Genomic DNA, 144,179 nt, shown 5'->3' on the forward strand with positions numbered 1-144,179 from the left:
TCAATAACCATCAAAAACCCAGCTATCTATTTTGTTTACCAATTTTACTTACAAAATTTAATTTCAAATTAATTTTGGTTGTTTCCAGAAATCAAAGCCACCCTGAAAGGAACAAGATGAGACACCACTGAAGGTATTTGAGATAATATAATGAAGGCACGTTCTGACAGAAATTTCTAAAGAAAAGTTAGAAAGTCATGTAAATTCTACCATGACTATCTTTAAGAGCATAACTCTTGATTACATCAGTTCTGATACGTCTGGGTTTTTTTTGTTTTGTTTTGTTTTGAATTTTGTAATAAGAACTTTGTTCCTGCTGTTACCTCAGTTCTCCTTCCTACACCTGCGAGTGGGAAGAAATACTATCCTGTGATAAATGACTCCCTTTCTGCCATGCTTCGGGCTGGCTCTTCATTGGCATCCTGGTTACATTGCAGTCTCTGCGGCTGTGGAGCCAAGTCAGCTTTCTGAGGGAGCAGCAGCCAGCCGAGGAGCAGAGGTAGCCATCTGCAAAAGCTTATCTGTCTGGGGGAATGGGCTATTTATTGTCAGCAGAGGAGTAGGATGTGAATCACAACATACATCAGTGGCGGTGGCAACGTTATTCATATAATATTTAATAAGTTTATGTTATTGGACCAAGTTTCATTAGGACTTGTTGCAATAAAACCATAGACATTTCTCAAAAAGCAGGGCATCCAGCTGGAGGATGTAGACTGTTTATGTAACATTGGCGTCTAGAAGCCACAGGCATCTAGAAGCCAAAACAAAAATAAGTGAGAGCAGTAAAAAGTACAGCCGCCAAATAGGGGCTGAACAGGCAACAACAGCAAGAAAAAAGGAAATGTAGTAACCATTTATTTTACATTTTGTCATTCAATTCACTAAGGCCTACTACGCAAAACAATTGCTCACCTCTTTCATTGTTCTTTAATTAATTGCATGTTTCCTAGACTTGATTTTTGTATCTCTACAAGTATGTCTTGAATGCAAAGATCAGTTCTCACAGTGTTGTTTAGCCAGCACAGTGCTTTGTATTATGGCCATTATCAATTTTTTTTTTTTAGGTTCTTAGCCATATGCTGGAATGTGATATAGTGGAAAGAGTACTGCACCTTCAGGAAAAAGGGTGCACGTCTTACAGTTCTTCCACTTCATTGTATAGTGTCAGTAGGGTATCTGGCACAGGGGTTAAGCATTGGGCTAATAACCAAAAGGTCCCTGGTTCAAACCCATCAGCTGCTCCACAGGAGAAAGATGTGGCAATCTGCCTTGTAAAGATTTGCAGCCTTGGAAAGAAACCCTATGGGGCAGTTCTACTCTGTCCTATAGGGTCGCTATGAGTCCAAATCTACTCAATGGCAAAGGGTATCTTTCCGTCCAAACTAAGTTCTTCAAATCCTATGTGAGCCTAAGCATGCAAAAATATACCAGCAAGAACCTAATCTAATGGGGGAAAAGAGATAATCAAATTTCAAATAATTATTAAATCCCTAGAAATTGTCCAACTTAAATACGTGGGACTGACGTAGAGAAGAATTTACTGAGAAATACAAAAAAAAAAAAAAAAGACCTAAGAAAAGGTAAAAATATGCTTTTTCTGGTTGGGAATATCAGTTCTTCATAAACTATTTTATGGCCCAGCAAAATTGCAATAAAAATGGAATTCCATTAAAAATTCCAATACAATTACATTAGAAGTGGATTTGGGGAAGAACTTAATAAGTGATTTTAAAGTTCATTTAAAGAATATGTAAGTAAAAATAGGTTAAAAAATGTTTGGAAAAAAGTGAACATTGAAGATACCCTACCAATTATAACAAAATCGTAGAGTTTCCAAGGAGCAGCTGGTGGATTCAAACTGCTGACCTTTTGGTTTGCAGCCAAGCTCTTAACCACTGTACCACCAGGGCTCCTGAAAAATATTAATCATTATCAATTCTGGGCACTGGAAATATAATTGTTATATTATTATTTTGCCTTTCTATATTTAAAATTTTAAGATACAATTTAAGAGATCCAACCAAAAAAATACAATAATCATTTCAAGAAGAAATGAATGGATCAATATAGATAACACAGTAAACCTTAGTATATGTAAAAGTTAATATGTGTTAAAGTATCATAAAACAACAGCAAAGAAATATAATATCCAAATAATGTCACTGAGAGAACTAGTATATTTGGAAAAAATTATTCAGCTTCCTTGTAACTTAAAATACATTTAAATTGCTTCCAGAAATCAATGTAACAAATAAAGCAATTTTAAATATAAGGGAAAAAATTAAAACATAACTGCAAGAAGAAATGTTTTCTATCCCTAAATATAATGGAAAAACTAAGTAAAATGTCAATAGATTTTAAAGTTTTATATTTAAAACTTCTGTATATCAAAGATGTCAAAGTTAAATGACTTACAACAAATTGAAAAAATCCATGCCATAATATTATAAAGAATAAGTACCCTTAATATGTAAAGAATTCATAGAAATTAGTTAATGAAAGCATTACTTAAGAATCAATAGTAATATAAGAAATAAATATGAACAGCAGATTTATAGAAATTTCATTTGTCTGATAAACATGAGGAAAGCAATTCAGCCTCATTAGTCATTAAAAGAAATGCAAATTGAAACGACAATATCATTTTCACATATTCAGATAGCAAAAACATTTTAAAATGTTAATAATATAGGTAAGGAGGCCAGAAAACATACACAGTTTGTGGGCATATAAATTAATACAACTTTCTGGAAGTAGCCTGTTAGTTTTAAGAACCTTTTATTCTTGCTCAAATAATAATGACTAATTCAAATGATCCATCCCAAAGAAATGGTCAGAAATGTGGTCATAGATTTATATACCAAGATGTTCATTGCAGTATTACCTATCATAGCAAAAAATGCCCAACAATGATGAAATGGCTAATTAAATTATACTAGATGCCTAATGGAATACTTGTTGTTGCTAGATGCCATCAAGTTGATTCCAACTCATAGCGACCCCATGTGATAGAGTAGAACTGTCCCATGAGTTTTTCTAGGCTCTAATCTTTATGGGAGCAGACTACTTGTTCTCCCATGGAGCTTCTGGGTGAGCTGGAGTTAGTAGCCCAGGACCTAACTGTTGCACCACCAGGGCTCCTTAATGGAATACTAATTATTTAAAATTAAATCATAGATGTATCTCTTTTGACATAGCATAGCCATCACAATATACCTTTTAGTAGAAGTAAAAATAAAATTTTACTGAAATAAAAATAGAGAATAAACTCAACCATATTTAAAGATAGTCACATAGAAAAATGACTGATAAATCCTGTCCTAAAATGCAAATAGCACTAAACTCATTGTAATCCAAGGTTAGAATTTAGGTTCAGCTTCTAAAACAAGACCCCAAACTGAGGATAAGTAGTTTTAAGCTGATAGGTGAACCCTCAATGTCAGAGACTCCAGCTCCTTCCGTCTTGTTGCTCCAGTATCTCTAGTGTTGCCTTCATTCCCAACAACCAGGGCTTACCACCAAGTTCATATTCCTGTAGCAGAAAAGAAGAAAAGGGAACAGGGTGGGTATGCTCTTTCCTTTTAAGGGTACAAACCTAAAGTTCTATACATCATGTTCATGCATATTCCCTTGGCCAAAGATTAATCCCATGGCCACACATAACTGTAAGTGAGGCTCTGAAATGAAGTCTTTAACAGCGCAACCTTGTGAATAACTAAAAACCGCATTTATCACTGTGTAAATTTTTTTTTTTTAAAAAGGATAGTAGGAAATGATTTCTGTCACACTCCACCTCCACCTCTACAGCCACCCAAAAGTCCACGTGCACCTTTCTTCACACACATAGAACATGCTGGCTCAATTCCCAAGAGGGAAAACCTAAAAACTTCATCCAGCTATTACATTTAGCTTAAATTCCAGAAATTCTGGGCGATGCCCAGTACTCTCCATCAAGTCTAGCTGTGCTTCCTCTTGATCTGCCAACCTACAAACTAAAGGACAAACTATCTGCCCCCTCTACCCAGCATAAAGTACAGCCGTGGGATAGGAACAGGATAATTCATTAAAAATTCCCATTCAGGGTGGAGCCAAAATGGCGGAATAGACAGACACTTCCCTTGAGCCCTCTTTACAACAACAACAACAAAAAGACCCGAAAAAACAAGTGAAACGAGTATGTTTGTGAAAAGCTGGGAGCTCTGAGCATCAAAGGCAAGCTTAGACAACAAACTGAGGGGCAGGGAAAGGAAGAGACCATTCAGAAGCGGAGAGGAGTTGCCAGACCTGAATCGCGGGGAGCCCTCAGGCACCATTCCTGAAGTGGCTGCGGTGGCAGCAGTGGCGGGTTGCTCCTAGCATTGGGCTGCAGTTTCCTCAGGGAGAAGCAGCCAGCCACACAGCCCACTCACACCTCCGGAACCTGAGCAGAAGGGCGTGCTCAGCAAAAGCTAAGTACTTGCGTATATTTTACCACGCCCTCCCCACCCCAACCCAGCTTCAGCAGCTGAATCCCTGGGCCTGAGATAGACCCTGGTGAGCACCTGGAGCCATCCTCCCAGCCTTGGGGAAGGAAAACATTTCCAACTGGGGGGAAAAGATAATTTGCTAGCTCCATTAACTGGGGGAGCTCAGGATAGAAGCGGCTCCTGTCTGGGCATAAACCCTCCGTGGACCTTGAGCACCTTTCCCTTCTGCATGGACCTATGTGGGCCTATTTCGGGAGAATAGGTCCTTGCTGGCAAACTCCAACCATTTCAGCGGTGCAGTGGAGAGGTGGGTGTTTGACATTTGATATTGCTTTGCCTATTAAACAAGGTCCTCACCTACCCACAACAGGGACCTAAGGACTGGTGGCTCCACTTGGGTCGCCCAGCCACCCACGACATGGGCCCAGGGATAAGTGGTACATCCCAGTCCTTACAACAAAATCTTTGGGTGCCCATAGTCCCTCTGCAGAGCCCACCCACCAGCACACTGTAGAGAACAGAGACGTGTTTTCCTCAGAGACACTTAGGGGTCGGTTCTGAGCCCACTGCCTTGTTCAGAGCATGACCCCCTGCTGCAATCAGATATGGGTATATACGCCAATCACCCCTTCCCCTCTAAGACTGTAGGACAGAGCCTGTACCACACACATGGTATCAGCTACCTGGAAACCTGAGCTGAATTCATACAAGAAAACTGAATGGACTCCGAGACTGATATACCTGATAACAGCTCTAGCCAGCTGGGGACAGGACACCAGAGCTCCAAAGGTGAAAATAATCAAGCTAGCTCACTCAACCAATCCATAGGGGTATACCAAAACAAAACAAAGCAAGCAGCTATGACATAGTAAGCAAGCATAAACTAATACAATAACTTATAGATGGCTCAGAGACAACAGTCAGTATCAAGTCACGTAAAGAAACAGGCCATGATCATCTCAACAGGCTCTCAAAACAAAGAATCCAGGATCTTTTAGATGAAAGTGCATTCCTGGAATTACCAGATGCAGAATACAAAAGTTTAATATACAGAACCCTTCAAGACATCAGTAAGGAAATGAGGCAATACGCAGAACAAGCCAAGGAACACACAGATAAAGCAACTGAAGAACTCAGAAAGATTATTCAGGAGCATAATGAAAAGTTTAATAAGCTGGAAAAATCCATACACACATTGCAACCAGAAATTCAGAAGATTAACAATAAAATTACAGAATTAGACAACTCGATAGAAAGTCAGAGGAGCAGAATTGAGCAAGGAGAAGCTAGAATTTCTTAACTCAAAGATAAATCAATTGGGACTAATATATTTGAAGAAAAATCAGATAAAAGTATTTAAAAAAATGAAGAAACCTTAAGAATCATGTGGGACTCTATCAAGAGAAATAACCTACGAGTGATTGGAGTACCAGAACAGGGAGGGATAACAGAAAATACAGAGAAAAATTTTGAGGATTTGTTGGCAGAAAACTTCCCTGATATTGTGAAAGATGTGAAGATATCTATCCAAGATGCTCATCAAACTCCACATAAGATAGATCTTAAAAGAAAGTCACCAAGACATATTATAGTCAAGCTTGCCAAAACTAAAGATAAGGAGACGATTATAAGAGCAGTGAGGGATAAAAGAAAAGTCACCTACAAGGGAGAGCTAATAAGAATAAGCTCGGACTACTCGGCAGAAACCATGCAGGCAAGAAGGCAATGGGATGACATATTTAAAATATTGAAGGAAAAAAATTGCCTGCCAAGAATCATATATCCATCAAAACTGTCTCTTAAATATGAAGGTGAAATTAAGACATTTCCAGATAAACACGAGTTGAGGGAATGCATAAAAACCAAACCAAAACTATAAGAAATACTAAAGGGAGTTCTTTGGTTAGAAAATCAATAATATCAGGTATCGACCCAAGACTAGAACACTGGGCAGAGCAACCAGAAGTCAACCCAGACAGGGAAAACCAAAAAAAGCAAGAGGAAAAAAAAAAAAAAAAAAAGCCCAACACAGGGTAACGGCAATGTTATTATATAAAAGAAGACAACATTAAAATAATAAAGAGGGACTACACCTTCCATATGGAGAGGAAGATACGGCACTACAAAGAAATAAAAGTTAGTTATAAATTTAGAAAAATAAGGGTAAATAATAAGGTAACCACAAAGGAAACAAACTATCCTACTCATCAAAATAAAATACAAGGGAAAAATACAGTCTCAGTGGAAACAAAATCAACAACAACAACAAATATGAGGAATATAAAGAAAATCTACTCAGCACATAAGATTAAGTGGGAAAAAGAAACTGTCAACAGCACACAAAAAAAGACGTCAAAATGATAGCACTAAATTCATATCTATCCATAATTACCCTGAATGTAAATGGACTAAATGCACCAATAAAGAGACTGAGAGTGGCAGAATGGATTAAAAAACAATATCTGTCTCTATGCTGCCTTCAAGTGACACACCTTAGACTTAGAGACACAAACAAACTAAAACTCAAAGGATGGAAAAAGATATACCAAGCAAACAACAATCAAAAAAGAGCAGGAGTGGCAATATTAATTTCTAACAAAATAGACTTTAAAGTTAAATCCACCAGAAAGGATAATGAAGGACACTATATAATGATTAAAGAGACAATACACCAAGAAGATATAACCACATTAAATATTTATGCACCCAACGACAGGGCTGCAAGTTACATAAAACAAACTCTATCAGCATTGAAAAGTGAAATAGACAGCTCCACAATAATAGTGGGAGACTTCAACACACCACTTTTGGTGAAGGACGGGACATCCAGAAAGAAGCTCAATAAAGACACGGAAGATCTAAATACCACAATCAACCAACTTGACCTCGTAGACATATACAGAACACTCCACCCAACAGCAACCAACTATACTTTCTTTTCTAGTGCACATGGAACATTCTCTAGAATAGACCACATATTAGGTCATGAAGCAAGCCTTAGCAGAATCCAAAGCACTGAAATATTACAAAGAATCTTCTTTGACCATAAGGCCATAAAAGTGGAAATCAATAACAGGAGAAGAAATCCAACACTTGGAAACTGAACGATACCCTGCTCAAAAAAGACTGGATTATAGAAGACATGAAGGATGGAATAAAGAAATTCAGAGAATACAATGAGAATGAAAACACTTCCTATTAGAACCTTTGGGACATAGCAAAAATGGTGCTCTGATGCCAATTTATATCAATAAATGCACACATCCAAAAAGAAGAAAGGGCCAAAATCAAAGAACTATCCCTACAACTTGAACAAATAGAAAGAGAGCAACAAAAGAAACCCACAGGCACCAGAAGAAAACAAATAATAAAAATTAGAGCTGAACTAAATGAAATAGAAAACAGAAAAACAATTGAAAGAATTAACAAGACTAAAAGCTGTTTTTTTGAAAAACTCAACAAAATTGATAAACCACTGGCCAAACTGACAAAAGAAAAACAGGAGAGGAAGCAAATAACCCGAATAAGAAATGAGATGGGCGATATTACAACAGACTCAACTGAAATTAAAAGAATCATATCAGATTACTATGAAAAACTATACTCAAACAAATTTGAAAACCTAGAAGAAATGGATGAATTCCTAGAAACACACTACCTACCTAAACTAACACAAACAGAGGTAGAACAACTAAATAGACCCATAACAAAAGAAGAGATTGAAAAGGTAATCAAAAAACTCCCAACAAAAAAAAGCCCTGGTCCTGATGGCTTCACTGCAGAGGTCCGCCAAACTTTCAGAGAAGAGCTAATACCACTACTACTTAAGGTATTTCAGAGCATAGAAAAGGATGGAATACTACCAAATTCATTCTATGGAGCCACCATATCCCTGATACCAAAACCAGGTAAAGACACCACAAGAAAAGAAAATTATAGACCTATATCCCCATGAATATAGATGCAAAAATCCTCAACAAAATTCTAGCCAATAGAATTCAACAACATATCAAAAAATAATTCACCATGATCAAGTGGGATTCATACCAGGTATGCACATTAGAAAAACAATTAATGTAATCTACCACGTAAATAAAACAAAAGACAAGAATCACATGATTTTATCAATTGATGCAGAAAAGGCATTTGACAAAGTTCAACACTCATTCATGATAAAAACTCTCAGCAAAATAGGAATAGAAGGAAAATTTCTCAGCATAATAAAGGGCATTTATACAAAGCCAACAGCCAACATCACCCTAAATGGAGAGAGCCTGAGAACATTCCCACTGAGATCGGGAACCAGACAAGGATGCCCTTTATCACCACTCTTATTCAACATTGTGCTGGAAGTCCTAGCCAGAGCGATTAGGTTAGATAAAGAAATAAAGGGCATCCAGATTGGCAAGGAAGAAGTCAAAGTATCTCTATTTGCAGATGACATGATCTTATACACAGAAAACCCTAAGGAATCCTCCAGAAAACTACTGAAACTAATAGAAGAGTTCAGCAGAGTATCGGGATACAAAATAAACATACAAAAATCAGTTGGATTCCTCTACACCAACAAAAAGAACATTGAAGAGGAAATCACCAAATCAATGCCATTTACAGTAGCCCCCAAGAAGATAAAATACTTAGGAATAAACCTTACCAGAGATGTAAAAGGCTTATACAGAGAAAACTACAGTACACTTCTGCAAGAAACCAAAAGAGACCTACAGAAGTGGAAGAACATACCTTACTCATGGATAGGAAGACTTAACGTTATAAAAAAGTCTATTCTACCAAAAGCGATCTATACATTTAATGCAATTCCAGTCAAAACCCCAACGACATTCTTTAATGAGATGGAGAAACAAATCTTGAATTTCATATGGAAGGGAAAGAGGCCCCGGATAAATAAGGCATTGCTGAAAAAGAAGAACAAAGTAAGAGGTCTTACTTTACCTGATTTTAGAAGCTATTATACTGCCACAGTAGTCAAAACAGCCTGGTACTGATACAACAACAGATACACGGACCAATGGAACAGAATTGAGAATCCAGACATAAATCCATACACATATAAGCAGCTGATATTTGACAAAGGCCCCAAAACAGTTAAATAGGGAAAAGACAGTCTTTTTAACAAATGGTACTGGCATAGTTGGATATCCATCTGCAAAAAAATGAAACAAGACCCATACCTCACTCCATGCACAAAAACTAACTCAAAATGGATCAAAGACCTAAATAAAACCTAAAATGATAAAGATCATGGAAGAAAAAATAGGGACAACGTTAGGAGCCCTAATACATGGCATAAACAGTATAGAAAACATTATAAAGAACATAGAAGAAAAACTAGATAACTGGGAGCTCCTAAAAATCAAACACTTATACTCATCCAAAGACTTCACCAAAAGAGTAAAAAGACTACCTACAGACTGGGAAAAAGTTTTTAGCTATGACATTTCTGATCAGTGCTTGTCTCTAAAATCTACATAATACTGCAAAAACTCAACTGCAAAAAGACAAATAACCCAATTAAAAAAATGGGCAAAAGATATGAATAGACACTTCACTAAAGAAGACATTCAGGTAGCTAACAGATATATGAGGAAATGTTCGCGATCATTAGCCATTAGAGAAATGCAGATCAAAACTACAATGAGATTACATCTCACTCCAACAAGGCTGGCATTAATCCAAAAAACACAAAAGAATAAATGTTGGAGAGGCTGTGGAGAGTTTGGAACACTTATACACTGCTGGTGGGAATGTCAAATGGTACAACCACTTTAGAAATCAATTTGGTGCTCCCTTAAAAAGCTTGAAATAGAGCTACCATACGATCCAGCAATCCCACTCCTTGGAATATATCCTAGACAAATAAGAGACTTTACACGAACAGATATATGCACACCCATGTTTATTGCAGCACTGTTTACAATAGCAAAAAAAAAAAAAAGAAGCAACCAAGGTACCCATCAATGGATGAATGGATAAATAAACTATGGTATATTCACAAAATGGAATACGACGCATCGATAAAGAACAGTGGGGAATCTGTGAAACATTTCACAACATGGAGGGACCTGGAAGGCGTTATGCTCAGTGAAATTAGTCAGTTGCAAATATTGTATAAGACCACTATGATAAGAACTTGAGAAATAGTTTAAACTAAGAAGAAAACATTCTTTTGTGGTTACAAGAGAGGGGAGGGAGGTAGGGTGGCAGAGGGTAGTCACTAATTAGATAGTAGATAAGAACTACTTTAGGTGAGGGGAAAGACAGCACACAGTATAGGGGACGTCAGCACAATTGGACTAAACCAAAAGCACAGAAGTTTCCTGAATAAACTGAATGCTTCGAAGGCCAGTGTAGCAGGGGCAGGGGTCTGGAGACCATGGTTTCAGGGGACATCTAAGTCAATTGGCATAATAAAATCTATTAAGAAAACATTCTGCATCCCACTTTGAAGAGTGGTGTCTGGAGTCTTAAAGGCTAGCAAGCGGCCATCTAAGATGCATCAATTGGTCTCAACACACCTGGATCAAAGGAGAATGAAGAACACCAAGGACACAAGGTGATTACGAGCCCAAGAGACAGAAAGGGCCACATGAACCAGCGACTACATCATCCTGAGACCAGAAGAACAAGATGGTGCCTGGCTACAGCCGATGACTGCCCTGACAGGGAACACAACAGAGAACCCCTGAGGGAGCAGGAGATCAGTGGGATGCAGACCCCAAATTCTCATAAGACCAGACTTAATGGTCTGACTGAGACTACAAGGACCCCAGTGGTCATGACCCCCAGACCTTCTGTTGCCCCAGGACAGGAACCATTCCTGAAGCCAACTCTTCAGACATGGATTGGACTGGACAATGAGTTGGAGAGGGATGCTGCTGAGGAGTGAGCTTCTTGGATCAGGTGGACACTTGAGACTATGTTGGCATCTCCTGCCTGGAGGGCAGATGAGAGGGTTGAGGGGGTTAGAAGCTGGCAAAAAGGACACGAAAAGAGAGAGTGGAGGGAGAGAGCAGGCTGTTTCATTAGGGGGAGGGTAATTGGGAGTGTGTAGCAAGGTGTATATAGGTTTTTATGTGAGAGACTGAGGAGTTGTAAACTTTCACTTAAAACAAAATAAAAATTATTTTTAAAAAAACTTCCCATTCATACAATCACCCCAAAGAAAATAAAATGCTTAGGTATAAACTAGTTGATACATGTCCACAATCTATATGCTGAAAATCACAAAATGCTGATTATAGAAATCAAAGGACTAAATAAATGGTGAGACATAGTGTGTCCATGGATTGAAAGACTCAGGGTAATAAAGATGTCAATTCTCCCCAAATTGATCTATAGATTTAACACAATTCCTATCAAAATCCCGGGAAGGTTTTTGTAGACATAGATAAGCTAATGCCAAAATTTGTATGGAGGGATTGCAACCAATGTCACAAAACAGCATGTGTATAAATTTTGGAATGAAAAATTAGCTTGAGCTGTAAACTTTTACCTAAAACATAATTAAAAAAAAGAAGAAAGAGACTAGAACAAAATCTATATCCAGGCATTGCCCTGTGCCTTATGTGTTACATCATGTTTAATACATCAAATTTGTTGGCAAATTAGCACAAAGAGTCTACAAGACATAAGAAGCTAGTGTTCAAAAAAAAAAAAAAAAACCCAGACCCATTGCCATCAAGTCAATTCTGACCCAGAGCAACCCTGTAGGACAGAGTAGAACTGCCACCATAGAGTTTCCAAGGAGCAGCTGGTGGATTCACACTGCCGGCCTTTTGGTTAGCAGCTGAGCTCTTAACCACTGTGTCACCAGGGTTCAATAAGAGGCTAGCAGTAGGATAGTAATGTTATCAGATAGAAATGATAACACATACAAATAAGGTATTTAAAACACCCTCTCCAAGAAGTCTTCCTAGATTAACTCTACCAACCAAAAAATCCACTACTGTCGAGTCGATTCCAACTCCCAGCGACACCATAGGGGAGAGTAGAACTGCCCCATAGGGTCTCCAAGGCTGTAAATCTTTACAGAAGCAAATCGTCACATCTTTCTCTCATGGAGCGGCTGGTGGGTTCAAACAGTCAACTTTTCAGTTAGCGGCGGAGCACTTTAACCGCTGTGCCACCAGGGCTCCTTAGATAATTCTGTCTCAGGTTATCCTTTTAGCATTTCAGCAACAGTTATATACTGGTCTGTAGAGCTGTGTTATGTTGTTAGCTGCCGTTGACTACCTCTGACTCATGGCCACCCCATCTGTGTACAGCAGAACAAGAGGTTGCTCAGACCTGCATCATCCTCAGGATTGCCAGCATGTTCAAGTCCACAGTGTGGCTACTGTGCCAAACCATCTCGCCGAGGGTCTCCCATGCCCTGATTCATCCTCTACTTCATCAGACGTGACGTCCTTATTCAGTGATTGTTGCCTCTTGATGATGTGTCCAAAGCAAGCAAGTCAGACAATGTTCTGTTGCCATCCCTAACGTTTTCATAGGCTGATTTTCAGAAATAGATTGCCAGGTCTTTCTTCCTAATCTGTCTTAGTCTGGAAGCTCCACTGAAACCTGTCCACCATGGATGACCCTGCTGGTATTTGAAATATAAGCGGCATAGCTTCCAGCATCACAACAACATGCGAGCCACGTGCAACCCTACGGGGGAGAGTAGAACTGTCAGTACAAGGAATGGGCAGACGGTGATGGCATAAAGCTGCAGTCATGGCAAAAACATCTAAATGTATGCTTTATTTCTTTCTAATGGATAAGGTAAGATTTTAATATAAGAGAGACATGAGTTTAAATCCTAGCTTGGCCTCTAAGAAGTTGTGTGATCTTGAAAGACTTATTTTTCTGAGGCTCAGTTTTCCTATCTAAGCAAAGACAATAAATCCTGCTTCTGTGGCTCTTTGTATGGCTTATTCTGAATAATATGGAAATAGCCTAGTGCTTGGGTCATAAGTAGATATTCCGTAAATGGTAGTTTCCTCTCTTTCCCCTTCAGGCTAGGGAATCAAGGTTTCTATAACTTTTGTGATTCCTCCACAACTTAAAGAATTCTATATACAGTTAACGAGAATAATTGCTGAATGATTGCATCAATATTCTTCAACAAAACTAACTATGAATATGCAGGTTTTGATCAGCACTATCCATTTCAAGTGGATTTCTACACCATGGCTACAACAAAAAGTATTCGTGATTAAGCCAAAGAGGAGTAAATATGTGTGGCTTTGATTGAGATAACTTTTCATGGTTCTAGGAAAAAAATGTCTTGAAACTGGTTACATAAGATCAGGAGTTCTCCCTCCTCCTCCCCTTATTTCTAACTTAAATAATGCCCCAATAGACAGTATACAGGAGACTGAAACAATAGAAATCAATATTGATTTGTTTGTCCAAAACACATAAAAAGTGAATCTTACGGAGCGCTTTATAATGTTAATAGTTTGCCTAATAGCATCATTTGGAATACAACACTTTTCTCTATTTTAAAATAAGTGCAAAAAAATCAATATTCTCTCCCTAGACTCTCCGTGTGCTGCCACCACATGATACTCTTACCATTTTCTCACTGTACTTTCAAATCAAGGCTGCATCAAAGTGCCACCTACATTGGCTTCACTCAGACCTGCCATGAGATTATTGTGGCAATATGAACTACATTTGCATACATTGAAATACAGCAGAAAAAGTCACTGCTCTGCATGCTAAATAGTTGTTTTTCCTAAACTTAAATATCTCAGGTGGCTCCCTTTTATTCCCCGAACCCCTAAAGGCATTTTTCCACGTTAAGAATTGCCTGCATTCAAGCAATTATTTGCAGAAACTGGAACCCACAATACCTTTACTTATTTGTTATATTGTCTCTATTTTTCTATGTCCGTTTCCAAGCTGCAAGGCTGCCATGAAAGCCGAATCTTTAGGAGCTCGTATTCTCCTGCTGTTTCCCTCTCACCTCAAGTCAGGCTCCCCTGTTGCAAAGGGCATGTGCTAATGAGCCAAGTCACAAGTGAGTATATAAAAGAAAAAATGAAAAGGCTATAATCTCATTAATGAAATGAACAAGGGAGATTTTAGGCAGAAAGTCCACGAGGCTTTGAGTAGCAGCCACCTTAACATTTCCTCTTGGCCTCCTTACCTATGCCAGTCTCCTATCTGTACCCTCGTTGATCCATGACCACAGGCTTGTAGAAGCTACTAGCATGAGAGAGCCATCAAAACCCACATGTAAAAATTGTTATTCATTAAATAGAGTTCTGTTTTAAACCATACCTCTGACTGCTGGCAGGTGTTTACCTGGAGGTAGGTCATTGAGAGTCAATGCAAATGAGGGCAGTTCCACAGCAGGTAGAAAAAAATTAACTTAGGGAGCTTTGTGGACATAGGTCTTTCTCAAAGCAGCAGCACTGACGCTCTTTAGAATATAGCTCCATCACCCAGATGCTGAGCCAAGACCTCCTGACTGATTCCTGAGGGAGGAAGCTTTCCTTGTAGATTTTACATGGTTAAGCTGTGTGTCTACTTGGCTGGGTCAGGATTCTCAGTGGTTTGCCAGCTATATAATGATGTAGTTTGGCAGTCATGTAATAACGTAGTTTGGCAGTTACGTAATAATGTAATTTGGCAGTTATGTAATGATGTAGTCATCCTCCATGATGTGATCAGCCGATCAGTTGTAAGGAGAGTTTCTTTGGGGGTGTGGCCTGCATCTAATATATATGTAGACATTCTGGCAAAGCTTGCTTGCTTGCTCTGGATCCTGCATCTGGCTTGTCATCACCTGACCTCCAGTACTTGGAGCTTGAGCCAGCTGCCTGTTGTATTGCCTTCCTACCTTGGGATATGTCAGCCTCTGCAGCCTGTGAGTCAACAGTCTGCTGTCTTACCAGCCTTTCTTGGATTTGTCAGCCTCCACAGCCCATATAGCAGTGCCCTGCTGTCTGACCTGTCAATCTTGGGTTCATCAGCCTTATGCAGCAACGTGAGTCAGGAGGAGTCTCCAGTCTGATACCCAGCCCATGGACTTGGGACTTGCCAGCCTTTATAATCCTGTGAGCCATTTCCTTGGGATAAATTTCTCTCTTTCTTTTTCTCTCTCTCTTTCTCTCTATGTGTGTGTGTGTGTATTATGCATGTATGAATATATATATATATATATATATATACTTCTCTGGTTTTGCTTCTCTAGGGAACCTAGCCTAAGACACATAGTGTCTTCCATTAACTGTGGACTCCCAACACTTTAAGTGAAAATAAAAAGGGTAACAATGAGAGACACTGAACACATACTACAATATGATAATCACATCACTAGTCATTCTTCTACCTTGAGTAACATTCACTAGAAACTGTCAAACATGAATCATAGTAGAGAACATACTACCCCTTCCTTACCCTATCTTATGAGCACTTTAAAAGTCATAAAGACTGTAGAGTTGAATGCTTGAGTCCCTGGGGAATCTGGATCTTAAGTGCCAGAGAGAATGTAACAACCTTTCTTTTTCCTAGCTGGCTTCCAGCTGAAATAGAAGAGATTGTTCTTGCTCACAAACTCCAATTTGGAAATGGAGGCCAAAAAAAAGGAGGGTGGGGGGAGTCCTTTTTGAAGAAATCACAGCTGGCTCTAGGCCGTTGGTTCTCAAACAAACTTGGTTGCACATTTGGAATCCCATGGGGAGTTTTCAAAAATGCTTAGGCCTTAAAACTTAAAAGATTCTGGTTTATTTGTTATGGGGTTCAGTCAGGGCAAAGCCTCATTAGGTGATTGAATTGTACAGCAAATTTCAAGAGTCACTATACTAGGCCCGTGAGTCTTAAAATTTAGGGTGAATCACCTAAGGGTCTTTTTAAAATGCAGATTTGATTCAGCAGGTCTTGGGTAGGGGCCTGAGAGTCTCCATTTCTGACAAAATCCCAAGAGATGCCAATGCCATTGCTCAGCAGACCAAGCTTGAAGTACCAAGGCTGTATACTACGTTGGTAACCCAGTCTCAAAACATTAAATCCCCTTTGTTAATGTCCAATAACTGAAATCCCATTTTTAATCACAGTAGTAACCCATTCTGGTGCTTTTATAATGGTATTGGCAAATGATGCATATTTCTATTTTGCGTGCATTTGAAAAAAATACTGGACTATAATTGTTGTTAGGTGTGTCAATATTCTTCACCAACCACATGTTTCAAAGGCATCAATTCTTCAATCTTTCTTATTCATTGTCCAGCTTTCACATGCATATGAAGAGATGGAAAATATCATAGATTGGGTCAGGAGCACCTTAATCCTTTAAGTGACATCTTTGCTTTTTAATACTTTAAAGAGGCCTTTTGCAGCAGATTTGCTCAATGCCATACATCATTTGATTTCTTGACTGTTGCTTCCATGGGTATGGATTGTGGAACCAAGTAAAATGAAATCCTTGACAAATTCAATATTTTCTCTGTTTACCATGATGTTACTTATTGGTCTAGTTGTGAGGATTTTTTGTTTTCTTTATGTTGAGATGTAATCCATACTGAAGGCTGTAGTCTTTGAGCTTCATCAGTAAGTGCTTCAGGTCCTCTTCACTTTCGGCAAGCAAGGTTGTATCATCTGCATATCACGGGTTGTTAATGAGTCTTCCTTCAATCCTGATGCTGTCTTCTTCATATAGTCCAGCTTCCTGGATTATTCGCTCAGGGTAAAGATTGAATAAGTATAGTGAAGGGATACAACCCTGATTCACACATTTCTTGATTTTAAATCACACAATATCCCTTTGTTCTATTCAAATGACTGCCTCTTGGTCTATGTACAGGTTTCACATGAGCACAACTAAGTGTTCTGGAATTTCCATTCTTTGTTATCCATAATTTGTTATGATCCACACAGTCATATACTTTTGCATAGTCACTAAAACACAGGTAAACGACTTTCTGGTATTCTCTGCTTTCAGCCAGGATTCATATGACATCCTTCATTTCATATTCTTTTCTGAATACAGCTTGAATTTCTGGCAGTTCCCTGTTGAAGTACTGCTACAACCGTTTTTTAATGATCTTCAGCAAAATTTTACTTGCCTATGATACTAATGATAAAAACCCAACAAAAAATGATATTGTTCAATAATTTCCTAATTCTGTTGGATCGCTTTTCTTTGGAATGGGCACAAATATGGATCTCTTCCAGTCAATTGGCCAAATAACTGTCTTCCAAATTTCTTGGCATAGACGAGTAAACGCCTCCAGCGCTGCATCCCTTTGTTGAAACATCTCAGTTGGTATTACATCTATTCCTGAAGCCTTGTTTTTCACCAATGCCTTCAGTGAAGCTTGGACTTTTTCCTTCAGTTCCATTAGTTCTTGACCATATGCTACATTCTGAAATGTTTGAATGTCAACCAATTCTTTTTGGTACAGTGTCTGTTTGTATTCTTTCTGTCTTGATGCTTCCTGCCTTGTTCAAAAATTTGCCCATAGAATCGTTCAATACTGCAACTCAAGGCTTGAATTTTTCCATCAGTTCTTTCAGCTTGAGAAATGCCAAGGGTGTTTTTCCTTTTAGTTTTCTAACTCCAGGTCTTTACACATTTCATTATAATACTTTACTGAGTCTTCTCCAGCTGGCCTTTGAAATCTTCTGTTTAGCTCTTACTTCAACATTTCTTCCCTTCGCTTTAGCTGCTCTATATTAAAGAGCAAGTTTGAGTCCCTTTTGACATCCAGTTTGGTCTTTTCTTTCTTTCCTGTCATTTTAATAACCTTTTGTTTCTTCATGTATGATGTCCTCGATGTCATTCCACAACTTGTCTGGTCTTCAGTCATTAGTGTTCAGTGCATTAAGTCTCTTCTTGAGATGTTCTCTAAATTCAGGTGGGATATACTCAAGGTCATATTTGGCTCTCATGGACTTGTTTTAATTTTCTTCAGCTTCAACTTGAACTTGCATATGAGCAGTTGATGGTCTGTTTCACAGCCAGCCCCTGGCCTTGTTCTGCCTGATGATATTGAGCTTCTCCATTGTCTCTTTCCACAAATGTAGTCATTTGATTCTTCTGCATTTCATCTGGTGAGATCCACGTGTACAGCTGCTATTTATGATGTTGAAAAAAGGTATTTGCAATGAGTAAGTCTTTGGTCTTGCAAAATTCTATCATGTGCCCTCTGGTATAGTTTCTATCACCAAGGCCATTTTTTCCAACTTCCCATTCTTCAACTTTCAAGTTTCAATCACCAATAATTATCAGTGCATCTTGATTGCATTTTTGATCAATTTCAGACTGCAGAAGTTGGTAAAATCTTCAATTTCTTCATCTTTGGCCTTAGTGGTTGGAGTGTAAATTTGAATAATGGTCATATTAACTGGTCTTCTTTGAAGATGTAAAGATATTATCCTATCACTGACAATATTATACTTCAAAATAGATCCTGAAATGTTCTTTTTGACAATGAATGCCTGGCCATTCCTGGCATAGTAGACCATATGCTTTTCTGATTCAAAATGGCCAATGCCAGTCCATTTCAGCTCACTAATGCCTAGGACATTGATCTTTATGCATTCCATTTCACTTATGATGACTTCCAATTTTCCTAGATTCATACTCTGTACATTCCATGTTTTGATTATTAATGGCTATTTGCAGCTGTTCTCATTTTGAGTCATGCCACATCAATAAATGAATGAAGGTCCCAAAAACTTGACTCCATCCAAGTCATTAAGGTCATCTCTACCCTGCAGAGGCAGCTCTTCCCCAGTCATATTTCGAGTGCCTTCCTACCTGAAGGGCTCATCTTCCGGCATTATATTGCAGACAATGTTCTGCTATTATTCGTGAGATTTTCACTGGCAATTTTTTCAGAAGTAGATTGCCAGGTCCTTCTTCCTAGTCTGTCTTTGTATGAAAGCTCCACTGAAACTTGTCTACCATGGGTGACCCTGCTGATATTCGAAATACTGGTGGCATAGCTTTAGCATTAAGACAAACTGACAGAGGAACAGTGGGACTGTAATTAGCAGCCACTAAATCTGGCAACCAGGGTCTCATTCTACCCTAAATATGATTCTGTTCTACATCCAGCTTATCAAACAAAACTATTATTTATTTTGATATCAGGTGAGTGTTTTTTCTTATAGGTCTACGACCTCAAAAAGATTAGGCTGAACCTAAAAATAATGCTACTGAGAGTAGTCATAAATGTGGTAATGTGTCTGTTGTCCCTGGGTGGTGCAAACAGTTAATGTGCTCCAACCAAAAGTATGGAGTTCGAATCTACCCAGAGGCACCTGGGAAAAAAGGCTTGGTGATCTCCTTCTGAAAAATCAGCCATTGAAAACCCTGTGGAACACAGTTCTACTCTAATGTACATTGGTTTACCACGAGTCAGAATTTGCTCGAAGGCAACGGGTTTTTTAATATATCTATCAAATACTTTGAATTATTAATATTGTGCTTATATGAATGACAAATTAGATAGAATAATCAAACCCTTTCCAATTTTTATCCTAATTATTTTATCCCCAAATTAACAAGATTGAAAAACTTTTTTTGAATAGCATCTGCCTATCAGACTCCAACAGCCTTTTTCCCTTATACTAAATACAGAGTATTTTATGTGTATGAAAATATGTAAAATATTTTTTAAACATAAAAACTCACACCATTACTGAGATTTTAGAGTAAAAGTCTATGATAGTATTTGGAGAGGTTTTTTTCTAACTAAAGAACAACACAAAGAGGGCTACCGTCTGCCATGAGCTTGTATTAAGCACTTCATTTATATTAACTCATTTAACCCTGCATAGATTCTGATGAGATAGGTACTTTTATTTTCCCCTTTTTATATCTGAGAAAATTGAGATACAGAGAGGTTAAATAATTTATCCAATCAAACTTCTTCATCTGAAAGAAGGTTGGAAGATATCCAGATCGCTTCTCCACTCTCTGCCCCTTGCTCAGTAAAGCAGATACTGTAATTTCCAGAATTCTGAAGAATGATACCTGTAGACACAAGGGATGCTTTCTGAGACAATCAAATGACTTACCTGCTTCCCCATCTCCAGTTTTCCAGTTTTTTCTAATTCTTTTAGAAAACATCAGTTCCAGGTGAATGGGAATCAGAAAGGATTTAGCTGGCCACAGGATTTTTTAAAAGAGTCCCCAGATAGACTATGGGTGGCGAGAGGAGTGACCCTGAAAAGCAGAAAACTGTAAAGATTGCTCCAAGGGGGTCCTAATTCAAGGGAAAAGAATTGAAACAGTAGTATTTGGTTCTCAGGAGTTGTGCCACATGATAAAATAATAGAAACCTTTGATAATCAGAGATTTTAATTTTTTCTGGAGCCTCTGGTAAGGGGGAAAAGTTTCTGTAAGAAAGGAGCTAAAGTCTGGATTGATTTTTGTGGTCAGGATGCGTTGATGAAGAGCACAGCGGTACCAGAAAGAGACTACAGGTTAGAGGCTACTGCCAAAAAGAACTCTCAGACATGCTTAGAAAACTAAATGGCTTTAGGCATTATTCTGAGTTCCTATTACAGTCAAAAGTTAGTGGTTTCCATTAAAATCAGGGAAGAGTGCTGATAAAAACTCTTGGTTATCTACAAATAGAAAGAAATATTCTCATTGTGATAAAAGATTGAGGAACCAATAATTAAGATCATTCTAAATGGTAAGACACTAGCCCCCTGCTAATTAAGGACAGAAACAAGAGAAATGTTCTCTGTCATTGTTATTTTTAAAAGTATTCTGAAAATCTTTGCCAATGCAATAAGACAAGAATTAAAAAACAAGATATAAATGTTGAAAAGCAAAGAAATAAAGATATACAGAACTGTCCCTATTTGAAGATGAGATGATCAACTAAAAAATAATCTTTAGGAATCAATAGAAAAACTATTGAAGTTATTAATAAAAAAATAGATTTTAGTAAATTAATATATTTAACTAAATAAACTTCAAAAATCTGTGTACACTGGAAAGTTTACAGGTAAATGACAAATTAGGAGAAAGCATAATAAATAAGACAGGAAGGTTGTTAAAAGCCTCAGTATATAAAAAGCTTAGGCAAATCAATAAGGAAAACAAAAGAGATGCTGATAACATGGGCAAAATAAATAAACAATACTCTCATGTCTTACTGTGTATGTAAAAAATCCTTAGATAGAAGTTTTAAAATGTAAATTAAAAACCATGAGTTAACAACACTAAACACTGCTATTCAAAAGTAGCTTGGCACCAAGGATTTTAAAGATATTGATAGATTAGGGCCTATAATTTTACTACTAAGAATGTATCCTAAGTAATTTGTTAAGAATTTAGCAAAGATTTATGTATGAGGATGTTCAGTACTGCTTAACTATAATAAAAACAACAAACAAGCAAACAAAACAAAACAACCTTAACTGTCAATCATTTCAGACAAAAGGAGATGCAAAGGCCCTGAGACAAAATATTTAATAGCTTAAAATGTTCAAGATAAAGTACCACGTAAATAAAACCAAGATGTGCATTATATACGGCAATGGGTTTGGCTTTTTTTAGTGTATACTATTTTTTTTATACAGAGCCCTGGTGGCTCAGTGATTAAGAGGTTGGCTGCTAATCAAAGAGGTCAGCAGTTTGAATCCACCAGCAGCCTCTTGGAAGCCTTATGGGGCAATTCTAGTCTGTCCTATAGGGTCTCCATGAGTCGAAATCGACTGAACGGCAATGGGTTTTGGTTTGGTATGTTATATATAACTATATATATATAGTTTTGATCCTAATTTTATAAAAAAGATAAATACATGAATGCTTTTTAAAAACTGTGTCAAAGTTCACCAATATATCAACCATATTATCTCTGGTAGTAAGATTATGAATAATTTTTATTAACATTTTTATATTTTTCTATTCTCTAAATGTTCTAGGTTACGTACATATTTCATTTAGAATTTAAACGTGAAATGAATATAATTTTTATTTATTTATATTGTTACTCAAGGCTGGTTCAGTATTTGAAAATAAATCAATGTAATCGCCATATTAACAGTCTTAAACACACACACTGGCTCATATCAATTGATGTAGAAAAGGTATTTGACAGAATTCAGCATCTCTTCATGATAAAAACCTTCAGCAATCTAGGAATAGCAAAGAACTTCCTTGACCTGATAAGGGAGATTTACAAAAAAATTATAGCAAACCCTGGTGGTATAGTGGTTAAGTGCTATGGCTGTTAACCAAGGGACCAGCAGTTTGAATCTGCCAGGTGCTTCTTGGAAACTCTATGGGGCAGTTCTTCTCTGTCTTATAGGGTCCCTATGAGTTGGAATTGACTTGGCAGCAGCGGGTTTGGTTTTTGGTTTTGGCAACATCATACTTAATGGTGAAAGACTGAATTTTTCCTCCTAATTTCAAAAAACCCAAACCCATAGCTGTCGAGTCAATTCTGACTCATAGCAACCCTACTTTGTCCTTTAGGGTCACTATGAGTCCTAATTTCAGGACGAAAGCAATTTAAGGCTGCTACTGAATTTGTTAACAAGACCAAAAAAAAAAAAAAAAACCTGTTGCCGTCAAGTCAATTCCAACTCATAGCGACTCTATAGGACAGAGTAGAACTGCCCCATAAGGCTTCCAAGGAGCACCTGGTGGACTCAAAATGCTGACCTTTTGGCTAGCAGCCAAACTCTTAACCACTATACCACCAGAGTTTCCAAGAGGCAACACGTAGGAACATGTCAGAAATACATAATTTCAAGCCCTATCCTAGACCTACTAAACTAGGGCCTGAATTTTAACAAAGTTTTAGCATATAATCCATGTACACATTAAAGTCAAGAAGCCCTTGTGTAGTGTACTAGAATGGGCTTTAGAACTAGAGAGCCCTGGTTTTTACTCTCATTTCACTATTCTATATCTTGGGAAAGTCATCTAACCTCTCCGGATCTCAGATCCCTTCACGATCTAATAAAATGGAGAAAAAATTCCCCTTTCCAGGTTGTCACAAGGGTAAAAATAATGTATCTGGCAAAGTAATGCTCAAAATGTGTTAGTGTTATTGAGGGTATTCTTCCAAGAAGCCTAAGACTTATGTGCTCTCTTGTGTATAATAATGATGCTTGAGGGTGGATAACAAGCTAAGCGCAAAGGTGTAAATGCATAGAGAAGGAACTGTTAGAGGAAAAGCAAAAACTGGAACCCAGCTCTTCTAATTGCTGGACTATCACACACTATGTTTGACTTTGCTGCGTCCTCGTCATAAATCTCATTCTCCTCAGACCTACCCCTCAAGTCACTTCCTGAATTGATAAGTTATATACTCCTCGACATAATATTCAGTCATAGAGAGTATTAATATTAGTCTATGTGTGTGTAGATAGACATAATATTGCTGTCATTTCTAAAGGCCAAATTGAGATTTAGGTAGGACATTTTCCTCGTCAATCAACCTTATTTGCCTTTCCAAACTTTTAAAAAAGAAAGCTCCTTAATTCAATATTATAGGTAGTTCTGAAAAAGAAATTTGTAAAAATACTTTCTCAGAGTGAAAAATATGAAGTGGCAAGTAGAAAGACCTATCCTAAAATTCAGCATCAGCTCTAAATAGCCATGAGAAGATGAGAAAAAATGAATTCCATCGTTCAGTTTGGTTACCAGCAAAGAATTAATGAGGCTGAAGAGTCAGACTGGACCTTCTTACTCTTAATTCCAATATTTCAGAACCCTTAGAGTCATCATGTGCTCCTCTCTGACTGATTTATTGCCTTTCTGCTGCTATTTTAGCCAATGTCCCCTTTGTTCCCATCCTTAATGAAGATCTAGGACATTTGGTCACGCATCATCTTTGCAAAAAGCTCTTATGTCCTTATTCAATCATCCTCCACCTTTTTCGTCATTAGCTTTGCTAAATTTTATCTTATGAACAAACCATTTTTCCTGTCACCTTTCACTCAAGCAAGATACAAAATCCAACCCCTTCTCTTCAGATTCACCTTAAATCCCCTTTGTCCCTCGTCAAAGCTTTGCTCTGGGCAAACAGTTGGATAGACCTCATCTGCCACTCCGACCTCTGTGTCTCTCTTTGTAGCACTGGAAGGTGGCCTTCCGACTCATAGCAAGCCTGTTGGACAGAGTTGAACTGCCCCATACAGCTTCCAACGAGTGCCTGGTGGATTCGAACTGGTAACCTTTTTTTTAGCAGCCAAACTCTTAACCATTACACCACCAGGGTTTCCTTCTTGTGTTAGGTTACAAAAAAAAAAAAAACCTGTTGCCATCAAGTCAATTCCAACCAATAACCACTCTATAGGACATAGTAGAACTGCCCCATAGAGTTTCCAAAGAGCAGCTGGTGGATTTGAACTGCTGACCTTTTGGTTAGCAGCCAAGCTCTTAACCACTATGCCACCAACGCTCCTGTGTTAGGATAGTGTATTAAAACTGCCCCCTTTTAAAAATGGTCTTGCTTTACAAAACTAAAATGCCAGTGACCCTCAGCCAGTCTCTTCATCTTTGCCGTTGTGAAATCTCAGAGTCTGATGTAGAGATTAAGGGCACACACCTTACGGCGGTCAGAGCTGGATTTAAATCTCTGCTCTATTATTTATTGACAAAGTGACAATACACAAGTTGCTAAACCTCTCTAAATTCTTGTTTACTCATATTAAAATTGAGATAATTGTACCTATGTTGTGAGGTTGTCAAATAAGAAATAAATAACGTAGTATGCGCAAAGTATGGAACGTAGTACCTGGTACAGTAAAAAGAAAATCCACTGCTGTTGAGCTCATTCTGACTCATAGGAGCCCTGTAGGACAGAGTAGAACTGCCCCATAGAGTTTCCAAGGCTGTAAATCTTTACGGAAACTGACTGCTCCATCTTTCTCCCGTGGAGCAGCTAGTGGGTTTGGACCACTGACCTTTTGGTTTGCAGCCCAATGCATGAACCACTGTGCCACCAGGGTTCATTTGCACATAGTAACAAATCAATAAATAGAATTATGATTATTACTAAACTACCACAAGTACTACTTGCCCAAACACTTAAAATAAGCTCCCATTTGTCACCAAGGTCCTATTCTCCCTCCTCAGTGGAAGATCAGCATCAAATCAACCTCACGTTCTCAGCTTTGATTACAGTCTAGGTTCAGAGGACATTTTGGTTAGCAGCCTGAGCTCTTAATCACTTCACCACCAGATTTATAACATGTATTTGGGGCAGGGGGGCACAATTCAATACATAACAAGCAAAAATTGTGTTTTCCAAGTTTTCGGGTAGAGGGGAGAAACAATTCTTAATAATTTACTTTCCAAGCTTTGACAATGGTTAAGTTTCCTTTCAGTTAAGTTATATGATTTTACAACTATTACCATCATTTTATTTTCTCCGTACTTTTGAAATAGTTCACTTAGCTATCACTTGGAGATATGAGTTGTTATTGTCAACTACCAGATGAGACTGAGCAAAATATATGTATTTGTTCCAACAGGAAATAACTGGTGAAGTTCAAAAACTTAGGGCTTTGTTTCTTGCTGTCCCACTGACTCCCCTGGAGAACATCTTCTTGGCCAAAATAAAAGTTCCTTTGCAATCACTTAAGAAACTGCTCACACTCCTGTAAGTCTCATCCCCCCCGTCCTCCACAGCCATTGAGGTGGTAAAATGAAGCACCGAATTTTAGTAACTCTGAATTCCTCAGTCTCTTGATTCATCCTGGACATTGACCAGAATAACCTGCTGGGAAGCCCCAATAAAAAGACTGCCTTTACAAACACTTTGCCTTTCCCTTCATTTATAATTGAGGTTGAGCTCATCAATAAAGCCTTCCAAAGGCCATTCACCACAATAATCTCAGACAAGTATTTACATTCTTTCCTCCTCCCCTATCAAAAGCAAGACTATTTTTGTTACCGTAAAAAAAAAAAAAAAAAAAAAAATGAATAGAAGTAGAAGGCAATGGGAAGCAGACTTTATAGCTCTTCTATCCTGGTATGGTTTTAAAAGATACCCAGTCTTACGGAAATACATCATGGACAATGAAAACTTGTCCCACTTTTTCCTCCTACTGTAACTCTTGTGATGAGAACTAAAGGAATTTCTAAAATGGGGTCCTGAAGTCTTTTTGCTTCTTTGTTCCCCTGCTGTGGCTATTCTGTCAGGCATTCCGTGCCTTTTTGTGTGTGTCTGTGTGTGTGTGTCAAATAAAATGAGAAATAACTGGATTTGGGCCCAGTTTCTCCATAAACATCTCTTGTTCTTATTGGATTCTTGCGCTTTTGTTCACATTTACAAAAGTGGTCCTTTGGAGATTCCTGTTCAAAAATGTAAAGTGAAACAGCCACACTAAACTGGCATACTCTTTGTCTTCATCTTTGTCAGTCATAACCACCATTTCCCATGACATGCACAATTGCCAAATACTGAAAATGGCCTTTTTCTCTCCTTACAGTGTTTATTTTACCTCCAAACTTATACAAATAGAGATTAATTACACCCAGGCTATGTAGATCATTTTTTAATTAACAGAGTTCATTGTGCTTAGAGAATATGGTGATTAAATAGGACAGCAAAATGGCTAATCTATCTTAAAATGTATAAGTTTCTTACCCCCGAAACTTCAACCTATGATGTTTTTATTCATTTGAACAATTCAGCTTTTGCCGTAAAAGACAAGAAGGCAACTAACGTGAGCTAAAGCCCCATATTTGCACTAGCATCGGTCAAATAGAAGAAAACAACATAACCTATTTTTAATTACATTCGAGGTGTCCGTCCTATTAATCTGAAATTTAAACATGCAAAAATGAATTCCACTGTTGAAATATTACTTTCTAGGGTATTAGAAAAGGAAATAAAATCACCCTGGTTATAAAGCAATATGTGGTGAACCCTTCTTACAAACTCTTGCATGGTGGTTTCCCAGGAAACCAAAACTCTGCAGATGTACCAACTAAAATGCAGATGTGTGCATTTCAAAGAACTAAATCCAGTTTCATTCCTAATGAAGCCAATTCATTTTCAGGCTTTTACACAGAATACCGTGTCCCTCTAAATTGAAAATTAAGCTCAGATCGAAACATGAACACTGATACTGTTTGAAAACTAACATTTATTCAATAAAATTTGATTTTTAAACCCGTATAATATATGATTTCCATAGGCTGGCAACTAGTATGCCACCAGGTAACCTTGTTGTCTGGTATCTCTCCAGGGGCCCTGCTGAATCATCGCCTTATGGGATGTGTGCCAACTTGACAACAAACACAAACCTGTATTTCCTCTTCAAATTCCCTACTTCTGCCAGGAAACTAACAGATGCACCAACAAATGTTGCAAGTCTGCCTATTAAACACAGAGCTCATTGAATTTCTATTGCATTTCTCCAGCACAAGTGCATTTGGAGCAAAGAAAGAAATTAAAATGAAGTCAGGTGTCATTCAAGAAAATTACAGTTCCGTGGAGGATAGTTTTGAGTTGCAGCTTTGAGTTGCCATGCTGTGCCTTTCACAGCTGCCTACAGTGCTCGTCATTAATAATCTGTAAATAAGATCTGCAGGTGGGCCTGGAAGGCACCCCAGCCAAGAAGATGGTAGTTAGGGCTTCTGTCTCAAAGATGGGTGGCCAGGCTCATTTGCACAACCCAGCTTATGTTTCCACACAAAAGTGCAACCCTACTTAGCATAGCTTCAGGGAAGCAGCCACAATATAAAAAAAAAAAAAGGGAATGCTAATTACTGTAACCAACTGGCAACGATGCATCCAAAATTAAATGGCCTGTGACTGAGCAGATGAACAATTTTTATGGCCCAAAGATCAGGGAACAGGGATAGTTTGTTAAATTAACTGACAGCTTCTTTGGTCTAAATAGGTGAGTCGAAGTCATTTGAAAGCTGTGTTTCTATATACTACCATACCGGTCTCTCCTGTGTAAATACGGTTCCCCCTGCGGTTTTATGTGGAAGGATGGCTAGATTTAGTAAATAAAATTCACAAAGTTCTCCGGTTCAGTTTGTAAATGACCAGGAGAAGCTATTTTGAATCCCTGTGGGACTGATCCTTCACATACAAAGGTCTGCTCTTTTAAATTCACCTGAAACTAATTCAAGTAGCACTGGAGAGAAATTTTTAGTGAACCAACAGAACCCTGTGTGAACAAAAGCTTTTAACTTCTAATTTCCAACATTGATCACACTTAAACGGAGCCATTTTACCAGCCTTTCAGAAGCAGCTGTTATTACAAGTTCATTCCCAATTGTTAATGCATATCTAAGAGTCTTCCAAAAAATAAATAGTAAGCAGATGAAAGTAGAGCCTCTCAAATTTCCAAGGCATTGCTTCTAGCAAACACTATTTTCCCTACCATAATTTGTTGTTGTTTTTGTTAGGTGCCGTTGAGTCGGTTCCGACTCCTAGCGACCCTATGCACAACAGAACGAAACACTGCCGGGTCCTGAGCATCCTTAGAGTCGTTGTTATGCTTGAGCTTATTGTTGCAGCCACTGCATCAATCCACCTTGTTGAGAGTCTTCCTCTTTTCTGCTGACCCTGTACTCTGCCAAGCATGATATCCTTCTCCAGGGACTGATCCCTCCTGACAACATGTCCAAAGTATGTAAGATGCAGTCTCGCCATCCTTGCCTCTAAGGAGCATTCTGGCTGCACTTCTTCCAAGATGGATTTGTTCATTCTTTCAGCAGTCCATGGTATATTCAATATTCTTTGCCAACACCACAATGCAAAGGCGTCAACTCTTCTTCTGTCTTCCTTATTCCTTATTCCATAATTTAGGCTAGGATTTCTCATTTCGGGATGGATAATTCTTTGTTGTGGGGAGAGGGTGGCGGGAAGGAAAGGGTGGATGGCTGTCCTTTGCTTTGCAAGACGTTAAGCAGTATCTCTGACCTCTACCCACTAGATGCCACTGGCATTCTTACCCTGAGTTATGACAACCAAAAATATATCCAGGCATTGCCAAATGTCCCCTGGGAACAAAATCATCCCCCTGTTGAGAACTTCTGGCCAACAGTTAAACAAACATTTACTGAATGTCTGTGATATTGTTATCTGAGCAAGGCAAGGGACAGGGTAAAGGTTAAGGTTGAGAATACCAGTCAGAACATGACACCATTCTGACCTGGAGAAGCATGTAGTTTCACAGGGAAGATAGGAACACGAACAGATCATTTCAACAATATATGATAAGGGCTAAGACAGAGTTGTGGTAAGGGTGCTCTGGAAATATGGACAGGTGGTAATCTAACTCCTGAGGGTTCTGAGCAGAAATTCTAGAGCAGATAATGCTTAGCTGCTGCTTGAAGAATTAGTCAATTAAGGAGAGACAGAAAGAGCATTCCAGGCAGAGGGAACTGCATGCACACAGACACGGAGGTTTGAAACAGTTATTACATCCAGTCTTGGAAGAAGTACAGGGAAATGTGCCTTAGAAACAAGATGGCAAGATTTCACCTTGCTTACTTTGGACACATCATCAGGAAAGAACAAGCACTAGAAAAGGACACCAGGCTTGGTAATGTAGAACATCAACAAAAAAGAGGGATACCTTCAATGAGATGGTTGACACAATAGCTATAACAATAGGCTCAAACACACCAGCAATTGTTAGAATGGTGCAAGACCAGGCAACGTTTGTTTCTGTTATACACAGGGTTGCTGTAAATCAGAGCTGATTCAACAGCAACTAACAACAACATCCAGTTCTAAGCAATTCTATCCATTAATACTAAAATTTTAAAAAGCACATGCATAAAGGAAAGGCAGAATGTTTCAGGTAGAGGTGGAGTATATCATGTTTTTTATTATAACAGAGTAACAGAAAAGTTCTTCCTAGTAATCAGTTGAACAAATATTAACTAACTGCCATCTCTATGCTCAATACCTGGTGAGATATCAGAAGCACAGATACGACTCAGGTATTGGTCTAAGCTGTAGATTAGAATATAATTGTGTATGTTACCCCAGTCTTTAGAGCCTTTTCTTCATACATTGGATTCCACCAGGAAACATTAGACTTGCCAGGTTTCTGTGAGCATAGACTTATAGAGGTTAAAGACATATAAACTCATTGCCATCAAGTCAATTTGACTTATAGCGACCCTATAGGCCTACAAAGAATTTACAATTTATTTGGGAAGACAAAATTCATGAAAAGATGATGAATAATACCAATAATGAATTTAATAATAAATGGCAATGAAATTTACAAATTATGAAAAAATGCCAAAGAAGAGTTATAGACTCTTAGAGTGGGAGAAGAGGTAGCAATCCTGGTGGCCTTCATGGTCAAGCAAATACTTGAGAAGGATATGTGATTTATTCTTGATCTTAAAATATAAGTAGAATTAAAACAGTAGAACAAGGGAACATTTTAGAAGATAAAAAAAATGGCAAATACATTTAACTAATGTTGGACTAAGTGGCATTGTGAAGATCGTGAGGTGACTTGACTTACCTTGACCAAGCAATGAGTTCATGCAGGCAGAAAGCACGGAGGAACAGCAGAAAGTAGAGAGTAGTAAGATTTGGGAAGATTTCAAGTTGGGGGAGGAGGACTAGACTTGGTGCTTGGTATTTAAGACTATTTTTTTTTTTTTTGGAATGAGGGTACAGTGTTGCTAAGAGGGGAAAACACAAGGACAACGGTGAGGAGGTGGGAAAGGACAGCAAATATGAGTATGACTGCAAAGTTCCATTGGCTTTGGATGGGCTCACATGGTAGATGAAGGGAATGTCTTATTTGCCTGCAGATTTTTATGTTTCATGATAAACACCCTTTTTTTTTTAGCATTATGCTAACATACTGGTTACTATAAACAATTACAGGAAGGCTTGTCTTTTGCTAGAAAAAAGATTGTAAAGCCGTTCTTTGACATGGATTATACCTCTGTTACTAAATGCCAAACCTCTAGGAAGTGAGTTCTGTCATTCTCCTCCACTCCTTCAGACTTCAATAAAATGACATTCACTTTTCTCAGCCCCACAGAATAGGCAGTGAATAATGCCTCCCAATCACAGATGCCTCTACCACACGCCCCTTAGGGACTCTGTTGCCTGCAGTCAATAGACTTAGATGCCTTCCTGCCTAGAGCAGGTAAAAATCCAGCCCAGCTAGTTAGCATCCTGCAAGTTAACTCCTTTTCTCCCAGAGGCAGGTAGAGGAGTCTTTCTCTTCCTGTTCAGCTTACGCTTTTCGGACCGATATAACATTTTGATTGAAGAAGGGACCTGAGATTGGTTATATGTTCTGCCTTCTACGACTTTTTGGCCCCCAACAAAGAGTCTGCCATCAATGTATATAACTGAGCAAACACAGGAAAAAAAGACATTTCTGTCTGTGGCTCTCAAACTTGAGCGTACATAAGGGTCACCTGAAGACTGCAGCCTAGAAATTCTGATTCAATAGGTCTGGGGGTGGAAATTAATATAAGCATTTTTTTAAGGTAGTTCTGATGTTGGAAGACATTTGAGAAACAGTTTTTTGGGGAACATGGAGCATTTTTTTTTTAAGGATGTTGCAGACATCTTACTGGAACTAAAGGTCAGTTCTCACTTAGACCTTCTATCCTTTCCAAATAAATAAACAAAATGATTAGCCAAAAAGCAATCTTATTCTTTCTGAAGGATTTGAGGGATGAACCAAATGTATTAGGAATATTCTCAATATTTGAAAATCATTTGAGGGGTCGGTCAAGGAAAGCTACTACCAGAAGTCACAAAGTTCAGACTCAAATCTTCCCCAGACTTCCTAGTGAATTCACATTTTGAAAAGGATTCAAGTGTCTCCAAGACGACATTTGTCAAGGCATCTCCTTCCATTTAACAGAAAAGAAACTCCCTCAAAGTCTTTTTGGACTGGGCTGAGTGCCGGTACTGGGGTGAACTTAAGACCTGATGACATTTTTGTTGTTGTTGTTAGTTGCCATTGAGTTGACTCTGATTCACAGCAACCCCGTATGTGCAGAATAGAACTGTTCCACAGGGCTTTCAAGTCTATGACCCTTCAGAAGCAGATCATCGGGCCTGTCTCCTGAAGTGCCTCTGGGTGGGTTTGAACCACCAACCCTTCAACTAGTGGTTGAGTACTTAACCATTTACCCTACCCAGAGACTCCTAGATCTGATGATGGTCCCCATAAAACCTCCACTTTCCCCCAACCACTTTGACTTCATCCCTCATTCTTTGCTGCAGGAGCCACAAAATTGCTGGCGAGCTACAAACTAGGAGAAAATATTTGCAAGCCATATACCTGACGAAGGACTTGCATCTAGAGTATATAAAGAACTCTTACAACTCAAGAAAACAAACATCTAATTTTTTAAAAAACAGGCAAAAGATTTGAGCAGACACTTCACCAAAGAAGATATATGGACGGCAAATAAGCACATGAAAAGATGCTTAAAATCATAGTCATTAGAGAACTGCAAATTAAAACCACAATAGATACCACTACACACCTATTAGAATGGCTAAACTTAAAAAAGACTAGAGATACCAAATTGTGGAGAACGTGGAGCAACTGGGATCTCATGCATTGCTGGTGGGAATTTAAAACAGTAAGCCACGTTGAACAACATTTTGGCAGTTGTTAAAATGCAAACACACTAACAAACTAAAGTCTGCCAATTGCAGGAGGATTGGTTGCTTGTGTATATGGTGATGGCCTAGAAGACCTAAGACACTCAAAATGGAGCCTTCCAATCTTCCTTTTGAAACAAGAAATGTAGTCAGCTGGTATTTTCCCTTGCTGAGCAAGTGAAATATAATGAATCACCCAGCAGAAAGAGGCCAGACTTCTTATGCCTGTCTCAGGCCTGGCTTGCAAGGCCCAGTGCCCTGTGCTTAGCCTTGCAGATTGCATGTCACTTCTCCTGGTACTGAATACTGTCGCCAACAGCTGTGTGCCAGTGGGGACTGTCACTTGCAGCTGTTTCCCAGCTGTTTACAGCAGAGTTATATTGCTTCAGGCTGAGCTTCTGCGCTTTGTCTAGCCACCTGGTCTGATTTCTTCCATCGATCCTCTGCAAATATAATGATGATTGTTTAAGTTGCAATGCTTTGGGGAGTACCACAAAGTCTGCTACCCTCTTTCAAGTCGAATCACATTTTTGTGGCCCCTGGAGGGTTTCTATGAGTCGAGGTATTGGTAGTTCGGTGGCAGAATTCTAGCCTTTCATGCGTAGACTTGGGTTGATTCCCATCCGATGCACCTCATGCATAGCCAACACCCATCTGTCCATGGAGGCTTTCGTGTTGTTATGAAGCTGAACAGGTTTCAGTGGAGCTCCCAGACTAAGGCAGTCTGGGAAGGAAGAACTGGAGATCTACTTCCAAAAATCAGCCAATAAAAACCCTATGGATCACAAAGGCCTAATTCACAACCAATCCTGGGGATCATGCAGGACTCACAATCATTTCATTCCATTGTGCGTGGGGTCACCAAGAGTCCAGGGCCAACTCCATGACAACTAATAACGACAAGAGTGGTGCTGGGCATGCCTCTTTGCCTGCATTTCCCCTTAGGTTGGTCACATATCCCAGGAGAAGTACCTGACCCCTATTTCAGCATCCTCCATTGATTCCATAGCTTTCTGAACTCTTGGCTTGACACTCCATCTGATATGCTGTTCAAAGGGCATATCTCTGTTTATTCTTAAAATGACTAGAGCTCTAATGAGAGTGAGTGGTATAATCTCACTTGTCCTCATCCTAATTCACCAAAACCTACCTTTAGCGAATCCCACCATTCTTCTAGCCCAGCCCCAGTCATCTCTCCTCCAAAAAATCTTTCCAATACTCCAGCTCATTGAGACTCATCACTCTTATTCCTGGCTGCTCATCACACTTACTGCCTGGTATCTTCAAGTAATTTTATTACATGCATCACATATAATATTATGCCTTTTTGTTCCACCCTCAATCTGTTTTATGCACTATTGATAGATTATTTTTTCTGAAGCAAACTCCGATCAAACGCTCCCTTGCTCAGAAGTGTTCCTAAGCTATCAAGAACTTACAAAGCAAAGTCCTGGGGACCTTCCCATCTCACCTCAGTCCACCTGACCTGTCTCTCTACTGCTGCCTTCATCAAGTTTATACTTCAGCTAAACTTAACCACGAGCTGTTCCTTCATGTTTTACTATTTCCATGACTTAGCTTATGCTATGACCCCCATCTAGAATATCCTTTGCCCGTTCCATATGTCAGAGCCCTGGTGGCACAGCAGTTAAGAGCTTGTCTGTTAAGCATAAGGTCAGCAGTTTGAAACCACCAGCCACTCCTTGGAAACCCTGTGGGGCAGTTCTACTCTGTCCCATAGGGTCATTATGAGTCGGAATTGACTCAATGGCAATGGGTTTTGTTTTTTTTATTCCATATGTCTACATATGACCAGCTCAAATGGTGTTTTTCTATGAAGTTTTCTTTTGTCCCCATTAAAATCATTTTTCCTACTGCTCAATCCCCATGCCACATCTATGAATCTCTCTTCAGACTCTTTTTATTCCTTCTCATGAATTATTTATTTGTATTTCCTTCCTGCTGGACTAAAAGTCCCTTAAGATAGGTAGGGTCCATATTCTACTTATCTTTGCTCATCTCCTAGTGTCTTTAATATTGCTGTGGTTGTTTTCAGTTGCTGTCGTGCCACCCCCAGTTCACGGCAACCTTACGTATAACAGAACTAAATGCTGCCTGGTCCTCACCATCTTCGATATGGTTGAGCCCTTTGTTGCAGCCAACATGTCAATCCTTCTCATGGAGGGTTCCCCTCATTTTTGCTGACCCTCTACCAAACATGATGTCCCTTGGTTTTTCCTGAAATCTTGCCATCCTAACTTCTAAGGAGCATTCTAGGCATACTTCTGCCAAGATGTATTTGTTGGTTCTTCTGACAGTTGAATATATTGAATATAGTAGGTAAGTTCTTAATAAGCAATTCTTTCCAAGACAAGCTCAATCTTGTCCTCTAAATAGAGACAACTGGGCCAGAATTTGCAAGAAGAGTGGAATTTGAGTCTTTGCTCTAATCTATTAGTTCTGTAGCCTAGAGCAAGCCAAATAGCCTCAGCTTTCTCAGGTGTAAAACTGGAATAATAGCATCTTTCCAATCTACTCACTGGGTCATTATAATGAACTAGTCAGATAAAGTGTTGCAGGTGCTTTGATAACTGCTACGCTCTATAAAATCAAGCATCTCCCAAAAGCAAGCATCTGGCATATGCTTTCGGAATACATACATTTTTATACATTGTGACTAAAAGTGTGAGGATATACAGAACCATCATAAAAGTGGAGTATCTCAGTGTCATCTCATCCAGTACTCTTAAAGGCAGAGAACTTGGGAACTTGACCCAAAATAATGTTAAGATACAACTATAAGGACTCCTAACTCTCAGTCTTGTGTTATTTCTCTTAAGCCATGTATAGTAAGTAACCAGTAACCAGTTGCTCTCAAGTCAGATTCTGACTCTTGGTGACCCCATGTGTGTCAGAGTAGAAGTGTGCTCCATAGGGTTTTCAATGGCAGATTTTTCTGAAGTAAATTGCCAGAACTTTCTTCCAAGGTGCCTCTGGGTGGACTCAAACCTCCAACCTTCAGTTGGCAGATGAGCATGTCAACTGTTTGCACCACCCAAGAATGCTGTGTACAATAGACACTCAGGAATACTTGCCGAACTAAGTAGATTCTGTGACATTTTGTCGTAAAGTCCAAAAGGAACTATACATTGAGATTCTTTTTAGAACTCACGTGACTAAAAATTTAGTATCCAAATGTAGTGGTTAGGAGCACACGCTCTGTTTCCTACCACCCACTAACTGCACAGTCTTGGGCAATGTCTCAAAAATCTCTCTGAGCCTCTACCAAAACATAGACTCTAGAAGGGTGGGGATATTTTGTCTGTTTTGCTCACCGCTGTGTTCCCAAGCCTAGATCAGTCCCTGGCACAGAATGTTGTTGTTAGGTGCTGTCAAGCTGGTTCCGACTCATAGCGAACCTATATATCATTGCCTGGTCCTTTGCCATCCTCACAATTGTTGTTATGTCTGAGCCCATTGTTGCAGCCACTATGTCAATCTATCTCATCCAGGATCTTCCTCTTTTTCACTAACTCTCTACTTCACTAAGCATGATGTCCTTCTCCAGGGACTGGTCCCTCCTGATAATATGTTCAAAGTACTTGGGAAGAAGTCTCATTATCTTCACTTCTAAGGAGCATTCTGGCTGTACTTCTTCCAAGACAGATTTGTTCATTCTTCTTAAAGTTCATGGTATGTTCAACATTCTTTGCCAAAGCCGTAATTCAAAGGCATCAATTCTTCTTTGGTCTTCCTTATTCGTTGTCCAACTTTCATATGCATGTGAAGTAACTGAAAAGACCATGGCTTTTTCACTAATATTCACACATAGCAAGTGAAAACCTAGTCAATTAAATATTTAGGTCAAATGAGAGTAACAATGTATAAGACCCAAGATTTACCAATATTCAGATAATATAACAATAATACTCAGCTAGACATAATTTAATATGTTCTTGAGGATCCCAGAGGTTTCTCCAGATCCTTCAAGCTCGTGGAATCATCATTAAAATTCCAATTATATTTGTGTAGTATTGATACTGGTTATCTGAGTTTTTAGTTGTTTGAATTCTGGATAAAAGCATTTGTTACGTAACCCATATATATGTGTGTGTGTGTGTGTTGTATACACATACAGTATGAATATAGTATGAACATTGAAGGTATACATTTCTTTCCTGCCTTGCTTTCCTTTTCTGGAACATTGCCTCTATTTTTCCTTAAAAAGCACAGCATATTCTAAATAAAACAGTTTCACTAGTTTAAAAAAGGGCTCTCAGCAGTAACTTCTAAATTTTCACTGTAGCAAGTGCTTTGAATCCTAGAAACTTATGCTTTTGTACTTTTGAAAGTCTACTTTAAAATAGTGATGTGTTATCCTTTGCAGATCAACCCAAATAATTATTAAAATGACAAAATGATGACAGTTATTCAAGCATCAGTAAAATTCAGATTTTATTTTTAATCATACCCTGTTATCATTCAACAAGACTGTATCTTCTGATAATTACCTGTGATATTCTGGTGATTATTCACCTAAAGCATCCATTTCTTATGTCTGCAAAACACTCTATAACAGAGCTCTCTTATTTCATTAATTTTCTAGGTATGGGTCTTAAATTAAGAGACAAGAGTCCTTCACTGAAAGGTTTGCATATTGAAGTACAATGCCATTGCATTCTGTTTTGCCTAAACTAAATTCCTAAGAGAAAAACAAACAAACAAAACAAAATTGATTTTGATTCATTCGGCTTTTCCCACAACTTAGTTATTCACGACAAATACAAACCCAGCTGTCTGGAAAGTGTTAATTCTTCCAAGCACTGAGTATCCACCTTAAGAACGTAACACCAGGTCTTAACATGAACTTATAGAAGTCAGTAACTGTCTCTGTTCCATCCTCCTCCACCTTGTTGTCCAAGCTAGAAATCCTGAATCTTCCCTGACTCACTTTCCTTTTCCCACAGCCAAACTCACCGTCCTCCTGATGACAGAAGACCCTCTCTCACCTGGCCAGAGCCTTTGCACATACCATCCTCCCATGTCTCAGTGGGCTTTGCTGTCCTCTGTGGCTGCTGGATATTCTAACCATCTTTCCCTGGGGATAGAAAAACTTATGTGACCCCTACCCTGAAAGAACCTTTCTTCTCAGCATCTCCACAGCTCTGTGCTGATCTCATGCCCAGTCCAGAGTAAGTACTCATAAAGTGGTGACAGTTAAGGCCATATTATCTTACTATATTGACTGAGATTTTATAAATAATTTGCTTTATTTTTTGTTGTTCTTGTTGTTGAAAATATGCACAGCAGAACATACACCAGTTCAACAATTTCCATGTGTAAAATTCAGCGACATTGATTACATTCTCCAAGTTGTGCAACCATTCTCACCCCCTTTTCCAAATTGTTCCTCCACATTAATATAATTTCACTGCCCCCTAAGATTCTTACCAGTTGATTTCATGACCCATTAATGGGTATGTGACCTGTGAACTGAAAAAACAAAACTTTACGAAACAACACTGCCTGGAGTGCCCCAGGAATTAATTATTTTATGATGAAACCTATAATAATCTTGGGCAATGTGAAAGTAATTATATTGCATTAAATTTCTGTGCTAAAGTAATTAAACCATTAAATGTAAATATTCAAAATACACCTCAATATTTGTAATACTACATTGGCATTTTTATTTTCATTTTTTTAATATACTGGGTATCTTAACAAATAAATGAATAACAAAAAACTGAAGTGACTCAAGCCTCTTGACCTCTGAAAGGTCTTTATCACCTGTAGGTGATAAAAAGTTTCCCCCAAAGAAACAAGCTCACCCTCTGAAAGTTAACTTGCACATCTAACATGTCCACTGGAAGAAGAAACGGGTCCTTAAACAGATCCTTGTGCACAATGTTCACTGCAGCACTATTTACAGCAGCCAAAAGATGGGACCCCCACATGACCATCAATAGATGAATGAATAAATGAAATGTGGTGTATACATACAATAGAATATTAATCTGCCATAAAGAGAAATGAAGTTCTGATACGTGCTATGACATGGATGAACCTTGAAAACATACTGAGTGAAAACAAGTGAGGCACAAATGGACAAATATTATATATGATCCCACTTACATGAAAAATCTAGACTAGACAATTGCATAGAGACAAAAGTTTACTAGTGATACCAGGGTGGGAGTCTCTAGGTGGTACAAATGATTAATGTGCTTGGCTGCTAACGAAAAGGTTAGAAGTTCAAGTCCACCCAAATGTGCCTCACAAGAAAGCCCTGGCAATCTGCTTCTGAAAAATCAGACTTTGCAAACACTGTGGAGCAAAGTTCTACTCTGACACTCATAGGGCTAACATGAGTCAGAATTGACTGTTACTGGTATACCAGAGGCTGAGGGGGCAGGGAGAGTTACTTCAGAAGGGGTATTGAATTTCTATTTGGGGCGATGAAAATGTTTTGGAAATGGATATTGGTGATGGTGGCACAACATGATAAACGTAATTAAAGTCACTAAATTATAAACTTTAAAATGATCAAAATGGCGAATTTTTGTTACATACATTTCGCCATGATAAAATAATAACGATGAAAGAACGAGTGGGTCACTGTTATGGACTGAATTGTGCTGTAAATCCTAACATCTATACCTGTGGTTATAATCCCGTTTGGGAAACGGTTTTCTTTGTTACATTAATGAGACAGGATTAGTGCAGGGTGTATCTTGAGTCAGTCTCTTTTGAGATATAAGAGATTAAATAAGCATACTATGAAGCAGAGATGGGGAAGAAGGATGCCAAGCCACATGAAGATCGCCCAGAAGCAGAAGTTCAAAGATACAAGGACCTCTCCCTTCAAAGCCCACAGAGAGAGAAAAACTTTCCCTAGACCTGGCACTCTGAATTCAGACTTCTAGACTCCTAAACTGTGAGAAGACAAATTTCTGTTTGTTAAAGTCACCCATTTATGGTATTTCTGCTACAGCAGCACTAGATAACTAAGACAGTCACCAAAGGAGGAAAGTGGTAAGACATGGAGTCAGAGAGGCCCATCCAGCAGTACACATGTGACCAAGCTGCTCCAGTAGAGAGAGAGCTGATTCTGAAGTTCAGAGAGAAGTTTTTTGGTGATATTTCTCCAGGATTCTTCACAGCCCAGGAACAAAGTCCTTCCACCTTCCTTTGCTCCAAAGCAACGGTCACCAAATGAAAGAGGGTACCCTGACTAGGCACCTTTCAGATGCAAGTCACTGGGAAGAGATTTCCCTCCTTGTAAATTTGTGAGTTTGCATTCTTCTGGTATCAGTGTCAGTGAGTTGGATTAAAGTGAATCTGATTCACTGAACAGATACATTCTTCAAAAGTCTAGACTTTCAAAGCTAAGATCCTGAAGCAAGAAGAGTTCACCGAAATAATGTCAACTGTGAAGCCTTTTGACAGACTGTTTGCAAGTGCTCACCTGGCACTTCTATCCATTTCACACCTCTCTTGGCTGTCTCACTGGCCCCTTGGAATTCCTCAGTCACTTACACCCTCCCTGAGCAACATAGGAGTCCCTGGATGGCACAAATGGTTATGCACTCAATTAATAACTGAAAGGTTGACATTCAAAACCACCCAGAGGCACCTGGGAAGACCAAAAAACTCTGCCATCGAGTCTATTTCGACCATAGTGACCCTATAGGACAGAGTAGAACTGCCTTTCCAAGGCTGTAGTCTTTACGGAAGCAGACTGCCACAGCTTTCTTTCTAGGAGCACCTGGTGGGTTCGAACCACTGATCTTTAGGTTAGCAGCTGAGTGCTTAACCACTGTGCCACCAGGGCTCCTTTAATACATCCTAATCCATTGCCATCGAGTCGATTCTGACTTATAGCGAACCTATAGGACAGAGTAGAACCGTCCCATAGGGTTTCCAAGGCTGTAATCTTTCACAGAGCAGCGGTGGGTTCAAACCTCCAACCTTTCGGTTAGCAGCCAAGCGCTTAACCACTGCAACCCTAGAACTCCTTTAATACACCTAGTCACTTATAATAAAATAATGAAAGTTTTTTGCTTAACCGTTTGGCTGCTAACCAAAAGGTTGGCAGTTCGAATCCACCAGCCACTCCTTGGAAATCTTCTGGGGTGGTTCTACTCTGTTGTGTAGAATCACTGTGAGTCGGAATCAACTCAACAGCAATGGGTTTGGTTTTTGATTTAGTCACTTATAATAATAAAAATTTATGGCCCATTCAGGCTATTTGCTTAGCAAGAGTCACCCAGGGCTCTGCTCCAAGTTGCTTCATTTTAGAACTAAGACTGATGGAACAGGACTCATCTTAAATATTATTGGTCACCATGGCAGAGAGAATGAGAGCTCTCAAAAAGCTCAAAAAAGGCAATGAAATGCTCCAGTTCACAGTAGTTCCATTTGCAACTTATTCACCAAAACATGGGCCACAGCCCTACCACAGACAGGAGGGCCAGGGAGGCAGACCAACCGTGTACTCAGGAAGCAGAAAGCCAGACTTAATTGCCAATAGTATCAATGGCTATCATAATATCACAAAATATTCAGGTTATACTGTTAACCTATGGTGTATGAGAGTGCCTGTTTTCCCATATGTTTGCCCTCACCGGGTATTATTTTATCTAGACACATATGTTAAACTCTAATAAAACAGCCATGCCTTCATTATTAAGACATGGTGAGGAAGGAGAACTCTAGGTGAGTTTTCCCAGGTAACTAACATATAATTATTAAACTACTACAACTTAACAATTGTTTTATGTTTGAGATAGTTCTAAAGTGATCACACAATGTCATGTCTTCTTTTCATATCAGCCAGACCCAGCTACTTGAATGAAGCCCACTGGCATTATGGAGGCCACTTGAAGGAAGCTTCTAGGAATGGAAAGGCAGCAATCGCTAAGTGAGGGGAAGAAAGACAGTGGAAGCAGTTAATGGAGTAAGGGTGAAAGAAAAGTGCTTTACATGGTATGAGCCCCTAGCTGTTTTCTGAGAAGATATCATTCATTACTTGCTCTGTGTTGTGGATGAATCCTTTCTTGTGAATTGAACTTAGCAGAGGAAGGCATTTCCCTAGCTTACTCTGCAGGGCTTTTCCCCATGGCCTTGCTATTCTGGACAGATTCTCGTATTTCTCACAAAGAAACACAGATGCATATTACGGTTTAAAAACATTGTTCTTGAGTAAAAAAATATATATACATATACATACACATGGAGTCCCTGGATGGTGCAAACAGTTAATGTTCTCAGCTACTAACTGTTGGTGGTTTGAATCTATTCAGAGGCACCTTGGAAGAAAGGTCTGCCAACAGAGACAGATTACCTAATAAACAAGATAAGCACGGGCTTACTTGTGCTTATTTACTAATCTGTAGCACAAAATTTCGCATGGATTTCACCACATCTTTGATTTACTGAGATTTGTTTATTTAATGAGACCCACTGTATGCTCAGGACAGTGACATACATGTGTGATGTTGGATTCCTCATGCTCAGGGATCTTCGTTCTACTTAGGAAGAGATTTTTTCAGAAACGTAGAGATCAATCAAAGATGTGTATGCTTCCATGCATGGATGCATTAGGTGTGCTCTCTCTCTTAAAAAAAAAAAAAAAAAACAAAAACCCATTGCCGTCGAGTCTGACTCATAGCGACCCTATAGGACAGAGTAGAACTTCTCCATAGAGTTCCCAAGGAGCGCCTGGTGGATTCAAACTGCCAACCTTCTGGTTAGCAGCTGTAGCTTTTAACCACTATGCCACCAGGGTTTCCTCTCTACTCATCCACAAATTAACTCACTGTATAATAAGTTGTTTACTAATATATTGGATTCCCTTCCCTGGGCGGTACAAGGAGTCCTGGTGGCTGTTAACCAAAAGGTTGGCAGTTTCAGTCCACCAGGCATTCCTTGGAAACCCTATGGGGCAGTTCTACTCTGTCCTATAGGGTTGCTATGAGTTGGAATCCTCGACGGCAACAGGTTTTCTTTACAGGTGGTACAAATGGTTAACATGCTCAGCTGCTAACAAAAACGTTGTAGGTGTGAGTCCACCTAGAGGTGTGTCAAACAAAACAAAGGCCTGGCAGTCTACTTCCAAAAAAATTAGCCACTGAAAGCCTTATGGAGCATAGTTCTCCTCTGACACGCATGGGGATGGCAACTGCTTTAGTTTTTTAACTAATATATTAATCTTCTGGAGTTTAGACCGTAACCTTCACCAGAACAAGGCTGGATCTGTCTTTCAACTTTTCAGCTTTAGCATTTATCACAGTGCTTGGGCCACAGTAAAACAAACAAACAAATAAAAAACAACAGTGCCATCGGGCCACAGTAGTGTTAAATAAATTATGGTAGAATAAATAGCGAGACTTTATCTCACATATTTTGGACATGTTATGAGGAGGGACCACTACCTGGAGAAGGACATCAATCTTGGTAAAAATAGAGGGTCAACAGAAAGGAGAAAGACCCTCAATGAGATGGATTGACGCAATTGGCTCAAGCATAACAACAAATGTGAGGATGGCACAGGAGCCGGCAGTGTTTTGTTCTGTTGAATATAGGATAGCTATGAGTTGGAACCAACTCGACGGCCCCTAACAACAACAACAACAGAATAAATGCATGAGGTAAAAATTGGTTGATATAGATCATGAATGATAGCGGGTATGAAAGGAGATTGTGAGGAGGCTGGGTAGACAGGAAAAGCATCATGAAGGAGATGAAACTTGAGACTGGATATAATGAATGGTGTTGGGGGAAGAAAGTAAAGTCATAGATCAAAGAGTTGAGGATGGTGATCTGGGGAAATGAAGCTATACCTTAAATAACACTTGTAATAAATGATTTAGCCACTATCACAATGACTGGGAGCAATGATTGTATAACAGAGGTGTTGAGTCCTATTTCCAGGTAAAGCAACTTAGCAAGACTCCAGTTAGCTGCTGAGGACTCCATGACCAAATACAGGGTACCTTTGTGAGACAGGTGCCCTTACATAGACTGCAATTATCTGTAGGGCTTCAGTAAACGCAGTAGAAACATTTTCTTTATTTAAAGGGGTCTGGGTCGCTCTGAGTCGGAATCAACTCGATGGCAATAAGTTTTTTTTTAGGCTTTGGGTTGGAAACCCTGGTGGCATAGGGGTTAAGAGTTGGGCTGCTAATCAAAAGGTCAGCAGTTCAAATCCACCAGGTGCTCCTTGGAAATCCTATGGGGCAGTTCTACTCTGTCTACAGGGTCACTATGAGTTGGAATGTCTCAACAGCAATGGGTTTTGGCTTTGGGTTAGGAATCCCTGGGTCATACAAACAGTTTATGTGTTCAACTGCCAACCAAAAGGTTGGAGGTTCAAGTTGACCTAGAGGTGCCTCACAAGAAAGACCTGGCAATCTAATTCTGAAAAATCAGCCATTGAAAACCTTATTGTGACACACATGGTGTCCCCATGAGTCAGAGTCAACTCCATAGCAATTGGTTTATTTCTTTTTTTTTTTTTTTTGACGGAGTAGGGGATGTCTTTGGGTTCTTAAGGGAGTCTCACTTTGGAATATTTGCTCACACCTAAAGTAAGGACAGGAAGAAAATGAATATGTTCTGAAAGGCAACTTATAGACAAAAACAGTCAGGATCTCACAGCTGGATTCCCTATTTTGCTACTTTGGTAAGTACTATGACCTCTCTTTCTTCGCGATTCCTATTACAATATTCCTGGAGGTGAAATTTCCTTCATTTATTCTCTAGCATTGAACAAACATTTGTGAACTACCACTTAGGTAGAACTAAAATATTCTTTTAAAAATTACCTAATTTAAAACCGTCACCCGATTTGCAATATTTTTAAATATTTAAAATTATAACTTGGCCAGAGGCTAATCAACAATAAGAGCAACCAAAAGAGAAGTTACTGTAGAAATAGGCATTTTATGATGGAATAGAAAAGTTGGACTCAGTTGTTCCATTTATAAAAATATATATATAAAGTAGCTCATTAATAGTGCAGTAGCTGGTGCCTAATTGGTACTCAATAAAATATTTGTTGAATGAATAAATGAATGCAGGAGCCTTGTTTGTCTGATTCACAGCTATTTACCCAGCCCTTAAACCAGTACCTGGTAATAAAAAATATATCTATTTAAATACTGGTGAAATGAACAAATAAATGACTAATCACATTTCTTTGTTTATTCTGCAATCACTTATATTGTGATTACATACTAACTTGATGTGTGTGGGTTCCTCATTAAAACCTCAAGGGCTACTTGAGTTCCTGGTCACTGTGGCACAACTTGGTTGCTGTTGTTGTTGTTAGTTACCTTCTAGTCGGCTCAGACTCATGGTGACCTTCTGTGTAACAGAACAAAAATGTGTACCAGTCCTGCGCCATCTCCATGATCTTTGACATGTTCGAGCCCCTTGTTGAGGCTATCGTGTCAGTCCATCTTGTTGGAGGTTTTCCTTGTCTTCACTGACCCTTTACTTTACCAGGAAACCCTGGTGACACAGTAGTTAAGTACTACGGCTGCTAACCAAGAGGTTGGCAGTTCGAATCTACCAGGCGCTCCTTGGAAACTCTATGGGGCAGTTCTACTCTGTCCTAAAGGGTTGCTATGAGTCGGAATTGACTCGACGGCAGTGGGTTTGGGTTTTTTGGTTTTCTACTGCACTAAACATGATGTCCTTTTCTAGGGATTGGAGCACAACTTTACTAAAATGTAAACTCCATGAGACAGGGGTTTGTTTTAGTTGTTCCTTAATACATTTTACAAAATATATGTATTTAAGGAATGAAGGCTAACTTCCAGCAGTTTCACACTGAAAGCAGATGACAAATACTAAGCTGTCCCAGGAAAACCATTGTGCAAGAGAAACCCAAGTTCTTTGCCACAGCTACTGAGCATCTTTCATGTCACCATCTTGAGACATTTAAGCTCAGACTTCTCAACTCCTGCCTGGGAGATGATGGTACTATGCCTGACATCCAGGCAACTGGGCCAGCACCTCTGATAAAATTTTAATACAACACTTATGAGTTTTCTCAGTGTTAACCACAATCCAGGGGAGAGTATAAATTAGAAAAAAAAAAAAAGATTGTCTTTCAGGAATGAAAAATAAATTTAATCTGAGATCAATATTTATGAAGTTGTGATTAATTGACTGATGACCAAATGATTACAAAACGTCTGTCTGAAACATCTACTCAAATTTATTAGCTTTGACCAAAAAAATTAAAAAACAATCTGAACTGGGTCAATGAAAGAATAATGCATTCCTAATCAATTTTTAATAGCACTTAAGATTTTATATTTTTTTAAACTTGCTTTTAAATAATTTATCATAAAAATGAATCTGATTTCAACAAGGGGTAAAAGGTGTTCCATGGCTATTTGATGGTTTTCTTAGCAAGGAAATTCAATTATGACTGACTTTTTATTACTGAACTACTTTATTAATAATAACACATCTTGCACTTACACGAAGGCATTGGGCCAACAATCTCAGAGACTCCAAGTGAGATCTAGGATTTAGCTCCAATTCTACTGTTTCCTGGTGATTTACCTGATCCAGACTTCCATTTCCTCATCTGTGAAAAGAAAGACCTGCGTAACAATCCCTAAGGTCCTTCCTAGTCTTAAAACTTTATGATTCTAAGGATTTAGGAGATTTAACACACTTCCAGTCCTATATCTGATAGAGCTTCTCAGATCACAGGGCTCCCCATAAGGCTATGAGAACATTGAGAAAGTAAAGAAGCAGAAAATCAATGAGTTGTGTACTCTTTGTTTTCAAATTAGAGTAGTGGCAGCATCATTTAATGATTTGGGCCAAATAAAGTGTATTTAGAACATGATTTACAAAAAAAAAAAAAAAAAAAGCTCTTCCTAGAGTGGAGAGAAGAGATAAGTCCTGACCTGAAATCACTTGCATTATTAAAAGCAAAGTCTGGGAATTGGCCTGGAATCAACCTGGACCTAGAGTTCTAACCAAGCTCTACTACTAACAATATTATCTGGAGCTATATACACACATGCATTCATATATATATATATATATATTTATAAATATAAAACCAAACCCACTGTCGTTGGTTGAGTCAATTCCGACTCATAGCGACCCCATTGGGTTTCCAGGGCTGTAAATCTCTATGGAAGCAGACTGCCACATCTTTCACCTGCAGAGCCACGGATGGTCTCCAACCGCCAACCTTTTGGTTAGCAGTCAATGATTGCTTTAACCACCACACCACCAGGACTTCTCTCTCTCTCTCTATATATATATATAAAAATATATATATATATATACATATATATGTGTATATATATATACATATATATGTATATATATACATATATATGTATATATATACACATATATATGTATATATATATACATATATATGTATATATATGTATATATATACATATATATACATATATATACATATATATAAAAAATACTATGTGAACAAAGCAGTTATGCTATGGTATGATCCTATTCATAGTTTTTGCATGCAGTAATATGTGAATTTAAATGTTTGTAAGGATATGCTCTAGAATAGTGATCACTTCATGGATTAAGAAGGTGAGGCAGAAGTATAGAGAAGCTTATTTATTTTTGCCTGGCTTAACCTTTCTAAGATGAGCCTCTATTATTTTCATAATTTTCAAAAAACTATACAGTCTTCCACTTTGAAGTGAAAAATAAGTAAAGACAATGTTTAAAATAAAACGGCTTAGGTCTATCATACAGTGAGGTTGTACCTAAAGAACATATTACTTTTTCCAGACACCAGATAAATTAGATATAATCCCTGACCATGAGAAACATAGTCTGGCTTGTATGTAGAATATAAAAAGGACTCTAACAACTCAATAATAAAAAGACAAAGAACTCAATTTTAAAAATGGGCAAAGGATCTGAACAGACATTTCTCCAAAAAAGATATACAAATGGCCAATATGCACACGAAGACTTGTTCAACACTGTTGTTGCTATATGCCCTCCAGTAGATTTCAACTCACAGCGATCCTATAGGACAGAGTTGAACAGCCCCATAGGGTTCCCTAGGCTGTAAATTTTGACAGGAGCAGATTGCCAGGTCTTTTCTTCCAGAGGGCCACTGGTGGGTTGGAGCCGCTGGTAGGTTCAAACCTCTGACCTTTTGGTTAGCAGCCTAGCGCTTAACCATTGCAACACCAAGGCTCTGTTCTACATTATTAGCCATCAAACTCTCCCCCTTTCAAAAAAAACCTCCAATGAGATATCACTTCACACAGACTTGTTGCGTGCTCTCCAGTCAATTCTGACTCATAGCAACTCTATATGACAGAGTAGAACTGCCTTGTAGGATTTCTTAGGCTGTAAATCTTTACAGGAACAGAACGCTAGATATTTTCTCCAACAGACCGCTGGTGGGTTCAGTTAGCAGCCAAGTACTTAACCATTGCACTACCAGAGCTCCTTTCATACCCACTAGGAAAGCTATAATCGAAAAGTCAGATAATGACTAGGGTTGGTCAGAATGTAGAGAAATTAGAACACTCTACACCACTGGTGGGAATGTAAAATGGTGCACCTACTTTGGAAAACAGCCAGGCAGTTCCTCAAATGGTTAAACATAGAGTTACCACATGACTCACCAATTCTACTCCTGGGTACATACCAAAAGAAATGAAAACATAGTCCGTACCAAAACTTGTACACCAACAGTTATAGCAGCATTATTCATGATAACCAAGAAGTGGGAACAACCCAAGTGTCCATTAACTGATGAACAGATAAACAAAATGTGGCATATCCAGATAAGAGAATATTCTTCAGCCATAAGAAGAAGGAATGAAGTGCTGATACATGGCACAACATGGAGGAACCTTGAAAATATTATGCTAAATGAAAGAATCCAGTCACAAAAGAATATACGTTGTATGCTTCCATTTATATGAAATGTTCAGAATAGGCAAATCTATAGAGATAGAAAGTACATTAGTGGTTCCTTAGGACTAAGGGTGTTGGGGGCAGGGTGATAACTAAAGTGTACAGGGTTTCTTTTGGAGGTGATAAAACGTTCTAAAATCACCTGTGATGAATATACTAAGCATCATGGAAATATATACTTTTTTTTCTCTTTATTTTACTTTAGTTGAAGGTTTACAGAGCAAATGGGTTTCTCATTAAACAATACACATACTGTTTTTGTGACATTGGTTGTCAACCCCATGACATGTCAACACTCTCCCCTTCTCGACCTTGGGTTCCCCATTACCAGCTTTCCTGCCCCTCCTGCCTTCTAGTCCTTGTCCCTGGGTTGGTGTGTCCATTTAGTCTCATTTTGTTTTATGGGTCTGTCTAATTTTTGGCGAACCTCAGGAGTGACTTCATTACTGAGCTAAAAGGGTGTCTAGATGCCGTACTCTTGGGTTTTCTCCAGTCTCTGTCAGACCATTAAGTCTGGTCTTTTTTGTGAGTTAGAAGTTTGTTCTACATTTTTCTCCATCTCTGTCCGGGACCTTCTGTTGTGATCCCTGGGAGAGCAGTCGGTGGTGGTAGCCAGGCACCATCTGGTTGTACTGGACTCAGTCTGGTGGAGGCTGTGGTAGTTGTGGTCCATTAGATCTTTGCACTAATCTTTCCCTTGTGTCTTTGGTTTTCTTCATTCTCCCTTGCTGGAGACAGGGTGCGATCAGTAGAGTATCTTAGATGGCTGCACATAGGCTTTTAAGATCCCAGACACTACTCACCAAAGTAGGATGCGAATGTTTTCTTCATAAACTATGTTATGCCAGTTGAGCTAGGTGTCTCCCAAGACCATGGTCCTCAGCACTCAGCACAGTAATTCAGGAGAGGAGGCGTGGGGAGGGAAAAACACTAACCAGACGATAGGTTAGTGGTAACTTTGGTGAAGGGTAAGACGGAGTTAAGCACACCTTGACTAAGGCAAGGTCATGGGAGCTTCACAGACACATCCAAATTCCCTGAAATGTACACTTTAAATGGGTGAATTATATGCAATGTGAATTATATCTCAGTAAAGTTGTTAAAAAAAAAAAAAGAAACATATAATCTATTGTGGGGGCGGCTATATAAACAGTCAACTCTAATACCGTATGATCAGTGCGGAAATAGCCTCGTGGACAAAACACTAAAGCATCACTGAGAAGTTGCATGAATGACAATGATAATAAATGTGGAAAGAGATGTTGAAAACAACCTAGGTTTTAATATTCCACTTAAATGCAGGTTATGATGTTTTTAAATTTGTCTTTGGGACTAGGTATTGACACTAATCACCAGGATAATTTACAAAAAATGAACTTGCCCTGGTAAACGATAAAAAAAAAGTCTTCATCATGTCTTCCTGCTTGCACTGTTTGTAGGGATGGATGCGAGAAGCAGATTATTCTCAGTCCTACACCCCACTCAGGGTGGAATGACCAGCCCTAAAATACCATGGTAGGTATAAACCAAGACAAGGTGGGGAAAGAGAAGAAAACAAAAATGGAGACAAGGCAAAACTAGAATGACAGTGGATAATGACCTGTAGCTTCCTCATTCTGAAGCCTGGGCATCTACAGCCAGGAACACGAAAGATGCATTAGCAAAACATGTAAATTCTAGACCCCATATAAATATTATTTTGCCTTTCAACAACCAGAAGACAGCCAAAGGAGTTGATTTTTATACCTGGCATTCTAAAAAAGGAGCAATTAAACCAAGAATCAGTATAACTATTTTGCACAGTTCTCCATTTCCAAACACACAATGGTCTCCAATTCCTAGGAAAGGAAATTACTGAGCTGTTCAGGAGAAATCCTGCTGTCACCTGTGAGCCAATTTTGAGCTGAACTTGGGCTTCTTGTGAACTGATAGCTGCTCCAATCTCATTATTGCACAGTCCTTTTATAGATATGATAGTAAACCTACATTGATCTCGTGTAGTTTTACCAGTGAGGAAGCTAGGGCCAACAACCTGCCCACCCCCCAATTACCATGGACAGAGCAGAACTGCCCTTAGAGTTTCCAAGGCTGTAAATCCTTACAGAAGCCGGCTGCCACATCTTGGTGGCTTGGAACAGCCAATCTTTCAGAAAGCAACAAAGCTCTGTGCCACCAGGGCTCCTGGAAGCTAAGTCACAGAGAGGTTAAATAACTTGTCTAAGGCCACAGAGCTAGTAATTTGTTAGGGCAGGGATTTCTACCCCAGTAATTTGTTCTAGAACCCCATGCTCTTAACCATGAGGTTGCTCCTGATCACTATACTGCCTCTTTTTTCCTCTAACAGTAAAAAAAAAGTAGTCCAGTAGGTTTTATTTCCAAATCTTTCAATTCTCCGACTGTTCTTGTTTGCAGAAATTTATCACATCAGCTCTTTCTCTCTTAAAAACAAGTTGCAGTTAAGTTCCAAGTCTGATAAAATATTTAAGATTCAGTTAGGAACTTTTGGAGACTTTCTTTCATTGGCTAGGAAATGCTAATTTATAACCTCACAAATTTTCCTTTTGTGTTCGACAACCCAGTGGTACATTTCACATCCAACCATGAACCCTGAAATGAAGGCGTGAAAACGCACTGTGCAAGAGCTTTCAGGGAGTTTGGATGGCGCGTCGCATTTGCAGCTTTTTTTTTCTTTCACTTAGGGGTGTACGTAAGCGTCTGTGGCTCCTACATTTAAATTCTCTTTACTTAGAAAGCACAGAAGGGCCAACGTGAAAACCTGTCTTCAGGCAAAGCTGCGATTAAATGTGTCCAGTAGTCCTGAAAACAGACGAAACGAATAAAATTGACGTCCTCTCTTGAAGTCCATCATTTAACAATGGAAAGGGAGCCTGAGTGTGGCGGAAAGTTGTTTGAAAAACTAAATGAGAAATCTAACGCCTTTTCTCTTCATGTTTTGATTAGTCCGTGTGTTTACAGACTGTGTGGACTTAATCTTTAGGCGATAAAGTCTCCCCCACACCTCTCGAGGGAAAGATTTGGGATTTAAAATTGCTTTCCGTATCCTTCTCTCCTCCTTTCACTATTACCGGTTCTCTTTCCTTTAAACTTTCAAGATTTCCAATGCCTATAGTAAGTCATCGGCAGTGGGTTTTATAGTAAGTCACCTTCCTTTCCATTCTCAACAATCTTGCAGTTTCTGAATGGGGAAAGTTAAAGAGAAAAAAAAATGAATGAAGGAAAGAAGGAAAAATTGTCGTTGACAGCGCGTTTTGAAAACGCGTTTTCGTTGCCTCTCCCTGGTGGGTTCTGGCCCTGCCGCGCCGCCGTAGCCGGCCTCGCGCGGCCCTAAACGCTGCGAGAAGCCGCGGTCGGCGGGACTTCCGTGTTGGCGGGATTCTGAACGCTGCCATGGCTCAGACCGTGCAGAACGTTACATTGTCGCTCACTCTGCCCATCACGTGCCACATTTGCTTGGGGAAGGTAATGGGTGATTCGGGGCACAGCAGGAAAAAGGAGTAGGGTATGAAGTCGCCCGCCGGAGCTGAGAACGGTCTCCAAGCGGGGCAAGGAAGGGGCGTGAGGCGCCGTGGTGGGAGAAGACCGTAACCCGCGTTCTCCTCAGGCGATGGGAGGCCGCGTTCTGGGGAACGGCCAGAGTGCGTTGTGATTAATGGGCTCATTTGGGCTCCTTTAGGATGAGGATGACAGCAGCCCGGGGTTTGGGGGGAGGGCAGCGAGGGCTGTTGGCCACAGTCGGCGGCCTCACACGGACCGGCGCCGGCGTCTGGACGCTTGTCCGAAACAAATCTAAGCAATATTTTACGCCCCTGTGCAACCTAGTATGGTGTGTAGCGAAGCTGCCCCCAAAGTACGTTACATGGGGGCATCGCCTCAGTGTTTCTCAGCTCCCTGCACAGCCAGGCTGTTCATGTTCTTGGGCCTACAGGACAAATTGGGGAGGCTTTTCCATTTCCAAGAGCCTTTCCTTTTAAACCGGCCTTTAGGATGGCCTTTGCTCTGGCTTGTGGGTTCGAAATGTGAAAAGCAAATAGTATTGGCCCTGACTGGTGTTCAGAATAAGAAACGTGGTCTTTTAATTCCAAGAAAGGGTCAGGAGATAGAATGCCCCTGGTTATGGTGCCACAGATGCCTAATGTGTTTGTGAAACAAGGTGGAGAAAGTACTTTTGAATTAGAAACGGAGTTTTGAATGTTATAATGGATTCGCCACTTCGCTTTCATTTCCATTTGTGTCTCCCATTCGGCTTCTTAAAGAGCATTTCTTTACCCGTAGGTCGGGAAAGGGAGAAGATACCGTGCACAAGCTGGTTTTTTCCACCCTGATTTGTTTTTAGATTTGTGATGTGTCTCTGTGTTTACCCCGAGTGCAGTCTGTGAAACAACAACTGGAGGCTTAGAATTGAGACATACAAACTTCCTTGGGCAGACGTTTGAGGCCCAACCAGTATGAGCATCTGTGGTGTTCGTGGTGGCCTGTGAATTTACTGAGATAAGAAGCATTAAGAAGGCAGGTTTGGAAGCAACTGTTATCTCTGATCCCAGTCAGAATGAAATGCCAGCAAAATAGCAAGTGTGCTGTGGACATTTAGGGGATGGGTTGATCAATTCTGACTGGAGAGATCAAGGAAGGCCTCATAGAGGGTGGTGTTTGCCTTGGCATTTCCTACCACTGCCTACCTGGCTAGGGGGAAAGGTGATGTTTCTATTTGCTACAGTTCTCTACATTTGGCTCCTGATATGAACTCTCGGGATTATGTGTTAAATTCTGAGTAAATTTCCTCCACAGCTAGCCTTAAATGAGGATAAAAATATTCTTGGGAAATAATTTTCCCTTGCTCTTAATTGTATACATTGTATCTAGTTTCCATTAATAGTCCATCTTCTGCAGTTGTGTTTGAAATATATTCTGCCTGTTTAACTTTTTATTTTGTATTTAACAAAAATGATACCTAATAGCGTACAGTGATTTACAGAATACTAAATGCTTTTGTGTGCATTTAATTACTTCATTTTCTCACACCGGTGCTGTGAAATAGAACTAATTTTCCCCATTTCTTAAATAAGGAAATTAAGGCTTAGAGTCTGTGGTGGTTGAACTTCTGTAGTTCTCATTTGTGTCTTCAGTGGATTATTTTCTGAAACACTCATTTGAGCTCATCCACCAGCAGACAATTTTGGAGTCTTTTCTGTGATTAGCTTTATTATAAAATGAAAATCAAAATGATAAAAGTAAAGACTAAAGATTTGGAAACAGACATTTCTCTGTTTATTTAGGGGGCAGAAAGTTGTGGTCACTGAGGACCTGTGCTCTGCATTCAGACTCCCCGGGTTCTAATCTGGGCTCTGCCACTTACTAGTTACATGACCTTGTACAAGTTACTTAACTTCTCTGAGCTTCAGTTTTTCTCTGTATGAAATGGAAATGTTAATAGTATCAACTCTCCCACCCTCCGATTGTTGGGAGGATTAAATGAGATCGTTTATATGCAGTACTTAGCAGAAAGTCTGGCACATAATAATATTGTTAACCTTTACTGTGGGAACTGAAGACAGGCACTCAAACTGAGAAAACCACCTTTTTCCTGTAAATATTCTTTTCTCAGTAGCATTATGAGGCTAGAACACTTATAAGTGAAGAAGTTACTCCCAACAGTGAGACCTTGTAGTTCTGGAAATTGCCACAGTACATCCAGGGTTTTTAACTGGATCCATAGGATTGTTACCTTTTCTGTAGTTAAAGCAAATCTGATTTGCTTGTGCCGTACCCACCACCCCCTTCCCACAGATGTACACACCGTATTCGTGAGGTACTGGAAACAACATGGCCTGGAATCACACCATGGTCTCTTCTTGTCACTTCTTACCTCCCTGATGCACAGCATCTCTGGTCACCTTTGTGGTGTCCTGTAAGGTCTGCTTGAATGTCCTTCCTGCTTAACCTCTTCCAAATGATTATTCCTGTGCTGCCCTCATCATTTTCCCTAACTCTCACCATCACAATCTTCCCTTAAGATTATTCAACAGAATTAGGAATCACTGTCCCCTAAACATCACTGTATTAAAAAAAAAAATGCATATTACCTTGAAGGAGGAATGGAGAGGGAGGAAACACTGAAGTGCCTAGGCCTTAAATCTGATGAGACATGGATAAGATAGGTGCAGTGGAATGGAGAGGAAAGAAGTAGGGGATTGAGTCTAAGTATGCATGAGGTTAGTACATTGTCTTTTGAATATAAATGTACTTAAAATTGAAGTTTATAGACATTTTGCATTTTACCTATCTCTACCTCCTCAGGTAGATTCAGGTAAGAGCATGATACAGCCTAAGAAGTTACTTACCCATCCTGTAGAACAAGTGTTGTATAACATGTGTGCTTGCCTATTTCCTCAATTTTTTTTCTATCTCTTGGACTAGTAGGCCAGCAAGCCAAAACGTAGGAATAATCTAGCCTGCATTACCTGTTAAGTGACATTTAAATTTATCTCTAGGTAGTACCAGAGGTTCATCTCTTCAGTTAGGAATCAAGCTGTGAAACCAAATTGTTGTAGCATGTACACATTTATTGGCTGAATGTGTGTTTTTTCATGATGGAAGCCAAATGTGACCCACAGTTAGTTTTCTGAAAGGATGCAGGAGATTTCTGAAAAGAATTGTCAGCCAACTAGACCTCTAATGCTGTTTACACTATTGTCTCATATTCCATTATTCCTCACTTGAATATGAGACCAGTTATTAATAGATATCCATTTGGGGCTATCATGAATTGAATTGTGTACCCCCCCAAAAATGTGTGTATCAGTTTGGCTGGGCCATGATTCCCAGTATTGTGTGATTGCCCTCCATTTAGTGATAGTAATTTTATGTTAAAGAGGATTAGGGTGGGATCGTAACTCCATTACCATGATCCAATGTAAAAGGAGTTTACCTGGATGTAGCCTGCACCACCTTTTATCTTGCAAGAAATGAAAGGAAAGGGAAGCAAGCAGAGAGTTGGGGACCTCATAGCACCAAGAAAGAAGCACCAGGGAGCAGAGTGAGTGCTTTGGACCTGGGGTTCCTGTGCACAGAAGTTCCTAGTCCAGGGAAGAATTGAAGACAAGAACCTTCCTCCAGAGCAGACAGAGAGAAAGCCTTCCCCCTGAAGCTGACGCCCAGAATTTGGACTTTTAGCGTACTTTACTGTGAAGAAATAAATTTCACTTTGTTAAAGCCATCCACTTGTGGTATTTCTGTTAAAGCAGCACTAGATGACTAAGCCGGGGGCTATTGATTGGCCAGCAGGTCATCCTGGCACTACACTGGGTACCACACTTTTAAGATAAACGTGAATAAACCAGAGCATTTTGAAAGAGTTTGGAAGGAGTTGAAATTGAATTTGGAATAGATGGACGTGATGGTGAATCTTTAAAGTATTTTTTTTTTTCATTTGGAAGGAATGAAGTTTTGTGTAGCTCTAGAGTATTAAGGTTTCTATTTAATAAAGGGACAAGCTTTCTGACTGAAATAAGCACATATGAAATCAGCTACACGAGAACATGGGGGTGCCCAGTTCTTGAAGTGTCCAGTAATAGACTAGACTATTGCCCACTAGGGATACTATTGAAAGGGTTCCATCTCTCAGGGAGGATTGCCTGCTTTCTTTTTCACCCATACTTTGATTTAAAATCTTGAAAAGGTAGGGGTAAGAACAAAGTCTTATGCAACTTAGAGACAATTCCAGGTTGACAAAATGTATTAACCATTTGGTATTCATTGGTGGCTATTCATTGACCACAAGTGATCCTTTCACTGTACTGAGTCCACATTTGAATCCTGGTTGCCTTTCAGTCCCTGAGGGTAGATTTAAGAACCAGCCTTGCACATAATTGTCACAAGTAATTTTCTTTGAAAAAGGCCACATAGAGTACAAGTTTCACATTTTTTCCATGTTTCCAGATCAAAATAAGTTTGAACAGTCACTTTCAGAAGAGTATAACAATTTCATGTTTTTATGTACTGTCTTGGTCGTGTAGTGCCACTGTAACAGAAATACCACAAGTGGATGGCTTTAACAGAGAGAAGTACATTCTCTCACAGTCCAGTAGGCTAGAAGTCCGAATTCAGGGCACCGGCTCCAGGAGAAGGCTTTTTCTCTCTGTCAGCTTTGGAGGAAAGTCCTTGTCATCAGTCTTCCCCTGGACTAGGAGCTTCTCCACGCAGGAACCCTGGGTCCAAAGGACCTGCTCTGCTCCTGGCACTGCTTTCATGGTGGCATGAGGTCCCCAACTCTCTGCTTGCTTCCCTGTCCTTTTATCTCTTGTAAGATAAAAGGTGGTGCAGGCCAAACCCCAGGGAAATTCCTTTTACATTGGATCAGGGATGTGACCTGCGTAAAGGTGTTACATCCCACCCTAATCGTCTTTAACCACAGGCAGAGATTATGATTTATAACACATAGGAAAATCACAGACTGGAGGACAGCCACACAGTACTGGGAATCATGGCCTAACCAAGTTGATACATATTTTGGAGGGGTACAATTCAGTCCATTACATGTACCTAGAGTGCAATTTAAAAACTAACACAAAAAAGCTGATACATCCTGATTAATTACTAGGGTTGTATATAATAGCTGACATATTTTTCAAATGGAATGCCAGTTTATTATTAAAGCAGGCCTGGTAGGATGAGGGTAGGAGAGGGGAGATTCATTACACCCCCTTTTACCTAGACAGGATGGGGACCCAGACCTATAGGCATTAAGTAATGGTGGTTCAGTGGTAGAATTCTTGCCTTTTACATGAGATACCTGGTTCAGTTCCCAGCCAGTGCACCTTATGTGCAGCAGCCACCTGTCTGTCAGTGAACATTTGTGTGTTGCTATAATCATTTAACCATGGTGGCATAGTGGTTAAGGGCTATGGCTGCTAACCAACTGGTCGGCAGTTCGAATCCACAAGGCGCCCCTTGAAAACTCTAGGGGGCAGTTCTGCTCTGTCCTATAGAGTCGCTGTAAGGTCTCTATGAGTCAGAATCAACTCGATGGCAACGGGTTTGGTTTGCTTTGGTATGATCAGTTTGCACTTGACTACTAACCAAAAGGTTAGAAATTTGTGTCCACCCAGCGGCACCATGGAAGAAAGGCTTGGCAATCTGTTCAATAAAGATTACAGCCAAGAAAGCCCTATGGAACAGTAAAAAAAAAAAAAAAAACCGGAACAGTACTACTCTGTAACACATGGGGTCGCCATTTGTCAGAATCAACAACAGGTTTGTTTTTTGTTTGTTTATGACGAGGAACAGGTTTCCACGGTACTTGGAGACAAGGATGGACTAGGAAGGAAGGCCTGGTGATACACTTCAAACAATCAGCCAGTGAAAACCCTGTGGAACACAACAGTCCGATCCACAGCTGGTCATGAAAATGGCACAAAACCTAGCAGTGTTTTGTTCCAATGCACATAGGGTTGCCGTGAGTTGGGGGCAGACTCGATGCCAGCAAACAACAATTTAGTTCTTGGGATCACATAGTTTGAAAGTTCTAGGACCTAAGTTCTGGTGCAGCATCAGAGGTTTCTTATAGCAAGGGCTAGCTGGGAATTTTATTTTGAAAAGTTTCCAAATTCCCAAGATGGAATGGTGGGACTCCTGATAATACTCATTTCTACCTAGCACCCTAATGCTTCTTCACAGTCTGTCAAGTCCTTCAGTAGAAAATGTATAAAATTTTGACATACATGCAAAAAAGAATTTCACTTATCTCCAGCAAGGTGCCAAAAGGGTAGGGGAATTGATTTTGAGTGTAATTGCCAGGCTAGTTGGTCAAGTTGATCTGTAGCTTCTTCCCTCTCGCTGATTGTATCTGTGCCCTTTTGTATAGCCCCTGCCCATCCCAGCCTCTCTCTTCTTTATCTCAATGTGTAGCTGAATCATTGAATATAAGTGCTGCCTCTGCCACTTATAACCAGTGTCATTATTTCTTTGAATCTCAGCTTCCGCAGCAGAAAGTGGATTTGATTCTACCAGCCGTAAGGAGGATTCATATGAATATCCTAGACTAGGTTCTGAAGTGGATGGGAGACTTTGCCCCCGCAAGGGACTTCTGGCAATATTTGTGGACATTTCTGTTTGTCTCCAGGAGGGACTGAATGCCATAGAACTCATTGGAGAGTTAATTGGATATAAAGTCTAATAACTCAGGCAAATTATGACCATTTCTGTGTCTTGAGAAGATTTTTCAAGGAAAATAATCTGTGTTTTGGTGTTGTACATAGGAAGATCTTGGTAGAAGAGGACAGGTGGACAGGAATTGAGGGAGGGCTAGATTCTGTGTAAGGAGCCCTGGTGGTGCTCAGGTGCTAACCAAAAGGTTGACAGGTCGAACCCACCAGCTGCTCTGCAGGAGAAAAGACCTGGCAGTCTGCTCCCATAAAGGTAACAGGCTAGGAAACCCTAATGGGGCCTTTCTACTCAGTCATACGGGGTTGCTGTGACTCGATGGCATACACAACAACAACAGATTCTTTGTATTTTGTCCTGTGGGTTACGGTCAAAACTTGTTTTAGGAAGTGTAGTTCTTTTTTTCTTTATATGTTTCTATTCTACTAAGCTAAATTTAAACTATTGCTTAGAAATTATCATTGGTAAATATTTGGTCCAAAGAAATGAATTAGTCAACTGTTCCTAAAATCCAACACAGTAGCAGTGATAATACCAGTTATTGAATAATAAAAACTATCCTTCTGTGGGTAACATTGTCAGTGGCTTTTAGCAGAGAGAGTGTCTGCCTGTGGCTCTTTATCATTTGGCAGATTAAATGGAGAGGTTAAACTTTTTCTTTTTCGTAGTTTGGCAGTGGCCATTGACCTTTTGCTTCTTGAGATGGCTTTGGGGGCATTATTTTAGCACATCTAAATTCACTTTTATTAATTTTACAGTGTGCAAGGCATTGTGCCAGGTGCTGTAGGTAGAAACAGGTGAGCAGGTTACTGCTGTGTCCTTGCCCCCAGGGAGGCTGAAATCTAAGAGAGAAGGCAGAATGCAAACAAGTTTTTAAGTAGAGCACAATTCAGAAAGAAGTGAGCATTAAATAAATACATGAAGGGTACCTTATGGAATCAGACAAAGACAAGGTTATTTCTAAAAAGGATTAGTGAAGGCCTTGCAGGAAAGGTAGCATTTGATCTGCATCTTAAAAGATGGGAAGAATTTGGGTTTTATTGTTTGAGAAAGGTAGAGAAGCCAGCAGGACAAATCAAGCTAAGAGATAAGAGCCCGCATGATAAATAGGAAGCTCCTGCTGTCCAGGTCCTTTTTGGTGTGGCTGAAGTGTAAACTGTCAGATTAAGGGAAATGACATTAATTTAAGGGAAATGACTACTTAAGAACCAGATTATGTTTTTAAAGCTCCTGAACAGGAAAAAACCACTGCAGGAGAGCTGTGAAAAGACCATCGCTATTTTGCAGGTGAATAATGAAAGTTGCTGAGCCATATTTTAGGAAGTCAGCTCCAGCAACTGTGTGAAAGTTGGATTGAGAAGCGAATGTTTGGACGCAAGGAAACTTGTAAAGAGGTCATTATAATAGATCGGGGTAAAAGAATGCCTTTACCTATTATCTATCCCTTCTTTTCCAAGCTCACCCCACCTCATTAGTGGGGTGAGCTTGGAAAAGAAGGGATAGATAATAGGTAAAGGAACATTTAGAAGTAAAACTGCCATATTTAGGTTACTCTCAGATGTTACTTTATAACATCTTTGAAATCTGATAGCATCTTAGAAATGATGGGATCCTACAATTGTAATTGGCCCTGCTTTTTATTTTTTTCTCAGTGGTGTATTGGTGCATTTTAAAATCTATGGCTTCTTAGACTTGATACTAGATAACAGTATTTGGTGACAGATCGAGTGGTGAGAATAGGTAAAAAGGGTGAGTCAGGGACAGCTCTGAGTGTTCTAGTTCAGGTGGTTAGGTGGTGGTACCATTAACTTAGGTGAGAGGGAGTGACGGAGGAGGAGGACCGGATGTGTGGAGGAAGCCAAGTTTGGTTTTGGTTATATTTATTGTCCAGATGGAACCCAGGTGGCGAAGTGGTTAAGAGTTCAGGCTACTAACCAAAAGGTTGGCAGTTTGAATCCACCAGCTGCTCCTTGGAAACCCTATGGGGCAGTTCTGCTCTGTCCTATAGGGCTGCTGTGAGTTGGGATCAACTCAACGGCAGCAGGTTTGGTTTTTGTTTTTATTGTCCTGATGGAGCTTTGGTGGCACAGTGGTTAAGTGCTCGGCTGCTAACCAGAAGGTTGGCAGTTCAAGCCCGCCAGCTGCTCCACAGGAGAAAGATGTGGCAACATGCTTCCAATTCTGCTCTGTCTTATAGGGTCACTGTGAGCTGAAGTCGACTTGGCAATGGGGTTTATTTATTTATTTATTCTTGTATTGTCCAGATAGCTGCAGAATCTCCATGAGGAGATGGTAGTATTGTTACTCCCCTCACTCCCCCCTCCTGAGAAATTGCTGTGTAGAAGCCTGTGCTAAGTGTTTTATACCCATTATCTTATTTAATCTTAACACCTTTATGGAAAGGGTACTGGGTTAAGCCACCATTTTCAAAGGTGGAAACTGGTGCCCAGAATACCTAAATGGGTTACCTAAGGTCAAACAGCTCAGTGAGTGGCAGTGCAGGAATTGACCCCAGGTTTGTCTGTTGAAGCCTGTACTCTGCCACTTACTAAGGCCTGGTTACAGAGGGAAGTTAGGGAGTGTCAGCGTAGAACAGATGTTAAAGCCACGTGACACATGAAATTCAGGGAGAGAATAGAACTGTGTCAAGACAAGAGGGCCCAAGGACAAAACATTAGAGAAAGCTGTTGTGCCACCTCCAGTATCTTGCCTGTAAGATCTCCTTCTCTGATCGTATTTTCATCATATTTACTCTCCAGGATTCCTTCAGCCTCATCACTTGGTTGACTCCTGCGTTTTTTTACTGCCGTTGTTGCTATGCATGTTCTTATTTCCCCTGTTATTCCTGGGCATTTATTATCATCCTTCCCTTGTCTCTCTCTTCCGCCCTTGGCAGAACCCCAACTCTGTAAAACTAGCTACTCATCTACTTCCTGTCTGAACCTGACCAGCTAAATATTGCTCAGAAAAATACACACCTATGTTAATTGTTCTTTAAATTCAAAACCACAGACCTCAAATAAGAACCCAGTAATGTTCAGCCATCCTGCTATATGTCCCTAGTAAACTTCCCACTTTTCAAAATAACTTTATTCTCCTATTTTCTCAAATCTGTATCCCTTCCCCCTTCTAACTTTCAGCCAGTAGGTAACCTTACCTCATATTTAATGACAAAATATAAGCAATTGGAACATGATTTTCCTCCTCAGCAGATTGTCCAGTCTCTGCATTTGTTCTTACGCCCTCCTCATTCCCTTTGTTACCATGGAAAACAGGTCCTCTCACTCCTCTCTAAGCCACAGCCTCCCTCTTGTGCTTTGGAATCCATTCTACTCTTGACTTAGGAACTTTACTATCTATGGCTGTTACCCACCAGCTTCTTCCATTATTAACCAAAAACAAACCAAACCCAGTGCCATCGAGTCGATTCCGACTCATAGCAACCCTATATCACATCCTTCTTTTTATTGTATTATTTCCATCAGCATTCCTGACCATGGTCTCATTTTTTACTCTCTCTCTTTACAGCAAAACATGAAAGAATGATCTATATTCTCTCTACCTCATCACCTCCCGTTTGTTGCTCAACCTCCAGTCAGGCTCTCATCTCCAGTATTCCCCTGAAACATTGCTTGTCAGTAATGGATCATAGTGACCTCCATGCAGTCAAATCCTGTAGTCACTTCTCTGTCCTCATCAAACTTTGTCCCTTATCAACAGTTGACATATTTGGCTACTGTTGCCCTCTTGAAAAATGTTTTTGTCACGGCTACAGTTAGACCCTGTTCCTGTTCTTTTCTATATCACAGGCGCCTCTTCAGTTTCCTTTGCTATTTCCTCCTACTCTTCCTCTGTTTCATCTCTTCATGCTGGAAAGCCCCAGGCCTTGGTCCTGGAATACCTTCTCTTCTCCAGCTATCCTGTCTGTGCAGGAGATCTCATGGCTTTAAATGCCATTCTCTTTTATGCCAGTGACTCTCAGACCCTGCCTTGCTAGATTTCTCTACTTGAAAGTTGAGTTGGTATCACAAATTTAATGTGGCCAAAACAAAATTCTTGATTTCCACCATGTGTGAAACCTGCTCCTCACCTGTCTTACCCATCTTAGTAAAAGGTAGTACCAGCCACTAAGTTGCTCAGAACCCTTTTTAGGATTGAAGAGATACTTAACCTTTTTGTGGGAGCAAATACATAGATGGCCTTTAAATGTGCAGTCTTTAAATGGGGGGTGCCTGTAGGAGGTGGGAGAGCACCTTGTTTTCCCTTAAAGAATGTACACAGTTTAAGTCATGAGTATTGGCTTTCATTGATTTTCAAGTGAGTTACCCATAAAAACCATTGCCATCAAATGAGTTAATGACTTAAAAAAAATAAAATCACAGCTCTAAAAGTAGATACCAGTCCAAGGATGTAATTCTCTCTGCTTTATCTGAGCTTCTTCATTTGCAAGTATTTTTACTTTTAGGAATATAGTGTGTGTTTAGGGGAGGGGGAAGCTAAAGCTAGACAACAGCAGTATCTTCCTGGTACTTAGTTTGATTTTTTTTTTTTTTTAATTTTGCTCTTAAAAAGCTTTTTGACCAAAAAATGGAATTAAAACACACATGAATATATTATGGTCTGGGTTTCAGAATCACACGATTTTTTAAGAAAAAACAGAACCTGCAAGGAAATTTCAGGCTTGTTGTCTGTCACTTGAGATCCTGACTAAGAATACCTCAGAGATTAGCATTCATTGCTTGGTGCTAGTAGGAACAGTTTGGAAGAAGAGTTAGAGTTTGAATATTATAGTATCCTGAGGCATGGAGACCAGTGCAAGTGTTTCTCTGAGGAAAGTGGTTTGTGTTGGTTCTGTTTTCATTCTCCCTCTACTTCCTCTGCTTTCCCCCAGTTTCTAGTCTTCTAGTCCCCACTGCAATAGGGCTCTGCACTAGTATTGTTATTAGTATTGGGACAAGAAAAATAATGAAGATGAGTCTACAGTGTTTTGAGCCCCACAGTGAAAACCAAAAACTCTTTGCCATTGAGTTGATTCCAACTCATAGGGACCCTACAGGGCAGAACAGAACTGCCCTATAGGGTTTCCACGGCTGAAATCTTTACAGAAGCAGGCTGCCACATCTTTCTACTCCAAAGAGGCTGGCGAGCTTGAACATCCAACTTTCCAGTTAGCATCCAAGCACTTTACCACAGTGAAAGTACCATGTAAATCAAGTGAAAGCCTAGGCATTTCTATTCTTTGTTTCTTTTTTGTTTCTTTAGTCATGCTATTTGACAAGTTCCCAAACTAATTGAATGTTAAACAGAGTCTTAATAGTAACTAATTCATTCAACAAACCTTTATTGACTGTATAATATGTACCAGGTGTCTTCTAGGAGCCAGCGTTTTAAGAATGAATGAGACTAAAGAAGTTCTCCTGGAGCTTCCATTCTAATCGGGGAGACAGTAAATACGTAACCAAACAGGTCATACCAGGTAGTGTAAATGCTATGAAGAAAGCCAAAGCAACTTCTGTCTTTTCTGTTTGCTCCTTGAAAAAGTAACTATACGTAGTCAAAACACCCAGTTAACCCTGAGCAACCACCTAATTTCTTCATGCCTTGGTTTCTTTATTTGTAAAATATACTTACCCTGTTTACCTCGCAGGGTTGTAAAAAGAAAGGGAAAAAAAGAGAATGTATGTGAAAGCCGTTTGTGAAATACAAGACTCAATATAAATATAAGGTATTATTATTTGTACTTGTTTAAATAGAGTTGGGAATTCGTGTATTTTGTATTTGTCAGTCTTTCTGTCAGCGTTGTTTGGTGTATAGCTTATAAACTACTTGAGAGTATGGCTTATGCCTTTTGGGATTGTTTTAGCTTTCGTACCTCTTAGGTTTTGGGAAATTTCTAGTAAGAAGTCAATGCTTAATGGTCAGTTGCTATTATTCTGTAATATAATAGACTGAGGGAAAGATTCAAGAGTAAGATGGGTAATTGAGCAAAAAGAATTTTAAAGAACTTTCTAATCCTGGTATTTCATAATTCTAGAATAGAATATCTTGTGGAAAAATGTCCTAGCTTCAGTGGGACAAAAAGCATTTTCTTTTTCCCATGAATGTAGCTAGATTTTCATAATATGCTAAGAAAGAAACGATTTCATAATATACTAAGAGTTTCAGTCTCCGTGGCTGCTATCTCAGCTAATATCTTATGTAGTCATAAACCACATAATGTTTTTTCGGGCAGTGTCCCAGTGCATATACGTCCATGGTCCTGTGAGGTTATAAAAGAGTTCAGAAATCCTGATCGGAGAAGGGGACGTAGCAGATGTAACCAGAGATAGCCAATGAAGCAGCGTCTGGCACGCAACATGTGTATCTCCAGTCTCTTGTATACAAAGTGACTGCGCTGCGAGGTGTATAATGGTACAGCACACATAAATACACATACAACCTGTAATACATATGCCTTGATAGTCATAATAACTGCCTATGTTACTGGCCCCTGTATGTATTGTACAAGTCAGTCATCCGTTTCCATAGGTTCTGAATCAGCAGATTCAACCAACCGTGGATCAGAAATACTGGGGGGTGGGGGGTGTCCAAAGAGCAAAACTTGCCTCTCACTGAGCAGTACACTGAGTCCATGCGAATGAAGGGATGCGTAGGCATAACGTGCTGTAGCTGCCCACCATGTTACAGATCCTGTCTCCACCCAGCACTTGGTATTTCAACATTGTTCACCGTGTATCTTGTTTGTTCACTACTTGTGTGCACCCTTCGTGTCTGTGAAAAAATGCCTCCTAAAAAAGCAATTAAGTGGTCAGAGCAGGCCTTGAGAGGCTGAGTGTGAGGGGGTTGAGGAGAGTGAGAGGAAGGAGTTTAAGGCTAGTAAGGGATGGCTGGCTAGCTATGGAAAGCTCTACAGCCTCAAAAACTTCAAGATCATGGGGGAATCGGCATTGACTGACGCCAAGGCAGAGTCAGTGTTCCCAGAAGAGCTCAAGAAACTTACAGAAGAGCCTTGTAGAAGAGAAAGGCTACCTTCCAAAGCAAGTCTTCAGTTGTGACGAAACAACTATTTACACTGTGTGTTAGGTATTGCAAGTAATTTAGAGGTGATACGAAGCATATGGGAGAATGTGCATAGGGTGTATGCAGATACTGTGTGGTTTTATATGAGGGACTTGAGGGTCTGCAGATTTCGGTATCCAAGGGATCCTGGAATCACTCCCCTGCAAATACAGAGGGATGACTGTACTATGCTTTCTATCATCCCCAGGTTACAAACATCCGATTTTTTACAAATCAACCCCGTAAAGCCTATTGTATTGAAAATTCAAGTTACATACAGTGGTTCATAATAACAAACAGGCATTACATTGTGGTACACATCAAAACATTATTTTTATTATTACTGTATTTTTATGTTAAAGATGTTTTAGTGTACCTGCAAGTGTTTCTTTAATGTTTTTTGTATATAGAAAGGTACGCTATATACTGTATACTAAGACAAATATTTGACTAACTGACATTAGATACGAACCATATCTAACTGTCCCAACTTACATACAAATTCGACTTAAAGACAGACATAGGAGTGGTATTTACTCATAATCCAGGGACTGCCTGTATTTAATATGATGTTCACGCAAAATCCAAATCACGTAACATCCTGTTGTACGGAACATATCATGGACGTTAAGTGAAACACGACTGTAAGCAACAATGAGGCTTCTTATACAAAACAGCACTTCTATAAATGCTAGACATTTTATATTCCCTTTTAAAGCACCCGCTCTGCTGTACTCTAGAGAAGCAGTTTGTTTTCTCTCAACTATATTGAGTTTCCAGTTACGACTCTTGCCCTGTACTAAAAGTAATGTTTCTTTTTTCAAGGTACGGCAGCCTGTCATATGCATCAACAACCATGTATTTTGTTCAATTTGTATCGATTTGTGGTTGAAGAATAATAGCCAGTGTCCAGCTTGCAGAGTTCCCATCACTCCTGAAAATCCTTGCAAAGAGATTATCGGTAAGGGCCTGTTTTATGTACATGTAGAAACAGACTTGAAACAATCTCCAAATAATGTGTATTTGGGGGAAGACTGAAATAGAAAATTTTCAGTGATGTTATTTGGCCAACATGCTGGCTGGATTAGTAATTTGTGTAATGTATGTGTGGAGCAACTAAGGGACACTAGGCACTATGAGAGGTGCTAAGAGAAACCATCCTCAGAGCTTCACGGAGTTTACATTCTGGGAAAGGCTATGCACGTGGATCAAAATATTAAAGGTTTAAAGCAGCGGATTCTCAGGGCCAATAAAACAGCCCAGAGAGTTCAGGCAAGGAGGTTCACCTAGGAACACTGAGAAAGGCTTCATGAAGTAGGCGGCCTTTAAGCTATACATTTTAGGATGGATAGAATTTCCACTGATAAAGATTAGGGAGGGCACTTCACGCAGAGGAGATGGCATGAACTAAGGTTTAGAAGCTGGAAAGCACAGGGCATGTTTTTGGAAATGTTCAGTAGTCTGGTTTGGATCTGACTACTATAATGAGGCTGAAAACGTAAATTGAGACTTCAGTGTAGAGAACCTGAGTGATAAACTAAATCAGGGATTTGCTCTTTAGGTGAGAAGTAGGGCGAGGTGGACATGATGGTTTTGAGCAAGGGAACTGCATGATCCAAAATGTGCTTTAAGGGGTCTTACTCAGGCAGCGCCCATATAGGTTAGATTGTAGGGGAGAGACAGGATGTGAGTAGGTCAGGTAAGGCTTTTGCTCAGGTGAAGGCGAATGTGAGTCTGGATTAAAGGTGGAAAAGAAGAGTCAGTAGGCAAGAGGGGAAATAAAACTTCAACTAGAGCATCCTTGAAAAATAAAACATCTAAGGAACATTTTTAGTTTTTTTTTTTATTATTATGCTCATATAAGTTATTTCTCTTAGATTGCAAAAATTAAAATGATTTTTTTGTTTGTTTTTGCTTTAGGAGAAACTGAAAGTGAATCTGTAATTAGCCATGTATAGAAAACACCTTTCAGAAAACTTAAGAAGTCATTGTAATAGTCCCAAATTAAGGAAAATGGACATAAATAAGATTTTTACAGTGGAAATGGGAAGGAAGAAGATATATGCTAGAGCCAAAGGAAGAACTAATGGGACTTTGGAACTCAGATATCCAAAGACAGAATGAGAGATGGCTGCAGGGTCTCTTTCTTGGCTATCTGGGTGAAGTCGGCTAGTGGAATAGCTCTCTGCTGTGCTGCATGCTGTAGGGTTGACCTTTCTATCTCTGATTTTTTACCTATACTAAAATTCACCAAAGAGTCAAGTTTTTTCTTGCAGAATATGGGCTTCGATGATTAAAAGAATTTGAATGTCCCCCACCCCCAGTTCTTTTCAAATCCTGTCTCATGCCTTCATTCATTCATATCTAAGTGACATTTTGTAAATTCTATCAAGTAAAATAGTTCATCCATCCTTGCATTTGGATAGAAGGTCCTGAAAAAGAACATCAGTAAAATGCCTTTCTAACATGATGCTAAGAAATACAAAGAAAAATACGGTAACCAAGCATAAGTGAAGAGCTCTGATATTTATATCGAGGGTATTTGATACAAGTCATTATGGGTGTACAGTTAATGCGGTGACTGATAAACCATTGTAACTGGGTTGTTAGAATCAGTGAAAAGACCCATTAATCTTTTCAGTTGTGTTACCAGTAATCAGGCACGTTTGAGTAGCCAGTTGGTCTTACTGATATTTAATAATTGTCAAGTGTTCAGAGTGTATAGTAGTCCAAATGTGATACCTTAATAAAATACAGCCTTTGCTTCATGGAATTTACTATAAGATACGTAGGTAAGTAAACACACATAGGGTGTTTTACTGAAGGTATTTCTTGAGGTGTTATTTGATAATTTTTTTTTCTGAGCATTGGAATAGAGACAAGGTCTGGATGGTAGCCTAGAATGTGTATATAAGGGAAAGGATAGAAGTAATGCTGGAGAAGTAATAAAACAATAAATAAAGGGTTGATTTTCATTTTGCCCAAATCAGAATGAAAAATTAGGACTTTTTTTTTTTTTTTTTAAATAGGAGGAACAAGTGAAAGTGAACCTATGCTAAGTCATACAGTCAGAAAGCACCTTCGGAAAACTAGACTTGAGTTACTCCACAAAGAATATGAGGTAAATAATGATGTTTAAGATGATTAACAGTATTGAATTCAAGGTAAAAGTGAACTACCTTGGTCTGTAGACTTCTAAGAGTAAACATCCAATGAAATCTTATTTTAAATGCCAACTTAAAAAAAAAATTAACAAATTCTTTTTCTTTTCCCATTCTTCCATTTCAAATAGAGGAAAAGAACTTTTTTTTTTTTCTTTAAGTGTCAAAGAAGGGGAGAACAGGATTGGATATAAAGGGAACAAATGGAAGCATTTCCTTTTTTAATTTAAATTTGTACCTCAACAGACACATCATTCTAGGAGTATTTGCTCCCTCAAGAAGTTGGGAGATAAAGGAAAACCATCTTGTGAAAGTCAGTCTTTTGAGTCCCACGAGGCATTATGAGTGCTCTGGTAAACAGTGATTAAAACCTCCATTCTGTTTTTGTTTCTGACAAAATTCACTGATGATCCTATGCCTGAACAATTCTGGTAAAGTAAATATATCTTAATATACCAGCAAAGACATTTTAGAGTGAAATATGCTATTTTCTAATTCTTATTTAAAGGCGAATGAGCAGGCTCATTTGACAAGGTGATGGAATTTTTAATAACTTTATGCTAATGGAGTGCATATACTTTTGAATAGTAGACTTTAAGCCCCGTTGTCATTTTGTGTTAACTAAAGAGGGAATACTATTGCTCTCCTTTTGAACAAAAAATATGTTTAACTATGTCCATGTGAAACACATCAGCTGCCTCAAATAACTTTTGAAATGAAGTGAAGCATAAATAAATGATTTGAAAAATGTCCATTCATATGTGTTTTCCTGTATATTTGTTTATTAATAAATATATTCAAATAAAGTGACTATCTCATTTTATAATGCTGTTGAACTTGAAATGTATATAATTTAAAATAGTAAATAGTATTATCTGTGTTAATTCTGCAGTGTATCCTTAAATACTTAAATATTTATCATTCTTAGGTCCTAAACCTAATCAAATCCTTGGAGAAATCATTGGCATTTTGAGCTACTTGGGTACAGTGGAGTTTATTTTCTAATAACAGAATTTCTAACAACCTCGGTTTAATGAAGTATCTGTTATAGATGAATAAATGGTATGACAGAAAAGGGCTCTGGCATAAATGTCTAGTGACTGGATTTAAAATAAGTAGTTCCGAAGGGGGAAAACTAATACTTAGAATAGTCATGGTGGTAATTAAAGAACCAGAATCCAGAAAAGTTAGAAATTAAAAACTAACTACCGGTATTATTCTGAAATAAAAAGTGAAAGGAAATGTATGATTTCACTCTTATTTCGAGTATAGAAGCAAAAATGTAAACATTAAGCAAAACTGTAATAGATCATCTTGGTCTACTCTGTGTTTTTTAATTCCCCTTAGTAAAGTGATTAAATGTGCCTCAAAATTTTCTTCTGAAATGGAAGCTATTTCCTTTTTGGAATTCAAACAACTTTTCTTGCTTTCTGAATGATATCTTAAGTAGAATCAAAGATTTGATATTTTCAGTTTTTTGAAACTACAAACTATCATTGAATTACACTAAAAGCAATAGAAATGCCAGTTTTTGTCAGAGTCAGAATACATTTGGAGAATGTCAGTGGTGTATGACTTCCTGGCTACATAATTGTTTGATCTGTAAATCTACGCATCTACAGAATTTTGATTATAAAATTTAAAAATCACATCAGCTTCAGTTTAGCGTACTTATGTGTTTAGCATCTAATGTTGTGCAATCCTTTTTCAGGATGAAATAGATTGTCTGCAGAAAGAGGTAGAAGAGCTTAAAAGTAAAAATCTGAGCTTGGAGTCACAGATCAAGACTATTCTGGATCCTTTAACTTTGATGCAGGGCAACCAGAATGAAGACAAACATACAGTTGCAGATAATCCAAGTAAAATTGACTCAGAAGCTGTAGCGGAGTGGAAGAAAAAACTCAGAACAGCTAATGAAATCTACGAAAAAGTGAAAGATGATGTAGATAAGCTAAAGGAGGTGAGCATGGTTGTTTTTAAAATTCTGTGTGGTGGTTTTTAAAATTCTGTACTACTTTAAGCACCTTCAAAAGTATGTTGACTCACCATTAGATGGTTTGTGGGGTAAGGACCAAACCCCTAGATGAGCATTTATATGCAGTAGGAAAACTCACTTTTTCTCTCTGGATGTCATTAGCTGCCAAGAAATATCAGGTGGTTCCATTTGTGACTATAATTGGAGACTCTATAGTGGTTCTGTATGAGTTTGCATCTTCTAGGAGAATGGCATCAATTTAAAGGATCTGTTTCTATTTTCCCTTCTTCATGGTTTGCCTTAATTTTTTTAAAGCTTTTATCAGTGACTGCCCTGTATGCATAAAAACAAACATACCCGTTTCCCTACCTATGAAATGAAAGATTTGGACCATATCTTTTCTGGCACTACCATTCTCTAATTCTTAAGATTGTAAATATATAGTTAAAGGTTTCATGACATTCTAAGAAAAGCTATGAGCAGCCACATTAGACTACTCCATGCAAAAGAATATTGTGGCTTATGAGGCTGGTTCATTTTTTAAATTTTTTTCCCATCCATCTACAAAATAGAAAATGCACAGGTAAAAAAGGTAAACTCTGATTTTTTCCAGTGCAGGAAGGGAGATGAGACGTGTGCCATCAGCACTGAAAGCTACAATCAAGTGCTGTGGAGCTCTGTTGACCAAAGGGATCAGCTTTTGGTTTTACTTCATATTTGTATGCAGTGGAGTCCTGTTATGCTAAATGGAAATGGTTTTGTGATACCCAAATCCACAATCACTCAACCTGTCTACCAAACCAAAACCAAACTCACTGCAGTTGAGTCAATTCCAACTCATAGCGACCCTGAAGGAGAGACTAGAACTGCCCCATAGGGTATCCAAGGCTGTAAATCTTTTATGGAAGCAGAGTGCCACGTCTTTCTCCCTTGGATGGCTGGCAAAGTAACTGGTGGGTTTGCATCACTGACCTTTTGGTTAGCAGCTGAGTACTTAACCACTGTACCACCAGAGATCCACTCTCTCTAGAAAGAGAAAGTTCTTTCTCTCTACAGTCCCTTAAAATACCATTCCTATGCTGAATCTGCCAGGCACTCCTTGGAAACTCTATGGGGCAGTTCTACTCTATCCTATAGGGTCGCTATGAGTCGGAATCGACTCGACAGCAGTGGGGTTTTATGCTGAAAGTACTAAATCCTGTCTCCTAAATCAATAATGAGCTCCATATGGTATTTTAAAGAAGTACCACAAAATACTAGCTCACAAATCCTCGGTAAGGTTAAATAGCAGAGAAGTGTTTGCAACTTAGTGCGTATACTAAACCATTGTCACACATGCAAATGTGAAATAAATGCTGCTTGAGCTCAGAGGACAAGATGAAAGGAAGGAGGAAACTCAATGCTTTCAGATAGAAGAATCTATAATTGCAGTGAGGTTGTTACATGTTTAGGGGAAGAGTGCAGTTTCTTTGGGTATTGATGGCCAACATTAACATGATGGTTTGTATAAAAAGAGAACACAGAATGACAGCTGGGAGGGTACAGTATTTATCAGTCTACCACGTCCTCTTTAACTTCCCTGCCTCTTGTTGAGCCAGTCATCAGTAAACTCTAGATGATCTCCTTCATAGTTATTAAACTTTAAATCTTTGGCAGTAAATACGTCTTTACTTAGATCATGAGGCTCTGTATGAAAATTTTGCTCTGGGCTCATAAGAATGATATGGGGGTGTATATGAAAAACACGTAAAGCACATTTAGTTTCTCTTTGCTCTCTTAATGTTCACATGTTAAACTGACTACCCAAAGCTACCCTTAGACCTCAGAATTACCTGGGACATTTAATAAGCCCTGTTTGGAATCCTAGTGTTAGTATCAGGTACTAGGGTATAAATTGGGCATAAATGAATTTAAAAATGTGGATGCAGAGATAAACTCATAGGTGAAGTACAAAATAATAACATAGTATAAATGAAATACAGGAGTAAAAAGATTCAGAACAAAGGACTACTTTGAGTGTGGTTGACTTTTTCTAGTGTTTTCTGTACCGGATGAGTTTTGAACCATTGTGAGGCCAGTCACATTACCCAGTCAGTGTTGAGCATGCGGAGTAGTTAGCTGAAGCCTTCAATACTCTTTTAGGTACAACAAATAGGCAGAACTCTGCTTCATGACTTGAATTCACCTAAGATTCCTGAACTTGAAAATATCTCTGATAGTTGAGGAACTAGCCAGCCCATAATTAGAAGTATTAGAGAGCCACAGGACTGGTGAGAGTCCTTGAAACATAGGGATACAGTATGGGGGGTGGGAAAGGAAATCAAATGAGTTTCTAATTTAAGCTTGTCCTCACCATCAAAAAGCATTCACTAAGTGCCTCTTATGGTGCTATGCTTGAGGGCTTAATTCATTGTCTGTGTATATGAGGAAGTAAATGGCTTTCCTTATATCTTCATAGAGGCAGTAATGGTGTTTATCAGTCACTTAAAGAATTGACCCTCCTCCATCTTGGTTCCTGAGCAACGTTGAAGATAAGCAGGTGCCCAGAGCCCAGAAGGAACCTGGACGAATCTAAGTAGCAGAGCTAGGCTTTATACCCAAAAGGATGCTCTCTGCCATGCTTCCCTTGTAATCATCACAGGGCATTTGTGTGTGGATGGGCAAGTAATACAGTGAGGAGTTCTGGAAATTGATTAAAAACATTGATCACATTTTTGAAATCTGTTTCTAAGCTTCTTCATTGACAGCAGTTCTTGTGGCCCACTCACCTTTAATGTAAATGTTCTAGTCAAATAAAGAATGTCTCTTGCCAAGTTTATGAAGCAGATTTCTAGTCTAGGAACTCTTATTTTTCTTTGACATTCACAAAAGTGATGAGTAGGGAGTTTAAAAGAAGCAGCTTTTTAGAAGACTCTAAAATTTAAGTACACTTTTCAGGCTAGCCAGAATCGATATTGAGCCTCCAGATTTTCTAGCAGCTAATGTTTTGTTAGATTTTTAGCTATCATATGATTCAAGAAAGAAAATCACACTTGGGATTCTTTTTTTTTTAATCAAAGGAGAGTCCTTGGAATTGATTATAAAACACTGACCCAATTTTGAGGGTCCCAGAAGTTGTGAGCCAGGGTATTGGGAAAGCCTTTTTGAGGAAAGGAAGTAATTTAAGCATATTAGCTTTGTTCTCACTAGCAAAGTCTTAAAATAAAACCAAAAAAAATCAATCTCAGAGCGAAAGAATTAACTCTTCTGCATTAGTTTGCTAACGGTTGCATGTAGTATAATGTTACTCTGCTTAAACTAATTCAATTATGTGAAAAAGAAGAAAAAAACAAAAAACATGTATTTGCCATTTGTATGGTCCCTTAATGACTCTGTGCTGACTAACATAGCTCTCTTTATTTCCCTGGAGAGGAGATGTGCCAAGTGCTTGGGGAATACAGATTAAAAATGCTTGGTTGTGTTCACAATTTCACAAGTCATTCCCAGTGGTGATTTTAAGTTTTTGATTGCCGTATTCTAAAAATCAGTTTTCTGGTATTAGCACTCTAAAAAATACAAAAGGCTCGTGTGATAATTTTTACAAGGCACTTTTGTTTTAGCTTATGTTTAATTATCTTCAATTTTTTTTTAAGGCAAATAAAAAATTGAAATTGGAAAATGGTGGCCTGGTGAGGGAGAATTTACGATTGAAGGCTGAAGTTGATAACAGATCACCCCAAAAGTATGTATTTTGCTCTTAGAACAATGTTTCTGATTATGTCAGTGTTTTAGAATAGGCTGCTATGATAGTTTGTGTGTTTAATTTGACTTTTTTTATTGAAGCATTAGGATTAGGTAGAATATCTTACCTCTGATAGTCAAGTGTGTACTTGTGTTATTGGTAAAACCTTAGCCTTAAAAAAAAAAAAAGCCTTAGTTAAGGCTAATTTTATAGAAAGGATTTAATTCTTAACTTTTTTCCTTATCTGATTAACAGAAGGCTTGTTTTATGTGACCAAAGACAAGTGAACCTTTACTTGACTTTACATGTTAACTGTTTAATAGTACTAAATATAACATATGGGAGGCAGGTTAATGTAATGCCCTTTGGCTCTTTTCTGAGGTAATCATAATAACGGTTAACGTTTGTCTAGTACTTTTCTCTATGTCAGGTATAGCAACCTGTGATATAGAACAGTGATTATTCCCTGTTTGAGGAAATGGAGGCATAGGGAGATCAAGTTAGTTTATCTGTCTAAATCTAAACATCTGGTAAGTGGTGGACATAGAATTTGAACCCAGGTAGTCCAGCTCCAGAATCTGTGCTCTTAACCATTACACTAAAAAGCCTACCTGAAATAGAATTTAAGGCATCGTTCATTAAATTTTGGACTGATTTGAAACTGTTCAGTTAAGCAAATTTGTTCTTCCTTTATGATGGATGGTTTTTATTCCATTTCAGAGGATAAGAGATTATACCTATTGACCAGTTTAACAGTTAGTTTGCCTGTTTAAAATTATTAGGAAGAGTTGGAAATTAAGAGTTGAATACGGAGAGATGATTGGAGACAATACTTGAGGTTCTTATTTTCATAGGGGAAAAAAAATGACAAGTGAGAAAAAGACTATAGTCCTGAGGTCAGACAGCCTCTCTGAGGGATGGCGTGTCAGAACTGCACACTTTCTTCCCACACAACCACTAAACTTCATTTCTTTCTATTGGAAAAAGACAAGGCAGAGATACGCAAACAAGGGAAACTTATCCCAGCAGAAATCGCTCTCTGCTTGTCATTTGAAAAAGATGGTGCCTGGCCACCATTAATGAACATTTTCATCAAAGATTCTGTAGAAGAATCCTGATCAAAAGAGGGGAAATGCAGAACAGAATTTCAAATGCACATAGAATACAGGCTTTCTGGAGCCATTGAGATTGAATGAACCCCTGCATCTAGAGATAATCTTTAAACCTTAAACCAAAAAATATCCCTTAAAGTCTTCTTAAAACCAAGTAAGTTTAGGTTATTTAAGAAAGAACGTCTGCCTTGAACATTGTGCTCTTTTAAGATCTATTTATATATATATATTTTTTTTATATGGGCTCAAATTGACAGTAGTAACTAGAAAGATTAGATAGGAAACTTAGAGGGCAGTGAGTTTATGTTAATGGGGGAGCAACTTCTTGGAAAAGGATGGTCAGAATGGTTGTACAACTTGGCTGTAATTAGTGTCACTGAATTGTACATATAAAAAAAATTTTTTTTTATATATAAAAAAATAGAAACTTAAATTGGTGTATATTCTGCTATATATATTCTCAAGAACAACAAAAATAAATCATTAAAAAAAAAAAGAGGGAGAACATGTTGCCCTCTGTAAAGCAGTTGTGATATCAACAGATGATAGAAGTGAACCATAGTTAGGTAAAGCAGATAGAACCAACCAATAGTGAAAGAAGCATAGCTTTTACTTTTGCATAATTCCTTTCCTTCTGTACTCCAACCTCATTTTTCTTCCACTTGGTTCAGATAGTGTCCTGCTTTGACAAATTAGTGAAATCAGCTTAGGAAGTGTTGTTATGTGGTGGTTTGAATTTCTGCTCTTGTCATTTATTGGCAGCTCGCCTTGCCAGTCATAGTAATGCTTGTCCATTAGCCATTTCCCACAGCATGCTGAATGGAACTAAAGCTATTTTGTTTGTAGCTTTTATTTCTTGAACAGTTGCCCACCAGATTTCAGATTTAATGCCAGCCACAAGAATGTGTTTTTAAATATCCATGGCTCCAACCTGATAAATAACTGAAGAATCTCACCTGAGGAGACCTGGCTCCTGTCTACCCTAAAACAAGAAACCACACTTCTGAATCCAGTATAACTTCATGCCTTGCCATCTTTTCCTCCCTCTCCTTCCCGCGCCTTAATGTGAAAAGTTTCACGTGAAAAGCAGTTTGAACTGACCCCTATTCCAGATCAGTTTGCAGTGCATTGAGGTATTAAATGCATTGTATTTGATTTATTGCCTTGTTTACTCTGCATCACCAAACCCTAGTGGGAGTCAGAAGGGAAGCTGACCACAGCTGAAACATGCAGATTTGATTCACCTGATTAGCCATCCTATCTTTTGTAGAAAAGAATACAAAATTCAGGAGTTTGAAAGTAAATGCAAGCAAATAATTAAAAAAAAAAAAAAAGTCATCCATTCCATTTCGTTCCCTCAGTTTAGGAAGTGCCTTAACCAATTGTTTTTCTCTTGTCTGCTTGGTTCGATGTCAAGGCATGCTTTTTATACACATGGGCTTGGTCAGATGTACTCTACAAGTTGAACAGACATACTCTAATCATACAGAGAGAAAGCTTTAAAATTTAGACACCAGAGACGGAAAAAATTAAGAAGATATTTCTTTCCAAGAAGCTCAGTCAAATATTATGTTATTGCCCATAAACTAGACTCATATCTGATATGATCCAGGGAGACTTAAACATTTACAGTGGTCTCAAGTAGATGGCATTGTATAAAAGTAATATACTTCATATAATATTATTTTTAAGTAATGCTATAATCTTTTAAGATGGCTTATCTTCTCTGCTACTGTTTCTCTTATCCTCCGTTATATCTAATCTTAAAGTGTGTCGTTGTTGTTAGATGCTGCGGACTCGATTTTCAACTCATAGTGACCATGTGTGACAGAGTGGAACTGACCCATGGGGTTGTCTAGGAACCCTACTGGCGCAGTGGTTAAACTGTAGGTTGCTAACTGAAAGGTTGTTAGTTTGAACTCACCCAGCAGCTCTGCAGGAGAAAGACCTAACAATCTGTTACGTTAAAGATTACAGACAAGAAAACCCTATGGGGCATTTCTGCTCTGTTACATGGGTTTGGTATGAGTTGGAGTCGACCCAGTGGCACCCAACAACAGTCTTTATGGGAGCTAATCACCAGCTTTCTCCCATGAAGTGGCTGGGTGGGTTTGAACTGCCAACCTTTCTATTAGCAGCTATAGGGTTTAACTGTTGTGCCACCAGGGCGCCTTATCTTAAAGTGTACCTACATATTTCCTTCCTTTCACTTAAAATCCCTTTGAGAAATGTGGAGATAACCCTACTAAGCATGTACTTTTGGGTTTTCATAATATCCATTCTGTTCCTGGTTAAAAATTCATTGTCCTGACATCTAAACCTAGTGGTCTAGAAAATGCAGCCTTTTTCTTTATCTACGTAATCACCTCCTGAATTCTTCTTTCTCTTCTGAGATAATTTATTTCACCTGGAGGAAACCACTAGTTTGCCCCTTCAGTTTTCTGTAATATGGACTCCAGGGAGAATCACATTTAATGTTCAGAGCTCAAATAGTTCGTTTCATCTTAGCATCTGTTAAGCAGCTCTTCAAAAGGAGAGGAGAGAAGCTGTAATTAATTAGTGGTGGTAATAATTCTTATCCGTATAGACACATGGAAAGCAGCTGAGGTACAGATAATTCCAGACATTAGGTGAGTCCAGCATCTTGTAACAGGACTTGGAAATATTTGGCAGATTGACCTTTAGTTAGTTGGTTCTGTGTTAATGCTGGGATTCATGGTTTAAGTAACCTTACAGACTCTAAAGAAAACTGTGGCCCCTAGAAATGTACTTGTGTGGAACAATTATGTAAGAATCATTGATTGGAAAATTAATTTGCTATGTAAACTTTCACCTAACATACAATAAAATGTTAAAATATATATATATGATTCTGAAAAAAAAAAAGTACGTCTCTATTCACTCACACCACGCTAACATATACGTAATATTACATACAATTTCAAAGAATTCATAGATTGCTGAAGTCCATCCATGGGATCTGGGCTAGATTTTCTGCCCACTATTCTGATTTGAAATTGAAACTTAGATGTTTGAAGGATAGTGATATGTGCTTTAGTTGACAATAAAGGCTGATACCTGAAAAAAACTCACTCTGCAGCCAACCCAGAAATGTTTATTTATTTAATACTGTACTAAGTACTTTGAATTTTACAAGATAAATTACCCCTAAAGCAGATTAGGTTCCTTTGCTATAATTTCTCTTTATTTTTTCCTTCTTAGCATGGATCACAACTGCTAATAATTAACATTTTGTGTAATTATTTGTTCTATGGCTTTCTTCTGTTTGAGCCAGGACTATGACTGTTGTATTCTCTGCTATAGCCACCACATTTTATAGAATTCTGGCTCATATTTGGCTCCTTATGCATATTTGTTGAGTAAATGAATGAAAGACATAGCCACTGAGACTGTGTGGATATGAACAGAATGTGTGAGATATCAATAAGAAAAATGACTAGGCTTCTTCATTAAATCATTGACAAGACAAAAGGGAAAGGGACTGTTTTACAGTAAGAGATCTAAGAGACATAACCACATATAGTATGTAGATCTTGGTTTTTTTTTTTTTATTAACTTTTATTGAGCTTCAAGTGAACGTTTACAAATCCAGTCAGACTGTCACGTATAAGTTTATATACACCTTACTCCGTACTCCCACTTGCTCTCCCCCTAATGAGTCGGCCCTTCCAGTCTCTCCTTTCGTGACAATTTTGCCAGCTTCCAACTCTCTCTATCCTCCCATCCCCCCTCCGGACAGGAGATGCCAACACAGTCTCAAGTGTCCACCTGATATAAATAGCTCACTCTTCATCAGCATCTCTCTCCTACCCACTGTCCAGTCCCTTTCATGTCTGATGAGTTGTCTTCGGGAATGGTTCTTGTCCTGGGCCAACAGAAGGTTTGGGGACCATGACCGCTAGGATTCCTCTAGTCTCAGTCAGACCATTAAGTATGGTCTTTTTGTGAGAATTTGGGGTCTGCATCCCACTGATCTCCTGCTCCCTCAGGGGTTCTCTGTTGTGCTCCCTGTCAGGGCAGTCATCGGTTGTGGCCAGGCACCATCTAGTTCTTCTGGTCTCAGGATGTGTAGATCTTGTTTTGATACTAATTACTACAAACCAACTGTCCAAAGACATTTCTGAGGCAATCAAGTACCTTTGAATATGAACTAGGTATTAGATGATACCAAGCAATTGCCATGAGTTTTATTTAGGCATCATGATTGTGTAAGAAAATGCCCATTTTTTTTAATGCATATGAATTTATGAAATATATAATACTTTGGCAAAAAAAAGGGTATGTATGTGTCTATACAGATATATACACATGTATGTATATATAAATAAAGGAAATGAGGCAAAAATCTCAATAGCTGTTGAATGGGGTTTTTTTTAACATTGTTCTCTCTACTTCTGTGAATATTTGAAAATTTTTATGATAAAAAATTAAAACCAACAAAGCATGGTTCTTGCCTCTAATGAAGGCAAGAGGCTAAAGTACATGAAACAAACACTAAAACACTCAAAAAAAAAAAAAATAGCAGAGACAGCAGTTTGGCTTCAGAGAATGGCAAGAAACTATGGGCTACAGTCATAAGGAGAGTCTTTATGAAAGAGGCTGGGTTTGGGCTTTGAAAGATAGATTCAGTGAGGAGAAAGGCATTCTGAGCAAGAGGAAGCAGCTTGAGCTTTGAGTACTGAGTGTTCCCTTCAGCTCCAGTGCCTTGTCTCCAATAGTAGCCATACATCATGTTGCTGCACAGGAAACAGTAGCTTCCTTCTCTGTCTCATCAGACCAAAAGTATTCTATATAATTTTCACATCTCTCCATCATCATCTTACTTATGTAGCTGGTCAGCACTGCTCCACCCTCAGTTATAAGCAGACAGGCCTATTCTCAGTCTCCTATTTAGTGGGGAATGCCAAGATTGTCACACCTCCTTCTGGTAAAGAAGCATCGAGAATGGGAAGACGCTAAAGGGAACACTTTAGTATTGCATTTCTTGTATTCCTAAATTCACTTGGCTTCAATTACTCCTCCTAAACTGTGCCAGAAAATGTGTATGTATTTGTCCTTGAGGGAGCTAGGAGTTTCATAGCTGGAAGAGGTGTGATGAACTGATTCGTGAAAAAGCATTTTAAAGTCCCCTGCCTTCTCTACCAGGTCTCTCCATTCAGTTGTGCCGTTTTCTTAACACTAATCATGCTAGACAGGGATTGTGCCATGTCTCCAGCTATGACGAGGCTTTAGCAGAGCAGGTGTTCTCACCCTCAGCTAGTAACTTGCTATAGTAGTGCGTGGTGTAAAGCTACGTGTACAGAACTCCCTAGGTCATTTATATCAAACTTGATTATAATTGGATTATGTTCTTATCATTGTCTTTAGTGAGATATATGGGTTTGGTAATATTTCCCTGTATGCGACTCCTTTTGTTGTTTGTTGTTAGCTGCCATTGAGTTGGCCTTTGACTCATGGCAACCCCATGCATAATGGAATGAAACACTGTGTGGTCCTGTGCCATCCCTATAATCAGCTGGGGATTGAACTGTTGTGATCCATCCATAGGATTTTCATTGGCTGATTTTCAGAAGTAGATTGCCAGGCCTTTTACCTAGCCCATCTTAGTCTGAAAGATGGACTAAAGACTGTGCAACATCAGAGCAACTTATAAGCCTCTACCGACAGATGTTCGTGGCTGCACATGAGATGTATTGGCCAGGAATCAAACCCAAGTCTCCCACATAGAAGGTGAGAATTCTACCACTGAACCACCACTGCCCCCTTGCAACTCCTTTTACTGCTCAGCAATCCCAAGGCTTGTCATTATGGACTAATCTTCATCCATGTCTCAACTCCTTTTAGGGAGAATAAAGGCTCCAGATACTCTTTTGACAGTGAGCAGTATTTCCTATTATTGGTAGCTGAAGAGCAAAGGATAGACTTCACAGATTATGACCTTGGCTTTCTTCCCTTTTTGCTAAATTTATGTTCTGTGAGCCATCTCATGTACTCCCATGGCTTTAGTAATATCTGTCTGCATGTTAGAGGTTACAAAATCTAAATCTTCGGCTTCAGCTTCTCTCTTAAACTATAGATCCATGTTTCCAGCTATCTATTTTGTACCTTTATCTGAGGCCCTGTACCTTAACACTACATAGCATAATGGTTTAGAGTTTAGCTCTGGAAATAGACTGCCTGGATTCAGATTTCCCTGCTTGCACTAGGTCCCACCTTCCCCTACACAGTTTGTTTTTCAGCATAGTCAAAACTGCCTTTTTATATTATAAATCAAATTATTTAAATCCCCTGCCTAAAACTATCCAGTGCCTTTCTAGAATAAAATCCAAGTTCTTTACCATGGTCTAGAAGACTTCACAAACTAGTCTTTACCTGCCTTTTCCACTTCATTTCAGTCTAGCTGTCCTGGCTTATCCTGCTGCAATAATACTGGCCTCCTGTTTCTAAAACACTCCAGGTTTGTTCGCTCTGCGTAGGATTTTCTGCTTCCAGATCTTTACATGGCTATCTGAGATTCAGAAAGGCCTTTCTTTCTCATTCACGCTACAGCAGCTCTGTACCTCAGCACCTTCTGCTCCTTGCTCTGTCTTGTTACAATAATAAAATCATGGTGTGGCAAAGCAGTGTAGTGTGATTATGAGCACAGGCTCTGGAGTCAGAATCCCTAGGACTGAACACTATCTGGTTAGTAGCTCTGATTTGGGGGAATATATTTAACTTTTCTGTATCTCAGTTTTTATCTTATGAAATGAGGCCAAAAGTAAAACTTACCTCATAGGTTGTAAGTGAGGGTTAAACGAATTGAAACCTGCAGTGCACTTATAACGAGCCCATAGTTAATGCTCAGTAAATTTTATAGTATTATTAATTGTCTCCATAGCCCTTATCACTATCTGAAATTATCTTGCTCATTTAATTACTTGACCTGTTTGTTGTCTGTCTCCTCCCTTTTCAATTCTCAGCTCAAAAATGTAAGGACCTTGCTCCCTGTCTTCTTCCCTTCCAAAACCCCAGCACCTAGAAGGCATTTTATAAATATTTGTTGGATAAATAAAAATTACTTAACCTCTTTGAGCCATCTTTTTATTTTAATGTAAAATGTGAGTAATGGGTTTACCCCATAGCATTACTGTGAGGATTGAAGGAGAGAATCTGTATGTCATTGGCACAATGTGTAGCACTGAAGAAGAAGTGGGGGTGGGATGGGGAGAAGTATTTGTATGTATGTCTAAATAATTATATCCATTATCTGCTGCCCCCATCCCAGACACAAAAGACTGTTCATTGTATTGCTTCATTCCTCTCCTCCTTAATGGCTTTACTGCTCGTCTAGTTGCCTAAGATGAAAACCTCAGTCTTCCTATGTTTCCCCACCCCTTGTGCTCACCCCACACCTCATTGTTCAGTATGTTCTATATCAGTCCTACCACTTAAATGCCTCTGTAATCCGTCTTTTTCCCATTTCCACTAGTTTAGATCCATATTATTTCTTGCTCAGCCTACTGTAACAACCTTCTGACTGCTTACCCTTCTTTTCCTCTTTAAACCCTCGAGCATCTGCTTTTTTATTACCTGAATTCTAGAATATAAATTTGATCATCTCACTCCCCTGCTTAAATAACCGTTGGCGAGTCCCTATGCCTGGAAGTTAAAGCCCAGATTTGTTAGTATAGAATGTGAGGCTCCTTACTGTGTGACTCCAGTTTAATCATATCGCCTCCTCTCTAGCTTCCCCCTTGTTGTACTCTGCTCTGCCATGCTGGATTTCCTGCTGGGCCCAGGTCTACTATATCGTGGCATTCCTTTGTCCCTTGGCTTATGCCTTTTCCCATGCCTTGCCTGATCCTCCCTGCTAACCTATCCTTTTTTATTCTGTCTGACATTCTTTGAGGTCTAGCAGGGCAGTTATGGCTTGACCTGTGAAGCCCTCCATGATTTCCCGAGACAGAAGGAACACTTTCCTCTTGTTCTCACACCCTGTTGCCCTATCGTTTTAATCATCACATTGTATATTGACCAAGTCCCATGGTTGTTATCCTAACTTGCTCTTCATCAAATCCTTGAAGCTAAAGCATATTTAAAAAAATTTACATATGTGTATTTATACGTACGTACGTGTGTGTGTGTGTGTATCTTCCTTCTCTGGGGCCTGGCAGAAGGAAGGAATCATTGTATTCTCTACTCCCACTTGGAGGGAACTGACCAGGAGTTAAAATTTGAACTTCCTTGAAGCTTGAAGTATAAAGGGTTGAAGAGGGCAGGATATCGCAGATTCCTGGCTTTTCTTCAAATGAGGAAAGCAGAGGGGGTTCCTGAAGTTTTCCTCGTTGTTGCTCCCAGAGATTGGGAGCTAGAAGGGGGGAAGGATGAGGAGGCAGAATTAGGGCTTACCTGGCTCTGGGCCAGTGTCTTGAGTCATCTTACTTGAACCAGGTTTTTGTATCCTTGTCTACGAGCTGTGGTCCCCTTCCCAGTTCACAGCTCTGCTCTGCCTAAACCGTGTCTCCAGACATGCCAGGACCCCTCCGATTATTCCAGGCCTTCTGCTTTCTCTTCAGCTCATCGGGTCTGGCTGGCCTTGTCTGTTGTCCCTTCTTGACCTGTTCTGGCCTTTTTTGTTTCTCATGAGTCTGCTCTGACAAATGCTGTGATTCCTGGTATTTGACCCCAGCCTGATCCGATGACTGATTCTGCTGTGCCCTTTGGTTTTCCCGGAAGGGGAACTTGTAGACTGTCAGGGGAGCCTGATGATACCCTGGGGCCAGACTGTGACAGCCTGGTGTGCTCAGGCCCTCAGCTGCCTGAGGGGCCCTTCTCTGGAGAGTCAGCTAATTGGGGATAGGCAGTTAGTGCAGGTTTCTGTCAGCTTGTCTTTATTGTATTGATAAGATATTTTAGGAGCCTGCAATGCATGCTAATGACTAAGCAATAAGGTTGTCAGAGAGATTATAAACTGCTTGAGAGCCTGGATGATGTCTTCTACTTTTGTCTCCCTCCTAGCCCCTCAGCACATATTAGTCCTCAATTACTGTCATCTGAGTAACAATTACAGGCTGGCAGGATCACAGTTTTTTGTTCTATTTTGTTTCAGATTGTCCCTTATGCTGAGAGAGAGAGAAGGAATTTTGATAAAGTAAAAACTGTAGCTACATACTAGTCCAGGAATGTTTTAAGTATGTTTTTCTGCCAACGATAATGACACTTCTTTTTGCACTATTGAGATTTTGTCTTTTGTTGTTGTTGCAGTTATTATATTTTGGGCAAAAATATAAGTTCCTTATTCTTCTGAGGACTATAAAATGATACAAAAAGCATATCTTAATATTCCTTCCTTGGATTAAAGAATAGGATCCCTGTTGATGCCATGTAAAGTTTAAGGCTGCTCTTTTCTTTTGGGGCAGAAAATTGGGACATTTTTGGATGGAATTGAAGTGGAATATATTTGTTAAATAGAATGGAATTTATTCAAGAGTGAAAAGATAAGTCCATCCTCACAGGCAGTGCAGAGAAAGTAGTGCTTAGAGTTGGGCATTCTACTTGGAGCAACTTCGCACACTGCCCAACGAGCTGCTGAGAGAAAAGGAAAGCAACGTTGGAGGTGGAAGCTAACTAGTTGCGATTTCCAAACAAAGGATCAGAGACCAAGTCACCATTGCCACAGGAGCAGGGAAGGAAAGTGGTCAGCATGGAGCATGGTTTAGTTCTGTGTTTCTCCGATGACCCCTGCTGATCCTGTGTGTATGGCTCAGTCCTAATTAGAGATTTACCACAAAAGGAAGCGAATCTGTTCTTCAGCTTATATATACTGTCCAACACTCAGGTCGCTTCCATTGAGAATTTCTAGGTATCTCAGCAGGAATTTTCAGCATCACAATTTTTAACTAACAAATGCATGGCTAGTTTAATAAAACAAACACACAAAAAACTTCCTTTGACAAATTGTGTTAATAATGAGCTATTTTTTAATATTGTTTTTAATTTTTATTATTATTTGGAAAGATTGCACAGCAGACTCTATCTTGATTTTCAAACAGTACTTCTGGGAAGTGGAGGAAGGAGGAATTATTATAAGGGCCTTAATTCTTTGGCTAGTTCTGCTGTCCACGTAAACTTTGTCTTTAAGGGGTAATTGTGGCGTTTTTTTACTCTTGCAAATATTGAGGCAGTTTCTGTTTTTGGATAAAATGAATATGCAGCTTAACTTATTCCTCAAAATTAGACCCCAAGACGAGTACCTGTGTGATGTTTAGGTCCCCAGAATTTACATTGAAAATTTTGCTCATTTCATGTAAGTGAGCCTTTTCCTTGTAGTTGAAGCTGCCTGCTGATCATGTATGAAGTAGACAAGATGCTACAATCATGCACACTTTTATACTTAGCACATTTCAAGACTGCCCTTTTACGTCATGGTTCCGGGTCAGACGAATCCTTCGTATCCTTGGTTAAATAGTATACAGCCACCCTCTTCAGGCTGGCACGTGCCAGGGTGGTTTGTGTGTGCTATAGTCTCCACCTTAAGTGATCTTTGGAAGTTTCAAAATATTCTTGAACCTGTGTCTTGCACATAGTAGGTTTTTAATAAATATGTATTGGCTTCGTACATGCATACATCTTCCCACATTTTGTTTTCTTATTTCCTTTCCATGTTTCTATTAGCAAATGTACATATTAATAAATATTACAATGCTAATATTAATAAATATTACAGCAATGCCGGTCACTTGGCTGTGTATACAGACTTTGTGCTCAGTAAATCCTTTTAAACCCTGGTTCCTTTATATTTTTACAAATAAGGAAGCACATACAGCTGACATTTAGCCCTATTTGAGGAAGTAGATTATTATAGACCTTTTAGTTTATCTGCTCCTACCTGTGTCCATAAAACAACTACCTGTATTCTCATGAAAATAGTGTACGTAAGAGGATTTCTTCCTTCACCTCACAGTCTCTGCTGGGAAGTCCAGGGCCCATACAGAGATGAAGTAGCTTCAAAATCCTTCTGACAGTTTATATCTCCTTCATTATTTTCTTAGTCTTTCATTAAAAATAATTATATTATTTCTTATTTAAAAAATGATTCTCTGTGTTGTGGGAAGGATATTTTTCTGAACAATTAAGAAGAAAAAAATGGCAAAGGAGGCAAATAATAAGGCTTTTGAGTGGGAAATTAAAGGTATGCCACTTAGGGAAAAAAGCCTTGGAAGAAGGTAATACAAATACAGGGTCAAATGTGCAGGAAGTCACAGAGAGAGAGTGAAATGGGTAACTAGTTGGTTTGGCTATTGAACAACAGTACTCAGGATCCAAAGCTTCAATCAGATGCTTTCCTACAGAAAGTTTCTTTTCTTTTTCTTCCTGCCATCCCTAAAGTTCACTTTTTAAATTTTTTTTTTTTTTTAGTAAGACGGGCCAGGGAACAGAAATGTTCTATCTTGAATCTTAAGGAAAGAGGAATTTCTTCCTCTTCTCTCTCAGTGTGCCTTGTACCATATATTTTTGTGGAACCAACTTGTGTGATTACGACTGGCCATAGACAATATTTTTATGATTAACAAATTCTCCAGGAATATAACATTTTCCTAACTGTGTGTTTAATTTTTAAGAGAGAGTTTTTTTCTTGAGGGAGCATTGGCAGGCCATACAGCTCAATAGTGGATGAAAATGGATGGGCCGCTTCCCTAGCAGATTAGAGAGAGTACTTCCCCCAGCCCCCAGTGGCACACAAAGTTGAAGTAGACATGGGTGATGCACAAACAACTTACGGGACGTGGGTGGGAGAGAGGATGCCAGGGATTTTGAACCCCCACTCCTATTCCTACTACAATTTTGCATTCCCTACTGTCCCCCGCCCATCCTCTTTCCCTAAAATATGCCCCCCTACCCCTGCACACATACACGTAAGGTGGGGTCTAGTACTTGGACCTCTTCCCTTTCTTTCTGCATCGAACAAAAACTCAGATTCCCAAAGAGCTCATTTATAGGCTACTCACGGAAGTTGTGTGTAATCAGAAACAGAGTTTGCAAACCCAAGGAATCTCTTAAATGGTGGATTGTGCTTTAGGAGAACGTATTTAGGAAAGGGCAAAGGAGGAAATGAAAAGCTCTTCTCTCTGAAATTCCACATCTCCATGTTTAAAATAAAGGAGCTGCTTTCCTAGTATCTCTGAAAGTCAGGGAATGAGAAGATAAGCAACTAAACTGGAAAAAATAAATAAATAAAACCCGATTACCATCCAGTCGGATCCTATGTAAACAGGCAACTCTACACTAAAATCCACCCTATAAATGGGTAATTCTTTCTTAGGATAAGTGTGATAGTTTTGTTTTTGTTTTTTTGAGACTCCTAAGTTTAGTTGGTTTTCTCACACATCAACCTTTACCTTAGTCTAGGTAATCCTCATCTTGCAGAGTAGTAGAGGACCAGAAAACTGACCATGCAAGCTAAAACTGGGCACACCAATCAGTGGGAAAAAATCATGATTGTTCTGTGACCTTTCAGCAGTTTTGTCAAAACATTAACCCTTTTGCTATTAGTCATCAGTGTATATAAAAATGAAAAACTAGCAAAACTAATATAAAAAAAAATATTTTTACTTAGTACACTAAAATTTATGTAATACAATTTAGAACTGGAAAAGTTAAAAAAAAATGAGGTGCTTTATCTCTTTGTAAAAGTTTATGAAGAATAGTTTAAATACTGCTTGTTTTTTTGTTGTTTGGGTCGTATAACTTATGATAGGGAATGAGCACCTTTTCTATGACTTGAGTCATTTCACTTCTTTCTAAGTTTAGATCAGATTCCAACATTTTATCTTTTGTGTTTTTAATATCTCCGTAAGTTCCTTTAATATCTCCGTAAGTTCCTTTAATATGAAGTTTCCTGCTGGTGTCGCGTCCCCTGGACATCTTCATCATTTTAGGCACAACCACTTTTCTCATTTAATATGTCATAAGATTGCTTCTGCTGAGTTTGTCTGGCATATCTAGAGTCTCTCAAATGGTGGCAGTTTTTATCATTCCCACTATCAGCTATTTCCGCTACAACTAGTTTTACACTTGATTCTAATTTTACTTCCAGTGTTCACTTCTTGTTTCTTTACAGTCCCTTTATCTGATTAGCCAATTGCCTCTTTTTGTTTATCCATATTTATGAAATATCACTTGAGTTTATCACTGGAAGACAAAGAAGTAACACAACTACATGCTTTGCTGTCTATGCATGGAATAACAGATTCATAGTCACCAGTCACTGACATACTTTAAAACTAGTAACGTGATAGGTCACTGATCTTGATAAACATCTACTATTTACGCAGTCTTGTGGACTGAAAAACTAGCAGTGAAGTATTTGTTTTATGCCAGTTTTTCACAGTTAATATAATGTGGTAACTGAAATTTATACCATGGTTTTGTACAATTGGTGTTATTTAATTAAACCGTAGTAACTAAAATTTGTACATGTCAGAACTGTGCAAGCAAGAACATCAACACTGAAAACCTGTCAGATAGGCCAGAGCACAAAAGCTGGTCCAGGTCCAAAGATGGCTTTCACTTTGTTTCATTATTAACCTCAGGTAGCAAGTATGGCAAAAGATATAAAATCAAAGATACATAAGGAGGCAAGAAGCTTACCTCCCCAGTGTCCCCATTGTTCTTCAAGGTGTTTCCGAAGGTTTTTGGTCTCACCAACCCACTGGGCTTGCTGCATCTATCCCTTTTGTTGGGGCTAGAGTACTACTGGGCTCATGACTTCTTTCTGTGGTACAGCCACATAACCTAGTTACTTCTGTACCAGACCCTTCATACCACCAGTACTCTTTAAGGCTTCAGCATAGGAGGCCAGGCCTACCATATCACTGAGCTAAGTTCAAAGAACTATCCTAGGCTCTGAGGGAAGACAGACAAAAATACATATATGCTTTCATGAGCTTTTTACTTCAACATGAGAAATGAGATTTCCGTTTAAATAACTGTAATACAAGTTAGTGGAAAATGGAAAATAGTGCATGTTCACAGGGAGGTTCTTTTTTACCAGCATCTAAAGATAATTCGCAGAACATAGAAAGCTAAACTTAGAAGAGACGTAAAGATCATCTAGTGCATGGTTCAGCAAACTTTTTCTATAAAAGGCCAGGTAGTAAACATTTTAGGCTTTGCGGGTCATACAGTCTCTGGCAGCCCTCTGGATGGAGCATGAAAGCAACCATAGATAATTTGTAAACAAATGAGCATGGCTGTGTTCCAGTAAGACTTTGTTTACAAAAACAGGCAATGAGCCATACTTTGCTGACCCCTGACCTAGTTGCATCCTCTGATTTTACTCAGGGTGCCATTGTGAACCAGAGAGGCACAGTGAAATTACTTGAAGTTTTACAGCTAATTAATAGCAGAGCAGAGCTAGAGCTTAGTTCTTTTAATACTTGGTTCTGGGATTTATTCTTTTGCCACATATGCTTTCTTTTGACCTGCTTCAAAGATATCCCTGTTTCTCCTGTGCGGTGGGTTGTGAGAAAATGTGGCCTTGGAAACAGTGCTTTTTGTTATCAAAGATGCTATATTCTGTGATACCTCAAAGGCCAAACCAACAGGACTTGTATTTCTCTGACTTCTTCTAGGGACAAGAACAGTCTCATAGCTCTGTAGCTGTTGGGACAAGGGGAGTCCTCGTCCTTTTCCTCTCATCCAGAATGTACATATTAGGTAACATTGTGAGCTGAAAATCCTTTAAGTTTCTCCTAGATTCTGGCGGGATATATTTCCGGTATCAGTTGCAGTTGCCAAAATGTTCTAGTGTTTTCTCTGGCATAATGAAGCCATTGGCCATCACTGCTACTTTGAAAATCAAAGCCTTTTGGTCTCTAATGGAATGTTTATAAAAATACTCCATTTTGAAATTTGCTCAGGAAAAGGAAGTACGGTAAATGATGTTAGAAATCTCTCCGGCTTGCCTTGGCATTGATTCATTTAATGTTATGTACTCTGGAAATATCTGGAATTAGTGTGAAGAAGAGAGTATTAAAACCCAAAGATAAATAAGCTGTTGTCCTCCTTGTCCTTTTCCATGGTGGTATCAGATCTCTGTCTCTAGTTGTTGGTATTTGTATGTGATAAAGTAAATTGCCCTTTGCCAAATTTAATAATAGCTATCTCAAGTAAATCCGCTAACAAAAGTCTTATCTATTTGCATTCTTTTACTAAGGTAAAAATGGATTTTTTATTTTTTTGTGGAACGGTAAGCTTTTAGTAAAAAAGCTATGCTGTATATGTCAGTCTGTTGCTTTTCTTGGTGTCAAAAAAACTAAACAGTCACATATACGAACCATCTTTTGTTTAGTGATGCAGTGACTCTCATAACACATACATAAGAGGCCCAAGGACCGCTAGCTTATCTTGTGGTGTTAGCTCTGTCTTGATGTAGTAAGGCATTGATGTATCCTAAAATAAGAAGCTGAAATTTATTCGATAAGTAGTTAATGAAAAACTACTGTATACCAAGAATTGTGCTGATGTCTAGCAGTGAATATAAGGCATTCAAAATCCCTGCTTTCTTGGAGTTTGTACTCTAATGAGGGAGAGAGTCAGAAAACAAATAAATTACAAGAATTGATTAAATTAATTGATCAGTTCCACGGCTTTCACTACACATTCTGTTAGTTTGCCCACTAGCACAGTTCCCTTATTAGCATGGTAAAATGTCTGATCATTCAAAGCATTATAGACTTGTAAGGTATTGAAATGGAACTTGGGGGAATTGGGGGCAGTGACCTTTTAGAAAACAGCCTAACTCCATCAGTGACTTCTCATGTTTGCTTGTCCCTGCCTCTTATACTTCCTTGCTGGCCTTTGTTGTTACCTCTCAGAGTGCTTCAGCTTTCTCCCTGAAGAGAGAACAAAAACATGCTCAGGACTGTCACTGACTTCAACTCAGAGCCATTTGTTAACTTCTTTAAAAACATAATTAAAAAAAAAAAAATAGGGGCAAATACAGCCTCTTAAAGTGACATGTACAGGACCTAAAACCTGTAATAAATTGGTAGCACAAACAGGCTCTCTATAGCTGTCCAGAAGGTTGGAGGTTCAGACCCACCCAGTGCCCCATGGGAGAAAGACCTGATGACCTGCTTATGTGAAAACTGTTTTGTTGTTAGGTGCCATTGAGTCAGTTCCTACTCATAGCCGCCTTACGCACAACAGAACAAACCACTGCCCAGTCCTGCACCATCCTTACAATTCCTACTATGTTTGACCCATTGTTGCAGCCACTGTGTCAATCCATCTCATGAGGGTCTTCCTCTTTTTCGCTGACCCTCTACCAAGCATGATGGCCTTCTCCAGGTGCTGGTCCCTCCCGATAACATTTCCAAAGTATGTGAGACAAAGTCTTACCATCCTTGCTTCTAAGGAGCATTCTGGCTGTACTTCTTCCAAGACATACTGGTTTGCTCTTCTGGCAGACCATGATATAGTCAAAATTCTTCACCAACACCATAAATTGAAGGCATCAATTCTTCTTTGGTCTTCCTTATTCATTTACCAGCTTTTACATGCTTATGAGGCAATTGAAAATACCATGGCTTAAGTCAGGCACACCTTAGTCCTCATAGTGACATCTTTGCTTTTTAACACCTTAAAGAGGTCTTTTGCATTAGATTTGCCCAGTGCAGTGCATCATTTGATTTCTTAACTGTTGCTTCGATGAGTGTAGATTGTGGATCCAAGTAAAATGAAATAAATCCTTGACAACTTCGATCTTTTCTTCATTTATCGTAATGTTGCTTATTGGTCCAGTTGTGAGGATTTTTGTTTTCTTTATGTTAAAGTGAAATTCATACTGAAGGCTGTGGTCTTTGATCTTCATTAGTAAGTGCTTCAAGTCCTCTTCACTTTCAGCAAGCAAGTTTGTATCATCTGCATATCGCAAGTTGTTTATGAGTCTTTCTCCAGTCCTGATGCCACTGCCTTTTTCTTCATGTAGTCCAGCTTCTCAGATAATTTGCTCAGCATACAGATTGAATAAGTATGATGAAAGGATACAGCCCTGATGCATATCTTTACTGATTTTAAACCATGCAACCATGCAGTATCCTCTTGTTTGTTCAAATGACTGCCTCTTGCCCTACGTACAAGTTCCTCATGAGCACAATTAAGTGTCCTGGAATTCCCATTTTTCGAAATGTTATCCATACCTTGTCATGATCCATATAGTTGAATGCCTTTTCATAGTCAATGAAACACAGGTAGACATCTTTCTGGCATTCTCTGCTTTCAGCAAGGATTCATCTGACATCAGCAGTGATATCCCTCTTTACATGTCCTCTTCTGAATCTGGCTTAAATTTCTGGCAGTTGCCTGTCGATGTACTGCTGCAACCGTTTTTGAATGATCTTCAGCAAAATTTTACTTGGCGTGTGATACTAATGATATTATTCCATAATTTCTGCATTCTTTTGGATCACCTTCCTTTGGAATGGGCACAAATATAGATCTCTTCCATAAAATCCATATCAATTACAGTCCATGAAACCCTCTGGGGCAGTTCTGCTCTGTCACATGGGGTTGCCAGGAGTTGGGAAGCATTTCTTTTTTGTCACTGATCTTTCTGTATGCAAGCCTTTGAGTTCCGAAGGATGTCCTTTGGTAGCAGCTGACCTACCTGATAACATAACTTGATTTTATATTATTTGATTTTTTTATCTGAGGATACCTTTATTATAAAACTTGCTTTCGAAAAAAACATGTTTATTTAATGCATTAAATAAACATGTTACACAGCTTTTCCATTTAAAAACACAGAGTATTTTATTATGCCAAAGTAGTTTCAGTCAAGAACTCTCAAGCATTTTTGCTGAATGTTTGCACTGAAAGATCTTTGTTGACTCTTTAAAGTTCTGTTGCAGAAGCTACAACTGTATCAAATACTGTGTTTATAAGCAAAAACATTTTTCTTTAACAAAGAAGAAAAACTCCTGTCGTCCATTTAACCAAATACTCGTAGTAGTAAACTCTAAAACGGGGAGGCTTCTTATTGTAGTTGCTTTTGGTTATATTATTGCTATGATTTTTGCTTCGTTTTTTAGAAGTTGAAGGGAGTGTGCCTTCTCTGAGAGATCAGTTAACTGCAGTGAGTAGATGGATATTCAGCAATCATGTCTTCTAAGGCCCTTTCTAACCCTGACATTTTTTGAGTCTGCCTTTACCTTGGGTCCTCCTTTTTTCCCTCAGTGACGAGAGAGTGGGGATCATGTTGGGATGAGCTGGGAAGTCAGATTGGGCTGGAATTTAGGAGCTGATGGACGTTGAGTAGGAGTCGTAGAGCATGTTTTGATTGACTCTAGGAGATACGATTACTGTTGGCTCTTTCTGCTGCTTTATAGTGTTATAATTTTGTTTTTGTGTGTGTGTGTGTGTGTGTGTGTTTTTAATACTTAGTACATGTTCTTAATTGCAGTTATTTTCATAATTAGGGAAAAAAAGAAAAATGTAAAAGCCACAGATTAAAGCAATTTTTAGAAGTCACCTTTTCAGATACCTTCCTGCAAGCTGACAGCCCCTAAATTCTTCAAGGTGGGCCAGTATTCAAGTCATCAAAAAGATGATTAAGAAAAGGATTTTTAAAAGAACTTTGGAGGAGAGAGGATATTTTTCATGGAGTTAGAACATAAGGCTTATATTTATTGGCTCATAAGAAGCAGTTCCCTAAAAAATGAGATTTTCTTTTGTGGTTAGATAGAATTTCAGGTAGACATTTTATATCCCTTGGAGCTGGGACAGTCTTACTCATCTCTGTATCCCCAGCCCCAAAGGCACCACCTAACCCATACTAGATGCTCAAGAATTGTTTTCTGAACTGAACCCAGTACCCATTCTTGAGGAAGTAATGAAAATAAGATGAGCCTGGATAAAAGGGGTGAGTTTTTGATGTTCTCTTTTAGCCACTCTCCAAAATGTTCCCTGTCAGTAAATGTGAAAATGTTTTTATGCAGTGTATTGGAACCACAAGCACTGACTTTGTATTTCGAAGTTGGAAGAAATGAGATTGATGTCGCACACGGTAGTAAAATGCCAAAAATAAGTAGAGCTGAAATGAATTAAAGCCCAGTGCTCAGAAAAGCCAAGTAAAAGCTTCAGATCAAGGGTGGCTATAATTGAAAGAGGCTAAATAAGTATTTAAAACCACCCCTCCTGGGACTACTATGATTTCTGAATTTCAAATTGGCATTTTATGTTTGACAAGGTGACATTGTATAAGAAGTGTATTGTAAAACATTGCTATACGATAGGAAAATGATTGAATGTAAATATTTCAAGATGTAGACCACTGTTCAAATGTTATCATAAATCTTTGCCATTGTTCTAGGGGATAACTGTTGATGCATGTGTGAGCTGGCTCGATATAGCCGGCTCCTGGAAGGGAGATCATCGGCCGGTGTTCCTGCCTCTGCCACCACAAGTCTAGTTTGGCATAAAAGTATCCTGTTAGATCTTTGCCATTGTTATCATATGCTTATTATTACATAAGGGAGGACATCCTTTTTTTGAAGATACCTCATCTGGCGTTTCTTTTGCTCTGTCCACTGAATGATCTGAAATGTTTTCTGTTTTCTGTGGGAAATTAGAATGGACTGAGACAGTTTGTGCCCTTAAATTTTGAAAAGGAAAGAAAAAAGCTTCAACTAAAAGATTAACAATCCTTATATTTTTTGTAGGTTTGGAAGGTTCACAGTTGCTGCCCTTCAGTCCAAAGTAGAACAGTATGAACGCGAAACCAATCGCCTCAAGAAAGCCCTGGAACGAAGTGATAAATATATAGAGGAACTAGAATCTCAAGTTGCACAGCTAAAAAATTCAAGCGACGAGAAGGAAGCTGTGAATTCCATTTGCCAGAGAGTACTTTCTACAGATGGCAGCGGGAACACAGGCAGTGAGGAGGATATGGCATCAAAGAGCCAAGGTGATGGTGCCAGAAAGCAGCCTGGCTCATCCACTTCAAGTTCTTCTCACCTGGCAAAGCCTTCCAGCAGTAGACTCTCTGATACCAGTTCTGTCAGGCAGGAAAGCACCAGCAAAACAGAATCAAACCATTCTAACAAAGACCTTTATCAAAAACAGGTGGAAATAATGTTAGATGTGACAGATACAAGCATGGATACTTATTTGGAAAGTGAGTGGGGTAATAAAGCAAGTGAATGTGTGCCCTACAAAGATGAGGAACTTTATGATCTTCCAGCTCCTTGTACTCCTTTATCCCTTAGTTGCCTTCAGCTCAGTACTCCAGAAACTAGAGAGAGCTCTGTGGTCAAAGCAGGAGGTTCCAAAAAGCACTCAAACCATCTCAGAAAACTGGTGTTTGATGATTTTTGTGATTCTCCCAATGTTTGTAATAAAGATTCTTCAGGGGATGCTATAAGTAGAAGTGAAAATGAAAAGAAATCAGACTGTTTTACTTCCCCAAAGACAAGGTTTTGGGATTGTTGCTCCACAAGCTATGCCCAAAGCTTGGGTTTTGAAAGCTCAGAGGGGAACACCATAGCAAATTCTGTTGGGGAAATGTCATCAAAGTCAAGTGAGAAATCAGGCTCGTGTTTATCCAAGAGGCTGAATTCTATTCGCTCTTTTGAAATGAATAGAACAAGGACATCCAGTGAAGCATCAATGGACGCAGCTTACCTTGACAAAATCTCCGAGTTGGATTCGATGATGTCAGAGTCAGACAACAGCAAGAGTCCCTGTAATAACGGTTTTAAGTCTGTGGATTTGGATGGGCTCTCAAAGTCAGCTCAAAGCACTGAATTTCTTGATGAACCAGATAAGTTGGAAGAAAGAACTAAACCAAACCTTTCCAAAGGTTCTCTAACTACTGATCAGTTAGAAAATGAAAATGAATGGAAATCCACTTCTTTCTTTCTTCTCCCTCCATCTGACCAAGAAATGAATGAAGATTTTTCACTCCATCCCAGTTCCAATCCAGGAACTAATGAAATCAAACCCCCAAGCTGTTTGTTTCAGACAGAGTTTTCCCAGAATGTTTTGTTAAGCAGTTCACACCAGCTATTTGAAGATCAAAGGTTTGGGTCATCTTTGTTTAAGATGTCCTCAGAGATGCATGGTCTTCATAACCACCTTCAGTCTCCTTGGTCTACTTCCTTTGTGGCTGAAAAGAGGAATAAAAATGTGAATCATTCAGCAAAAAGAAAAATCCAGAGCAGCCTTTCTAATGCCAGCCCCTCAAAAGCAACTAAAAGTTGACTCATTAAAACGGTGTCATTTGTGTTTTTGCCTTGAGAAGAATATGAAAGTTTTTAAAGTTATTTTTTTCTTTTTTTGTCAGAAAAGTTCTATACAATTTTAAATTGATAATCTTTTGTCAAGTGTCAGGTCAGAATGGTGGATTAACCTATACCCAGAATACTGTTGTTTATTTTGAATAGAGTTCCTTCTTTTGGTTATGTTTTTGTTGGGGGTCTTTTTGATCTTGGAAGGTAGGAAGAGGGTTTTGTTTTTAAAGAGTACTATATGTGTCTGAGTTAGGGATATTTTGTTTTCTTGAATTTTGACTTAACTATTAGACACAGTGGCCTGTTGATCAGCCTTAGTTGTCTCACTTGGATTTCGTAAATACAACTTTTAGTGCTTGTTTACACACTGCCCATAAAAACACTTGAGTTTCTTTAAAACTTTTCCTAGGGTGGAAGTTATTTTACCTGCCCCTTTTTATTTATGTTTAGTAATGGCCTAACTTTTGTGCAAGGCCATGATGGAGAAATAGCACTCTAACCTTAGTTCAATACTCATTTACTTTTTTTAGATTTTACATATGTGTTCACATTTGTTAAACATTGTGTTTTGTCCCGTACTTGTTAAAAAAAAAAAAAAAACCCTGCTAGTGTGGAAAAATAACGTTTTCTGTTTGAAAATATTCGTTTTATATCGGGTAGGTTATGTTTGCTCATCTTTTCACACGTGTGGAAAATCAGAAATTGAGCTTATTTTAGAAGTGGTTGTGGCGGTGTTGGGTTTGAAGGAGTCTAAATCAGGTAGTTTCGTTATTCTGGATGTACAGCTACAGAAGCACTCATTGCCGAGTTCTTCATCCACTGACATCCCACGGGAGCTTTTTTGGAGTGACGCTCTTGTTTGCATGTTACTGTTCTTTATGTAAACTTTGTATGCATGGTAGCAGTCTTGCTTGCTCCATTTTCCATACTTAAGGAAAATAACTTTCAACTGGTTTACACACACATCTTTTATGTAGAACAAATTCTATTTCTTTTTTCATAAAGAGTATGTGGGGGAGGTGAGGATAGGTAAAAGTAGAGCACAATTTTTAATTTAGGCTCTGAAAAAGTATATTATTATTCCAAACATGTTTGGCATACCTGTACAGGCCCTTAAGAATGGGTTTGTATGCTAATGACTCTTCTAATGTGCACTGAATATTTTACATTAATACTGTCATGTTTTCCATTAGTACTGCATGCTTTTCCATGTGAATTGAATAAAGGATGTCATAAGCACTGTAATCCTTGATGTTTTGAATATTGCATTGGCCCAATAACACCAGGTAAATTTACTGTTTTCAGTTGGTCTTAAACGGGGGTTAAACTTAAAGGCTGGCAGTTCAAACCTACTAGCCACTCCATGGATGAAATGTGTGGCAATCTGCTTCTGTAAAGATTTACAGCCTTTGGTACCCTATGGGGCAGTTCTACTCTGGCCTACAGGGTCACTATGAGCTGGAATCGACTCAGTGGCAGTAGGTTTGATCTGGTTATACAGGGGTTGGCAAACTATGCGCCACGGGCCAAACCTGGCCCACCAACTATTAATGTAGAGCTTGTGAGCTAAAAATAGTTTATGCATTTTTAAATTGTTAAAATCTAAAGAAGATGATGATTTCATGACATATTCAGATTTCAGTGTTTCTAAATAGTCTTTGTTTTTATGTAGTTTTGTTGTTGAGAATACACAGCAAAACATACACCAACTTAGCAGTTTCTACATGTACCACTTAGTGACATTGATTACATTCTTTGAGTTGTACAACCATTCTCACCCTCCTTTTCTGAGTTATTCCTCGCCATTAGCATATCTAAAGAAAGTCTTATTGGAACAGAGCTAACTGACTTGTTTACTCATCATCTGTGGCTGCTTTTGCACTACAGCGGCAGAGTTGAATAGCTGCGACCAAGACCCAGTGGCCCACAAGTCTAAAATATTCACTGTCTGGCCTGTTATAGAAAAATCTGCCAACTCCTGTTATAATAGACTCTGAGGGTTCAGTGGAACCATAAAGGTAACAAATCTGCTTTTAGAAGTAATATGAGCCAGAAAACATTGATAGATTTATTTTTGTTTTCATGTTCGTGGACTATCTTCTCCAATAATTATTTGTGTATTGTCTTTCTGATATTTTAAAGCTTTATGGGTACTTCCAGAGATATTGGCAGCTCAGATATCTTTGACAATGTGGTTATAAATTAGAAACTGAATTAAGTGTAGAAATCAAATTTTTCTGAATAGTCACAGGACAAATTTTGGGGTAAGCCTTGCTCCTAATTCTGTCTATAACTCTTCCCTGCCAAGAATGTGTCCATTTTTGACCCACATATGTCCTGAAACTGCCATGGAAATCTGGAGTGTGTAACCTGGTTTACTAATGCCTAATCCAAGCTGTTTATCTTCAGACACTGCTCCACCTTCCCCCAAAGAGTTGTTCATATTTAATGTACTCAAACCATGACATTCCTCGATTAAAGAGAATAATCTGCAGAATTTGATTTTAATCATACATTCTTATTTGTACACTACCATAATCTGATATGTCACAATCAGTATGGTCTCACATGTTTTAAAATATACCTGTAATGAACGCACACTCTAAAAATAATGAACAAAACTACTTTTCATTGAGAGCAAGTATTTTGTTAATAACCTCTAATTCAATTCTTTCCAGACCTTGTGAGCTAAGTATTGTTATCCCCAATCTACAGATGAGCAAATTGAGGATTAGTAATTACACAGCTGGAATCAGGGTAGAGTTGTATCTTGGAGGTGGGTCTCTGATTCCAGAGTTTACGCTCTTTCTCTCCCATGCATGGGAGTCCACATTTGTAGACCAATCAATGAATGGATTTGAAATCTCCCACTGGATATTTTTAAAGTAATATTTTGGAAGTATTAATATGTTGCTTTCCAAATATCATTTAACTCCTGCCAGTATTCCCCGTCTGTGGAGAAGCACAGCGATGGGAGTTGTGTGTATACCACATTATAAAGATTCACATTAACTCTGACAGACAGATTTAACCCTCCTCTATTGTTTTTTTTTTTTTTTCTATTGGTTAATTTCACTAAAGCTATATTTTTAAAAAAGATGTACTGATGATAAAGGAAGCAGACACCAGTTCATGCCTTTGTAAAAACAGCACCTCTAGACTGCTCATCTTTCTAAAATGCTGTGGCTATAGGAACGTCACGTTGTGTTAGTTTTGTTTTGTTTACATACTGTGTTTTTGGTGAGAGTTCACACAGGAAATTAGGTTCTCATTTAACAATTTCTATACATATTTAGTGATACTGGTTATGTTCTTTACAACCTATCAGCGTTCTCATTATTTCCATTTTGATGGTTCTGTTTCTATTAATCTAGTTTCCTTGTCCCCCTTGCCTTCTCATCTTTGGTCTAGGGTAAATGTTTACCATTTGGTTTCATCTGGATGAATATTTTGAGGAGCACAGTACTCATGGGTGGTATTTGTTTTATGGGCCAATCTGTCATTTGCCTGAAAGGTGACCTCTGGGAGTCGTTGGAGTTCCAAGTTTAAAGAGTGTCTTAGGGCGATAGTCTCAGGGGTTCATCTAAGTCCAGTAAGTTTGGCCTTTTATTAGGAATTTGAGTTTTATTCTGCATATTTCTCCCATCCTATCCGGGATCATCTATCAAGTCTTTGAACAGCTGGTAGTAGTAGATGGGTACCATCTGGTGGTTCTGGCCTCAAGGTAGGTGATGTCATTGTTCATGTATACTATTGGTTCTGTAGACCGGTTTCTTCTTTGAGTCTTTGGTTTCCTTCTTTCTCTTTAGCTCCAGGTGAGTAGAGACCAATAGTTCTTAGATGGCCACTGGCAAGCCTTTAAGACCTCAGAGGCTATTCACCAAACTAGGATGTGGAACATTATCTTTATGAACTATTTTGCCAGTTGACTGAGTTGCCCCACTAGACTGTGGTCCTAAGCTCTCAAACCCACTAGATCAGTCCCATGAAGTATTGTATCAATCCCATGACGTGTTGTATCTAGGAAGTATCCATAGCTATGCTCCTTAAGTGCTTTATTTCATACTTCAAACTATGTCAGCACACATAAACATGTATATGCATATGCCTGCAGTTATCCATATATGCTTTCTGGGTACATATTTATGCATGCTTGGTCGGCATGAGTCAACCAACTCGACGGCACTGAGTTTGATTTGTTTGGTTTTTTATATGTATGTGTAACCAAACACATATTTTTTAGTTGTTGTTGCAAAATTATATATCCCCCAATGATTTTTTTTTACAAATGTCCATATAAATTCTTCCTTGACATTAGTTACATTTATCACAATTTGTCAGCATTCTCTTTGTATCCTTCTGTTTGTGCGCAAACGTTCGTCTTTACTATGATTGTGCCGTGCTCACTAGTTTCACACTCCGAGCCACATTTCCCATCACCAAAAATAACAAGTCTGTAAATTCTAAAGCATACTTACACCTCCCCCGCTTCTCCCTGGTAACCACCGGTGAACATTGGTGTCTCTATGTGTTCTTGTCTTCTTATAAAAAGGGGTCATACAATATTTGTCCTTACATGCGTATTTCACTTAGCATTATGCCCTCCAACCATGTTATGTTTGCTGGACTCATCATTGCTCTTTATGGTCACATAGTGTTCCATTATGTGTATGTACCACAAATTGCTTATCCATTCATCTGTTGATCGGCACTCCTGATGTTTCCATTGTGAATAAAGCTGCAGTGAACATAGGCTGTGTTAGTAGTTTTAGGTCTCTAGGGTATATTCCTAGGAGCAGGATTGGTAGATCATAAGGTAGCTCTATTTCTAGTTTTTTGAGGAAGCGCCAAAGCATTTTCCATAGTGGTTGTACCAATTTACAGTTGCACCAGCAATGAATAAGGAAGGGTTCCAATCTCCCCACATCTTTGCCAACATTTACTGTTTTTTATTTTTTAAATCTGTACCATTTTAGTAGGAGCAAGATGGTATCACATTGTAACTTTATTTTCTCTTATGGCTAATGATTGTGAGCATCTTTTCATGTGTTTGTTGGCTGATTGGATGTCTTTGGTGAAGGTTCTGTTCATGTCCTTTGCCCATTTTCTCATTGGGTTGTTTGTCCTTTGGTTGAGTTGTTGAAGTTTTCTATAAATTTTGGAGATTAAACCCTTAACAGATATGTTTTCCAAAGATTTTTTAATATATATATAGTCTTTTTACTCTTTTGGTAAGGTCTTTTGATGAGCAGAAGCTTATAATTTTTATGAGCCCATTTATCTATTTTGTCTTCTATTTGTGCATTTGTTGTAATGCTTATTATCCTATTTTTATAGATTAGGTCCATTGTTTTATTCCAGGTATTTTTATGGTTTTAGTTTTGACGTTTAGGTCTTTGATCCATTTTGAGTTAGTTTCTGTGTTTGGTGTGAGGTATGAGTTCTGTTTCATTTTTCTGCAGGTGGATATCCAGTTTTGCCATATGCTGGATTTTTGTGCTTTAGTGTTCATCTTTATCATCCAAATCCAAAATGACATCCCATCCAAAAATGACATCTTTTTCCTGTTTTAATAACTCAGCTGAGATTAAAGCTGAAAGCAGTAGACTTTAAGATTTACAGCCTCATAATCTCAAATCTGCTTTGTTTTCCTATCGTCTTTGGTGCGTCTGTTGGTTTGAAACAACTGTAGGTGCCACTGAGCAAGGAAGGAACTTTGGTCTCGGACCATAAGATGTTTCAGGAAACGTTGTTGTTTCTGAGCACTTGAGTGATTTTCAATTATTCAAAGTACATACATTAGATTATTTTTCTCACTTTTGTACCTATGGGCAGTACTTGTAGAGAGCATGAAACTGGCATTAACAGTTTAGATTTATGGAATGTGGCCTATTAGATTAGAAGGGTTTCCCAAAGCCTCCTAAAAAAGTCGCATCCCTATTTGTGGAAGTCCTACAACAGCCTTTGCCTATCACATGTAACTCGATCCCTGTAATAACACTTGGCAGAGAGAAAACCTTTTAAGCAGCGATCTCAGAGTGCATAGTGAACATTTATTGCTTAATTCTCGGAACCCCACTCTGAGGGAGGAAGCATCTATTAAGATGCAGATTTCAAGAACCCATCTGGAGTGCAGGCTATGATGATCTTCAGTTTTATATCACTGGGGCAGCCTGGATTACACTGAGTAACAGCTACAGTTTTTGAAACAAGGTAGGTGACCAAGCCTGCTGCTCTGCTTCTAACAGGGAGCCGACCATCTCTAATAAATGTTAGTTAGATTAAACAAGTGTGTAGAAGTGTGTGCCTTATGTGACACATAACTTAGGGGTGTAAAAATCCAGTACCCAGGGGCAAGGATTTGACTTAAGCATTTACTGAGTCTGTGAGAAGACCTAATTCCGTCCATTTTGATTCCCCTTATAACAGAGGTGAGTAGAAAAGTCTGTGATGCCGATAATGTGGAGCCGTGGGGGAAACCAGGCGGGCGTCACGGAGGTGGTATTTGTATAGGGTCTTGACAGACGAGTTAAGAGCAGCTCCGAAGAGGATGTCTCTTACCCCTATCCCTGTAGGAGGCGCCTTTCAGCGTCTTCCTCAGGAGAGGCGCTAAAGGAACCATCTCCTAACGTCAAGGCCACTGATTGAAAAGGTTTCCCGGATTGCCCTAGCCTGAGCTAGCGAGTTTGGCTTTGCTCCGCCTCCTCTCTCAGAGCGTCCCCCGAGGCTCTGGGCTCGGCCTCGCCGCCTGGGCCCGCGGCCTGATGGCGAGACAGTGGCTCCCCGGGCGCTAGGAGGCTCAGGAGGTGGCCGGGCTGGCCCATCATCTGTCCATTATGCCGAGGCCTGGCCCTCTGTGGAGCGAAAGGGGCGAACTCGCCTCGCCTATTGGGTCATCTTCGTGCTGGGGGTGGGGAGATGAGGTCCGGTCGGCCAGTCTGGGCACTGAGCCCCCAGCCCTGGTTCCGGTCCTTCCTGGCTTCCCGCCGCCGGCTCCCCAACCCCTCGCAGGCACGCGCGCACGCACGCGCGCACACGCACACCCACACCATTCCCGGGAGGACAGACCCGCCAGCGCCTCTCTGGCCGGAGTTTCCCGCGCTCTCGGGGGCGCTCTCAGCCGATCCCGCCCAGGCCCCACCCCAAGAAGCGATCCGCTCCTTCTGCGTTTTCCTTTCATTTTATTACCACTCGCGAAACCTGGCGATTAGCACGCGAAACCAACAAAGAGTTTCTTTCCACCTTAACCTTGCACACAATCCTTTAACAAATTAATTAATCCTAATGAATTAACACTTCATTTATTTAAACGCGCTACAGTCCATGAATTAAATTTTCATGCAGTGATTAAAGGCTGTTAAAATATGCATGATTTCGTTAAAATTTTATAATAAATCAGGGCAATGTGTTACATGACAAGGCAACTATTTCCCAGTCCCTCGCAAGGGGCTTTGATTTGTGCGGGCGGCGGGGAGGAGGGGCGGCGGCGCCCGTGAGTGTTCGAGCCGGGCGACAGGACCCAGCTCCGCGCTCTCGGGCTTGGACTGGCTGCCTCGTGGTTTCCTCCGCGGCTTCGACACCCTCTTGGGAATCGTGCTCCTGGAGGCAGAGCTGAGCCTGCGGAGGGCGATGGACGCCAGCCTCTCGGTCCTGGGAACGACATGGCTTGTGGGGGTTGGGGGTCCTCTGCTGTCCCTTTCCGCCGGCGGAGCTCCCTCCAACCCGGGTGGGCGTATGTCAGGGTCCGAGCTGCAGGCGGGAGGCTTCCGTCTGGTTGCTCCGGGCCGCGAGCCGGCACGTTTGGAGTTTTGTTTGTTCTTGCCTTTCTTTTTTTTTTTTTACCTTGGAGCCCCGGAAGCACCTTCTCTGAGCAGCGCGCCCTTCCAACCTTAGAAGGGGTTGGGGCAGAGCGGGGGAGCCTCTGCCCTTCTTGGAACATAAATCACCTGGGGCTGTGGCCACGTGCAGTGGGACAACATAGCTCACTGGGGCTGCGAAAGCGGTTCTGGCAGCTAGCAGGAGGAGCAGCTAAGCCTCTGTTAGAGCGGGGATGTAGTTGTCACTCTTCACCCGTAAGGCTTTCACAAGGCAGGTGAGTTTTTTGTTCAGAGAGATCAGGGTGAGGAGGTACACGTAAATCTCTCTCTGTAACGCCAAGAGCGATAATGGCCGTAGTGAACTTCTCTGGGACACATCACCAGGGTCACAAGCTCATCAGCGACATCTCGGGGTGGGGTAGTCAACACCCAGGGAAACGTCTCCAACGGAAGTTCATTTGAATTAAACTGTCAGAGGAAAGAAAACAGTGGTTTACTCAAGAATCCCCGGGTCCGCCCCAGTCTAGACGCGGGGCTGGGATTCTCCATTCTAAGCTAGTGTGTCCTGTCCTCAGGGAGCCTTAGAAGAGGAGATCACGACGGACCCCAGTAACTCACCCGCCCAGGCCTTGGGGACCGAGGGAGGCGAGGGCTGCGCGGTAGGGCGAGAGAGCTGGAGGGGGATAGCGCCTTCCCGGAAATCTCAGAGCTGCCGCCGGCGACAGCGCGACCAGGACTCGCCTCTCGGTGCTGGGCTGGCTCCGCGGGCCGCGACGGCAGGGCCACTGCCCAGGACCGGGCGGCTGGGCGCCGCGGCCTCGCGAGCTACAGGGGCAGGTCCAAGGGACCTTGAGGAGTCCTGTCGTTGTCACCGCGGGAGGGAGGGGGCGAGGAGCGCGAGGGGTAGCGCTGGGAGACTGAGGATCAAAGCAGCCCAGGCGTGGCTGGGAAAAGACAGCTGGGAGGGGAAGCAGAGGAACCGCACGGCCACAGCCCCCCTCCTCCACTCACTCCACCTTTCCGACCGAGGGGTGTCAGCAATAGGCCAACGTGCGGCCCCTCTTCCGACAGCCGAACCCGGGGCCCTGGGCCTGCTCTTCCCCGGCCTGGTCCTTCACTCTGTGCTTCAAACAACCGGCGCAGCCTCGCTAGTCGGCGGATTCTGGGCTTGGGGGGGTCTCCTCAGCACTCAGGGAGCTGGCTGCGCAGCGAAACGTCCCTCTTTTCAAACTGGAGAGCTGCCTGTGGGAAACGTTTCACCCCGAGTCTGCAGAAGCAGAGCTTCCGGGTTCGGGGCCTGCAGGTGGGGCCAGAGCCCCGGGTTCCGGCCGGAGTGAGGGGCCCGGCACCCGCCCCCTATACACACGCAGCCTACACGCACTTACGTGGACTTCCCCAGGGCCGATGCCCTGTTCCTAAACCCGGACTAACAACTCGGGTCCAACTCGGAGCTGGGGGATCAACTCGGAGCTGGGAGCAGTTAGTGGCTGCTGAGTTCTGCGCTAACTTACTGCGCTGTTTGGAAGGAGAAAGCCAGCGCCCAAGCAGGCAGCAGCTGTCAGGCGCGCTCTCCAGCTGGAGAAGGGAGACAGGGTCAAAAGCGAGGAGAGTTCACCCCCAACGGTGCTGGCCCTTGCACAGCGCTTCTCCTACAAGCCCTCACTCCAATGAATGCCTACTCCCTGAGCTTGGGCACCAGGCGCTGCCAAAGGAAATGTGAAGTGAGGCCTGCCAAAAGGAGGAGAAAATTAATTAATGAGGAAAAGAAATGTGTCCCTGATCCAGATGATAGACTCCCTGTCCCTGGGGGCGAAAATTCCTTGGAAATCAATAGCTGTCCATTCGTAATCCCCTTCTTGATAAAATGCAAAGCTATGAGATTGGTGGGTGGGGGACAGAGTTCTGTGTTGGTCATTAAACTAGAAGAAGTGGAGTGGTAATAAAATGCCCAGGAATCTATGCCAAGGCTCAGACCCCATGTGGGCATCATTAGTGCAGGCAGGGGCCAGCCAGTTACAGTGGTTGCCAAATCAGGAAAACAAAGCAGTGACATACTGATGAGCTGAGCCCAGGCCCACCACCCTTCCTTGCATCTCTGATGCTAAAGTGAGAGAACTTGATAGGAAAGGAACTGCCTGCATGCCTCCAATATGCCCTACTCTGTAGCTTGAGGTCCCACAGGGATGTGGTAGGATCAGTCTCCAAGTATTGCCCCTTGCTCCACATTTCTGGTCAATTCCCTCTCATCACACCTGTCACACCAACACCTCTTCACCTGTGGCTGCCCTCCCCCCATAGACTGTCACCTCCCGGAGGACAGGTACCCATATTTTATATCTCATTTTATCTCTGGCATCTTGCAGTGGCCCAGTCTGGTGTTCAGCAAGCATTTGACAAAGAAGGAAAAAGTAGAAAAGAAATGAGGGAGAAGTGAAATCACTGGCCTCTGAAAAAGAACAGGCCAGGCTAGAATCAAGATTTATAGTTCTGCCTGGGACCCCGTCTCCATCTCCTTTTCAGGGAGAGAAGAGACCCCTTCAGAGATCTTCCTGCTTGCCCCCAATCAGCCCTCTTTGGCTCTTTCTCCCGCCCCCGCCCCAGCTGGTTTCTCTTCCTTCCTACACACACATATATTGATTTGTAGTGCACTTTCACTGGGTGACAGGCACCGTGCTAATCGCCATGGTGGAAGACAGATGTGCCCTAGATGGGCTTCCAATCCGTTGATGGGGAAGGGATGGACTGTACCCACAAAACTTACATTTCTAGCCCCAGCAAAAAGCAGGATATTCTGGGCAAAGGTCTGGGCCCACCCCCGGGTGGGCAGGGACTCCAGTTGTCCAAAGAGAGGTGAGCTGGGAGGCCAGTGGAGGCAGACCTTGAGCTCCTGATCTTAGGCTCTGCGGGTGTCTCCCCGCTGGGTTTACTGCCTTCCTCGCAACGTCAGAGGATAAACCGAGGTGCGCTTCAGTGCTCAGAGGCTCTAGCCGAGGCCCGCTGGCTCTCTGAGGCACCACCTGGTCCCAAGCCTGCGCTGTCCGCGTTGCTGTCTGTCCGCACCTTTCAGAGACACTAAAGATCAGCGTTCCCTCAGGAGGCGGGCAGGCTCCGGGCGCTTGCCCTCTGCGAGACCCTTCTCCCCCTCTCCCCGTGGGGGAGAGCAGAAAACCACCGCGGTGGGTGTCAGGAAGGATTAGGCTAAGCTTGGACTTTTCGACTGCCATAGGACTCGCTCTCCTCCTTCAGCGACGTCCCGCTCATTGTCCATTCCCCGTCGAGATAAAGTTGCATTTAGCGCTCCCAGGGGACCGCGTAATGGATGGAGACGCGGCTTCTCGCACCAGCGAGTGAACATCCTTCTCACTTCCCTCTCGGGCTAGGGAGAAGTGGGGGGGGGGGGTGGGGGGGAGAGAAAAGGAAAGAAAAAGCCACGGTGACGCCTGTGGGCTCTTCTTGGAATCTGAGTAGGTAAGTGTGTATGCTAGATACACACGCGTATGTGCAAAGGAAAGATAAAATCCACGGGAACGCAAATTTAGATTTATAGAAATGAGATCTGCTCTTTGGTGGAAACACAGATCTCCTTGGTGTTGGGTAGACGAGAAAATTTATCTGATCTCTGCCTTCTATAAGCAGCCCCTTGCTGGTCTCCAGCTGCCTTGCCACAAACGTGATAACATCTGGGCTGTTATTAGCACCCCGGGCAGGCGCTTCGTCTCTGGGGACTCAGGCACCTGAACTGTGGTTCCACAGGAGGCCCTTGATCCACCTACCACGTAAGGGCAATATAACGGGCTGGCTAACGAATTCTTAGGTTTTGATTTGACAATAATAATAATAATAACAAAGGTTGGACCAGAGTTTGGGCCCTTTCTTTGAAATTGGTTTGAATTGCTATTTTGAATCACTTTCTCCTACAAGCTGTCTTGATCCTGTTTCCTGTTAAAGAAAAAATATATAAGCAAGTTGATATAAGAGGCAAAGAAGCCAAAAAGACGGAAGGGAAAAGAAAGTTATCTTTTCAACATCTTATCCCCTTTTCTCTGAAGCGATTTCCTTTTCCTGGAGTTTCCAGTATAAAAAGTGTGTGTGTGTGTGCGTGTGCGTGTGTGTTTACGTGAGGAGAGAAAAGGATTCCTACTACACCCTGTTAGCTATTTTTTCCTTTTGATTACTAGAAGCCTCAGATCACCCGGAGTTCGTTTGAAACGTGGGTTTGTACACGGTTAAAGGAGACAAACAATAAGAGAAAGGCACAATTTCAACAGCCGTTCTCGAGTAGAAAGCATGCGCTCCTTGTGGTTCCTAAGTGGCTGTCACTGGCGGTGCCTGACACAGTTATATTCCCAACAACAACAACAACAAAGTATGCGGAGGAAATTAAATTATATGGAAATCAATAGCGTCTGACTGCTTCAAACAAATGTCTGTTACCGCGATTATTCTCCAGGAACCTATTTATAAACCTTGAAAGAAACAGGTTCTTGCAGCAAAAGACAGCACCTTCTGCGTTTCTGTGTTGTTATTTATACTGCAGACAGAGGAATGAGCGGGCATAATTTAACATACAAATGCCCAGCTGTATACATTATATAACAGCTTGTTAGACATCCCCAAGAAGAGGTGTGCCTAAGTAACGCGCATATATTCAGGGCTTGCAGTGCCGGGTAAAAAACGCAACACAGAGGGGCATGCAGGCATCATCTCCTCTTCCTCCCCCTAAAAGGTGCCTACCCTCAGACAATAGCTGGCCTTTCTGATCTTTCCAGCCCTGCGGTGGGAAAGGTGAGGCGTGCAGCGCGCATGCTCGGCAGCTACAGGTGCATCACCTGCGCTGTCCTTGCCGGTGGTCACTATAAGAGCGGCTCCCACGCGCTGGCCCCGGCCAGGCGAGCGCGCGCGCGCGCAGACGCACGGCGCGGCCGGGGGAGAGAGCGCGCGCCAGGCTGAGACAGCTGATGCCTGTCAGCGCGGCGGGGCCGCCAGCTCTCGCGAGAGCTGCCAGGACCGGCCGCGAGAAGTGAGGCTCAGGTGTAAGAGGAGTGCATCCCGTCGGCGCGCGGGGCTAGAGCTCTAGGAGAAGGGGACTGCGAGGCCGACGCGCGGCGCTCTGCACGGTTAAGGCGAGCGCCCGGCGGCAGCGGCGGCGGCAGCAGCAGTAGCAGCAGCAGCCCCTGGTGCCGCCGCCGTCTCCGTGCGGCCAGTCGCCGCGGCAGCAGCCTCGGAAGAGAGGCCGGCGGAGCCGGTGCGCGCACTTTCCCGTGGACTTTCGGAGTGTTTGTGGATTTACATGCCAAGCCTTCAAGATGATGTCCATGAACAGCAAGCAGCCTCACTTTGCCATGCATCCCACCCTCCCTGAGCACAAGTACCCGTCGCTGCACTCCAGCTCCGAGGCCATCCGGAGGGCCTGCTTGCCCACGCCGCCGGTAAGCGCCCCGCGGCCGCGGCCCCGGCCGGCGCGCTCGCCCCCTCCCCGTCTCCGCGACGCTGCATGTAGAGTGCTGGTGTGTGCACGGGTCCCGGTGCGGGGACTGGCGGGCAGGGGTTCTCGAGGAGTCCTGCTGCGAGGCACGTTTGTCCGCCAGCGCTTTCTGTCGTGCTCCGGGCCGCCTCTGCCTCCTGGTCGGGCGCTTGCGATCAGAGCGGGAGCTCTGGGACCGTGACTCTCGACTTTCCTCCACTTTCCCTGTTAATTTCGTGCCTCGGAAAAGCGGTCTCTGTGCGTGCTCGGGTGCGTGACACGGTTTCCCTGCTGCGAGTTACATCTCCATTTCTTTTTCCTTTTTCTTCACCCCACCCCCGTCTGCGAGCCGTGTGCTTGTGCCCCTCTCACCCTGCATTTGTCCCCTCCCCATGCTCTTGTCCCTTTTCGTCCCGCTACTTCATGCCCAGCGTGTCCCCCATTTCGTCTTTCCCGCTCTCCACTCCCCTCCACCCCCGCTGTTGTTGTTATTTCGGCTGCTTTGTGTTTGCCCTTTTCTTATTGTGCTCTCCGGCTTTTTTCTTTATTTTCTTTCTTTCTTTCTTTTTTTTTTTTTTGCTGTTTTGGTTTTGTGGTTTTTTTGGTTTGGTTGTATCGCCTGCAGCTGCAGAGCAACCTCTTCGCCAGCCTGGACGAGACGCTGCTGGCGCGGGCCGAGGCGCTGGCGGCCGTGGACATCGCCGTGTCCCAGGGCAAGAGCCACCCGTTCAAGCCGGACGCCACGTACCACACGATGAACAGCGTGCCGTGCACGTCCACGTCCACCGTACCGCTGGCGCACCACCACCACCACCATCACCACCACCAGGCGCTCGAGCCCGGCGACCTGCTGGACCACATCTCGTCGCCGTCGCTCGCGCTTATGGCTGGCGCGGGCGGCGCGGGGGCGGCGGGCGGCGGCGGCGGCGCCCACGACGGCCCGGGGGGCGGCGGCCCGGGAGGCGGCGGCGGCCCGGGCGGTGGCGGGCCCGGGGGCGGCGGCGGTGGCGGCGGCGGTCCGGGGGGCGGCGGCGGCGGCCCTGGCGGCGGGCTGCTGGGCGGCTCGGCGCACCCGCACCCGCACATGCACGGCCTGGGCCACCTGTCGCACCCGGCGGCGGCTGCAGCCATGAACATGCCGTCGGGGCTGCCGCACCCCGGGCTGGTGGCGGCGGCGGCGCACCACGGCGCGGCGGCGGCGGCGGCTGCAGCGGCGGCCGGGCAGGTGGCGGCGGCGTCGGCGGCGGCGGCAGTGGTGGGCGCGGCGGGCCTGGCGTCCATCTGCGACTCGGACACGGACCCGCGCGAGCTCGAAGCGTTTGCGGAGCGTTTCAAGCAGCGGCGCATCAAGCTGGGCGTGACGCAGGCCGACGTGGGCTCGGCGCTGGCCAACCTCAAGATCCCGGGCGTGGGCTCGCTCAGTCAGAGCACCATCTGCAGGTTCGAGTCGCTGACGCTCTCGCACAACAACATGATCGCGCTCAAGCCCATCCTGCAGGCGTGGCTCGAGGAGGCCGAGGGCGCGCAGCGCGAGAAAATGAACAAGCCCGAGCTCTTCAACGGCGGCGAGAAGAAGCGCAAGCGGACTTCCATCGCCGCGCCGGAGAAGCGCTCCCTCGAGGCTTACTTCGCCGTACAGCCCCGGCCCTCGTCCGAGAAGATTGCCGCCATCGCCGAGAAACTGGACCTCAAAAAGAACGTAGTGCGGGTGTGGTTTTGCAACCAGAGACAGAAGCAGAAGCGGATGAAATTCTCTGCCACTTACTGAGGGGGACTGGGGTTGGGGGGCGTCGGCCGGGGTAGAGCGGGGAGCTCAGCGGGCATTGGAGGACTTCCTCCCTCCCCGGGCCTGCTTCCCTTCGGATTTGGCCTGTCCGTTATCCTGCTTGCATTTTGGAAGTCCCTCCTCAGCTCTCTCCTCTGCTCCCTCTCCGCGGTCCACGCTTTCATGCTCCCCCAGCCTAGAGGACCGGGGATGCTGGATGTGGAGAAAGGAGCGGGTGGCAGAAGAGAAGAGGGGAGCATCTGGGTGAGCAAGGAGTGGGAAAAGGAGAGCAGAGACTGGAACTGGGGCTTTGAGGAGCAGGATGTGTCTGGGGTTAGGGTGGGGTGAAATACGGGAAGGGTAGGGAAATGGACTGTTTTTGACCAGAGACTGAACCAAAATCTCCTGGGGACCAAGGGACTATGTACAAAAACAAAACTACCAACCACCAAAAACTAGACAAATGAAGACAAACTAAAACAAAACAGAATAAAAAGCAAAGAAAGAATGCTTTAGGAAATGTAACTCTGGGGAGCGGTAATCTGCAGCTTCATTTCCCCTGAAGGAAGAGAGAGAGAGAGAGAGAGAAAAGAGCACCATCATTCTTACCACCCGCCCAACCCTACACAAATGAACTGAGTTTAAAAAGAAAGAAAGAAAACCAAACGAACCAGAAGGTGAAATTCTGGGTAGAGAAGCTAGTTGTTTTGTCTCTGTTTAATTTTGCCCTCAAAGTCTTACCTCCATTTTTTCCCTATCCGATTTGATTTATTTCCTGTTTCTGCTCTCCATCACCGGGAAGTGAGAAGGGGCAGAGCAGAAAGGAGGAGTTTGCTGCTTGTTTAGGTGGGGACCAAGTTTTCCAGTGGTCCAGCCTACACTCTTGTGGCCTGGCCTGGGCTGGGTGGGGCCCTTTAGGGAGAGAGAGGCAGCCTTGGAGTTGACGAAAATCAGAAGAGGCTCCTAAATGTTTTATTATAGAAAAAAATAATTTGAACACTTTTCCCCCCTCTTCGTTTTTACTTTTATATTTGACTAAACAAATCATTTCAAAATAAGTCCTCTTTCTCACCTTGAAACTTTGCCTTAGCTTGCCCTTTCATTTCTTTTGTTCTGAGTGTGGTTTATTTTTTAAAATATCTACTGAATTTTTTTTTTCTCCTATGGATTCAGATATACTGACTGCAGTGGAAGATGCCAGGAGTGATACTCTGTCCCGTTTTCTCCACTGAACAAGACCTATCTTGCTCTTCCAGGTCTCCTTTCCCCCTCTCTCGGAGAACTTGCGATTTTTAAAAATGTTGAGAAGTTTCTCCTTTCAGTTGGGGCAGGGCTTAGATATGAGAAAGTCAACTAAATCCCAGATGAGAGGAAGACAGGTTTAAAACTTTCAGTTTCTTTCAGTTTCTTTCAAAGGGGTCTGCATGTTGGGGGGGTGGGGAAGCAAAACAACTGTTTCTTTTTTATTATTATTAAGTATTATTATTATTCAAGAGTCATTTATTGTTGGGATAAATGTTGGGTAGCAAGAATTTTAATTTGCACTATCAGTCTCCCAAATAGAAAACCATGTATAGTATTTCATAGTAATAATCAAGGGACTTTATGAACTGCTGATGGGTTTTTTAAAAAATGATAAAGACAACTGAAGGTGGTTAGGTAAACTGCCTGGTTTGTGCACAAGATACTCTTTGGATCTCATGTGGAGATGGTTTATTACCATTTTTAATAATAAAAATTGAAAACAGAACAAATGAGAAAAAAAAAAAACTTGCCATTTAACGAGACTGAAATCATGCATGACCTGAAAGGCGCAGAATGAAGAAACACAATTAGGTCTCACTCTGGTTAGGGATTATTTATTTATGTTGTATATCATTGTTTGCAGCGCAAACATTCTATGCATATGAAGCTGAGAGCACTAAACTGGGCTAGCTTTCTGGTAGACCGTTTTGTGGATGGTGTGATTTACACAGTCTACTGCCTGTTTTCACTGAAAACACAACATTCTTGTCATATTCTTGTATTTGAAGGAGAAGGAAAAAAAGAAAGATTATTGTAAATATTTTCTTTAATGCACACACTCACAGAGTGGTTACAAACTGCCAGTGTTAATCCTGAAATGTCTCACAGATTGATCTACCTGTCCATGTATGTCTGCTGAGCTTCCTCCTTGGTTATGTCTTTGCTCTATTGCCTTTTTTCCTCCCTACTTCTATCAGAACCATTTCTGTGCGCCAAAATTCAATAGGGGGATGTGTCCGACACACTTACTAATAAAACATACCTGAAAGAAGAGCAGTCTTATAATTTGGGTGCATCTTTGTTTCTATACTGGGCCAAGTCCTGGTAGAGTAGAGCCTGTCAACAAATGAGACTTAATTCAACCAAAAAAAAAAAAATCCCACAAAAAATAAAAATGGGAGAGGGAAGGATGTTGAAAGGGAGATGAAAAAAGGGGAAATGGTGAGAATGATGTATTTTTCTGCTGAAATCAGAATTCACGACTTTCAGATAGCTCTTATGTGAAAAGTGGTGCTCTGAATAAAATGAATTCTATATTAGTTGCCTGTGCTTATCCAAGTTTTTAAACTGCAGAAACTCTTAAACTACAGCACTGTCTTCAGAGAGGTGGAAGGTAATCATCAAGCATCCACAAAACTGAGGGTAAGAGACAGAGGTACTTGGAGGTTTGTATGTGTTGCTGAAGCCTGAAAACACTGCTAAAAATCTTGTAAACTAAATGACTTTCATGGAGGTTAATAAACATAAAAACGATCCACTGATCTGCCCAGATACCTTGTCAAATGCCTCTGTTCATTTGGAACATTTAGTGTGCCACCTACTGCTCCAAGTGACCAGAGACTATATCCTGGTGACCTGGGACTAGATCAGATGCCAAATGTACAAAGTTTCTTAATAGCTGGGATCATATCTTCTGAAATCCTTTTTTAGTCAAATCCTTTCGTTTCACCGGCAAATCTGTGAAGCAAAACACTTGATGTTCAGAAAAGAATAGTACATTTAAAAAGCTGTGATTTTAAGCAGTTGTTAATGTTTAAAAGAAAAAAAAAAGCACTAGAGGTATTTTAAAAAATAGATCTCTTCACCGGAATTGATTTGTTCCTGTTGTTATTGACTGAAACGTCATCAAAGTTTTTAATAAAATGCATTTGTGAAAAGAAGTTATTTTATAGAAAAGTATGACCGGATTTCATTGTTGGAGAACCAGGAATGAACAAATGAAAAGATTCACAAAGGATTTTTTTTAATCTGCCCCAAACAAATGTTGCAGGCAAATACATTTGTATTATACAGTAATGACCGATGTATGTGTTAAGAACTTAAGCATTTGTTTTGTATTAAGTAAAATCCTTACCAAGTAAAAAGAAAACAACATTATGTTAATAAAACATCATGAAAATACATGGCTTTGCAGAGTTTCCTATTTTATGCAGTAGGAAACTGTGCAAAACAAAGAATGCTCTGCTTTCTGGGGAGTGACTCTATAGGGCTGGCGGAAGGGAATAATAACACTCTTCTGAAACGCCTTTAGCTGCCAATCCATGAAGAAACAAACAAAATCCTCCGGAAGAGAATGCAAAGGCTGGCTATTCAGCGGTAATTTGACCTTTAACGTTTTCTGGTTCTAAAAAACAAAACTTCAGCAGATTTCGGCACCAGTCAGTGGGTAGAAATAGTGACGTGTGTGTGGCTCGGATTATTTTTAAAATAATCGTGGGTAAGTTGGGGAGAATTAAAGAATTGGGCTCCGTATGCATTTCAATTTCCAGGCGGTGGTGTAGGAAAGGCAAAAGAAAAAAAGCATAAAATGCACCTGCCACATTTATGACACCCATTCCTCTTCAGTTTCCCTCCCCTCCCCAGCCCCTCCCGTTCGCGCTCAGGGTCCTGCTCCTCTGTAGTAGATTTAAGTGATGCTGTCCTCAGGACCCACCAACTAACTTCTGAATAGATTGTTGTTTAAAGCGTGTTCTGCAATTACGCTCAACTTCGATTACATTGTCATAAATAAACCGTAGGCACCCACCGCCGTGATTGTATTGATTTTTACTTTCTCGTGATAGTAAGACTATTTTGGTCCGGTTCCTACTTGTGTCCTCGTGGAGCAGAAGACAGGGCGCCCTTTCCCTGAGGAGTCACGGCCCTTGGCCCCCACCCCGCTGGCCCAGCCTCTCCTGGCCGCCGACCCTGCGTCAGTCATCTCCGCTTGAGTTCACACGTCGAGGGATTTTCATAGTCTTGTGCGTGATGCTGAAATTGTGGCTTTTGACCCTGGCTGAAACCAGCGCCCCCACCCCACTCAAAGGGCCTTGGTAGCCCGCGGGAGGATAAAGACGGTTCCCGCAATTGCGCTTAAGGTCCGGCCCGGTCCTGCTGTCCGCCTTGGTGCTGCCGCAGTCTTAGCCCCTCCACGAGCGCCCTAAGGTACTCGCAGACTGTTTCAAAGGGGAGGGCAAGCTCAATTGATTTTTAAAATCGCAGCCAAATACCACTTCTCACGGGGACCGCTTCCCATCTGCGAGAGAAGCCCTGTCGCAAAAATTACCTTGTTTACTATTTGATAAAACCCTCGTGCTGCCGCGTCTGCGGCCACCGGCCCGGATCCCGCCCTCCCGGGCGGCGGGCGAGCAGCGCCGCCGGAGCTGAGCACCCGCGGCCCCACTCGCGTGGGTGGCCCTTTGAGTAATTCATGGCCTGAGATTTCCAGAAATTAAAAAAACGAATGCCAACAAAGGGCTAATTAGAAACTTTAGTAATTGCTGTCAAGTCGCTTTGATGGGAGAACGGACGGCACCCCGATTCCCCTCCCGCCAATCCGGTGGCTCCGAGCGGCGGTGCGCACGAAGGGCGGGCTTCAAAACTTCAGCGGCCAAACGCTCCTCCGGCTCCGGGAGTCCTTTCGGACGCGGCCAAGTGGGGCTGCTCCCTCCCCGGCAGCCGCCATCCGCCGCTCTCAGGTCTCGGCGCTGTGACTTCTGTACCGCGGGCGGGCGCGCGGGCGGGCGGGTCGGCTCGTGTCATTTCCAACCACAGGCAGCGCTGATGGGCTTTTTTTTTTTTTTTTTTGGAGCCAGGAGGGGACCCGTCCTCCCCCGACCCACGCATAGTTCTTGCTTTCCACGGAAACGCCCACCCACCCGGGACTGCCACCCGCTGGCCCCGCGCCCCCAAGTGCGCGGAGTCTCGGGGTCTGCGGCCAAGTGTCCCGTCTGCGCCCCCTTCTGCCTGCCGCCTTCTCGCAGAATCTCGGCCTGAAGCCGCAGTTCCGTTCGGCCGGCGGGGCAGCCGGCAGCCTGCGCGCCCGACCGGGATTCCGCTAGGCCGCGGACTACGCGTTCAGGTCACTGGCCCAAGGCCCCGGCGTCCGGCGCGCGTGCGCAGGGGTGGCCGGCGGTGGGGGGTGGGAGTGCAGAGCGCGGGGCGGACGCGGCGCGCACGAAGCGCGCGGGCCGCGAGCCGAGTTCGCACATGCGCGCTGCGCGCGTCGAGTCTCCTAGAGGCGAGCCTGAGTTGCGCGGCTCAAAATTAGGCGCTCCTCGAGGTCCCCTCCCACCCACTTAAGTGCCATTGAGGACGTCTGGAGAAAAAAAAAGGAACAAACCAGTTCTCACACAGGATAAAAATATCCTCTCCTATTCCCCAGTTGGCTTAAGTCAAGAGAAACCTTAAACACCGCAAAACTTTCACAACGGGTTTACATTTTTAAAAACGAATTGGGAGGAATAAGATCTTGGCTTTCGTTTTGTTTTTCAGGGACACAGCATCAAAGCTCTGCAACCTATTTGAATTTGTTAAGCAAGGATTCATGCTCAGTGCGGGAGGAAGACTGGCCGCTGGGCTTTGGGCTCAGAAACTCAGTGAAGTCCTGGATTGCAAAACTGAGGCTGAAAAGCTCCAGTTCGGCCGGCAAAGCACGGGCAGTGAGACCAGACTCCAGGTCCAGCGGATCGGTGGGGTGGGGCTGAAATGCCCCCCATCCCACCCAGGCCCTAAGCTAGAATGCCCGGGCAGCCTCTGCTCGAAAATTTAGAAAGGGAAGAGAATAAGGACCAAAACCAAACCCACTGCCTCCCATTGTGACTCAGCCACCCTGTAGGACAGTAGACTTGCCCCATAGCGTTTCCAAGGCAGCAAATCTTTAAGGAAGCAAACTGCCACGTCTTTCTCCCGCAGAGTGGCTGGTGGTGGGTTGGAGCCTCCGACCTTTTGGTTAGCAGCCAAGCGCTTTAACCACTGCACCACCAGGGCTCTGGTAGAATAGGATCAGAAGGAGGGAAAAGTGGCTAAAAAAAGAGCCTAGAAGGCGAGGTGGCAAGAGGAGGGGTGGCGAGAGAAGACAGAGAGAGAGACTCCTTGCACTGATTAGGTAAAATTAATTACAAACAAAAGTTTGTTTGGTAACTCTGACGCTTGGCCTCAGTCCAGCATAATGTAACAAACTTCGTAGACATGGCTCAGAATAAAGTGTTGACAGTTTCCAGCCGTGGAAATTCACTTACACCAGTCTCTCCCCCACCCCCCAAGTGTTGACAATAAACATTTAATGAAGGCAGAGACCTGGCTGTCTCTAGGCAGTGTCAGAATACTTTAAACAGACCATTAGCACGGCTTCTTCCACTTCAAACATTGCACGCCACACTCTAACATTATAAAAAAAATACAAAGTGTGAGACAAATAATACGTTTATACGGATATCTTAAGTGGTCTGCAGTAGTTCGGATACCCTGGTACTTACTACAGAAACTAACTCATTGTAGATTAGTCGCGCTTAAAAAATGTTAAATACAGTTAATGCAATATTAATCGCCCTTTGGTGATATAAAATGCAATATTTTCAGGCAGCTATCGAGCTTTTCTAGAGGAAGAGCTGATGAAAAGAGTCACAGCTGAATAGTGGAGAGAAAAAAACCCGGTATTTATTGCTTTTGTTTGGCTTTTGGCTACAAAGACAGGAACCTTCTAATGGGGTAAGGACATTTATTTTATCTGCAATCTATTGCTGCGAGAGCAGGGGCGGCAGATGGGGCTGGTGCGATATTCACAGAGTAATCTAGAGCAAATCCTAATAACTAATAATGATTTATGTTAATTTTGATCACTTATGCGACTTGACCAAGCGTTGTGATGGAAGAAAGAAAAAGAAAGAAAAGCAGGATGTGATAAGGAGCTCTGGGGCTGAGACAGTTCAATTGTCCTGCACTTCGCGCAATCTTAAAATATGTTTTATGAGTGAGCAATGGAAATGCAGGCATTTAAAAAAGCAGGTAGAATGGTTGACTCTGGGCAGAGGTTTCTCCCAGGGGCTTGCATTTCTTCTGATAATGTACCTAAATGAGGCGGACCGAGACGCCTTTGAGCGGAAGACGCTTTCATTTTAGGTTAAAAGAAAACAAATATGTTTCAATTGTTTCATTTGCTTATATTTAACCAAGGGATCAAGCGAGAGGGGGAGGCGCGGCAGAAATCAAGTGTGTGGGAAGCGCGCCCACGGGAGCGCGCGCGCGGGAGTCTTCCTTTCAAAGCGTAACCTGAGCTCCAGGTTTGAAATAAGCACTTTATGCAAAAGTTTTTTTACTGGCTGCTTTAAACAAGTTGCCATTTCTTAATCGTCACCTCCCACCTGCTATTTATTTGCGTAGAACCAACTTTTGGAAAGCTTTTCTGTCTCTCTCCCGCTTTTCTCCTACCCCAAGGGATTACCAGGGCTTTTAAACTTAACAGTGCCTCCTCTCTCCTCGCCATCCTCCCTCCCCCGGTAACGTGGCACCGATTCAGAACCACACAGACTGCCAACGGGACGTAGTTCTGCACTAGACCAAATGCAGGCGATTTTCGGTTGCCAGGCAGTGCACTGCAGAGGGTAGGAGCGATTTTGAAGGGAGGGTGCGCCTTGCTGCTGGCGATTTACTTTTCCGCTTACCTTTTTTTTTTTTTTTGAGCATTTTAACGCCTTGAGGCTATAGTTTGAAAGTAAGGCAGCATCAAAGCACCTCCTTATTAGCTCTGAATTTGAGAAATCCGAAGATGAAACTACCTAAAAGGTTTAATAGGGCGGAACAGCATTTATTTGCTAAGCAAACAGCCAGAGTACAGTTCAAAAGGGGTACAGTGGTTTATCAGCAGGAGGCTGGAAGAAGAACGTGGTCAAAGCGAATTCCAAGCTTCAGTTACGACGTTAAAGTGAATTAAATAAGCTTCAAGTGGGATGTCGGCTTTGATTTTGAATATCATCTCCCTCGGTTGTGTGTGCGTGTGTGTGTGTGTGTGTGTTATGTAATTTAACCTGCAGGCTTTCCCCCCACTTTTCAAAGTTGTCAAGACTCTTTTTTTTTTTTTTTCCATTTGTAAACTTTCAGATTTTGTGGAGTAAAATTGGTTACCTCTCCGGGGATTAATTAGATCGGCAAATGCGTTTAAAATAAGATTTTTCCATTGTTTTCTTCTCCTCCCCCCATCCCCCGTTTTAAGATTACAGTTGTAAAAATGCACTTAATTTCTTCTAAAAAAAAAAAAGGGGGGCAAAAACAAGCTACATCGTTCAGAACAGGTTTTTTTTTTTTTCTTGAACATTATGTTGTGTTTTGTTTTTGAATCATTTCAATCATTAACTATACTTTTACTGTACTGTTGCGTTAGTATCCTTGGTATAAAGAAGAATTTAAACAAAATAAATCTCTAAACAAAATAAATCCGGGCAGCTGACGTTGCCTGTTTACTGATAATACTCAGGAGCTGGTGTGTGTTTGTGAGCTTGAAGCGGTGTCTCCACGCGCACATCCATAGACAAACATACGTAAGCACAATTTTTACTGTTGTTGAATATAACGGAGTCTCATTTCTAAACTTTATTCTGGCTCTTTCCCAGTGCTTCAGTACCAGAAGCGACTCCCTTAAAATTGAAGAGTGGTGCATTATTGAAATGCTCTATCAAAGAGCTCTGGGGTACAGCCTTTCTGGAAACGCTGGGCTCTGGATGAGGTCTGACTGTCTGACTGCACATAAGCCCCTAATATGTTAATGGCCGTAGGGGATGCCTAAGGTACCATCTCAAGCTGCTTCGCACACCATATGTCAGGCCGTTAGCCACATGGATCTATTAATCAAAAAGAGCTAGAGAGGGAGGAGAGGGTCTTCCAAAGGGGGAGAAATAAGAGAGATGGGGGAGGGGGAAAGGGAAAGCATTTAAAAGCCTCATCTTCCTTATTTCCTTTCTTAAAAAAAAAGTATAAAAATAAGTGAATAAAAATATCTAAAGAGGACTCAGCCAATATAGCTTTCCTTTCTGTCAAGTTAAAGGTGGTTCATAAATGTCTACCAAAGAATTAGAATACTGTTTGGTTCTACTGAAATACAAGGAAATTTTACCTGGAGGGTCATATTTAGGGTTCCTTTACTGAAAAAACTTTTATAGGCAAGGCTCTTTTGGTGCAAATAGGGTTGTTTTTTGTCATGCACATTCTTTTGTAGAGGAGCTTTATTGAAATTAGTGAGGGGGAATGGGGAAAATGTGTGCTTAGGGGGCATGGAGGGAGGTACCTAGAGGATTTGTAATGAATATATAATTTATTAATACATATCTGCATGGATGCAAGAGTTTTCACCACTCTTATTTCTTCCAATTGTAAATTTTAGCTCTTCCTTTAAGCTGACTCTGTGATAAATAAAACTGCAGAATATATACAGTGGCAAAAAGCATTTGTCTCATTTAGGTGATTCTTTAAAAAAAAAAAAAAACCATAGAGGGAGAAAAAATGAGAAAGAATTTAAAACACTATCTTTCCCATTTCTATTTTGTTTAGAAGTCCTTCTTGTCATCGACTATTTCAAATAATTTTCAGTTAAATAGTTTAGAAAGTTTGCACAACCTTAGAAGTAATTATATACTCAGCATGGTGATGGTATAAACATGTAAGTATGCTAAGTATATAAGAAAAAAAGCTAACTTTCTTGAATGTATTTCTCATGTGCCTTGAATTTGCCATTTTAGGGAAAAAAATGAAAGCAAGATTTTAAAATGTCAGGAACAGAGCAATGCAAGTAAAACATGTAGTTGCTTAATTTTAGAAGGTGCTTTCTTTATACTGGATGGGACTTCAAAGAGAAAATAAAAAATTGAAAGTCAATTCAGCATATTTTCTTATTGTTTTAGTTGGCAGCTGTGAAGATTAATTACATGAAGACTGAATTTCAAAATTATCAATTTTAAGATTTAAAATCTATAATTAATGGCAGAATTTAGGAAAGAATACCCTTGGAAATGCTCTTTAATGTAGTCGTCATTGCATGCTTATACTACAGTACTTATAGGATAATGGGATGACTGAAAAGTTTATTGATCTTAGGTTTTTAAAAATATATATGCAAATGATTGACTACTTACATAGTTGAGAACATGGATTATTCACCACCACAAACTCATTAACATAAACTCATCCATTGCAGTGGAGTCGATTCCGACTTATAGCGACCCTACAGGACAGAGTAGAAGTGCCACGTAGGATTTCCAAGACTGTAACCTTTAAGGGAACAGACTGTCACATCTTTCTCCCGCCTAGCGACTGATGGTTTCCACGCCTAGTAGGTTTGAACTGCTGACCTCTTGGTTAGCAACCAAGTGGTTAACCACTGCTCCACCAGAGCTCCTTCACATAGCACTCTATTACATGGGGCATGTAAAAGAGAAAGGCAGCAGAAGGTTCTTATTTACGATTCACACATATATTAAAAGGTAAAAACAATAATTATATAAATGAGATATGTTACATTATTTATAGTATACCAATGGAGTACTCTGTACTGTATATTAGATTGGATATATTAAATGTTCTTTCACAAAGATGCTCATCTCTTTTTATATAGAAATAAGTTCTCAGTTACAGGGAAAGTTGCCTTTAATTAAAAACACCACTGCATTAGATTATTTAGTTTGGTTAGAAAATTATCCATAACTCCTTTAATAATAATTTTAAAAAGCATTTAAATATAGAGAATTGTATTTAACTGGCAGTCAGTCTGTGAATCTGAAGGATTCTAAAACACTGTATTCCATCCGGGAGGAGATGAACAAATAAAGAAAGGATCATCCTGAATTTCAAGAGTAGCTGGGTAGGGAAAAGCACTTATTATCTTTAAATTTTGGTGCATGCCTCTAGCCTTCATTTCTTTCCCCGTAGTTAAAAGGTAACCCATATATCTGTCGCTTTGGGTTTCCAAAGACTCGTAACTTAATTCCTTCAGGCTATTCATCAGCACAGTAATTAAACTAGCAAATGGATGTAAATAAAGTGAAATTGGTTTCATGACAGATGAGGCGAAGAGGCCTCTGACATGAAACAAGGCAGGACAATAATGATTTCAGCAACATCGGGCTATGGAAGGAACCCCAGCTGGATTTATTAGGTGCTGCAAGTGATTTGCTGGAAGCGGACAAGACATGAGCCCTCTTTAATTTGACAGGAATTTTGCATCCTAAAGAGCATAGTGAAATATAAATCAGAAACAAGTTCAGGCAAACTGTAAACAGATGCACTGCTGGAATAAAAGTACTAAAAAACCGACCGAGTGCCTACTCAGTATTAAAAAAGAAGAAGAAAGAACTATATCCCCTTCCCCAGTAGAAGGACTTCATTTGCACAATTTACTGTTTAATCCTGGGGAATGGCCAAAAAAAAAAAAAAAAAAAGAAAGAAAGAAAAAGAAACACTCATTTCTACTTAGTGAATTGTTTTGCCCTTTTAAGGTTAGCAATTTTGGATTTCCAGGTTTATTTACATGGGAAAACAACTAATACAATAGATGATTTAGAAACAAGCCTGATGAAAACATTTTTAGAAATTACGGGTACATGCATATGTGGAGGGGAATATGACAAACTGGGAGAGAAGCCCAGATGGACAACTTATTTTACAGAGTGGAATTACTTTTTAACTTAAATAAATCCAGGATGAAGATCTGGTACCAGTTTATTGCCTCCACTATTCTGTGCCTGGACACCTGGAAAGCAAAGTTCTATCTACAAGCAGAAATTGTCTTAAGCTCTTGATCAGACAAACCCTTAAAATTGAATGCCTTACAAAAGAAGAAGTTTGATAAACTAGAGGGAACCAAATCATAGTTGAAAGTCATGAGATAAGGGAAGGAGAGGGTGCAAAGAATGAGCCTTTGACTGGGCTCAACAAAACTCAACTGGGAATTGAGTTTTTCCACTACAAAAGGGGAGTCACACACAGAAAAAGTAAAAGGCAGATTTTCACAGTAGGAGCAGATTAGTCTTTTTCCCTAAGAAAAGATGAGAAATGAACTGCTTTGTATTTAAATGTACCCTCAATTATTTAAGCCCCTTTCATGATGAGCAAAGATAAGTAATTCTTCTGAAGCCTTCACAAGCTGCTGTTCCTCCCCTTCCCGCAAGATTCACGCAGGATATTCAGCACCGTGGCCAGTTCCCACAGAAGGGGCAGCCCTTTACCCAAATGCCAGAGAAGACCCAGGAAAAGTGAAATCTGAGTCTTTCTGAAATTCTACAGGCGATTTAATTATTTAGCAGTGACTTTAATTTTTTTTTTTTTTTTGGATCCGCGAATGGGATACTAAGATGGCCCAAATCCTCAAATCATTTAGAAAATGGTGTTTTAAAAGAAAGGGAGAGGAGAGTAGATTAGTGAAAGTTTTAATGAAAATAAGACTTTTTTTTTTTTTAAATCCAAAACCAAAACACTCACTGCATGTCCCCTCCCTCCTGCTGGTGGGTGACTTTCAGGCCACGAAGGAATTTATAATGGAACTCAGTTGGCTTTTTCTCTGAGCCTGTTATTATTTTTTTTAACAGAAAATGTGCCTAATTATTTTAAAGTTCTTTTCCATTTGAAAGGCATAGGCAAGTCCTTTAATTATAATACAGTATGAACAGGGGGAGCATATGGAGGAGAATGTCAAGAAGAGGGTGCCAGGGGCAGAGCCTCAGAAATCTGTATTCATTTCTGGCTCTTATTTGTTCAGTAATCTCTACCATCATAACTAAATCTTGAAGCACTGATGTAGTTCGAGTTGTTGTTGACTTAACGTCAAAATTCAATCACTGGGGGTTTTGCATCAGCCGGGCTACTTATTTGTCTAATAAATCCGTCATTTTGTAAGAAAAATATTTGAGCAGCCGTACTTGACCTCTTGGTTTCCACAAGTCACATTTATTTCTCCCAGTTTACAAATGCAAAATCGAGATGATTGTCTAATGCCTGGAGGAACTGTGTTGATTTCTGATTGGATTTTAGATGGAAATGTCTATTTTAAATACCTTGTGATTAAATTGTACATATAATAGAATCCATGCATTTTAAGCTGATTCCTGCTTTGAAACTTAACAACCTGAACTGTCTGTCACACATACAGATGGGAAAAAAAGGAAAAAAAAAGAAAAACACTTCTTTCAAACAAACACTTAAATTCAGTTTCAATTGTAAGACTTTATTAAAGCCAGAAAATTATTTTTTTCCTAAAACAAATCTTTTACTGATTTTTTTTTTTTTAACCGGAAAGTGTTCTAATTCCTGGAGGGTAGGGCTTCACCACCCTATTCCTAGGGACAGCATGCATACACCGGAGAATTCATTTCCAGCCTCACATCTGCAATGTTGAGTCTATTGCCAAACTGTGACTCAAGTCCAAGGAAATCCTTATCACCACTTCTTAGTATTATTAGTTAAGGAAAATAATGTGCCATGTTTGATTGAATGGATCTTATTCTCCAGTCCAGAAAATACTTGCCCCTCTTTTCCCCTACCCCTTCTCCTTCAAGCACTTTTTAGTGAAAAGACTCATTTATAATTCAAGGATCTTTCCGACATCTTTGGCTTAGGTACCGTGGTCCATTTGAGAGTTTCTCTGTATAGAGTTGCCCCATCAGTTGTGGCAAAGTGCTTGACTAAAAAGAGCGTTGATGTCTTTGGACGTCAGAGTGGAGAACTGATTTTGTCAGTTGGTGATGGGACTGGGAGAATGGGGCCTCAGAAACCTAGAACAGATGAACTGATCCTGCACAACGCGAGGCGTGTCCTATGGACAAAGTCCTGCCGGGTTGACGAATATGGGGAGTGTGTAGACTGGTCCCACTTTGGCTGAGGGAGAGTAGGGTTTGGCAAGGTGCTCAAATTTTGGATTCCGCTTTACTTTCTTGCTGAGGCCCAGGGAGTGTGTGTGTGTGTGTGTGTACACATGTAGAGGGAAGTGCCGCTCTAGATTGCTTGCACCTGAAACCATCGCGTTGGTTCCTCCCGGTATTCAGATTTCAGGCCAAATGTGGCCAGTAAAGGGGAAGGGTCCCTAACCCACCTCTCTGCGCTGACTTCCCGCCCCTCGCAGTCCGCCGCCCCGGCGGCACCCGCTGAGTTTGAGGTTCCTAAATTTTGCTTAAGAAGCCCTGGTGGCGCAGTGGTTAAGCGCTTGGCTGCTGACCGAAAGGTGAGACGCTCAAACCCACCAGCTGCTACCCCGGAGAAAGATGTGGCGCTCTGGCTCTGCATCTACCCGGGCAGGGCTGGTTGCGGGGAGGCTTTCTCACCAGCGGCTTGCAGTGTCCCCTGACAGGACCCTCTGAACAGGAGTCCGCTCCTCTGCTGGGGGCTCAGTGTGGGGGCGCGCTGCTACATAGACTCGTCACCCCCGCAGACCTGGAGGAGTCGCCAGTGAGCAGCAAAGTTACCCCTCTGCGGAGGCCGTTTCTGGGTGTTAAGCCGACTTACTGCCTTAACTTGCCATGAGCTGGTACACCCGCAATTTCTTGGGGGCTTTTTACTGCCCAGTCCTCCCAGGAAATTCTACCTATAATATTAATTTCTGAGCCTTTTTCATAAACATGTCATTTCCGTTTCTGAACCGATCTCATTTTCCTCTATTTGAACCTTAAGACTCTAATAAATTTGGAGAAAGCCATTGAAAACCAAACCCTCAACTCTAGGCCCATCCTTCCATTTGAGGGCAATAATCTACACAGCTCCACTCCCAGTTGGAAGGTTTGCTGAGAGTGGAAAGACCAGATCATATCTCTTTTTTGATTTGACTGGATTCAAGGAGCCCTAAATTTTAGTGTTGTAGTGGGTAAGAGCTTGGTTGCCAACCAAAAGGTTGGGCAGTTCAAATCCACTAGCTGCTCCCTGGAAACTCTATGGGGGCAGTTCTACTCTGTCTATAGGGCTGGAATGGGTTTTAGTTTTTTGGGTTTGTTGGTGCAGTGGTTAAGCTCTTGGTTGGCAGTTGAAACCCTCCAGCCACCCTTGTGGAGAAAGTTGTAGCATTTTGCTTCTGTAAAGATTATAGCCTTGGAAACCCTTTGGAGCACCTCTACCCTGTCCTGTAGGGTCATTATGAGTTGGAATAGAATTGCCAGAAGCCAGCTTATGGCTGAATTTACAGTTCACGTATGAGGAGGTGAAGAAATAATTAGTATGTGACAAAAGCGGTCACACTGAGTTGGCAAATTTGGCCAATATTTGTTTCTGTCAGAAAAACATGCTAGACATGGCTCTTTGATGGAGCCCTAATGGAACAACTGTTAAGTGGTAGGCTGCAGATAGAAAAGTTGGTGGATGGGAACCACCCAATGGTTTTGTGGGGAGAAAGACCTGGGGATCTGCTCCTGTAAAGATTACAGCTTAGGAAACCTGTGGGGCAGTTCTACTCTGTCACATGGGGTCACTGTGAGTCTGAATGGACTCCACAGGACAGAACAACATAGTGTTGGTGCTGACTGTGGTTGGGGCTCTCTGGGTCATTAATCCACCTGCTTTCTTGTCTCACCCCCTTTCTTCCCACAGCATCATCTTCAGATGTGGGGATTTCTGAGGGAACTGTGTTTCTTAAATGTGGCTAGGTTGAGAAAAGAAGGGAAGTATATGGCAAGTCCCAGCTTCCTGGGTTTTGTTTCGTGGGCAAAGTTTCCTTGGATTTCCCCTTGGTTTCAAGACTTTTCTCCAGTCTCCTGCGATATTGAAGAAAGGACTTCTGCCATTTTACACTGGTTTTCTTTGATTTCACAAGTCAGTCACCCATCAGAACACATACTGAGAAGCTAATCTTAAGTGCACAGGCTGTACTAGCCAGCTGTGAAGGCAATTGTGGCAGGTGGGATGGTTAGGAGATGGAGGAGGGCTAGATGTTTCTGAGATAGTTATCTTTTAAAACTCAGATGATCCTAAGTTTACAAGGTGTTAGGCATTATTTCTTATTCTCTAATAAGAGAAACCTTATTTAAATATCCAAAACTTCTACCTGTAGAATTTTGAAGTTAGCTTTCACTTGATAAAGTAGTTATAAGTTGCTGAACTTTCTATTGAGAACAAAACTGGAGTAAAAAGGAAGAAGTGCTCGAAAATATTAATGTTAGCTTGTGGAAATAGATGCACTAGACTGTAGTTATTAGCAACTTATAAAATCTAAAATCAATATAAATTAATTTAATTATGATTTGTAATTGCATTATGCATGATCAATTTGAAACACTACATTAAAGATAATTAGTGCTGGGCGCCATCACTCATCACTTCCCTAACAGCTTAATGAAAAGGAATGTCATGTACCACCTTTGGGTTAAACCCGTAAATTCGGATAAATGCTTCATTTTCCAATAAATATGTGGTAAAATAATTGTACATTTAATAGACACTTTTATGACTCAATTGTAAATGCGTAATGGATTTTTTTGGGGGGAGAACTGTATTATTATTTTTTCCATGGACTTAGTTAAGTATTTATTAGGGTTGATGGAGCTGTCAGTGTTTTTTCAGGATCCGACCTGGAGGATTTGAATGAAGACTAACTTTTATGTAAAAATATCATGCTGTCCTGGAAGCTTGTAGCAAGAGGTCACTCCAGATGGAGGTCCTAACTTAGCATAATGGGTTTAACATTTCCATGACATCATCAGGGAATCTGAAAGGAGCCTAAGGATAATCAGAGTGGTCATTCAGAAGAACAGTAAATATTTTATGAGGATATATAGAAGACAGAAAAGATGGTCAGAAAGGTGATTCTAAGCTCCTTAGTGTTCTGTGAAGGAGGCTTCTCAGTTACTCCCAGAGTCAAAAAGAGCCACTGTGTATTCTTATATTAGCAAGACACATTCCAAAGCCTCAGAGGAGGACCTATGTTACGTATTAGTTAGTATAAGATCATTTTTGCTTCCTGAACTCTTCATAATTTTCTAGGCACCAGTATTTATCCTTTATATGCTTGCAAACAGGAATACACATTCATTAATCCTGGGACAATTTTAGTTTGTTGATTTCCCAATATTATCTAGTACTGCAAGACAGGTTCTTTACTTTTAAGATGACAATTGAAATTACCAGAAGCATGTTAGAAGTGCTTCTGACTTAGATGAATTCAGTAAGCTCTATTATTTGTTTTATTTCTACCCTCTATTAATTAATAATTGAATTCTTATATTACCACAGGTGTTTTGATGGGATTCACCTTTGTTCATCAGCATATTTCTACCTCTATTCCCTGACAGGCATTGAAAAAAATATATAGTGAGAAGAAACAATGAAAAAAAAATCTACAAAACGACATGATTCAGATTTTTAAGCATTTCCTTTAAATTGTTTCCAGCCAGAATTTGCACAGATAGGAATAAACTTACTTTGTTATTTGAAAAGTAGATACACTCCCACCCATTTTTCTTTTTAACCAGAATATGTTTAAATAGCATGTTCAGGTTTATTTTTATTTTAAATCTCACTTGTAATTATATGGATTAAATGTCTGGCTTTAACCACTGAAATGGGTATTTTAGGTTCACTTTTGGAAATGCCAACTGGAATAAATATTGAATCTTCTTGAATTTATTTGTCTATATAATGAAAAATACCCCTTTGACACTTATGAAAATAAAAGGGATCTTATTATTTTCTGCAGGGGACATACAAAATGCATTAAATTTTGGGAAGGGCAGATAAAATATTTTAAATGGTAAAATTTAATCTTCTTTCTTCCAATCTTGACCTTCTAACTTCTGCCCATGCATCAAAGCCCAGATACAGTCATTGCAAGAAGCTTTTCACAGTCTTCCACCAGGAAGACATTTACTTGTGAATTCTCAGGCATGTTCTTCCTCTTTTTTGTCACTTACTTTGTATTGCCTTGTTTTATAATATATGTTTATGTTTTTGTCCTTTATAACATAATGAGGACTTCTCAAGGGAAGGGAGCTTATCTTTTCTATCTTTTTATCTCCTAGAAAGTCTACCACAATATTACACTAAAAAACAAACCTGTTTCCATTGAGTTAATTTCGACTCATACCCAGCCTATAGGACGGAGTAGAACTGCCTCGTAGGGTTTCTAAGCAGTGATTGGTGGATTTGAACTGCCGACCTTTTGGTTAGCAGCTGAGCTCTTAACCACTGTGCTACCAGGGCACCCAATATTATATATAGCATATAATAAAACTTCATGAATACACCAATGAAGAAATTCCCCACCCCTCAACCCCCAGTCATCACACTGAACACATGCAAATAATACAGTTTCTTTAAAACTCCTCTTTCATATAGTTGCATTTTACCCTGGTGATTTCACACGTAGCTGGGTCAATGACAACACTGATCTTTTCAAACTGCAGTTATTATCATCTTTATAGTTTGCCTTATAATTATGTTATATCATCCAGAATTCAGTTCCACAAGAACCCATCGTAGCCTTCTTTTAAAGCAAAATGAAAGAGGTTAATGTTGTAAATTTTTAAGTATAATTTGTGGAAACAAAATTTTTGCCATTATATCTTTGCAGCTGGCTATGGTCTATTTTCATGACCAAAAGCCTTGGTCCCTTTGCCAAAACCTCAAACATACCCCCCATTGTTTTCCCCTTCATTTACCTTAAAATTTGACATTAGGTGGTTGCCAGATATTAACTGGAGGCTGTCTTTGCATGATTTATCCTTTCTTTTCTCCTTGCACAGTCACTGAATATTGCAATGCAATGATTTCTGCAAGTGGACCAGTCAAAAGTCAAATAAATCATTCCTTTATAAGACGCAAAGTTTAAAGCGCCAGTTAGCAGGTTTTGCTTCTTGATGATGGGGCTTAGCAAATTTTGCTTTCTGACACATTTTATAACCCTACAGAGCAGGTACAGTAATTACAAATTATTCTACCCCACCCCCCCGCCCCGGTGCTAGACACTGCTCTAAGTCTCTCTGAGAATGTTTTTAATTGAAATGAAATGATTTTTAGTGATTGATACTATGATTTGATCAGTGTATCAAGTGTTAGAGTGTTATTTTATAGAACTCTGACACCTATTGGTTTCCAATAAGACAAGGGACGATTAATTCTCCTACAAGGGGAAGGATGCTGCTAAAAGTAGCTTTTAGTCAAGAATTATAGGTGAGGTTGATCATTTTAGTTTTTAAATATAAATCCCATCTTGTACTGTAAAACACCAAAGAGATGATTCTTTTCAAAGATTATTTTAATTCTAGTGACTGAACCAAGCAATGTCTCTCATGCTCCAAGTCTTTGTCTATGAGAGACAAGAAAGTATAAAGATCCAATCCTTTTGACATTAAATAAACCCCAAAAGGGGAAATAAACCATTTCTGCACCTTTGCATTAAATTTCATGAATTGAAGCCATAGCGACCAAATATTTTGCTCATCAAAATCCATATTTTCTTCATGTTTTGAGCTGTTTGCCAAACAAAGAAAAGGCAAGAAATCTACATTTATACATTTCTACATTAGATGTGGAAACATTAAAAAAAAGTAGATTAGGAAATAGATGAATATAATGATTTTACTCTCAATCATATGCTGCCAGCTAAGTGTTTGAGACTGAAAAATTGCACTAATGAAGCTATTTGAAGGCTTTTGTGGACAACTGCTTCCTCTTTGAAGATTAAATGAATGATGTTGATATGATTAATCTTAGTACAGGGAGTGATGCAGCGGCTAGAAAATACCTTGGTGATTTTCATAATTAAACTGAATCAACATTTCAAAGAAATGCCAGTGTTATCGCTTGTATATTAGAATTACATTCATTAGACAGAAGAAACAAATAATTTGAGCAAACAAGATTTTCCTTTTGGTGTGCTGAGACTTATGCCTCAGAATATCTTACTATAAATCATCATTACTGTTTAATTTTGTCCTTGACTTTTTAGTTGTTTTTGTATCTGTGTGTGCATGTGCAGCGCTGTTGATGCAAAGCACCTTGCTTCTCTTTCACTTATTTTCAAACCTTTGAATTCTATCTTTTCTTAACCACCCCTTTTAAGGCAGCTGTCTGCTCTCCATGTCCTTAGATAATGTTTAAGAAGCTTGATTCCTGATAATGTAAGACTTACTGGAATTGCATTAGCCACCTTGTAAAGAATTGAGAAAACCATACCTTTGGCATCTTTGCTTATCTTTGATGTATTTAGTGCAATGGTATCTTGACCCATTTATGAGTTGTAAATAATTTCTTTAAAAAAAAAAAAAGGTTTTCCTTTTTTTCATAAAAGAAGAATTCCAGCAAGGAGTCAATATGTTTAGTGCTTTATGAATGATTTAAATGAGGAAATTATCAGCCCCATTTCCAATCAATCAAATGATGGAAAATTGCCTTGGTAGAGGCACTAGATACAGTTCTTTAGGTTCAAGGGTTAAGGATTACTGCGTCAATTCTAGTGCAGTGTCTTACTTGTTCTATCACCACTTTAAATTATTTTAAAGGTTTCCAGATGACTCTTGGTAACCCTGGTATTTGCAGTGCTCTTCCAGTTGTTGCATGGTCTTTCCTTCCCTGGTTGTTTTATAGAAATGAGAAATGCTTTCTTTAATGTACTGGCTAAAGGGCTGGTTTTTCTCTTCGAGGACCCAATTTGAGTCCAACAAATTTGAGTTACAATCTTAAGTGAAATGAGTTTGGTTCCTCTCACCCAGTCACTGGTGATTGAAAATACTTGGCCCTGAACCTGTTTTTCCTTAGATTTTGAACTGAAGAATGCTGGGATGATCATGTGCCAAGCAGTTCAGGAATAAAACTTTTAAAATAAACAATGGGCCAAAGTGGATCTAAGATACTGGTACATATTCACTGCTAAAAGAATTCTGCTGAAACATCGCCTGATGGGATTCCTCATGTAATTGTCTTCACCTATGTGCCGGCGATGCCAGCTGTTCAGCTCATGCTTAGAAGCTGCCAGTTATCTATAAATGGCAGCAGGTGAAAAACAAGACTGGCTTCCGCATTGGTGAATGTAGAATGTTTAGTTGAAACAGACTTCTCGGCACTCTCAGGCTTCACTAATCTGAGTAATCACTGAACCAAAAGCAAAATTTTCCCTCAGATCTTTCCTTCCATGCTTGTCAGCAGTACAAACAGCGGTCATAAGAGGCAGGCCAGGACAAGCGTAAACAGACACTCATGATACCGGGGTGCGAAACCAAAAGAGACCTCTTATGGTAGAAGAGCCCCAATACATGTTCTCTGCTGAGTGTTTTCCAAGATGGAGATGGGGAAACCCAGAAAGCATCGCTGGAGGAGGAGGGAGGCGAGATGGTGTAGCACATGGAGGGAGCTGATTTGGTTAGGGAGCGAGTCCAGTCTAGTACCAGCAGGAAGGACCAGTGGGAGGTGTGAAAACGGAACAAGGGCCTTCAGGACTGGAGGTAAGCAGAATGGTTATGGTAGGGGATTATACAATCCTGAACCAGTAAGAGATGAACAAGGACAGAGATGGGAATGTCAAAATTATAGAAGCCTTGTGTAAAAAAGTGGACCTTATTAAATAAGGAGAGAGCCCGATTCTGCTTGTGACGCTGCCTCATGGCTAACTGGAAAAGTGTGCATCCTTGAGAGGAAGCTCTTTCGGAGAACTCCACAAATATAATTCACCAGGCCTGTCTGCTGCCCAGTTCCAGAGAGCTGAGGGCAGAACCAGATAATTGCTCAATAAATCATTCTTATCAAGCACACATCTTCTTTTCTGGAACACTGTAAGAAGCTGGAAACAATAGAGAGGTTGTGAAATTGCTCGCTTTTCTCCTTCTGATGTTCTGGCAGTGTTTCTGAGCTAGCCAACCTCATCCTGTTTTTTCACTTTTCTGATGACACATTTAGACACCACTATCTTTTTATCTTCTTTAGCTTCACTCTGTTTTTGGCTAGGTTGTCCTGACTACCAACTTATTTTCTTTTTAAAGTCATAAAGGATTTTATTAAGAATGCGTAAGGAATTCTTATATTCCAGTAATAAGAACATAAACAACCTCCCAAAAAGTAAAACAAAACAAAAATAAAAACAACACTTCACCAAAGTGTGAGAATCTCCAAAAACTGGAAACAACCGAAACAACCCTCAGTGGACGAATGGACAAACTATGGCACAACCACACAATGGAATACCAGCGAGCAACAAAAAGGAAGGAATTACTGACACACACAACAACATGAATGGATCTCAAATGCATTCTACTAAGTGGAAGAAGCCCACTCGTGGTGAACCCACGTGTGTTAGAGTAGAGCTACGCCCTGTAGTGTTTTCAGAAGTAGATCACTGGGTCTTTCTTCTGAGGCTCCTGGGTGGACTTGAAACTTTTTGGTTAACTTCCAAGCACATTAACTGTTTTCACCCGCCAGGAACTCCCTTGGAACTTTAGATAAAATATATTCTTGGTGGTCACATTCTTTTTAAAAATTTCAAGTGAAAACTAAATTGTTCTCCTTAGTATAACGAGCAGTTTTAAGCATCCTTTCTTGGTTATTCTTTTTATATCTTTAAAGATATATTAAATGATTCCTTGTCTTAATTCCATGGCTCTGAGCACAGGAGTAGAAACGTAGTCTACATTTGTAAATGTATTTTTATTATCCTCAAAAACAGGTTGCTTTGACTGTAGTAATGGCATTTTGATATTTAGATGATATTCTTTGGTGTGCTTTTCAGAAACAGGAAGAAAATTCTCCAAGCTGAGACTGGTACGTGGCTCCTCTTCTGTAGGAGGCTCAATCCTTTGGCGTTGATGCCTAACAGCAGACCACTCTTTGCTGGGACCAGTCATAAATGGAGGATACAATGAGTGAACCTATGAGTTGATCCTCCTTGTCTATTACTAAGAAGTTGCGTAAATTATCTCTAATGTGGAAACAACTGATGTCATTTTCTCATTCTCTTCACGATGGGGGTGGTCAGGGTTGGCTGTAGAGGATGATGTAGACTACAGAAATGCAAACAGCATGTAGCCCTTGAAGGATTTTTAGAAGCCGAGCACAGTTCACTGGCCTGAGTGGTATGTATGTTGGGGATAAGGGTTGGGAAGGCAGGTAGTGGGAGCAAGGGAGTGATAAGTTGGAATCAGGAAAAAAGAGATGGAAATTTGGTAATGTAGTTATTTGTATAATTGCTTAAATAATTCTTTTATCTGAAAACAACTATTTATTATACCACACAGTTTCTTTCTATATAAGGATAGCAAGATTTCATACAGGATGTAGGCTGGTTTATGTAAGAATCTACTCCTATATTCCTTATCATCACTGAAGATTCAAGCATATATATATATATATATATGTATATAATTACAGTCACTCCAGTATGACTTGTGTTTTAACTGAATGCATCCGTTTCTATACTTTTATATAGGTGTTAGTAAGAGGAAAGGGATGTAGATGAGTTAAAATGACTATTTTAAGAAAGTTTAATTTAACTGAACAACCAGTATAAAACAAGCCTCATTTTAAAAACCACTCTGCTCTTTGGTACATTTTAAACACAGAATCCTTTTTCTGTGGGCCACGTCATAGAACACTGAAATACTATATTTTCTATGTAACTCCAGTCAGATTCAGATTTCTGATGTTGGTTTAACTATAGTCCCAAGTTAATCTCTTTTCTTTTTTAGAAAGCACATGTCAAAACAATTTTCTATTGAAGCTACTTCTAGAGGTCACACAACAAATTCGTTTTCTGCTCTTTCTTTCCCTGTTCAATTTTACTCCTTGACCTAAATATATTCCTATTGGACTCTAGGATTCAGAACATCTGTCTACAGCCTTTTGCAGAGTCCCTCTGGAGGCCCTATTTTGCTCTGTATTGTATATTACTAACCACAGTAGAAGCCATGAACACATTTAGTTTTCCTACAGGTCCCAGATTGCCTGACTGTCAGTGACAGCAATTTATGCTCTTATGACCACTCACTGCTCTAGCACATTTAGATTTTGTGGGATCAGCTCCTGGATACAGTGATGTTTATGTAATTCAGTTGGGTGAGCAATACTCTTTGTTTCAAAACCCTTTCTTCAAACCTGATATACCCTTTAAGTTTTTCAGTTACAAATCCCTGAAAGTCATAAAACTCATTATACCTGCTTATTCACACGACTTAGACCTGCAATGTCACAAGCTAAGGCAGATGTGGTATAAAACACCAAAATGCAGTTTAGACGGCATTTTATATCACCATGGAAACGCTAATCAATAGCAATATTAATGGATTAGTGCTCTCTATTTGCTCCGTAAGCTTCACCTTGCCATACTGAAATATGCCAGAATTTCTTTTTTTTTGTGCAGATGGACAGTCAGCAACCCATATTATTATAAAAAAAACTCCCCTTAAATCACTTTAGAAAAAGAGCCAACTCTGAATTAGGACTCAAATAGCCTCTCCCCCTGACTGTTAATTCATCTACAAAGTATCCCATTATCTGATTTCAGAAACGGAAATAAGCTCTAGAGATAAAAGAAGTTCTAATGTGAATCACTGGAATAGGGATGGTTTGGTTTGGTGCATGGGAATGAAGATCAAACTCTAGTGTGGAAAGAGGCCATTGTCAGCTAAGAGAAACTTAAAGCTGAGCTGATTACAAGACCCTTAAATAATTTCAAAGAGCAAAAGCACGTCTGATTTGGCTTTTTGAGGTGGACCAAAAGTTTTATGGTAAAGCATGGTCTGTTTGGATTGAAGAGATGAGGAGTGGAGCAATGGTGTGGTGCAATAGTTAAAGACTTTAAGGCAAGAGCAAACCAAAAAACCAAAACTGTTGCCGTTGAGTCAATTCCGACTCACAGTGAACCTATAGGACTGAATAGACCTGCCCCATAGGGTTTCCAAGGAGTGGCTGGTGGATTTGAATTGCTGAGTCTTTGGTTAGGAGTCAAGCTCTTAACCACTGTGTTAGCAAGGCAAGGACAAAGTAGGGGAAAGCTGAATGGGTTAATGCTAAGAAATGGAATTGCAGAGTGCAAGGACTTTTGTGTTATGGTAAGTAAAAGGATAGAATGGACTACATAAGTATGTTCATGAAATTAATAATGATTCTAAATTGGCTAGCTTGTTGAGCTCATAAAAATGCAGTAATACCTATTGGATAGGAAAATGGATAGACATTCAGGTAGGATGGATTCTTTTATTCCATGGTCTACTCTTTCCTTTATGACAAAGAACGGAAAAAACCAAAACAAAATCAAACTCATTGCTGTCGAGTTAATTCCGACTCGTAGTGACCCTATAGAACAGGCAAGTTAGTTCTTCTAAGCCTTACTTAGTCTGTACAACTACAAGCCGAATCTCCACCAATTTTTTTAGGGAATCAAGGTTCAATAAAATATTGAGAGTTGAGTATGTTGGAGCCCTTTGGAAGGACACATTTAAATGTACATTCATTTAGTAATTTTTCTTGTTTAAACAAAACAAAACCTTCATAACTAAAAATTTGCAAAAATCTGGAAACAAATAACAAGGATCAAAACTACAAGCCCTTTGAAGACAGAGGCTATCTCTGTCTTTTGTGTTGACAGCACTGAGCCAGCCTAGTGCTTGGGAGGTCTTGAGCACTCAAGACCTCTAATGTCTAGAGGCTTATGAGAAATCATTTTTTTGTTGTTGTTTTATTGTGTTCTAGGTGAAAGTTTACAGTGCAAATTAGTTTTTCATTCAAAAAGTTTATACACGAGTTTTTTTTTTTTTTTCACAGACTGTTTTATGACATTAGTTACTATCGCTACAATGTGTCAGCACTCTTTCCTCTTCCCCTTTTCACCCTGGGTTCTCCGTGTTCATTTGTCCAGTTTCCCAGTCCCTTCTTGCCATCTCGTCGTTGCTTTTGGGCAGGTGTTTCCCATTTGGCCTTCTATACTTGGTTGAACTAAGAAGCATGTTCATCGCGTGTGTTATTGTTTGTTTTATAGGCCTGTCTAATCTTCGGCTGAAAGGTGGACTTTGGGAGTGGTATGCGAAACAATGTATAAATTAGGCCTTTTTGGAAAAAAAATGGATTCATCAAAGACATTTTGAGTGGAATTAGTCATACCGAACCTGCCGTGTTTCATTTTATCGGATAAACTTGTCAGTCATTGTTTTGCATTTCTTGCTTTATCTAAGTCTAATATGCAATGCTATATGTTGTAGTCCTCTCAGAGGACCCCTAATGATCCCTGCCTCCTGGTATTCATACCCTTTTGTAATGCCCTCCCCTTGAATGTGGACTGGACCTAGTGACTTGCTTCTAATGAATAGAACATGAAAAGAGTGATGGGAGATAGGGTTACAACAGGCTGAAACTTCCTTTTTAGGGGATCTTTCACACTCTTTCTTGGATTACTTGCCTTAGGGGAAGCAAACTAGGCCATGTTATAAGCAGCCCTGTGCAGACACCCATGTGGGATGGCCATAGCCATTCCCTCAGTCCTACAGCCCGTCAGAATCTTCAGCCTGGCAACAACCATGTGAGTGGATTTAAAAGCTGATTCTTTAGTCCCAGTTGAGTCATGACATGACCACAGCCCCATTAACAGCTTGGTTGCAATCTCCTAGAGACCTTGAGCCAGAAGGACCCAGCCAAGCTACACTCAAATTCCTAACCTACAGAATCTGTGAGATAATAATGTTTGTTGTTTAAAGAAGCTAAGCTTTGGGGTGATTTGTTTTTCGGCAATATGTAACTAATCCACTATTGAATAAAAAAGAAACATGGGTAAAATGTTTGAAATATGGAAGTTACTTTTTTATTAGCATTTTTTTTTTCTGTTGCTGAGAACCCTAAAGAGAGAGAGAGAGACAATGGAGGTGGGGAGGGGGCAGAAGGGAGAGAGAGAGAGATTGATGGATTCTATCATTCCTTCTACTCCACCAACAACTCCAACATTGTATCTTCCACATCTCCTAAGATAACAGTCTTGGAGAGCTGACTTAAGTACATATTTTTCTCCAAACGTGTTTAAATTTAGGAAGGATATTTTTTTTAGTATATAGAATAATATAAGTTAATCTACATTTTTCTGTGGACAGAATAAGAGAAGATACGTATGTGAAATAAAAAACTGTAGCATTCTAAATCAATAATAAGTGGCCCATGAATATTTAAAAATTATTTAGGAAAACAGAAAAGTATATAACTTTTTAAGAGAAGAAAGTGAACTAAAATAAGGACTACATTGTTATAAAATTTACTGTGCACATTTCAGTTTATATGTCATTTAAACATATTTTACATTAATCTGTTTATACTAATAGTTGCAAACATTTGATAACATATATAAACTTCTTTCATGACTCTAATTTGGAAATCCATATTGCATTTCATCTGCCTGTACAGCCATTTATTGGATCTTGTCATGTATCTCATCATAGTAAGTAACAGTATTTTATAGGCTTTGGTGATACCAGAGAGTTAAATCATCTTCAAAATGATATTCTGTTAGTAAGTGCCTACTGTCTGAGACCTTATTAATTTTTATTAACTGTGACTCTGAAACTTCTGAAACTTACTGGGAAGGAGAGGTGTTTTGTTTTTTACTTTATTCTTGCCACATATGGTAATTTTCTGAATCCATTATTTTTATAGCATGCCATTTAAATATGAATATTTTAGAAGTTAATTGCAAAGATCATAAATGTGATAGCTGTAAAGAGCACACTGAAGCTGGTTAAATCTTTGTAATCAAAGACAGAAACTGAAGAAAATAGTTTTTTATATCTTCCTCCTCATGATAATCAATGTGTATTTATTACTATCCACAGGCACTGAACTAGTATCTGTATACCTTTTTTTATTCATTCAAGGAGGGGCTTACAAATCCACCTATTATATGAAGATTTAATAGAAGTAATCACTGTCCTCATGATCATATTATCATTCCTTAAACTTGTTGTTAGGTGCTGTCTAGTTGGTTCCAACTCATAGCAACCCTGTATACACCAGAGCGAAACACTGCCCAGTCCTGCACCATCCTCGTAATCTCTGCTATTTTTGAGCCCACTGTTGCAGCCTCTGTGTCTGTCCATCTCATTTAGGGTCTTCCTTATTTTCACTGACCCTCTATTTACTAAGCATTATGTCTTTCTCCAGGGATTGGTCCCTCCTGGTGACAAGCCCAAAGCTTGGGAGACAAAGTCTCATCATTCTCGCTTCTAAGGAGCATTCTGGCTATGCTTCTTCCAAGACAGGCTTGTATGTTCTTCTGGCAAAACAAGTCTATGGTATATTCAATATTCTTTGCTAACGCCATGATTCAAATGCATCAATTCTTCTTCAGTCTTCCTTATTCATTGCCCAGCAGTTGCATGTATATGAAGTGATTGAAAATATCATGGCTTGGGTCAGGCTCGCCTTAGTCCTCAAGGTGATGTCTTTGCTTTTTAACACTTTAAAGAAGTCTTTTGCAGTAGATTTGTCCGATGCAATATGTTTTTTTTTTTTTTTCTTGACTACTGTTTCCATAGGCGTTGAAATCCTTGACAACTTCTATATTTTCTGCTTATCATGATGTTCCATATTGGTCCAGTTCTGAGGAATTTTGTTTTCTTTATGTTGAGGTGCAATCCATACTGAAGGCTGTAGTCTTTGATCTTCATCAGTAAGTGATTCAAGTCCTCTTCACTTTCAGCAAGCCAGGTTGTATCATCTGCATATCACAGGTAGTTAATGAATCTTTCTCCAATCCTGATGCTGTGTTTTTCTTCATATAGTCCAGCTTATCGGATTATTTGCTCTGCATACACATTGAATAAGTATAGTGAAAAGATACAACACTGATGCACACATTTCCTAATTTTAAACCATGCAATATCCCCTTGTTCTGTTTGAATGACTGCCTCTTAGTCTATACACACACAGGTTCCTCATGAACACGATTTAATGTTCTGGAATTCCCATTCTTCCTAATTGTCATGGATTGAATTTCCCCCCCCCCCCCCAAATATCTGTCAGCTTGGCTAGGCCATGATTCCCTTGTATGACTGTGTGATTGTCTACCATTTTATCTTCTGATGTGATTTCCCTATGTATTGTAAATCTTATCACTATGATGTAACAAGATGGATTAATGGCAGTTATACTGATGAGGTCTGCAAGATTAGGTAGTGTCTTAAGCCAATCTCTTTTGTGATATAAAAGAGAAGCGAGCAGAGAGGCATGGGAAGCTCATGCCACCAAGAAAGCAGTGCTGGGAGCAGAGCACATCCTTTGGACCCGAGGTTCCTGTGCTGAGATGCTCCCAGACCGAGGAAAGACTAATGACAAAGACCTTCCTTAAGAGCTGACGGACAAAGTCTTCCCCTGGCACTGACGCCTTGAATTTGGACTTCTAGCCTACTAGACTGTGAGAAAATATATTTTTCTTTGTTAAAGCCATCCACTTGTGGTATTTCTGCTGTAGCAGCATTAGATGACTAAGGTACTAATATTATCCATAATTTGTTATGATCCATAGAGTTGAATGCCTTTATGTAGTCAGTAATACATAGTAAACATCTTTCTGGTATTCTCTGCTTTCAGCCAAGATCCATCTGACATCAGCAATGATACCCCTCATCTCATATCCTTTTCTGAATCTGGCTTGAATTTCTGGCAAGTTCCCTGTAGATGTACTGCTGCACCCATGTTTGAATTATCTTTAGCATAATTTTACTTGTGTGATATTAATGATATTGTTGGATGATTTCCACATTCTGTTGGATGAAATGAAATGGAATGCTTGAAGGTACATATCGTAGGCATTCGTGAGCTGAAATGGACTGGTATTGGCCATTTTGAATTGGACAATCCAGTTGTCTACTATGCCAGGAATGACAAATTGAAGAGGAACGGCATCACATTCATTGTCAAAAAGAACATTTCAAGATCTGTCCTGAAATACAACACTATCAGTGTTAGAATTCTATCCATTGGACTACAAGGAAAGCTGGTTAATATGACTATTATTCAAATTTATGCACCAACCACTAATGCCAAAGATGAAGAAATCAAAGATTTTTACCAACTTCTGCAGTCTGAAAATTGATCATATATGCTATCAAGATACATTGATAATTACTAGTGATTGGAATTTGAAAGTTGGAAACAAAGAAGAAGGATCAGTAGTTTGAAAATATGGCTTTGATGATAGAAATGACACCAGAGATCACAGGATAGAATTTTGCACAACCAACGACTTATTCATTGGAGATTTTTTTTTTCCAACAATATAAATGGTGACTATACACACAGACCTTGCCAGGTGGAATACACAGGAACCAAATTGACTATATCTATCGAAAGAGACGATGGAGAAGTTCAGTATCATCAGTTGACTTATATGTAAGTTCAAATTGAAGCTGAAAAAAATTAAAAGAAGTCTGTGAGAGCTAAAGCATGACCTTGAGTATATCCCACCTGAATTTAGAGACCATGTCAAGAATAGATTTGAGGAGTTGAACACTAATGACTAAAGGCCAGACAATTTTTGGGATGACATCAAGGACATTATACATGAAGAAAGTAGAAGGTCATTAAAAAAAAAAAAAAAAAAAAAAAAAAAACCAAAATGGATATCAGGAGAGACTCTGAAACTTGCTCCTGTGCATAGAATAGCTAAATACAACAGAAGAAACGATGAAGTAAAAGAGCTGAACAGAAGCCTTCAAAGGGCAGCCGGAGAAGACGAAGTATTATAATGAAATGTGCGAAGACCTGGAGTTAGAAAACTAAAAGAGAAGAACACGCTCAGTATTTCTCAAGCTGAAAGAACTGATGAAAATATTCAAGCCTCGAGTAGCATATTGAAGGATTCTATGGGCAAAAAAATGGAATGACTTAAACTTGTAGAGTGCTTTATAGTTCACAAAGTGTTTTCACATACATCATCCTATTAATGTCTCACAATGACCCAGGAAGTAGGAAGGATATTTATTATTATTCTCATTTTACAGAAGAGGAAGTTCAAGCTAAGAAAATTTGAGTGACTTGCCCCAAATCACAGAGTTAGCAAGTGGTATCCCTGGGTCCTGAATCTACGTACTCACTCCTAATTCAGTACTCAAGGAGCTCTGGTAGCACAGTGGTTAAGTGCTTGGCTGCTAACTGAAAGGTCAGTGGTTCAAATCCACCAGTGGCTCTGTGGCAGAAAGATTTGGGAATCTGCTTCCATGAAAGATTAAAGCCTCATGAACTCTGTGGAGGCAGCTCTACTCTGTCCTATAGGGTCGCTATGAGTTGAAATCAACTTGAAGGCAATGGGTTTTGGTTTTGTTTGTTTTAGCTCAGTACTCATTCTATAACCCATACCCATTGCCATCGAGTTGATTCTGACTCGTAATGACCCTGTAGAACTGCCCCATAGGGTTTCCAAGGAGCAGCTGGTAAATTTGAACCA

The 144,179-nt window shown here is 40.3% G+C and overlaps 2 protein-coding genes across 5 annotated transcripts; both read left to right on the forward strand.

Moving 5' to 3' along the window:
• Positions 1-52,341: 52,341 nt before the first annotated feature.
• On the forward strand, positions 52,342-100,530 carry OBI1 (ORC ubiquitin ligase 1). Of its 4 annotated transcripts, XM_064270004.1 has the most exons (7): positions 52,414-52,471; positions 64,818-64,895; positions 67,055-67,190; positions 69,259-69,350; positions 71,102-71,350; positions 74,998-75,086; positions 95,926-100,529. In XM_064270004.1, the coding sequence occupies exons 4-7, from the start codon at positions 69,282-69,284 to the stop codon at positions 97,463-97,465; spliced, it is 1,947 nt and encodes a 648-aa protein (XP_064126074.1). In that variant the 5' UTR covers positions 52,414-52,471; positions 64,818-64,895; positions 67,055-67,190; positions 69,259-69,281; the 3' UTR covers positions 97,466-100,529. The 4 variants fall into 4 exon arrangements, with proteins under 4 accessions (XP_003409403.1, XP_064126074.1, XP_023403041.1 ...); XM_003409355.4 differs by lacking the exon at positions 64,818-64,895 and having other exon boundaries at positions 52,342-52,471; positions 95,926-100,528; XM_023547273.2 differs by lacking the exons at positions 52,414-52,471; positions 64,818-64,895 and adding an exon at positions 60,701-64,646.
• A 10,087-nt stretch (positions 100,531-110,617) lies between these two features.
• Positions 110,618-112,552, forward strand: POU4F1 (POU class 4 homeobox 1). The gene is made up of 2 exons (XM_064269908.1): positions 110,618-110,740; positions 111,401-112,552. The coding sequence occupies exons 1-2, from the start codon at positions 110,618-110,620 to the stop codon at positions 112,541-112,543; spliced, it is 1,266 nt and encodes a 421-aa protein (XP_064125978.1). The 3' UTR covers positions 112,544-112,552.
• The last annotated feature ends 31,627 nt before the right edge of the window (positions 112,553-144,179 follow it).

This window comes from Loxodonta africana, chromosome 17, assembly GCF_030014295.1.
Source record: "Loxodonta africana isolate mLoxAfr1 chromosome 17, mLoxAfr1.hap2, whole genome shotgun sequence".
In the NCBI taxonomy this organism is placed as follows: domain Eukaryota; kingdom Metazoa; phylum Chordata; class Mammalia; order Proboscidea; family Elephantidae; genus Loxodonta; species Loxodonta africana.

Bases quoted from the DNA above. Each gene is read 5' to 3' on its own strand.
- OBI1 (XM_003409355.4), top strand. From the start codon at position 52,400: ATGGCTCAGACCGTGCAGAACGTTACATTGTCGCTCACTCTGCCCATC. The intron at 71,351-74,997 runs GTGAGCATGGTT...TTTTTTTTTAAG, and splicing joins ATGTAGATAAGCTAAAGGAG to GCAAATAAAAAATTGAAATT. The intron at 75,087-95,925 runs GTATGTATTTTG...TATTTTTTGTAG, and splicing joins GATAACAGATCACCCCAAAA to GTTTGGAAGGTTCACAGTTG.
- POU4F1 (XM_064269908.1), top strand. From the start codon at position 110,618: ATGATGTCCATGAACAGCAAGCAGCCTCACTTTGCCATGCATCCCACC. The intron at 110,741-111,400 runs GTAAGCGCCCCG...TATCGCCTGCAG, and splicing joins CCTGCTTGCCCACGCCGCCG to CTGCAGAGCAACCTCTTCGC.